A 144,179-nucleotide genomic window follows, 5' to 3' on the forward strand; every position below is an offset into this window, starting at 1 on the left:
TTCCCCAGTGAGGGCCTTCTTCCTAGCTTGCAGGTTGCTGCTTTCTCTCTGAGTCCTTACATAAAGAGAGCATACTGGGGAAGCAAACTGTCTGGTGTCTGTCCTTATAAGGTCACTAATCCCATCATGAGGGCCTCATCCTCATGGCATTGTCTAAACCCTACTTACCTCCCAAAGGCCCCATCTCCAAATATTGTCACATTGGTGCTTAAGGCTTCAACATATGAATTGGGTGGGGGGTACTCTACAGTCCATAGTAATATCTCTAACTTTTTATGTCTATCATCTCTATGTACCTATTCCCTTCCATATGCCCCCCACCTCTCTCTGTCCCTCTTTCTACCTTTCTCTAGGGAGCTGAGTATTAGATGCTCACTCCCATCAGTCATGGGCTGTTTTAGGGGGTTGGTTCCAAGAACTTCTGGCCTACTGTGTGCTTAGAGAGACTCAGTAGCATCAGGGAAAAGCCTTCAGGCAGTGAAATTCAGACAGGTCTTTGAAAGCTGGCTCATAGACACTGAGGGCACCAGCATAAGTTTTTTGCAGCTGGGGACCTATTCTTCATCTACTGTAGTAACTGGTTTCTGAGATGGCTTTCCTATATTACTTGAAAGTGTAAGTCTTTTAAAAAGTTTTATGTTTTAAGGTACAAATAAGTGTAAAATGTGCATTTTCCCCATAATATATTTGGAATTAGTTATACATTTCAAATTATGTTTAAAATAGCAGTTGAATAACAACCTTTCCCTCTAACAAAAATCTTTAAATGAAAGAGAATGTCTTAGCCTGGTTTCCTCTGAAGGCAGAGGCTAAGACAAGTCTTGCATACAAGTAGTTTTGTTGTTGTTCAGTCACTGAGTCGTCTCTGACTCTTTTTGACCCGTGAACTACAGCACACCAGGCTTCCCTGTTGTTCACTATCTCCCAGAGTTTGCTCAAACTCTTTTTAGTGTTGGTGATATTCTCTAACTGTCTCATCCTCTGCCACCTTCTCCTTTTGGCTTCAATCTTTCCCAGCATCAAGGCCTTTTCCCCTTCATGGATCACAGCCTTGTCGTGGCGAAGGGGATTGTGTAACTTAGTGAAGCTCTGAGCCATGTGGCACAGGGCCACCCAAGACGGACAGTGATAGTGAAGAGTTGTGACAAAATGTGGTCCACTGGAAGAGGGAATGGCAAACCACTTCAGTATTCTTGCTGTGAGAACCCCATGAACAGTTTGTAAAGGCAAGTAGTTTATTTGGAGACTAATTGCAGGAGCCAGAAGGCAAGACGAGGGGTGTGAAATAAAGGAGGAGGGAATGCTCAATAAGGATGAATTGCCAAGCTGGCTGCTGCTGTAGGTTGACTAGTGCTTGCTGGAATCTTCTGAGGAGCCTTTAAAATGCCTCTCCGAACTGTCTAACTGGGGACCAGTTTATGAAAGAATCATTGCATACATGTTTGAAATGTTTGAACCACCCTTGTATGTACCATGGATTGTTTTTGAGTGATGAAATCTTAGGCTGCAGCATTTCCTTAAGGAGTCACATAGGTTTCCTGCTTCTCTCCCATGGAGAACCAGCCTTGAGGTTGGGCTTGACTGGGAAATTTCTCTCTTTGTAGAGGCAGGTTGGGTAGAGACTTACAGAATAAAATTTTCAGGTTAGAATAGAAAACATATCTAGTAGCTGGTTATAGGCTTTTTTGAGGGGGGGATTGCATTGTAGAGGGCAGAAACATGTCCTTAGGAAACAGTGTGAGAGAACTTACTTTGAATCTGAATTCTGAGCGGTAGTAAATATCTAGCCTGTGTTAATGCTGTCATATGAAGAATTGGCCCCAACACACATGTACGTAAGTAAAGAACTGCATAGGGTCTGGAAAAAATGGGCAGTAAAAGAAAAAGATGTAAGAGGCTAGGGGCTTTGTTAATTATTAGTAAGAGGATTCATTACTAAGGGGATTGGAAAGGACTCTGATGCTGGGAAGGATTGAAGGCAGGAGGAGAAGGGGACGACAGAGGATGAGATGGTTGGATGGTATCACCGACTCGATGGACATGAATTTGAGTAAGCTCTGGGAGTTGGTGATGGACAGGGAAGCCTGGTGTGCTGTAGTCCACGGGGTCACAAAGAGTAGGACACAACTGAGTGACTGAACTGTCTGGCTGACTGAATGGGATACTATATTCAAACCTCATTATTTATAGTTTTTTTTTTTTTTTTTTGTAATTATACCAATGCATAAATAGTTACCTCTTTAATTTCAGTACCATAATATCGGGTTCAATTATTCTCAACCACTTTCATTTTTTTCCCGCTAAATTCTCAAGACAAAAAATAGCTCCCAATACAAAAATATAGATATCTGGACTAAATTGAACTTAGATGACAATTTCAGTCAAGATTCTGGAGCTCAGAATGGGCAAACCAGGTAAGCCATGCCATTTTTAGAATGTTGTTTTAATAAGGCTTATTCCTGTCTGGGTTGACTGCATTTTACATATGCAATCACCCAGCTGTGAGTATGAAGAGTTATTGCCATGACAACTAGGACTGACTGACTTGCCTTTCAAAAATGGTAACGATTCAGCATGCTTGTAGATGATACCTGTGGTTGTCAGTGACTTTCTAGAAGGTCATACAGTTTTGGCAAATGGTTACTAGTGGTGTGGAAAGGGAGAAACATGAATTAAGTTGTAGTCATCATGCCTCTTTATGAGCCGAATGGGGAAACTTCAGGCTTGTCTACTGGGGCTTCAGTTTCTTCATCCACTTGGTAGGAAGCTAAGGCTAGATTATATAGACTGTAAGGTTGTTCACAGTTTCAAATTTCTCTAATTCTAATAGATTTATATATTATAAGCTTATGGAACAAGGTAATCACTCAATAATCATGCCATCACTTTCAAACATTTTGTGAATTCTCTTTTTGTCTTACTTTCAGAATGGACAGCATATTCTTTGGATTAAAAAAGAACAACTCCAAACTCTTGGGGGTTAAAAATAATCCATTCTAAATTTTTTTTGAGCAACTGCAGCTTTATCAGGCTGCAAGCATATATAATTTGTCAAGGTAATCGACTTGAATGGTTCAACTCATTTGATACACATATGTGGACTGGAATTTTTTAAACATAAAAGCCTGTACTTTGCAGTTGATGATTTTGATTATTGATTGCAATAGAAATATGAACTGACTCTGTGAATTTGTTCTTTGTCCCACCTGGCTATGAGTAGTGGCTGGCAATCCATTTTAGCTATCATTTATATAATAGCTATCTAACTCCTGATTTCTGTGTAATATAAAGCAACATTTCATAATGAATAGTTTTGTCTGTTCATGTTCAAGTGTCTTATCTCTTCCATCAGTTGAAAAGTTAGCTATGATGGTACAGTTGTTGTTGTCAGATAGTCTCTTTATTCTAAGAAGTAGATGGACCCACATTTAGACGATATCCTGCTCAAAGGACTTTGAGAGAGTCCTTTGAGCATGACACTTGGGCATAACACTTAGTCATTGCCATGTCACAGTCCCTCATTCTCCAGCTTCTAATTTGGCCCCATGGGTAACTGGAGTCACCATTTCCTTGGAGGAAAGGTACACAGTACCAACCTGTTTGTTTCTTGACACGGAGACCCAGATTTGTACGGACTCGCTCCTTTAGATCCATACTTCTGTGGTCTTTTTTTTTTTTTTTAAGCTGTGCTGAGTCCTTGTTTCTGTGCAGGCTTTTCTCTAGTTGTGGCCCGTGGGGGCTAAGCTCCAACTGAGGTGCGAGGTCTTCTCATTGTGGTGGCTTCTCTGGTTGCAGATCTTGGGCTCTAGGTACGCAGCCTTCAGTTGTTGCAGCACGTGGGTTCAGTAGTTGTGCACCCAGGCTCTTGAGCACAGGCTCAGCGGTTGTGGTGCTATTGAGCAGTGGGATTAGTTGCTTGGAGACATGTGGGATCTTCCTGGCCCAGGGATTGAACCTGTGTCTTCTGCATTGGCAGGTGAATTCTTTACCACTGAGCCACCAGGGAAGCCATATAGTCATCTTTGTTCACTCTTTCATCTTTATCATTTTTTTTTCTATTTTCTGTCATTCCCTTAATCTAATACAATTCATCAGATTTTTTAACGTTTCCCTTTGTAGTCCCTTAAATATTCCTAGACTCGCATCTAAATTCACATGCTTATCTTTGTTTATTCTCGTTTTACTTATAAACTCTTGCCTTTATGCCCATGGCAGGCTTTAGGAGCATGCAATCTGTGCATTTACATGGGCCCCATGTTCACATGGCCTCATGCTTGGTTTAATGATCTCCTGTTGCCATCTTGAAGTTTTTAATAAACTTGGAACAAGGATCTCTGTCTGTTCTTTTTTGCCCTAGGCTTCACAGATTATACGGCTATGCCTGATTATAGCTCTTTTGTTCCCTTCCAGCTGGGTAAGTGGTTTTTCTTTTAGTTTCTCTCTTTCTTTTTCATTCCTCATCATATTTTTTCACTTATTGACTTCCCATGGTATGTCTTTTTGACTGCTATATAAATATAGCCATATTTAGCTCTGTTTATTTCTTACATCCTTTAGGACTATTTAGCATTATATAAAAATTGTATGTGGTTGACTTTTGATGAGCCACCCTGACCAAGGGAGAAGGTAATGAGAGGATCAATGAAGACTGCAATTCATACAGGCAGTAATCACTTTAGTATTCACCTTCTGGAAATTTACCTTTTTATTCATGTTTGCTCTGGTTAATTGGTTTGCACTCCTTGAATACACAATAAGTGGTGGTTGGGGGAGCCTTCTAAGTGGCACAGGCTAGCTAGCCTGAGGTTAAATATCTCTGCTAAAAAAGGAGGTTGCTTGTCCTTGTGTTGTGTGTTCTTAGATACATATGCAAAATGATTTTTTGTATGTGGTTTGTACAGGTTTACCTGAGGAGGTTAGTAGGGTATAAAGACTTTCCTAATCATATGCAGACACCTTTTATGGTTTCAACAAACCAAATGGCCTACTCTTATCTTTTTACCTAGTGGCAATCCAAGTAAGTCACTTTTCTTTGTGATGCCATCTGCCTGGAAGCATTTAATAATTATGAAGACTGATGTGTACCCAGGGTGACCCAGCTGCCCATGTATTTTATTTTGCTTTTATTTTTTAAAAGAAAACCTTTTTATATCACCTATTAGGTGTCAGTCACTGTTCTAAGCACTTTAAGAGTACAGACTCATAAATCTATGAAATAGGTGCTGCTTTTCTTTTTATTGGGGGTATATTTGCTTTACAACGTTGTGTTTTTTTCTGCTGTACAATGAAGTGAATCAGCTATATGTATACATATATCCCTTTCCTCTTGGACCTCCTTCCCACCCCCACCCCTCAGCCCACAGCTCCAGGTCATCAGAGAGCGCCGAGCTGAGCTCCGTGTGTGATACGGCAGCTTCCCACTGACTCTGTTTAACACGTCGTAGTGTATATGTGTCATTCCCATTCCCCTGTGTCCATATATCCATTCTCTATGTCTGTGCCTCTCTTCCTGCCCTGCAAATAGGTTCATCTGTACTATGAAATAGGTACTATTAGTTATCCCCATCCTCTAATTGAAGAAATTGAGGCATAAAGAAATTATATAATTTTCCCAGAGACACAGTCATTAAGTGCTAACACATGGATTTGAACCCAGACAGTCTAACAAAAGCCCGTGTCCCACGCCGCACGTGTGTTTAGTCATTCAGTCATGTCCAGCTCTTTGTGACCCAGGTCTCCAGAATTGCAGAGACCTCTTCACTGTTTGAGCCACCATCCTTATGCATTCTAGCATATGACCTCTTTAATTTCATTTATCTAAACCCTTATAGAGTTGGAAACTGAGATGGAGTAAAGCCTTATCATAGTAAAGAACTTCCTAAATGCCTCTATTTCTTTAAGCTTTCTTCGGTTTGCAATACGTAATATCAAGTAAATTTACAGTGCTTGCGTGATCAGTCATGTCTGTCTCTTTGCAACCACATTGACTGTAGCTCACCAGGCTCCTCTGTCCATGAGATTCTCCAGGCAAGAATACTTGAGTGGGTTGCCATTTCTTACTCCAGGGGATCTTCCCAATCCAGGGATTGAACCCTCCTCTCTTATGTCTCCTGCATTGGCACACGGATTCTTTACCAACTGTGCCATCTGGGAAGACAATATCAAGTAAGTGAATACGTTAAAACACACACACACACACACACACAACAAAAACCGATAGGAAAGCCTAGATATTAAAACTATGTGTGACTCTGAAGTGGAAGTATCTGCACTGCTGTCCTGGATCTTACTGAGACGAATACTTGACAGTATATTCTTGGGAACGCACTTAAAGTGATGCTTTGCTAACTGTCACCCTCCCTTTTGGAAACCTATGATCACAGCTGGTAACTTTGCTGACATCTTTTGTCTGCTGCCATCCTTTCCCTTTTGGCTACACATTACAGAGTGTGGAGCTAGAGAGCCAATCCCGTGCTGCCTCTGAGTCAACAGCTCTCAGTGAGGGTCCCATTAGGCTCGGGAGCTCTGCATTTCTCAGTCCTGTCTGGGCTTGGCGCATTCTCTGATGAAAAAGGGCTTCCTTAGTGGCTCAGGGGCTTTCCTGGTGGCTCAGTGGTAAAGAATCCACCAGCAATGCCTGAGATGCTGGTTTGATCCTTGGGTCAAGAAGGTTCCCTGGAGAAGAGAATGGCAACTTACACCAGTATTCTTGCCTGGAGAATTCCATAGACATAGGAGCCTGGTGGGCTACAGTCTATGGGATCGCAAAGAGTTGGACACTACTGAGTGACTTTCACTTTCCAGCATCTTCTATACACACCTTTCAGGGTCATCACACTTGCCCTTGTCTAGACAATAGCAGGGGAAGGAGCATGGAATCTCACGAGTAGAAATTTTATGGACCTGGCCTGGAGACAGTGTACACTGCTTTTGTTCAAATTCTGTTGGCTACATACAATGTGTCTGGAAAATGTGGTCCAGCTCTCTTCTTAGGAAGAAGAGGAAACTGAATTGATGAGCAGTTAGTCCAATAGTTCTCAAATTTTAGAGGACATCAGAATCACTGGAAGGACTTTGAAAACCCAGATTGCTGGGCCTTAGTCCCAAAGGTTCTGATTCAGTAGTTGTGGGTCAGGCTCCAGAATATTCATCTCTTTTAAAAAAAATTTATTTTGTATTGGGATATAGCTGATTGACAGTGTTGTGATAGTTTCAGGTGGACAGTGAGGAAACTCAAGCCATATGTATGCATGTATCCATTCTCCCCCAAGCCCCCTTCCATCCAGGCTGCCACATAACTTTGAGCAGAGTTCCAGGAGCTATACAGTAGGTCCGTGTTGGTTATCCATTCTAAATATAGCAGTATGTACATCAGTTCAGTTCAGTTCAGTTGCTCAGTTATGTCCGACTCTTTGCGACCCCATGAATTGCAGTATGCCAGGCCTCCCTGTCCATCATCAACTCCTGGAGTTCACTCAAACTCACATCCATCGAGTCGGTGATGCCATACGGCCATTTCATCCTCTGTCGTCCCCTTCTCCTCCTGCCTCCAATCCCTCCCGGCATCAGAGTCTTTTCCAATGAGTCAGCTCTTCGCATGAGGTGGCCAAAGTACTGGAGTTTCAACTTTAGCATCATTCCTTCCAAAGTAAACCCAGGACCGATCACCCCCAAATGCCTAATTATCCCTTCCCCACATTCTTCCTGTCGACAACCATAAGTTCTTTCTCTAGGTCTGTGAGTCTGTTTGTATTTTGTAAATAAGTTCGTTTGCAACATTTCTTTTTAGATTCCACATATAAGGGATGTCATGTGATATATCTCCCGTGCCTGACATTTCACTCTGTACGATCATCTCTAGGTCCACCCATGTTCCTGCAAATGGCAGTATTTGAGAATGTCCATTTCTGATCTCCCCAGGAGACACTGATGCTGGTGATTCAGGGACGAAACGTTGAAACCACAGTGTCTTTGCTATACTGTTAACCACATAACATGTGAACTGTTCTTCTTGAGGACTTCAGTCTGTATCTGAGGCAGAGGAGAAAAGGGCAGCTGGACTGAGGAGCTGGAAACTTGGCTTGAGAGGAATTTAGAACTCCCAGGCACAGAGTCTGGACTTGATTAAGCTGTGTGACCCCAGCAAGTAACTTCACTTCCCTGAACCTAGGTTTCCTGTTTGTGAAATGGGGAATGCTGACAACACCATTTCTGCTTAAAACAAGGGGTTGTTGAGATCAACTGAGATAAATATGGGGTGAAACAATTATCTTCAAAGAGACATCTGAATTCCCCTTTGGGCAAGGACTCACTCTTTTTTCTGTAAGGAAAATATCTGGACAATTTACTTGAGGACGGAGAATGAGACTTGCAGTGCACGTGCTGAAAGAAGACAAAAGGAAGTAAAACTGCTCTGAAAGAGAAATGACTGAGAATTTGGAAGAAAACACCCACAAAAAGCTGCAGCTTGCCAAAGCACTTTTTAGCTTATAGATATCTACTGTTCGGTTGTCAGTTGTTTGCATTTCTGAATGTAAAGCTTCTTTGTCTCCCTGAACTTTCAGTAAAAGTGTACTTGTTTTGTTGGTGGAATTCAGTGAGAGTAAAATGAGTTATATAAAAATGAGTTATATGTCTGCTTCAATTCAAAGCAGAGACAAGAGGGATGCCTGGGGCAAGAAGTGAAAGTGAAGAAAGAACTCAAGGAAGGAAGCAGGCGCTCAGAGCCAGAAGTGTTCCTGGAAACCAAAGCCTCTGAAAATGTGTCAGAGGCTCAACCTGTCGATTTTACGACATTAACAGAGTCAGAAATTTTTGTAGGAAGAGCCCGACAAGAATGCTGTAAATATCTTGACTCATGATGCTTAGACAAACCAAAGGACGTCTGAAACAATGACGCTTATAGTGGTGTCGCTTAAATTACATTTGGGGATAGCTTCTTATTCACTCATATATCATTTACATGACAATGCTCTTCTTTATACTTTCATTGGGCTTTTATGTTTTTATTATTTTAAGTTTAGGAGTGGATGCATTTTCTAAAAACGACCAAATTACCCAAACAGAACAGATTGAATTTCAAGGTTAGGAAGTTTTTCTAATAATAATTTATGGTCTAGGTATAATGTGATGAAGTAAGGGATTGTGCATATAGGTACCAACTTGAGACTATTTTTGCCAAATTTGGATCAAAAATGGGGAAACATATTTCTAGGTTCAGTCAGAAATTCTCTTGCTGCTGCTCAGACTCTCAGTCATGTTTGACTCTTTGCGACCCCATGGACTGTAGCCTGCCAGGTTCCTCTGTCCATGGGATTTCCCAGGCAAGAATACTGGAGTGGGTTGCAATTTCCTTTTCCAGGTGGTCTTTCCAACCCAGGGATTGAAACCATGTCTCCTGCATTGGCAGGCAAGTTCTTTACCACTGGTCTACGTGGGAGGCCCAGAAGCATTCTTAGAATGCATTAATTATTATTTCTGGAGAATGTCTTCTTACATATACTCAGGTATTCTTCAGGAAATTGGTTTCCCTTGGAGAGATTGCATCTCATGTAAGATTCTGTTTCCTATGCATTTTCTCCTGAAATTATAAGAATCCTCTCTCTCTTAATTTCTGAGAATATTTGAACACCTTTATTTTCATGGTGTAATTTAGCTAAGAGTAGAAACTATAAAGAATTGATGCTTTTGAACTGTGGTGTTGGAGAAGACTCTTGAGAGTCCCTTGGACTGCAAGGAGATCCAACCAGTCCATCCTAAAGGAAATCAGTCCTGAATATTCATTGGAAGGACTAATGCTGAAGCTGAAGCTCCGATACTTTGGCCACCTATGCAAAGAACTGGGTCATTGGAAAAGACCCTGATGCTGGGAAAGATTGAAGGCAGAAGAACAAGGGGATGACAGAGGATGAGATGGTTGGTGGCATCACCGACTCAATGGATGTGAGTTTGAGCAAGCTCTGGGAGTTGGTGATGAAGCCTGACGTCCTGCAGTCCATGGGATTGCAAAGAGTGGGACACAATTGAGTGACTGAACTAGAAACTATACATTTTCACCTTTGAATGTATTTTTCTTCAAGTCTCTGCCTTTTAGAGTATTTACAAAACTCTGAAAATGATAGGCACACCCATGATGAGGAGAGTAATCTTTTTGTTGGGCTGTTCCTGGGCTAGTAGTGATTAGCCGTATTTTCACTGAATATTTAATGTTCTCAAAACTGCTCATCTGTGCCATGGATAGGTAAAAAATCTGAGCAAGCTGTTGCTACTTTACATTTCTTTTTTTGCCAAAAGAAGAAGTCACAAAATTTGAAGTGAAAGAAGCCTTAGGTTAGACTTTAAAAAATTTCCCCCTTTATGCTATTTTCCCATCTGAAATAACCCCAAACAGAAGCCAAATAGTTGAGATTAAGGAGGAATTTTATGCATATCAGTGAGGCTGACAGCTCACATTTTCTCGCAAAACTCTTAAGAATTTTCCTCCGCAGACCCCTCCGCACTCAGTGATAAATAGTAAATGCCAGAAAGAAAACAAGTTCCCATTATTCATAACTATCTGTGTTGGTGTGTGGATGAGCAGGGGGTGGTGTGTGGGGTGGGGGGATGGGAGAGGGGAGGACAATTTCTACCATAGAGAAGATAAAGACAGACAGATAACAACTCACATGTACTGAAATGAAAATTCAGGCTTCTGTCACTTTAAGGTAGTACAAAATCACAGAATCACATTTGTGCCTAATCTCATTTTCATTATATAGAAAATAAGCCCCAGAATTAGAAAGAGATATACTTTTAATGCTTAGATAGGATGTCCAGGCACTTTCTAAGAATGTGTGGATGAACGCAGACTTTGCTTGCTCAGTTGCTCTTAATCCGTTTCCTTCCCATTTGAGTGGGCGAGTGGACCCAATGGAATCCCATCCCTGTATTGACTGAGCTTGCTAATGTAGGGAGGTGTCTTTTCCTGGCTAGGGTACTAGGGAAAATTATATTTGCTTATCTATCACAAATGAAAATCACCTGGGGAATATAAAGAGTATTTCCCATTCTGCTACCATTATTTCAGAAGCAATCAAATGCCGAGGAATGAAAGTCAAACACAGAGAAAAATGCTGATAGATTGGGCCATCTGCACGGCTCTCTGGGACCGTAATTATTTCAGTGTTCAAGAGGAAAATGTACATTTGAAAGATGGTAAATTCCATCCTATGCAATCAATCATTCATCTCTTAAAGCAGCAATAATTGTGGAGGAGGTGGTAGTTCAGACTTTAATGATGTAGTCATCCCTGTTTGTTTGTTTGAAGGGCTACTAAATCTTACATAGCATGTGGCCATTCCTGCCAATTAGAATATCGCTCCTAGATGATTTTCAATTATTGGTATTCAGTACCAATCACCTGAGAGTGATGAGGTCAGAATAAGTCCTGCAGCCACAAAGAGTGAGATGCTTGGCTTTGTCTTTCTTCTAGAACATTCTGTCCTTTCATTTCCAGATTTTAAAAATAGGTTATCTGTTTTCATTTGTGCATTTTTTCTACCTGTGTAATCTGAAGGTGATTTTACTAATACAGTAAATCTTGGTCGACCGATACTTTAAGAAGATGCTTTTTCTGGGTAAACTAAAAGCCTGACATGGCTCTTCCTGATGTTCTTAAATATTTTATTAGCAGTGTCTCTCCTCCACTCCCTTCCTATTCATAGTCTCCTTCAGTTTAATGATATAAAGCAGGTGGTACAGTTGTCAAAACTGGGTTTCCATTAGAAACACTCGCTGAGAATGTGGTGTGTTTTCTTCCTTAGTTTTCTCATTATTAGGTGTCTCAGGCTCGAAAAGCCCATATGGCTGTTTGGAACAATGTATATCCTGTTTGAAACCAATAATCTGGGCATTTTCAAGCCTTGAAAATCAGACACCATAATTTTTATATTGTTTTTTAAAAGAGGATTTCGGAATGTGGATTCCGGGTTTCTCTGTTTCTTCTTGATTCTGAAAAAAGCCCCGTCTCCAGCACCACCTCCCCTGTGCTTCTCTTCTGATGCTTGGATGGAGGTGTTCAGGTAAGAAAAGACAGTCCTGAAGGGAGGCTGAGGCAGAATTACACCTCAGTCCTGATGTCTGGGAAAATCTGTTCAGTCGCTGACAACTCCTTTAATTATTGATGGTTCAGAAACTTTATCATTCTTAACTTTCATTTGCAATACTTTCTCTCAGATGATTGAGGCTAGATGTTAAAATTGCTACTTAGTGGAGGAAACTGGAAATAGCTTTCCCTGCTCTTAGTTTCTTGACAAGAGAGAATGAAAGGGAAAGGAAAAAGTGCCCTAAAGGACACTTTAGGATCCCCTGCTTTAGAGTGAGACACCAGGGAAGTCCGTGGTGTCCAGTGGTTAAGAACCCGCCTTCCAGTGTTGGGGACTTGGGTTAGATCCCTGGTCGGGGAACTAAGATCCTATATGCCCCAGGGCAGATAAGCTCATGTATGGCAAGAAAGATTCTATGTGCTGCAACTAAGACCCCATGCAGCCTAATAAATAAATAAATAAATAAATATATATAAAGAATGGGGAAGTAGGAGAGCATTCATAGAAGTGAGAAGAGATCTGTTCCCTCTTTATGTGAGATGACCTAACAGTTCCTATTTCCGCCTCTTTCAAACCTTTCATTGAAACCTAATATGCATACAGAAAGGGGCACGTACCCTAAGTACATAGCTGGAGGCATTTTCACAAGTTATCACACCATGCAATCAACACCAAGATAAAACCACCCCCAACAGCACCTGGAAGCCTCCTTGAATTTCTCCCCAGTTACTGCTCATCACTCCCAAGGGGGACCACTCTCCTAACCTCTAACAGCTCAGATCTGCCCTGCCTGCTTTTTGTTGCTTAATAGAAGTGGAACAAAACATGGTGCCCTGCATTGCCTGTCTTCCTTTACGCCACACTGTTTCTGAGAGATTCATCCATGTGGCTGCATGTAGTTTGAGATCACTCATCAGTCCACTGCGTCTTAACTCTCTGAAGTTGATATTTTACTTGTGGGAGTTGTTAAGAGCACAGAAGCAGGAACTAGGGTGTCTGTGTTGAAAACCCAGTTTCTCTATTAGGTGTATCGCCCTGGGTAAGTTCCTCAAGGTTTCATTGACATAATATCCTTATCTGTAAAATGGTGATAATAACAATATTTTCCTTATGAAGTATGTCCTTGTGTTGTGCTTAGTTGCTCAGTCATGTCCAACTCTTTGAGACCCCATGGACTGTAACCCGTCAGGCTCCTCTGTCCATGGAATTCTCCAGGCAAGAATACTGGAGTGGGTTGCCATACCCTCCTCCAGGGGATCTTCCAACCCAGGGATCTAACCCAGGTCTTCCAGACTGCAAGAATCCACTGCAAGTGGATTCTTAACTGTCTGAGCCACCAGGGAAGCCCAAGAATAATGGAGTGGGAAGCCTATTCCTTCTCCAGGAGACCTTCCTGACTCAGAAATCCAAACCGGGGTGTCCTGCATTGCAGGAGAGCTACCTGGGAAGGAGCTGAGCTACCCGGGAAGCCTGGGGTATGTCGTTAAAGAGAAAGATATTAACTTTGCATGAATACATGTAAAACATTTAGAAGAGTGCCTAGTATATGGACAGCTCTATGTCCATAAGAGTAAGCTACTACGAATTCTAACTTGATTTTTTCCTTTTATGTTGATTCAGCTGCTGAGCACAGATGGAGGAGGGAGATAATGTATGCTAACTGATCAAAAGTGGGGAAGAAGGGCTTTGACAGAAATAAAAGAGGTTCTTGATTTCATCTGCCTTTTGCTCCCACTCGGTCAGTTTTAGACTTAAGTGCGTGGGTGCGTGCTAACTTGCTTCAGTTGTGTCCGACTCTTTGCAACCCTATGGACTGAGCCTGCTAAGCTTGTTTGTCCATGGGATTCTCCAGGCAAGAATACTGGAGTGGGTTGCCTTGCCCTTTTCCAGGGGATCTTCCCAACCCAGTGATGCAACCTGCGTCTCCTGCAGCTTCTGTATTGTAGGCAGATTCTTTACCTCTGAGCCACCAGGGAAGCCCTAGACTTAAGTACTTACAAATTTTCAGTGATTTGCTGTTTGTGGAACACCTTAGTTGATCACTGCAAATCTCATCAATACACTTAGTATGTGGTGATAAAAATTTAATTTGCTACAGAAGCTAAAATTCATAAAATGTTACAAAGAGGTGGTAGCTGTAAGAAACTCCATTCTTTTATGCTGTAATCTTCTGTCCTGCCTAAGTAGTTACTGTTCCTGTTGATAGCCTTTGCTGGATTTATGGTTTGACATATTTTGTGGGGGTGTTGGTGGTGAGGAGAACATGGAACAAAGCCTGAATGATCACGAATGACTGAATGACTTCCCACCCTCACTTCTTTCCTCCACTCCACACACTGGCCCCGCCCCTTCCGCCCCACCTCACCTCCGGCTTCCTAAGGTCTCAGATCAGTTCAGTTCAGTTGCTCAGTCGTGACCGACTCCTGGCGACCCCATGAATCGCAGCACGCCAGGCCTCCCGGTCCATCACCAACTTCCGGAGTTTACTCAAACTCATGTCCATCGAGTTGGTGATGCCATCCAACCATCTCATCTTCTGTTGGCCCCTTCTCCTCCTGCCCCCAATCCCTCCCAGCATCAGGGTCTTTTCCAATGAGTCAACCCTTTGCATGAGGTGGCCAAAGTATTAGAGTTTCAGCTTTAGCATCATTCCTTTCAATGAACACCCAGGACTGATCTCCTTTAGAATGGACTGGTTGGGATCTCCTTGCAGTCCAAGGGACTCTCAAGAGTCTTCTCCAACACCACAGTTCAAAAGCATCAATTTTTCGGCTCTCAGCTTTCTTCACAGTCCAACTGTCACATCCATACATGATCACTGGAAAAACCATAGCCTTGACTAGACAGACCTTTATTGGCAAAGTAAAGTCTCTGCTTGGGTCTAGGTCAAGGTTAAGTTGGGAACAATGGAATAGTATCATTTAGCTACAAAAAGAATACATGAATAGATACTAAATTATCTATTTCTCCTTCTCCTTTCCCTTTCTTGATAAGAGAATCTCACACTTGGAAAAGTGCTTATGGAAATTGTTACTCTTTTTATAAGAAAAACTTTAGAATGTTTATAGCTTTTTTGTTATTTAAATTGGACGTTAAGTTTTCTCAGTGTATTGCTTATGTTTTGTTATTCCTAGAAATTTAAGTCTGTTAAAAAAAAAAAGTGTTCATAAAGCCATCAGGGGCTGTGTTTTTCTGAGAAAATATTTCAAGAAAGTTCAAATAAAAATTGCACTGTCCTTGCCTGTTTCTTTATCTAAAAAATTTCACATTTTCATTGGAATAAAATGTGTGAAAAAAAGAATTTCTAGAAGGCACAAGGACACCTATATTATAAGTCTAAAGTGTAGCTCTCTTCATGGAGAAACTCTTGACTAGCTTCACACATCTAAATTACAAACAGTGCCTCAGTGTGATAGTTTAATCTTGAAATACAATTCACTGAAAATTTTAGTAGAAGTAAATAAATGACCACCTTGGTCTCATTAGTCCCTCATGAGAAAGTAGGTATGCCTATGGACATGTGTGATATTAGGAAAGTCAGTTTTGAATAAGTTTGTATATATGAAAAACATTTTAAATATTTGAATAAGTTAAGTTCCATAGAAATCCACCCAAGGAGGAAAAAAAAGAAAAGAAAATGTGAACTCACTGTATATTGTAATTATGTGCAAGTCCCATGATTATAGCCAGGGTCCCCTTGAATAGTTCAAGATGAGATTTTATTAGTGATGTTAAAAACATGCTTTTGAGTTATATATGTTTCTGATTTTGTTTCACATGTTTATATTATCACCCATTCTTCTAAAAGTTTCTCCTTAGCTAGTGTTTGAATATGTCTGTTATGGCGGAGAAAACATGGCCTTTCTGCACTAGTGGATCAACCCTAAGGGGATATGGCTGGAGTTGCTTTAGAGAAAGTAGGAGAAGGCGACCTGGTTTCCCTGGGATGGTGCAGTTTTAGCATCTAGTGTTCCATGTCCTGGGGTGTCCCTTGGTTTGGGCAAGTTGGCAGGGTTGGTCATTTTAAGATCTTCTGACCTTAAAACAATTACACCACTGGCCCTTCACAGAATCAGAAATGAATCCTTTAGACTGAATGCTGTGTTTTGGGGAGTCCCGTGTTAAAATGTGAAAGTACCAAGATAACACCTTCATATCGGTTTTCATCATTCATTATTTACTGGGAGTGTGTTTATCAGTCAGGTGGCTCTCACTTTAGACAGTAGAGAGCTGGACCATCCTGGAAGAGCAATTTTTCATGATGGGGAGGGAAGGGAAAGAACAGTCATTTGTTAAGCACCTACTATGTGCTAAAGGGCCTGATGCATTAAAAAAAATTTTTTTTTAATTGGAGTATAGTTGCTTTACAATGTTGTGTTAGTTTGTAATGTAAAGCAGAATGAATCATCTGTGTTGTGTATGTTCAGTCATTAAATCATGTCTGACTCTTTTGTGACCCTGTGGACTGTAGCCCACCAGGCTCCTCTGTCCATGGGATTTTCTTGGCAAGAATATTGGAGTGGGTTGCCATTTCCCGCTCCAGGGGATCTTCCTTACTCAGGGATCGAACTTGGGTCTCCCATGCTGCTGCTAAGTCACTTCAGTTGTGTCCGACTCTGTGCAACCCCATAGACGGCAGCCCACCAGACTCCCTGGTCCCTGGGATTCTCCAGGCAAGAACACTGGAGTGGGTTGCCATTTCCTTCTCCAATGAATGAAAGTGAAAAGTCAAAGTGAAGTCGCTCAGTCATGTCCGACTCTTAGCGACCCCATGGACTGCAGCCTACCAGGCTCCTCCATCCATGGAGTTTTCCAGGCAAGAGTACTGGTGGGGGGTGCCATTGCCTTCTCCATATCCCCTCTTTTTTGTATTTCTTTCCCATTTCGGTCACCACAGAGCACTGAGTAGAGCTCCCTGTGCTCTACAGTAGGTTCTCATTTTTATCTGTTTCATACATAGTATCAGTAGAGTGCATTTGTCAGTCCCAGTCTCCTAATTCATTCCACCCCCACCCTTCCCCTTTTGTGTCCATATGTTTGTTCTCTACATCTGTGTCTCTATTTCTCTTTTGTAAATAAGATTGTCTATGTCAATTTTTTCAGGTTCTACATATATGCATTAGTATACAATATTTGTTTTTCTCTTTCAGACTTACTGTGTATGACAGTCTCTAGGTCCATCTAAATCTCAGCAAATGACCCAGTTTCATTCATTTTTAGAAATGGTTCCACATAAGGCACTGGCATTCTGGAGAAGGTGTAATATTGGGAGACATGAAGAGGGAATCCTCTAAGAGAAGAAGAAAATCATTATTCACCTGAGTGGAGGAGACAGACCTGAGGTCACAGCTGGTTCTGCCCTTGGGCTCTGCACATTTCTTTCTTTTTTTCCATTTTATTTATTTATTGAGACTATGCTGGGTCTTCATTGATGTGTGGGCTTTTCTCTAGTTGTGCATAGATTTCTCATTGCAGTTGCTTCTCTTAGAGCCTGGGCTCTATGGTGCATGGGCTCAGTAGTTGCAGCTTCCAGGTGCTAGAGCACAGGCTCAATAATTGTGGTGCATGAGCTTAGTTGTTCCTAGGCATGTGGGATCTTCCTGGACCAGGGATCAAACCTGAGTATCTTGCATTTCCTGTATTGGCAGGAGATTTTTTACCACTGAGCCACCAGGGAAACCCCTGCATCATTCTAATTATGTAAGCATGACCAAGGGCTTCCTGGGTAGAAAGTGAAAGTGAAGTTGCTCAGTTGTGTCCGACTGTCTGTGACCCCACGGACTGTAGCCTACCAGGCTCCTCTGTCCATGGGATTTTCCAGGCAAGAATACTGGAGTGGGTTGCCATTTCCTTCTCCAGGAGACCTTCCCAGCCCAGGGATTGAACTCAGGTCTCCTGAATTGTAGGCAGACGCTTTACCGTCTGAGCCACCAGGAAGTCTCAGGTAGTACTGATGGTAAAAAAGTCCACCTGCCAGTGCAGGAGATACAGGAGACTTGGGTTCCATCTATGGGTCTAGACGATCCCTTGAGGAAGAAATGGCAACCCACTCCAGTATTCTTGCTGGGAAATCCCAGGGACAGAGGAGCCTGATGGGCTATAGTCCATAGGGTCACAAAGAGTTGGACACAACTGAAGCGACGTATGCGGGCATGACCAAACACCTTAATCTCCAACACTGTTTCCAAATTGATTAAACTGGAGTTTTCTACTTTCTTCACAGGGATTTTGTGGTTTGTAAAAATTAAATGAAATAATACATGGACCATACCTAGGCTAGTGCCTGGTACCAAAAAAGCAGTTTATAAATTGAAGTGGCTACTCTTGCTGTTTCACTGAATTAGACAAGGCCATGATCCATGTGATCAGTTTGGTTAGTTTTCTGTGATTGTTGTTTTCATTATGTCACCCTTATGATGGTCAAGGATAACAGGCTTCTGGAAGCTTCCTGAGGGGAGGGACTGGCTGTGAAGAGAACTGGATCTTGCTCTGGTGAGCATGGCTATGCTCAGTAAAGCTTTAATCCAATTTCCAATGAATATTCATTGGAAGGACTGATGCTGAAGCTTCAACTCCAATACTTTGGCCACATGATATGGAGAGCCAGCTCATTGGAAAATACCCTAATGTTGGGAAAGATAGAAGGCAGGAGGAGAAGGGGACGACAGAGGATGAGATGGTTAGATGGCATCACCGACTCAATGGACATGAGTTTGAGCAAGCTGTGGGAGATGGTGAAGGACAGGGAAGCCTGGCATGCTGCAGTCCTTCAGATTGCAGAGTTGGACATGAGTGAGCGACTGAACAACAAAAACACTCCTACTGTGGCTATGATCTCTGGGTTCAGTTCAGTTCAGTTTCTTAGTCATATCCGACTCTTTGCAACCCCTCCATCACCTACTCCCGGAATTCACTCAGACTCACGTCCATCGAGTCAGTGATGCCACCCAGCCATCTCATCCTCTGCGTCCCCTTCTCCTCCTGCCCCCAATCCCTCCCAGCATCAGAGTCTTTTCCAATGAGTCAACTCTTCACATGAGGTGGCCAAAGTACTGGAGTTTCAGCTTTAGCATCATTCCTTCCAAAGAAATCCCAGGGCTGATCTCCTTTAGAATGGACTGGTTGGATTTCCTTGCAGTCCAAGGGACTCTCAAGAGTCTTCTCCAACACCACAGTTCAAAAGCATCAATTCTTCGGCGCTCAGCCTTCTTCACAGTCCAACTCTCACATCCATACATGACCACTGGCAAAACCATAGCCTTGACTAGACAGACCTTTGTTGGCAAAGTAATGTCTCTGCTTTTGAATATGCTATCTAGGTTGGTCATAACTTTTCTTCCAAGGAGTAAGCGTCTTTTAATTTCACTCTTGCAGGGGTCTCTGGGTTGGTGACATTCATTCCTGCTTTAGAGTCCATCATTGCTTTGTGTCTTTGACATGCATTTGATGCTTTTGTTGCAAATCACTGAGTATATAGTTGCATATGTGCATATGGGCACACAGCAAAAAACAACTACAAGCAATTGACTTTGTTTATAAAGTCATAATCATAGAAGCACTTAGATCGCATTCTGAGACCTGTTGTATTAGGGTTCTCTCAGGCGTCAATTCAGTGCCTTCAGTTTTTATGGGATTTAAGTTGCATTTAAGGTGCTATATAAATGCAAAATAATAATAATAAAGGAGAACAATTTTGGGCATTTTCAGATCTGTGCTATCAAACTGACTGCACAAAATTCTTCATTTTCCTTCATATAGTTCTACCTGAGCATTATTTATGGTGGTAGCAAAAGAGTCAAGGCAAAATGAGAATTCATCTAGGTAAGATATCTCACTTATTCATAGGTGAAATGATGGCCTAAACTATAATCAAATTTCACTAGCAAATCCCAATGATAGTCATATAAAATTGCAATTGTAATGAAATGTAACTTTATGTATACTCATGGGTTTAAAAGGAAAGAAAGAATACCATTTCCTCCTATGGGTGTCAATTTAAAGTATAGTTTTCTATTTTTTCATATAGGCACCTACTGAAGATAGATACAATTGTGGTGATGCTGGATATTTTAAATCTGTTTTTATTCCCGAAGTAAGTATTACATGTTAACACTTTAAAATTGATCTTTAAAGCCTTGCCATTAATGTACAGAACAGAAAATCACAGATTGTCAAATTTATAAGGTATATAGCAAAGAGTGGTTAGTACAATTCCCTCATGTTACGAGTGATAAGTTTGCTTTGCGATTGCATACACAGATGTGTCATATCTTGGTCTTTTACTTTCAATTCTCTTTCCATTTCCTTATGCTGGTTTTCTTAAGGAAAATCTCAGAAAATGTTATTTGAGTAGGGTTCTAAGGTTGGGAGAGGGGAAATAGAGTATTTTCTGGAATGCCAAATAAAGTCCAATAGTTTTGATAATTTTAAAATGCTAGTAAAATAAAGATATAATTAATACTGTCAGAAAGAGCATAAGGGAACTTGGCAAAGTAATTTTTCTAATAGGCCCAAATGGTGGCTTTCTGTTGAATCCTTGTGAAAATTCTAAGGAGATAATCTGGTGACCTCTGGGGATCTTACTCCCCACCCCACCCCCTCTAGAAAATAAAGAAGTAAAAGTAATAGTTAACTAAGTGTGTTAATAGCTCAGTGCAACCCCATGGCCTGTAGCCTACCGGGCTTCTCTGTCCATGAATTTCTCAGGCAAGAATACTGGAGTGGGTAGCCATTCCCTTCTCCAGGAGATCTTCCTGACCCAGGGATTGGACCTGGGACTCCTGCATTGGCAGGCAGATTTTTCACTGTCTGAGCCACCAGGGAAGCCTAAGCCCCATTTATTTTTAGTTCCTCAACCCATTTATTTCAGAATTTCTCAAAATGAGATCAGTAGACTACAGGCATCAAAATCCATGTCGCACTTGTTAAAAACGCAGGTTTCTGGTCCAGTCTTCAAAAATGACCAAATCACAGTCTCTGAAGGGTACTTGTACTCAGTCGGCTAAGTCATGTCTGACTCTTTGTGACCCTGTGGACTGTAGCGTGCCAGGTTCCTCTGTCCATGGGATTTCTCAAGCAAGAAGACTGGGGTGGGTTTCCGTTTCCTTCTCCAGGGGATCTTCCTGACCCAGGGATCGAACTTGATTACTTCTGCATTGGCAGATGGGTTCTTTACCACTGAGCCACCTGGGGAGCCCCTCTGAGGGGTAAGTCTTAAGAATCAGCCCTTTGGTAACTTTCTCAGATAATTCTGAAGCACAGTCATGCTTAAGAACCATATTTAAGCATTACTCTTCTATGTTTAATTAGTGGTTCAATATTGTAGATGGGCTTTACTTTGGGTTAGTGGCATTTGAAGAGGTGGCTGTTCTAAGTGTTCTTCACAGGTAACTTTTAATAATATTGTCTTGTAAAATAAATATTTGATTGTCTGTGGCAGAATCTGGAAAACCTGTTGCTGCTGCTGCTGCTAAGTCACTTCAGTCGTGTCCGACTCTGTGCGACCCCATAGACGGCAGCCCACCAGGCTCCACTGTCCCTGAGATTCTCCAGGCAAGAACACTGGAGTGGGTTGCCATTTCCTTCTCCAAAGCATGAAAGTGAAAAGTGAAAGTGAAGTCTCTCAGTCATGTCTGACTCTTAGCGACCCCATGGACTGCAGCCTACCAGGCTCCTCCATCCATGGGATTTTCCAGGCAAGAGTACTGGAGTGGGGTGCCATCGCCTTCTCTGGGAAAACCTACAAAGAGTAATAAATTGTGCATGTGTGTTTGTATTCAATCATGTCCCGACTCTTTGCAACCCCACACCTCTACCCACCAGGCTCCTATGTCCATGGGATTTTCCAGGCAAGAATACTACTGGAGTGGGTAGCCATTTCCTCCTCCAGGGTATCTTCCCAATCCAGGGAGCAAATCTGTGTCTCCTGCATCTCTTGCAGTGGTAGGTGGGTTCTTTAGCATCAGGCCACCTGGGAATTGTGGGAGATTATAAATATCAGCACAGATTGTCCTTTTATGAAGAGGTGACATTTATTCCCACAGTGCTTAAGCCTGCCCTGTGATTTACTGTGTCCAGTAGAAGGCAGACCCTAGGGCTTGAGAAGCCTGGATGCTTCCATTCTCATGCTAGGAATACTGGTGGAGAATGAAAATCCACATGGAGAGAGGCCGGCTGCCTCTGCCTTCCTAGCCATCTCCTTTGAGACCCACACCTGTGAGTGAGTCACCTGAGGACAGGTAAGCCCAGCACAAATGACCAAATCACAGAACAGTGAGTTAAACAGTGAGTTTGGTTTTAAGCCACTATCTTTTAGTGTGTTTGGTTCTGCTAGGAGGAGCAAGGTCCTGAGCTGAGCGTGAACAGGAAGAGGACGTGTTTGAAATGTGAAGCCAAGAATGAAATGGAGAAGGGCTGAGATGGGTTCTCTCTGAGTGTCCCGGGGGGCGTTCAGGTGGGCCGCTGGAGGTAGCTAGTAATTCACTTTAAACTTAAAGTCGTTTAAAGCAGCAGTGGTTCCCAACATTTTTGGCACCAGGGACTGGTTTCTTAGGAGACAACGTTTCCATTGACCTGTAGGGGAGATGGTTTCAGGATTATCCAAGCACATTACAATTACTGTGCACTTTATTTCTATTATTATTACATCAGCACCACCTCAGATCATCAGGCATTAGATCTCAGAGGTTGGGATTGCAGGTTTAAAGAAAAGGTGGTCAGAATGGTGGTTTTTTTTTTTTTTTTTTTTTGCAGTGACGGTCTGACTGTGTAGATGCAGGCTGTGAGGAAGTGGGGAGTTGGCATCAACCATGGAGGATGCCATTTCAGTCCCTGAACAAGAAGATAGGAAAGTGAAGTGAAGGTTTATGGAAGGGAGTTATTCCTGTGATAATGACCTGGGTTCAGAGGAAACTGAGGGTATGGTGACTGTGAGAGACCTTGACAGGATTTGTGGATTGCTGGACCCTTCCAGTGGACTCATAAACTACTAGAGCAGAGTTCTAGAGGTAATCATAGCATCCAATCCCATCATTTCATGGCAAATAGATGGGGAGACAGTGAAAGACTTTATTTTCTTGGGTTCCAAAATCACTGTGGACAGTGACTGCAGCCATGGTCCATTGGAAGCCATTACAAGACCTTGGTCCTTGGAAGAAAAGCTATGACAAACCTGTGTGCTTAGTCAATCAGTTGTGTCCAACTTTTTGCAACCCCATGGACTGTAGCCCACCAGGCAGGCTCCTTTGTCCATGGCGATTCTCCCAGCAAGAATATTGGAGTGGTTTGCCATGCTCTCCTTCAGAAGATCTTCCTAACCCAGGGATTGAATCCAGGTCTCCCACATTGCAGGAAGATTCTTTACTGTCTGAGCCACCAGGAAAGCCCAATAATACTGGAGTGGATAGCCTATCCCTTCTCCAGGGAATCTTCCTGACCCAGGAATTGAACAGGGGTCTCCTGCATTGCAGGTAGATTCTTTACCAGCTGAGCTACCAGGGAAGGCCTAGGCCTAAACAAAACGCTATTCTAAACAAACCATAAAAAACCTAATCAGCGTATTAAAAAACAGAGACATTACTTTGCCGACAAAGGTCTATATGGTCAAAGCTATGGTTGTTCTAGTGGTCATGTATGGATGTGACAGTTGAACTGTAAAGAAAGCTGAGTGCTGAAGAACTGATGCTTTTGAACTGTGGTGCTGGAGTAGACTCTTGAGAGTCCCTTGGACTGCAAGGAGATCCAACCAGTCCATCCTAAAGGAAATCAGTACTGAATATTCATTGGAAGGACTGATGCTGAAGCTGAAGCTCTAATAGTTTGGCCACCTGATGCGAAGAACTGACTCATTAGAAAAGACCCTGATGCTGGGAAAAATTTAAGGCAGGAGAAAGGCAGGAGAGAGGATGAGATGGTTGGACAGCATCATCAACTCAATGGACGTGAGTTTGAGCAAGTTCCAGGAGATGGTGAAGGACAGGGAAGCCTGGCAGGCTGCAGTCTGTGGGGTTGCAAAGAGTCAGACATGACTGAGCGACTGAACAACCAGAGGTAATGAGCTGGAGAGAGAGGAGCTGGCTGCCAGAGGTTGCTGTCTTGAAATCAGCAGGTTATTGACCTGAGATGTATCAATATGTTTTTAGAGACTGATGCTAGTAACATCACCATGGGAAGTTGTTAGAGCTTAAAACTGATTAAGGGTTCATTACACAGCTTATGATTGTCCTTATTATTCACATTTTGCTCCATTACATTTTGTTTTAACCTGTGTATATTATAAGCATAAAATTTTCAAAAATGATGCATGGTGAAATTTTGTGTGAAGAAGAATTTTTTGGTGAATTTTATGCAGCTACTTTCTCAGATTGTCTTAGCGACATGTGTACTGGTGTCTCAGACAATGATCGTAGTTCAGAATATAGTTCTGATTCAGACGATTTAAAACTTAGTGATTGACTCTGATATGGAATGGAACATGAAGATGGAACTCATGGTGCTGGAGAATGAGTCTTGGCTTCTACATAAGAGTGGATTGAAGACAACATTTCGCAAAAATCAGATGTTCCAGGTCTGTCAGGAGTGAATTTTTTTTTTTTTTTAAGTGATGGTGAAATAACAATGAATTTTTGTCCAGCCAGAGGAAAAATTGATGAACACAGGTGTTAAGTTTCTCCAAAAACCTCCTGGTTAAAATGATGGTGGGCTAGTTCTGTAAAGATCCAGGTGGGCCCAGCTGGAACACACTCCCCAGATTGCCTTCTTGCCCTTTTCTATGGGAGGAGGGAGTTGGGTGGAGGTGGGAGGTGTGGGTTGAGTGGGGTGGGTGGGTAGAAGGGAGGTGGGGTGGGTAGGGGGGTTACGGGGGAGGTAGAGGGGAGGTAGGGGGGAGGTGGGGTCGGGGTTGGGCGCAGGCGTGGAGTTGCGGCCATCTTCCTTCCTGCTCCAAAGGCCAGGGCTGGCACTTTCGCTCACACACGTCGCCTATTTGCTGGCGGTCACCCCCAATGTGAGGCGGCCCTGGTTCTGCCTTCGCACCATCCTGGATCCTCCCACAGCTTCTCCAGGCCCTGGGCCAGCTCTGTGTCCCGAGAGATGCCCGCTTCCTCAAGATCCAAGGCGGCCAGAGACGGACTTCGTTTCCAGTCTCTTCTCTGGGTTGTCACCTCTCTTTGCTTTTCTCCATCTTATTTCCAATTACCTGCCCCGAGGCCTTCAAGTTCCAGAGTCAGATGTGAAGAGACAGCCCTCCAGAGAGTGAGTAACCAGCCGGGTTGGGTTCGGCCTGTCCCCTCCCGTCTGTAGTGGCTGTGCCCCATGGCGGCGGCAGACGGGGTGCGGCGGCGTCTGGGCTGTGGGTCAGCTGGCGAGCGAGCGGAGGGGGAGACCACAGGCTCCTTGGAGGAGAGGACCGGAAGGAGCCGAAATGGCAGGGTGTTGCAGGAATGTTCTGTGTATATTGAAATCACGGAGAATTAGGACCAACATACTGTTGGAGAGAATAGTATTGAGCCCCGAAGCCAAAATCCTCAAGAGACCGGGGCACCTCAGAGAGAGACTCTATGTCTAAGCACCACGGGAGGTGGTCTCAGGGGCACCGTCTGATGACAGAAGCTCTCAGGGTGGGGGCAAGGGAGATGGCGAGGCGGTGCTCAGTGTCCAGACCACACGAGTGAGCATGAGAGCTAAACCTGCTTGACCCAGGGGCACAGGGTGTAAGGAAGCACGAAGATGTTGCTAAATCCTGTGGCTCTTCTGGCGTTAAGTCCCTTTGCTCTTGCAGCAGGCCCAGCACGTTCCTGCCGCATTAATTGTGACTTGGCTTTAATTATTGATCTGATGATAGGAGGGGAGTTTGGTGTCAACCCCCAGGGTAGAGTGCGTCTAGTGAAGGAGGCAGGTGAATGAGGATGAGTGTCGGGTGCAGAGACAGCTGCATCCCGTGACAGGTGGATGCTGGCTTCTTGCTTTGAGGGGGGATATCTCCAGCAGCAGTCCCCAACCTTTTGGGCACTGGGGACCAGTTCCATGGACTAGATTTTTTCCACAGACTAGGCTGTGAAGTAGAGGAGATGGTTTGGGGATGATTCAAGTGCATTATATTTACTGTGCACTTTATTTCTATTACTATTGCATCAGCTCCAGCTCGGGTCATCAGGCATTAGATCCTGGAGGTTGGGGACCCCTGGTCTACAGGGCTGTCCCAGCCTCTGCTGCTGCTGCTAAGTCGCTTCAGTCGTGTCCGACTCTGCGTGACCCCGTAGATGGCAGCCCACCAGGCTCCCCCGTCCCTGGGATTCTCCAGGCAAGAACACTGGAGTGGGTTGCCATGTCCTTCTCCAATGCATGAAAGTGAAAAGTGAAAGTGAAGTCACTCAGTCGTGTCCGACTCTTAGTGACCCTATGCACTGCAGCCTACCAGGCTCCTCTGTCCATGGGATTTTCCAGGCAAGAGTACTGGAGTGGGGTGCCATCACCTTCTCCACCCAGCCTCTGAGCCCCCAGAAAAACTGGTCAAGGCCTCTGTACTATTCCATGTTTCCTAATTCCTTATGCATCCTACTCCCATAGGAAAGCTTCTTGAAGTCTATTTCTTAGGGAAACTGACCAGTTATCCCTTCTGTTTTGAAATTCTCTTTTCTCTTTGCTTCCAGGGCACCGTATTCTCTTAGGATTTCTTCCCTGCCACACTAGCTCCTCTTCCTTGGAGTTTTCTGGTTTTTCCTTACCTCCCTGCCTTCTAAACTTGAGATCTTTTTCCTCCACTCTCTTTAAGGTGAGCTGATCCTGACTCATGGCTCTAAATAGAATATATAAATAAAATGGACTGAAAGACCTTGGACTGCTTTGTGAAGGCTGTGAGCCCACTTTGGAGGTTAACCATCATGAATTTAAAATAAGACCAATGGGCAAAGTGACGTGTTTTTTTTTTTTTTTTCCCTAGCCATGTTCATTGTCTAATCATAAACAGTCACTCTGTTTATGATTTATTCAGTCAATAAATTCTTGTTTAGTTTCTTTGTGTCAGGCGTTTTTCTAAGAGGGAATGGCTGAGACCAAAATAGACCCAGACCCCAAACCCATAGCCTTGTGGGGTTTATATCTTGGTAGATGTGGTCCATTTCTCAGAAGTCTTCATTGACCAATGAGTAAGATACTGAAATTCTTTGAACCTTAGTCTTGTAAAGTTTATTGGAGAGGTTAATACCTCTTTCAGGCATGCTGTGACAATAAAGTGAGATTATGTACAAAGTGGATGGGATCTTGTGTTAGGCTTAAGAGTTCAAGTGGAAGTTGTTTTTTTTAGAGAGATCTTGGGTCTCTTTTTGGTTACAGCTTCAGAAACATGTGGCTGCCTCTTTCCGTTCTCAGGTTGAGATTTCCAGTGTCCTTTGACCCATGATATTTATTTTGCAACATGAATAAAAGATATGAGTTTAATAAGCCTGTACTTTGTATTAGGCACACAATGGCCTGCACAATGCAATTTACCTTTTCCCTCTCTTGCCGTATAGAATGACTAGCAAAGATGCTTTATTCCCCAGAGCATGTTCAAAGACATGCTTCTCAACCTGCCATGGTGCCTTTGCCTGTCACTGTCCTTGAATAGCCAGTTGTGTTGAGATCTCTTCCTGAACTTACCAGAATTTTCAGTCTTTATCTCAAATCCCCAACTTGGCCCTAATCTTACTCTCCTTCCACCCTGAAGCGAGATGCTGAAAATGAGTATCTCTTCTCTCTTTTGATGTAAACAATTTTTTGAAAACAACATACCAATAGACAGTATCACTGTGGTTTTCAGATGTCTGGTGGTAACTTAAAAACGAGTATTTTGTAGCTCCTTGTTTTTGGATTAATCATGTCTTTCATCAGGGCTTCCCTGGTGGCTCAGTGATAAAGAATCTGCCTGCCCATGCAGGAGAAGTGGGTTCGACTCCTGGGTTGGGAAGATCCCTTGGAGAAGGAAATGACAACCCACTCCCGTATTCTTGCCCAATCCCATAGACAGAGGAGCCTGGCACAGTCACTGGAGTTGCGAAGAGTCGGACACAACGGAGATTAAGCAGCAGCAGCTTCTTTCATTGTTATTTCTACTTCCTCCTCCTCCTCCTTCTGGGGATTAATTCTCTATTAATTCTTTCCTTGGTTCTGTTTTTCAGTGAGCTCAGTCCCTCCCTTTGTTCCCCGGTTCTTGTCTTTTTTCCACCTTCCCTTATGTTGTTCCTCCCTCGTGCTACACTTTGGTTTTTGTATACCAGATTTTTGTTTTCTAGCCAACAATTGTCTTTGAGTCTTTTAGAGTTTCCAGCTCATTCTTGCTCATGTTTCTTACCTTCTCCCAGTCCTCCTCCCCTCTTTTTTCTTTCTTTCTTTCGTCTTCCCTCCCTGCTCTGCCCCTCTGGTTCTCTTTCAATTACTGAGCAGCTGTGTTGCAGAATGATAGAGAAGTATAATGAGATATGGATGAGAAGGAGCCTTGGGTTTTTAGGCTTCAAAGCTTTATTCTTTTATCTTTGTCCTTTGGATCTGAAGATTCTGTTTCTACTTCTGTTTCCCATGGGTGTGACTCTTGAGATTCCCCCTTTGCTCTGTGGAGGAGCTTATCAAAGGTCCCCAAAGACTTTGTCATTTCCAGCAGTAAAGGTCATTTCTCCTGAAAATCATTCAGTAGAATGATTTTTGATACTTAGTCGAAAATGCTAGAATCCTTAGTCCATGTATGCTACCTCTTTTTACCTTGTTTCTTTCTGCTCTGACCTGAACTGTAACCTGAATATTGACAGCATCCTTGGGGAATAGGTCAGGATTTCCATATTTATTAACCATCCTGTGTGAAGACTGTGATTTCCTTTTGGTTTGAACCTAATTGCTCCTATGTGTTCGTCTTGAGGCTTTGTGTTAATTAGTGAGCCTACATAATGCATATGGCTGAAGTCTCTCTCTAGGACAGTTTACTGCTTTTGGGAGTATTTCATTTTGAATGTGTAATGTCACTCACAGCAAAATACATGGCTGTGTCAGCCTCTGGGAGAGCGGCCAGGGTTTGAGCAGAGAAGTATCAAAATGAATTCGTTCTCTATTGCTTTCTTTTTCTTTCCTGTCTGATAGGGGGTTCTGCTCTTATCTTCCAGGAGGCAAGGAAAGAGAAAACAAGAAAAAGAAAAATAAGGGTGGGGAGGGGGTGGGATGGAAAGATGGAAGGGCAGGCAGCTGTAGGAACTGAGCTGCTCAGATGAAGGAGATGAACTGAAAGATTACCAGCAGGTGTTCTACATTTTTCCTTCTCAGTGTGCCACCGCCATCCCTTTGGACTTTCTTACTATCTGTTCTTGTGCTGGCTCAGTTCAGTTCAATTGCTCAGTCACGTCCGACTCTTTGTGACCCCGTGGACTGCAGCATGCCAGGCCTCCCATCCATCACCAACTCCCGGAGCTTGCTCAAACTCATGTCCATTGAGTTGGTGATGCCATATCATCCTCTGTCATCCTCTGTCATCCCCTTCTCCTCCTGCCTTCAGTCTTTCCCAGAATCAGGGTCTTTTCCCTGATTCGACTTCCTGTCGAATTCGAAGTCAGTTCTTCGGAACAGGTGGGCAAAGTATTGGGAGTTTCAGCTTCAGCATCAGTCCTTCCAATGAACATTCAGGACTGATTTCCTTTAGGATTGACTTGATCTCCTTGCAGTCCAAGGGACTCTCAAGAGTCTTCTCCAACACCACAGTTCAAAAGCATCAATTCTTTGGCACTCAGGTTTCTTTATAGTCCAACTCTCACATCCATACATGACCACTGGAAAAACCATAGCCTTGACTAGGTGGACCTTTGTTGACAAAGTAATGTCTCTGCTTTTGAATTGCTGTCTACGTTTGTCAGAACTTTTTTTCTAAGGAACAAGTGTTTTTTGATTTCATGGCTGCAGTCACCATCTGCAGTGATTTTGGAGCCCAGGGAAATAAAGTCTCTCACTGTTTCCATTGTTTCCCCATCTATTTGCCATGAAGTGATGGGACCGGATGCCATGATCTTAATTTTTTGAATGTTGAATTTTAAGCCAGCTTTTTCAATCTCCTTTTTTACTTTCACCAAGAGGCTCTTCAGTTCTTCTTTGCTTTCTGCCATAAGGGTGGTGTCATCTGCATATCTGAGGTTATTGATATTTCTCCCGGCAGTCTTGATTCTAGCCTGTGCTTCATCCAACCTGGAATTTCTCATGGTGTCCTCTGCATAAAGTAATAATCAGGGTGACAATATACAGCCTTGATGTACTCCTTTTCCTATTTGGAACCAGTCTGTTGTTACATTTCCAGTTATAACTGTTGCTTCTTGACCTGCATACAGATTTCTCAGGAGGCAGGTCAGGACTTCTAAGAGCTTGCTGTTTCACAGAGAACTGCTGTTGTCATGGAACAAGCATGAATTGGTCTCTCCCTTTTAAGTGAGATTAGTGACTAATATTTAGAGCTTTGTTTACTAGCTATGAGATGAAAAATAGACTAAAATCTCTAATCATTTGCTCAGTTAGATATTTGGAAACCATTGGGGTTCCTTAAAGGTGATCATATACCTTCATTAGAGCTTCCCTTGTTGCTCAGTCAGTAAAGAATCTGCCTGCAATGCAGGAGACCAAGGTTCTATCCCTGGGTTGGGAAGATCCTCTGGAGAAGGAAACGGCAACCCACTCCAGTATTCTTGCCTGGAGAATCCCATGGATAGAGGAGCCTGGCAGAGTCCATGGGGTCACAAGAGTCAGACATGGCTTAGTGACTAAACCACCACGAGCACATGCCTTCCTTATAAAAGTCAGATGAGACTTACATCATAGGAATACCTGGAAGGTAAAATTTATAGTACAGAAGCAAAATGGATGTGTATACAGATACTTTTTTTTTTTTTTTCCCTCAGCAAAGTGTAAATTTATGAGACCTGTTGAGAGTCTGTTGATTCTTAGTAAGCAGAGTTGAGCTGCAGAATTTAAATGCAGAGACTCTGACTATCCTAAACAGGATAAGCCAACATTTAACCAAAGCAATGAAGCAGGGAGCATCTTAAAACATCTTGAGCTTAGATTGGGACAGGGTTTGTCACAGAGTTTTCAGATCAGGAAAGGCCAGATAGTGACTATTTACGGCTTTGCAGGCCACATGGTCTCTGTTGCAACTTATGTAAAATGAGCATTTAGTACAGTTCCTGGAACATAGTTTCAGATTTTATCATTAGTATTCTGGTGGCAACGAATAAAGATAAAGGCAAAGTACTTGGTTTAAAAACTTTGCTTCCTTAAGGCATTTCTTGACACATCAACTTCTTAAGTGTGTTGGTGCTGCTGCTAAGTCGCTTCAGTTGTGTCTGACTCTGTGTGACCCCATAGACGGCAGCCAACCAGGCTCCCCCGTCCCTGGAATTCTCCAGGCAAGAACATTGGAGTGGGTTGCCATTTCTTTCTCAAATGCATGAAAGTTGAAAATGAAAGTGAAGTCACTCTGTCGTGTCCGACCCTCAGCAACCCCATGGACTGCAGCTTTCCAGGCTCCTCTGTCCACGGGATTTTCCAGGCAAGAGTACTGGAGTGGGGTGGCATTGCCTTCTCCATCTAAAGTGTGTTAGAAGCCATCAAAATGAATCAGTTGCTCTCCTCAAATTTAGGATTTCCTTGGAAAGGCCATATGAAATAGAATGTGCTTCAAACAGCTTTGAATAAATGATTCCTCTTCCTCTTACCTCTCAGAATGCTCCTCCATCATGCTATGTAACATTACTATTGAAGGTCAAATCAGGAGGACTTGTAGTGTTCCATTTTTATACAGAACAATATCAGGTAGTGGGATTGATCATGGTTTTTCGTGGTGTGCAGGACATTTGCTGGTGGTGTTGAGACAGTAGACTTCACTGTTGAGCCCTCAATTGTATTCCCGAAACTTTGGGAAGTAACTTCATGTGATTCACAGGTCATGACCCTTAGAATTCTAATCAAACTTGTTTAAATGCCTTGTGTAGTCATTAGTTGGAAACTAGAATAGATAATTAGGGGAAAATAAGATTTTTAATAATCCAATTACATTTGCTACCTACTCAGCTTACTGGTGCAGAACAGTGCACAGGAGTGTTAATAAGTGGCACTATTTGGTCAGAGGAAGAAAACAGAAGCTCAAAGGAAAGTTTCTTAGGACATATCCAAAAGGTATTGTTCTTTGATTTTATTTGTTTATTTTGACTGTGCTGGGTCTTCACAGCTGCGCAGGCTTTTCTCTAGTTGTAGTGTGTGGGCTTCTCCTTGCAGTGGCCTCTCTTGATACGGAGCACAGGCTCTAGGGCATGCAGGCCGGTCATGGTTCTCTGGCTCTGGAGCACGGGCTGAGTATCTGTGGTGCACCGTCTCAGTGACTTTGTGGCATGTGGGATTTTCCCAGATCAGGGATTGAACCCGTGTCTCCTGCATTGGCAGGCAGACTCTTTACCACTGAGTCACCAGAGAAGCCCAAGGTATTGTTCTTAAAGATCATGTGTCTACCTCTCTGTGTAAATTTCCATTTTGCTATGTAATATTTTCCTGCAAATTTTAAATAGATAGTAAAGCATAATTTGAAGGGGCTTCCATTTTTTTCCTGTGCTATTGATGCTTTTGTGCTTTTTTGGTAGAAAACCCACCACTTCATTGTGAATCTTCAGAAGCATCAAACATAGGTACAGTACAAGCACCTTCTACCACCTACCTCCATGTTAAGCTGCCCGCTGCCTCCTCTTCCATTCTGGACTGAGGCCTGGGGCTGGTCAGTGCTGGACAGACATTCTGTTCTACTAATTGCCCCCCAATTCTTATGCACTGGCTGTGCTTCCTTTTCATGGATGTAAATGAAGGGACAGTCAGGGTTGACCTAAGGGGAGGTATAAAATACTTGGGGCTTCCCTGGTGGCTCAGTGGTAAAGAACCTGCCTGCAGTGCAGGAGATGCAGGAGACGTGGGTTTGATCCCTGGATGGGGAAAGTCCCTTGAAGGATGGCATGGCAACCCATGTCAGTATTGTTACTTGAAGAAACCCATAGACAGAGGATCTTGATGGGCTGCAGTCTATAGAATCACAAAGAGCTGGATATGACTGAAGTGACTGAGCAAACCTGCACGTATGAAGTACTTGTGATAGCTTCAACTTTCCTTTTATTTCTTTCTTCCTTCCACTGGTCCAGGGCTTGTTTTTAATTTTTTATTTTCCCTCCATGGAGGACTGACTCTCACATGGTGAGATTTCAAGCTGGTGTGTAGGAGTCAGTTCTGGGAGGGTGGCCTTTCTCAGGCTGAAAATCAAAGTGGTCATTTTGAGTCCATGTTAATGTTCAGTTTAGTCTCTCAGTCGTGTTCTACTCTTTGAGACCTTATGGACTGCAGCACGCTAGGCTTCCCTGTCCATCACGAACTCCTGGAGCTTACTCAAACTCATGTCCGTCAAGTTGGTGATGCCATTCATCCATCTCATCCTCTGTCATCCCCTTCTCCCACCTTCAGTCTTTCCCAGCATCAGGGTCTTTTCCAGTGAGTCAGTTCTTTGCATCAAGTGGCCAAAGTATTGGGGTTTCAGCTTCAGCATCAGTCCTTCTAATGAATATTCTGGACTGATTTCCTTTAGGATTGACTTGTTTGATCTCCTTGCAGTCCAAGGTACTCTCAAGAGTCTTCTCCAACACCACAGTTCAAAAGCACAATTCTGTGGTGCTAAGCTTTCTTTATGGTCCAACTCTCACATCCATACATGACTACTAGAAAAACCATAGCTTTGACTAGATGGACCTTTGCTGGCAAAGTAATGTCTCTGCTTTTTAATATGCTGTCTAGGTTTGTCATAACTTTTCTTCCAAGGAGCAAGTGTCTTTTAATTTCATGTCTGCAGTCACCAGCTGCAGTGATTTTGGAGCCCCAAAATATAAAGGACTGGAATGGGCCTGGAATGGGTGAATTTAACTCAGATGACCATTATATCTACTACTGTGGGCAAGAATCCCTTAGAAGAAATGGAGTAGCCCTCATAGTCAACAAAGGAGTCCAAAATGCAGTACTTGAATGCAATCTCAAAAAGGACAGAATGATCTCTGTTAATTTCCAAGGCAAACCATTCAATATCATAGTGATCCAGGTCTATGCCCCAACCAGTAATGCTGAAGATGAATGGTTCTATGAAGACCTACAAGACATTCTAGAACTGAAAAAGATGTCCTTATCATTATAGGGGACTGAAATGCAAATGTAGGAAGTCAAGAGATACCTGGAGTAACAGGCAAATTTGGCCCTGGAGTACAAATTTGGCCTTGGCAAAAGTTAATAGGGTTTCACCAAGAGAACACACTGGTCATAGCAAACACCCTCTTTGAAGAACACAAGAGAACACCACCAGATGTCCATACCAAAATCAGATTGATTATATTCTTTGCAGCCAAAGATGGAGAAGTCATCATCTCCAGTCAGCAAAAACATGACCAGGAGCTTACTATGGCTCAGATCATGAACTCCTTATTGCAAAATTCAGACTTAAATTGAAGAAAGTAGGGAAAACCACTAGACCATTCAGGTATGAGCAAAATCAAATCCCTTACTTTTATACAGGGGAAGTGACAAACATATTCAAGGGGTCAGATCTGATAGACTAGTGCCTGAAGAACTATGGATGGAGGTTTGTGACATTGTACAGGAGGCAGTGATCAAGACCATCCCCAAGAGAAAGAAATGCAAAAAGGCAAAATGATTGTCTGAGGAGGCTTTACAAATGGCTGAGAAAAGAAGAGAAGCTAAAGGCAAAGGAGAAAAGGAAAGCTATACCCATTTGAATGCAGAGTTCCATGTTAATGTTGCTTATCAACATATGAGGCTGGGGTGTGGGTGTGAAAAGTACAAGCTGTACAAAGAGGAGGGCATGTAGATTCACAGGCTTTGTGATTTATTTAAAGACAGTTGTCTGACTTTTGAGAAAAAAGAATTTGTGATATATTTTATTGTTTGTGTGTGCGGGCACGCTCAGTTGCTCAGTCGTGTCTGACTCTGTGATTCCATGGACTGAAGCCCACCAGGCTCCTCTGTCCGTGGGACCCTCTAGGAAGAAACACTGGAGAGGGTTGTCATTTCTTTATTGTTTGGCATAGCCTCAATTACTCAAGAGGAATTAGACTAGGTATACACAGACCTGTGGATCTAAACTCAGAGAAATTTGGGTCCCAATGACTCAGAGTGAGAAAATGGTCATAATAAGTTTGAGGAAAGTATGACAAAGCATCTGCAAAACAGGATTAGAGATAATTTGCTAAGTAGTAACACTGAGTCTCACAGTGCTGGGTACATATTGTAAAACAATAGAACCAAAGAATGAAAATGTTTCACAGTGGTGTTATCTTAATGGAAACCACTTAGAGCAAATAACTACAATTTGCATTTTGATCCCAACACTATACAATGACTTTTCAAAAAGTAAGAATGCATTGTTTTTCTTAAATTCAATTTCTTTGTTTTGGAAGCAGCCCCCAAACTTTCAAGCAAAAAATGCAAGAAAAAAACATTTTTTTTTCTGGAGAAAATCTAAGTAATTCTTAAAAATCAAGACTTTGTTGTTGTTGTTCAGTCACTAAGCTGTGTCCTACTCTTTTTGACCCCTTGGACTTCAGCACGGCAGGCTTCTCTGTCCTTCACTATCTCCTGGAGTTTGCTCAGACTCATGTCCAACCATCTCATCCTCTGCCATTCCATTCTCTTGCCTTCAATCTTTCCCAGCATCAGGGTCTTTTCCAGTGAATTGGCTCTTTGCATCAAGTGGCCAAAGTATTGAAGGTTCAGCTTTAGCATCAGTTCTTCCAATGAATAATCAGTGTTTATTTCCTTTAGGATTGACTGGTTTGATCTCCTTGCAGTCCATGGGATGCTGAAGAATATTCGAAATAATTTTTAAAAGTTAAGACATGAATGCTCTTAAAAACCTTTCTCCTTTCTCTGTGTAGTTTCATGGGGCCTAGTGATGAGAACCTGAAAATAGAGAACCGTATCTTTTTCCTTAGAATATTAACTGTCAGGGCAGATCAGTGAATATTTATAAAATAATAAATGGCTAAACAATGCTATCTGAACCAGACAACATTACATGAGAGACAAAAATGATAGGCCATGCATGGCACTTGCCCTAAAACAGGTATAAAAGTAAATAATACAAGTTAGATAATATACCTGTGGTTAAAGATACCAGAGAGATAATGTCTTTGAGCAACTGCAGTTTATAATTAATAGCCAGTTGAATTCCACAGATATCAGACTTAATTCTTGTGGGTGGGCCATTTAGATAGGCATCTAGATGTGAGAACCTTCTTCAGTCCCTGCCTTGTGTGGGGTCCTAGAAGGTGAGGTTTATATTTTCCTATGAAACAGTATTCTGTTCTGTGTGGCTGAATGAAGCTTCTGTTCTTTGTCTTGATCAATGTAGGAGATAAGTTTCAATTGTTTAAACTTTTCAGTTCAGTTGTTTAGACTTTTCATGATTTTTTTTTTTTTTAATTCAGGAATTATAGGAATTCCTGGGGGTTTTTTCAGTCCGTCTGGACAGCACTTTCTTGACATCCTTGGCCATGGGCAGGATCAGCAGGGGTTCTCAGGGCGCTGACGCCTCCTGCTGGTGCCATCTTGTGTCTGCTCTGCCATCCTGTGGGGTAGAGGCAGCTCCCAATTTGGGCAGAGGGTCTCCAGGGCTGGGTGGAGGGCTCTGGGCAGCCAGGCCCCCTCCCCAGGGGAGGGGGCACTCTGGCCATTGACAGTGAGGCTGGAGGAGGAGGGTTGGGCTTTGGGAACAGCTCAGGCTCCTGCTGTTGGGGCCTCATAGCTGAGCATGTAGTCATTACTGAGATGACCAAAATAGATTTCTAATAGATACTTGGTTTCAGAGTTCCTGCAGAGAAGGCAATGGCACCCCACTCCAGTACTCTTGCCTGGAAAATCCCATGGATGGAGGAGCCTGGTAGGCTGCAGTCCATGGGGTCACTAAGGGTTGGACACGACTGAGCGACTTCACTTTCACTTTTCACTTTCATGCATTGGAGAAGGAAATGGCAACCCACTCCAGTGTTCTTACCTGGAGAATCCCAGGGATGGCGGAGCCTGGTGGGCTGCCATCTATGGGATCGCACAGAGTCAGACACTACTGAAGTGACTTAGTAGTAGCAGCAGAGTTCCTGGCTCACAGTTCCCCAGACCGCTGGGATATACTAAGTGCGAGAAAGGTGTCTTGTTAAGTGAATATGGTGACTTTCAGAAGCACCTGAGGATGCAGACTCTTTGCCAGGGAGAACCAACCACATGATGAGCAGGTTGGACCTTTCAGTTCCACCTGTCCCCTATTTCTGGGAGAGGCTTGAGGTTAAATCATCTACTGTTGGCTAGTGACTTAGTCAGTCATGACTGTGTAATGAATGAAGCTCCATAAAAACCTGAAAGGACACTTTTTGGCCTTTGAAGGGCTTCCACACTTGGGGGATCAGTATCGCTGGGTGTTTCACCATGCGGGGCCCCAAGGTCTGAGAAGACAGGAGCGCCTGTGTTGGGGACCTTGACCCATGTGTCTCTTCATCTCCTTGCAGAGATGGCTGTTGATTCAAATCGTTTAAATATCCTTTGTGATAAAAATCAATGATCCAGTGAGCAAGCAGATTTTCTTGAGTTCTGTGAGCTCTTCTAGTATTGAATCTGATGAGGGAATCATTGCATCCTTGAGCTTGTAGCCAGTTGGTCAGAAGTGCAGGTAACAAGAAGGGCTTGTGACTGGCCCTGAAGTGGAGGGTGATCCTGTGGCTTCTGCTGCTGCTAAGTCACTTCAGTCGTGTCCGACTCTGTGCGACCCCATAGACGGAAGCCCACCAGGCTCCCCCGTCCCTGGGATTCTCCAGGCAAGAACACTGGAGTGGGTTGCCATTTCCTTTTCCAATGCATGAAAGTGAAGCCGCTCAGTCGTGTCCAATTCTTAGCGACCTCATGGGACTGCAGCCTACCAGGCTCTTCCGTTCATGGGAGTTTCCAGGCAAGAGTACTGGAGTGGGGTGCCATTGCCTTCTCCTGTGATCCTGTGGGGTGAGCCCTTTACCTGTGGAATCTGACTCTATCTCTGGGTAGGTAGTGTCAGAACTGAGCTGACATCTTGCTGGGATTTTTTTTTTTTTAACCATTATTTTGTATTGTATGATTGCTTTATAACGTTGTGTTAGTTTCTGCTGTACAACAAAATAAATTGGCGTTAAGTATATATATCTCCCCTTCCTCTTGGGCCTCGCTCCCTTCCCCCTAACCCAGCCTGCTGGGCTTTGAGAATTTGTTGTTGCCGGTGGAAGACTCCACATATACTGTTGATGTTCATGTAGGGAAAGCAGCTGTTTGTGCTTCTTTGGTAGCAGGACTGGATTTCTGTTTGGAAGAACGCATCTTGCTCGCTTGTGGTCCGTGTGTCCTGCAGGCGACTGACACCACCTCCAACTCCAGGCCTGGCTAAATCAGATTGGGATTCCAGGTGGCATGAGTAGTGAAGAACCCACTCGACAAGGCAGGAGTTGCCAGAGATGCAGGAGTTGCCAGAGACACCTGTTTGATCCCTGGGCTGAGAAGATCCCCTGAAGAAGGGAATGGCAACCCACTCCAGTATTCCTGTTTGGGAAATCCCATGGACAGAGGAGCCTGGCAGTTCATGGGGTCGCAAAGAGTCTGGCATGACTGTACACTCATGCACCCTGGATCTTTGCTGGCACTGTCAGAAAAAGGTGCCCTTTTTCTGCTGAGCTTGCTGAACTGGTCATCTGTGAGCTTGAACTTGTGATTAACATCCTTCTCCACTTGTTGGGGAAGCCTGCTTTAATTAGCACAGATGAGAGAGAGACATGGCATATCTCAGCATTAGGACCTCTAGACCCACCCATTCCTGGGCTTGTAAAGTACAGAATTAACACATTCCTTTTTTAAAAGAAGTTTTTAGGGATAGGTTTTCTGTCACTTGCATTTTATATCTCCTTTTTAGAGCTCTTTGTTTAAAAGTTTATGGTGGAAATTAAATTCTTTTTTATAAATTTTTATTTTGATACCTTGTAGGTGATAGTCATGATCTTAAATCCTAGATACCATGTCTGAAGTTTTAGATAACATTTCTAATATAATGTTCAGCTTTTCACAATTATAATTGTGAATCTGTGTTTTGTACTTAGAAGTGGAAATTTTGTTTAAAACTCATTAGAATTCAATCTAAGCAGTGAGTTCTGTTGGTAAAAGGCATGTGAAGTTTATTCTAATAAACTTAGAATTTCTAGTCACATTTTAAATCATTTATTTCTCTCACTTTAATATATACAAATTGTTGTGAGAATGTTTTTAAGTTCTTGCTGTGTATACCTAGTGTTCCTACATAGTCATGTACTGGTATTAACACAGGCACACTAATCCTTTGAAATGCTAATTAAGTGAACTATTAAAAGTTTGCTTGAAAGAGAACATTTTAAGGAAATGTTTTAAGGTGAAATAGGAATCAGGTATCTTATTTAACAATAGATACCAGCAATGTTACATTTTCTTGAGTAATACAAAGGAAAATAGGAAAAATTTATAACATCTTTGTCTTTTGGACATTTAATATAGATTTGATTAACTGTTTTATGCCTGACTATACCATTGTTTTATCTTTGAATTTTCTCAGTAACTGAAAACCCTAACTTCAGAAATGTGAATCGAGCCATCCTGGTAAATTGGTTATAGTTATATGCCGGGGACCAGCCCTGGCTGATCCAGGGTATTCGAAGCGGGGACGGCGTCGGCGAGGATCAGGAAACAACTGCTTAATTAAACGTTAATTAAGGATATAAAGAGTAATAGAATGAGGATAGCTCAGTGAAGAAATTCAGTGGAGAAAAGAGGCTGAAATAAGGATAGCTCAGTGAGGAAATTCAGTGTAGAAAAGAGGCTGAATAATTCAGCCAGAAGGTAAGAGAAAGAACGACATGGTGAGACCAAGTTTCGGTGAACAAGGCCCGCACTTTATTTTCCAAAGTAGTTTTTATACCTTAAGTTATGCATAGAGGATAATGGGGGAAGGGGTAGAGTCATGCAGTAAGCCAGGCTTTCTTCCTGCAAACATATCATATGCAAAAGTTTAGGTGATTTGCATCATCTTCTGGCCCGGAGGCCTTTTTCTCTAAAGGTGATTATTCTCAAGTCAGGCGCCAGCCTCCAAAAAGCATTAGATAAAGTTGCATTCCTACAGAGCAAAGGTGTGGTGGGCTATAACAAGAAAAAGGATTAACTCAAGGGTCCCAGGTTACAAACATTAAAGCTACTACTTACACCAACTATATTAATCAATACACTGCCAGGGACACAGCAGGTAAGGGATATGGAGACTTAGCAGCAAACATTGGCCCAACAAGTGAGAATCCCTTCACCAATACAATTTCTAATCAATCTTTTAACTGCTCAAAGGACTCTGTATTTAGACAGTTTAGAACATCTCACACCTCTCAGTTTGGAGGCTCTGAGCAATCACATGTGGCCGGAAAAACCTATTCAGGCAGGCTAGAGGACTTCCAAGGGAGTTTGTAGGTTGAAACACTGTCACACCCAGGAATTATTAACTGGAGCTGTAAGCTAACTCTTTTTTCAGAGAGGTAGTGGGGGACAGCCCCCCGTAAAGTCAGAGGTGTAGGTGAAAGCACAAAGCAGAAAGTAGGCAGACTCTGGTTTTGGGGGTAGATTGCTCGAGAATTTCCAGGGAGACTCCTGAGGCTTGATCCCGCCTTTGCGTATGTCAAGCCTCCTTCCTCATGACCTTTGCCATGGGCGGAGCTCGCTCCCCACATCTCCCCCTTTTTTATTTCTTAAAACAGCCAGAGGCAGCTCAGTCGCGAGCTTTTGAATGTTCTGCCGAAGAATCCTGACAATACAAGGAAGAATGATTATGAGAAGCAAAATTAGAACTAAAGATATTAGACAGAATGTTTTTTCCAAAAGTAAAGTTAGAGAAGGTGTGAAATAAGTCATTAGCTGCTCCAGCGGTGGTAAAATCCAGTTGACAGTGTTCCAGGGTCTGTATTTGATTATGAAATTTCCCTAAGTCCAGGCCAATGTCAGAGCTGTTGCAAACACCTGAGATATGTTTTTTGATTTTTTCCCATTCATAATCTGTCTCGTTTACCTTTAAAGATGTCACGCATATCCACCGGTAATCACGCAGGAAGAAAGCCTGGCTTACTGCAGTTATAGATGGTTGTAGTAAGCTATCCTGATAACTCAGGGTTGAGGGTTTTTAAGGGTCAGGTGTTTGATTTATCTCTAAGGATAATTACCTTGATCCAACCTGTGGTGGTAAATAAGAGAGCAGGGAGGAGACAAAGGTGAAGGAGACGGTGGGAGCAGTGATACTTACCAAGCTGTTGAGTTCGGCACCCAGAGTACTTCTGAACCCATTTCAGTTTTGGAAACTTGCTTCAAGTGCATGCAGACAGAGAAGCCCTGTTTGCAGAACAAATGGAAGGCTCAGGAGTCTATAGATCATCATTCTCACAAGGTGACCTCTAAGAGCTGCTGGAGCAGCTTCCCCCTTCCTGGGCTTCTGATGGGAGGCTGTCTAGGCAGGGCTACTGTCCAAGCCCATTTCTTTTGCTTGTAAGCTGACAGTCTCAATGTGCTCCAAAGTCTCCTGGACTGGATATATCATTAACTTACAAAGTAATGAATACCTACATTTGTACCATTCTTTTTTTAGATTCCACATATAATTGGTATTATTAATATATGATATTTGTCTTTCTCTGTCTGACTTATTTCACTCAGTATGACAATCTCTAGGTCTATCCATGTTGCTGCAAATAGCATTCATTCACCCTTTTTATGGCTGAGTAATATTCCACTGTATATATGTATCGTATCTTCTTTATGCATTCATATGTCAGTGGTCATTTAGGCTGCTTCCATGGCCTGGCTATTATAAATAGTGCTGCAGTGAACACTGAGGTGCATGTGTCTTTTCAGATTATGGTTTTCTACAGTTATATTCCCAGAAGTGGGATTGCTGGCTAGCACAGGGAACTCTACTCAATACTCTGTAATGACTGATATGGGAAAAGAATAAAAAATAAAGTGGATATATGTGTACAGGCTTTTCTGGTGGCCCAGACTGTAAAGAATCTGCCTGCAATATGGGAGGCACATTGTTACCTGTAAGAGATCCTCAGAATGTATTTAATTCTTTTTATTAAGGCATGGCTACATTCACTTTACCTAAATAGATAACTTTGAATGGTAAGTTATTCCATTGCTTACTTTGTAATGTTAACAAAACTGTAGCAACCATCTAATAAGTTAGTCTTCCTTCATCCATAGTGTGTAAATGTTGTTCAGTCACGAAGTTGTCTTTGTGACCCCATGGACTATAGCCCGCCAGGCTCCTCCGTCCATGGGATTTCCCAGGCAAGAATACCGGAGTGGGTTGCCATTTCCTTCTCCAATATTCCCGACCCAGGGATAGAGCTTGCATCTCCAGCATTGGCCGGTGGATTCTTTACTGCTGAGCCACCAGGGAAGCCCATTGTGTAATTACCTGACACCAATAAAATCGCTCTAAATATTATAAGATTTTTTGCTAGTACTTTTCTTTTTCTTTAATGATATCTTTCTTTCTTCTTTATTGGCATATATTCTTTATTTTCATTAAAAAAGGGCAATTTTCAGGGATGTTCTAGGATTTGGATCAATGTTTATGAAAATCACTTAAAATCTAAAGGTGTTTTTAATGGCTCCCTTTATATGGGCATTTGAATTATTTGCATGCCTTCAGGTCGTAAACTGAGTTCTATCATACTGGCAGAATCTTTTGAGATAAGAGCCGTGGCTTGGATAGCTTATGATAAAAGGGAACAGTGTATTGCATGCCTTAAAAATCACAGAGACGACTGATGTATTCCAGAAATTTCCTTAGAGTTTCAGCAGTTCAGGACATGCTGTGTACATATAAAGGCAAAGGATCTTTATCACCGACTCCTATTCTGACAGGCATAGTAGGGTCTACTTTTTTCTCCTTCAGTTCAGTTCAGTTCAGTCGCTCAGTCGTGTCCGACTCTTTTCGACCCCATGAATCACAGCACGCCAGGCCTCCCTGTCCATCACCAACTCCCGGAGTTCACTCAGACTCACGTCCATCGAGTCAGTGATGCCATCCAGCCATCTCATCCTTTGTCGACCCCTTCTCCTCCTGCCCCCAATCCCTCCCAGCATCAGAGTCTTTTCCAGTGAGTCAACTCTTCGCATGAGGTGGCCAAAGTACTGGAGTTTCAGCTTTAGCATCATTCCTTCCAAAGAAATCCCAGGGCTGATCTCCCTCAGAATGGACTGGTTGGATCTCCTTGCAGTCCAAGGGACTCTCAAGAGTCTTCTCCAACATCACAGTTCAAAAGCATCAATTCTTCGGCACTCAGCTTTCCTCACAGTCCAACTCTCGCGTGCATACATGACCATTGCTTTAGAGCCCAGGAAATGGTAGTTACATAGCAAGACTGCAAAGCTAAAATTCTCGGCTAAATTAATGATGCTAATTTGTTAGAGGTGGGATGCAGTGCCCAATATTTACTCTGTGGTAAAATTAAGGTGATATTGCCAGTTTGTTTATTTTAGTCTCTGCTTTATTTATGATAAGGCATATATACTTACTGTTTTGAAAGTGAAATACTGTGTTTCTGATGTATAACACATTTTAAGCACTTGGAGCCTCTTGATAGCTCTATAATGAGGTTTGAAAGCATTTATCTGTAGGTATTGTGAAATCTGGGTGTAGTTTTGAGGGTGCTGGCATTTGCCTTAGAAAACACATTTCTGGACTGTTTTAGACCTGGCCAAATGCTGAGTCATTTCTGCCATCTCCCTCACTGGTTGTGGAGGAGCTCAGTAGGGCATCCAGGTGACCTGCTTTCTAATGGACAGAGCTGGATGTGCCCTGTGGGAAAACGTCTTCAGTATTGCATTAGTGGAAATGAGCCACAAGACCAGTACACGGCCTTCAGGAAAGATCTAATGTGCTTATGCAAATCCAAACATCCCAAGCATGTTCTGAGTTAGGGTAGCTACAGATTTCAGGCCTGAGCTGTAACAAAGGATACTGGGGGAAGGAGTTGGGGTACTGAGCATCTCAGAAGAATGCTTTTATTTTTTAAAATTTTATTTTGTTCTTAATTGGAAGATAATTGCTTTACATATTGCGTTGGCTTCTGCCTTGCATCAGCATGAATCAGTCATGGTATAGATATGTCCCCTCCCTCTCAAACTTTCCTCCCACCTCCCTCTCCATCCCACCCCTCTAGCTTATCACAGAGCCCCAGCTTTGTGTTCCCTGCATCCTACAGCAAATTCCCACTGGCTGTCTATTTTACATATGGTAGTGTGTGTGTTCAGTACTATTTGTGAACCAGAAGGCAATTTCCATAGTACCTCGGGGTGGAGGATGGGGTCTCCTTCTAAGAAGACATGACAAGCTTTTCTGTTTCAAGAAGTAATAAACAAACCACAGTTCCTGTAATTTTCCCAGAGCTGTACATATTTTTAACTAAGAGAAGTAAACCCTACATATGCGTGCATGTGAGTGAGTTGGGGGAGATTCCCTGTTTTACGTTTTTACGTGTAAACACAGCTTGAGAGTTATAAGGGGCTGGGTCTTTGTGTGTTAGAGATGTGTTCTAATGTGCATGCAGCATGCAGTGGGAATTGGCTTCTGATATAACCGTGAAAGCAAAGCTCAGGGAATTGCCGTGTCTCCCTGATGTACTGGGTCTTAGGAGAGGTCTGCGGGCTCTTGTGTACTGCTCACAAATCCTGCTACATTTCAGAGCTAGGATTTAGGTCGAGTCCTCCCTTCTGACCTCCAAATTGTCTCACCTTCTTGTTCTCTAGTGTTTTTATGGTATACACTGAAGTTTAGGAAATCCAGCATTCTTAGCATTGAAAAGGAGAGGAAGTTGGAGATAGAAGATGATAGGATCAAGAAGGTGAGGTAATAGGATAGTTTAGAAGGGAGGAGGGGTCTAAAAATACGAGCAGGAAGAGAGAGAATGCAGAGAAAGGGGACAGGCAGTCAGGTGGCATCTAGGTGAGGTGGCAGGATTTTAGAGATGCAGCTGGAATGGGAGTGTCAGAGTGAAAAGGGACCTGAGAAGAGGCTGCAAGTAAAGATCAAACAGATACATGGCACCAGAGAGGCGGGGTGTGACCCAGAAGGTTTACGACCACAGTTGACAGCTCCAAAATCAGACTGTGGCTGTGGCAATGACAAGAGCAAGGTAGGAGGTGGAAAAGTCTAGGCTGAAACGTGACTTTTTCTGAAGAGCCTTGTTCAGGATGAGATTTTATTCTTGTTCATTCACAGCCCCTGATTGCCTACATCAAATCTCCCTCTCTTGTCTTGTATGGACATACTGGGCAGGTCTCCTTGCGTCCCCAACTACTATTAGTTATTAAAGTCCAGTCTTGCCAGTTTAGAACTCGCCTTTTTCTTTAGTAGATGGTGGGGCTTAGGAACATGGACTCCTGAGGCAGAACTAGAAGATTTTTTTTTTGGCAGTAGCTGTGTGTAGACTAAACTCTCTGCCCTCAATTTCCTGTCCTTTACGTAAGGATGCTTGGATCTACCTCATAGTCACTGAGGATGAAAGTAAGACATGTCAGGCACTGAGAACGGTGAGAACAGTCTGTGTCTCATTTCCTCCCTGGGTGGGGGACTTCAAGTTGGGAGGTTCAGTTCAGTTCAGTTGCTCAGTTGTGTCTGACTCTTTGCGACCCCATGAACCACAGCACGCCAGGCTTCCCTGTCCATCACCAACTCCCAGAGTCCACCCAAACCCATGTCCATTGAGTTGGTGATGCCATCCAACCATCTCATCCTCTGTTGTCCCCTTCTCCTCCTGCCCTCAGTCTTTCTCAGCATCAGGGTCTTTTCCAATGAGTCAGCTCCTCGCATCAGGTAGCCAAAGTATTGGAGTTTCAGCTTCAACATCAGTCCTTCCAATGAACGCCCAGGACTGATAACATGATCCATTTCATTTCTCCCCCAGTTTTGGCATCTAGAGGTTGGGAGGTGAGTATTGCCTGCTTAGGAACACATTTTGCACATCTTGCTTCTAGTTGCAATATCCTGTGTGTGTGGGAGAGGATGTAGGGTGGATGAGGAGAGGGAAAATTGGAAGACAGAGCTGATCTTGTGTAACTGGTCCTGGCACTGCTTTTCTGGGTAACTTGCTGGTCTGGGAAGCTGCTGTCCGGCTGTGGGGCAGACATCTGAATTCTTCTGAAGGTCCTATCCCAACTGCATGCTGCTCTCACGTGGGAGACCTCTTCCATCTCCCCAGACTGGACCCCAATACCCTACATCCTTATGCTACTTGTGATTAATGATCTTCCTTCTTAAGCACCTTTCCTGCCTCATTCCCACCAATTAAAAATCTTAGTGTTTGAAATCTTACAAATACAGTCTTCAGAAAATCTGTCTCCACAAAAGTCTGAGACCTCTGTGTCAGACTATGAAGACCACTTTAATAAGAAATGCTCAGATCCGCTCCTCTACAAAGCTGCTCTTGCGTGGTGAAGATGTTGGCCTACTGGTGTTTTAAAAAGGGTGCCATCTGAGAGGACTGTCTCTGAGAGGTAAGTTGTAGAGCAAGATGACACCATAAGCACCTGGCCAGAGGGACATAACTTGCATTAATGGATAGGCAGGTGTGTGAATCCGTGTGATGAGGAGGTTGCCAAAGAATTCCCAGCATGCTCCAAGAGAGGATGTCAGATCTAGAAACCACCTAAGCCCAGAAGCTGCTTCCAGGTCACGATGATACCAGGCAAGAACTGTCCTGCACCCACTTGGCCCTTTCCTGCCCCCGTGCTAACCCCAGAGCGTCAGAAGCCACCAGTGACTCTCGGTTGTGATGAAGAAGCCCAGCCCCTGGAAAGGAAGATGTGACCTTGTCCTTCCCTTGGCCGTTGTTGGCTTCTGGCTCAAAATGGAGGCAGTCAGGCAGGTTTGGGAAGAAAGATATTTTTAGATGAAGTTGACTGTTTTGGCTCTTACATGAGACTGGAAAATGTATTGGGTTGGCCAAAAAGTTTGTTCGGTTAAGGAATATTTTCAATAAAGTTCTTTGTGAAAATGGGGAAAAAAAAAAAGTGTCTCATTTTTACCTAAAATCAAACGAACTGTTTGGCCAGCCCAGTAAATACTGACCTGGGAATGTCCTTGGCATTGGATGTGACTTCTTATTCAAGAGTAACCCAGTTTTGGGTTTTACCTGACATTTCACTCAGTGTTAGTGAGAAAGGAAAACCTGTGGGAAAGGATATAGTTGCTATGTGATAACACCCTTCTGTGTTTACTTGATCATTGTTACCGTTACATGCCCCTAGTTCTTAATGATTAAGGTGTCACTGATATTTTTTTTATTGCTTTTTTCTGGTTATTTGCAATGAATCTTAAACATAAATTTATGAGTTGGAGAATTCGGTGACCTATAATTTAGAAGATGTAATTACACTAATTTATAATCATTTAATTACACTATTTTGTCTGATTATAAGACAGTAAGAAGAAGAAAACGTCTTTAGGCATATGATGTTTTTCTAAGTAGTTAACCTCGTTCTTCTGGGCTCTCCTTATCAGTTTTGTACCATTTTTGCTCCTTTCTATGCTAGCCTGTGTATTTTAGAAAACTATGTGCCCAGGTACTTTTGCCAGCAGGGTTCTGTTTTGGTTCTGCCAATGAGAAGCATTCTCTAGCGTTCTAGCGGACAGAATGAAGAATCCGTCATGCTGGCAGTGGCAGCTGGTATGTACTTTGGCAGATGTTTAAATGCAGTGTTTCTTCAGACTCACAGATACAGAAAACAAATTTACATTTACCAAATAGGAAAGGGGATGGGGGAGGGATAAATTAGGAGTTTGGGATCAGCAGACGCAAGCTACTGTATAAAAAATAAACAGCTAAGAAACAAGGTCCTCCTGTGTAACGCAAGTACTATATCCAGCATCCTCTAATAAACTATCATGGTGAAAATATGAAAAAGAACAAATGTGCGTGTAACTGAATCACTTTGCTGTATGCCAGGAAATGACACAGCATTGTAAATCAACTATATTTTAACAAAAAAAAATGTAGAGTTTCTCACGGTAAGCTTCCTTGCTCATGTGGGATCCAGGTTTTGGCAAGCTTACTTAATTTTGGGAATCCTCTTTAAAAATACAAATGTAGTTTTTCAAAACAACTTGTAAAATGGGTTGCTTGTTTAGGATAGGCAAACAAAAAATCACAACAAATATGGCTAGGTATAAAATTCTTGATTCATGTTACCATGCTTCAGGAATTTGTGTGAATAGTCTTCTAAGGTTGAATATATCTGGAGAAGACAGAGCCCAGCTTGATTTTATTGTTCTTTTATAACTTGACCTTGTTTTCTTGACTATACAAATGATTTATTTTCTTTGAGGTACACTAACTTGAGACTGTTTCTGATATTTGCTACTCTAAGTTAGTTTTTTTAGGGGGGACATGATATACTCTTTCAGTATACCTTCATGTTTTTCATTCAGGAATTCTTAAAACATTTTTTTATTTTATATTGGAGCAAAGTTGATTAACAATGTTTTTAGTTTCATGTGTACAGCATAGTGATTCAGTTATACATACATGTTTCTTTTCTTTTCCAAATTCTTTTCCCATTTAGATTATTGCAAAATATTGAGCAGCATTCTCTTGACAGTAGTTCCTTGTTGGTTATTCATTTTATATATGGCAGTGTGTACATCACAATTCCAAACTCCCAATCTGAATCCCACTGGCCCCTCTGGTTACTTCTTAAGTTTGTGAGTCTGTTTCTATTTTGTAACTTCATTTGTATCATTTTTTTAGATTCTACATATAAGTGATACCAATATTTGTTTTTCCATGTCTGACTCACTTCACTTATGATAATTCATGTTGCTGCAAATGACATTATTTAATTCTTTTTTATGGCTGAGTAGTATTCCACTTTATATATATGCACCAAATCTTCGTTATGCACTCCTCTGTCGATGAACATTCTTTAAGTTATGGCTCTAAGTGTTCCTCCCTGCCTAGTATTCTGCACCCCTCCTACTCCTTTGGGTACAAAGTTACTCCTGTGTCATCCCTCAGTAACTGTCATTTTACTTCTAATTTTTAAAGACACGTTTAATTGCATTTCATTTTATTTAGTTTCTCATTTCTACTCTTGTATCTCTTTCTGTATTTTCAGTTGTGTCCATTCTCCTTAAGATTCTCTTAATCTTGCTTTGACTTCTCTGGTGGTTCTCCTACCTGCCTGGACCCTCTTCCCTCATTCTCAAACCCTGTTAGTTATCTTTCATCTCCTCCTAATGTTTCCTCCATCTATGCCCTGAGCTCTTTCATCTCTGCACTGTGCCCTTGTTTCACAGAGGCAGTTGCTCTTCTGAGATTTAAAAATTCATAGTGGGAGGTTTGGTGGCAGTTTTCATCTTCATGAAAACTTCATGGCCAAAGGGTCCTAAGTGAGAGCTGTGTCTTGTTTTTCTTGTTTCTTTTTTCTTTTTTTTATATTTTATTTTTTTAAATTTTATTTTATTTTTAAACTTTACAATATTGTATTAGTTTTGCCAAATCTTTTTTCTTAAAGTACCTTTAGAAACATCCCGATTTGCTTCCTAATCATTCTTTGAAGGATGTGACTGTTTTCTGGAATAGAGGTTGCAGAATAATTAAAATGGGGAGAGGTCAAGGCCCTGTTCTAGATTAGATGGATTTTTTTCATCTAGCATCTGTGTGTGTGTGAGTTTGCTTAGACTTTTTACTGTTTGCAAGTCAGCATAAATAGGCAGTTTTTGCTGCCTAATAAAGCCCCCTTTTCAAAGTCTCTTTCCCTCCTGGCAGCCAGTCCTCCTTGCAGATCTGTCTCATTAAGGGGCTCTGTCCTCTTTCTCCTCAGGGCCCTATCCAGTCCAGTAAGCTCCTGCTGCTTACCTGTGCACCCTGCTCTTCCTTTTCAGAAAAGGGACTTGGATTTTGCATCTCACTGTGTCATCAGCCCTAAGATGTAGCCTGTGCCGGCTTGCTCTGAGCTCTGCCTCTGCTCCCCACTTCACTTCCTGAGACTCAGCACTTTGATCTTCATTGCTGTGGCAGCATTTCCATGTATATTTGAAATTAATGGGTTTTATCTGGTTTTCTAGTTTCTGAGAGTCAAGTTTGCGTTTTTTTTTTTTTTTCTCCTTTATTGAAGTATTTCTCAAAATACAGCTCTCAGACCACATGCATTGTAATTGCTTGGAGTGCTTACTAAGAACTCAGATTCCCAGGGTCCTTTCCAAGGCATGCTAAATCAGAGCTGTGGAGGCTGGCTTCTTAGAGTCAAAATCTTTAATAACCACCCATTACTCATTTGGCTTCCCAGGTGGCACAGTGGTAAAGAATCTACCTGCCAATGCAGGAGACCCAAGAGACATGGGTTCAATCCCTGGGTCAGGAGGATCCCCTGGAGAAGAAAATAGCAACTGCTCCAGTATTCTTGCCTGGGAAATCTTGTGGACAGAGGAGCTTGGTGGGCTATAGTCCATGCAGTCACAAAGAGTCAGACACAACTGAGTGTGTGCATGTGCAGACACACACACACACACATTGCTCATTGTGATTTTTTACATTTGTAGAAGTTGACAACCACTATTTCATTGATAAACAAATGATGGTAGTTTTTTTTTAATTTATTTTTTTAATTGGAGGCTAATTACTTTACAATATTCTGGTGGTTTTTGCCATACATTCACAAGAATCAGCCATGGGTGTACATGTGTCCCCCTTCCTGAACCCCCCTCCCCATCCCATCCCTTAGGGTCATCCCAGTGCACCAGCCCTGAGCACCCTGTCTCATGCTTTGAACCTGGACTGGCGATCTGTTTCACATATGGTAATATACATGTATCAATGCTATTCTCTCAAATCATCTCACCCTCATTTTTTCCCACAGAGTCCAAAAGTCTGTTCTTTACATCTGTGTCTCTTTTGCTGTCTTGCATATAGGGTCATCATTACCATCTTTATAAGTTCCATATATATGCATTAGTATACTGTATTGATGTTTTTCTTTCTGACTTACTTCACTCTGTATAATAGGCTCCAATTTCATCCACCTCATTAGAACTGAATCAAATATATTATTTTTAATAGCTGAGTAGTATTCCATTGTGTATATGTACCACAGCTTTCTTATCTATTCATCTACTGATGGACATCTAGGTTGCTTCCATGTCCTGGCTATCATAAACAGTGCTGCAATGAACATTGGGATACACGTGTCTCTTTCAATTCTGGTTTCCTCAGTGTATGCCCAGCAGTGGGATTGCTGGGTCACATGGCAGTTCCATTTCCAGTTTTTTAAGGAATCTTCACACTGTTCTCCTTAGTGGCTGTACTAGTTTGCATTCCCACCAATAGTGTAAGAAGGTTCCCTTTTCTCTGCACCCTCTCCAGCATTTACTGTTTGTAGACTTTTGGATAGCAGCCATTCTGACCAGCGTGCAATAGTACCTTAATTGTGGTTTTGATTTGGATTTCCCTGATGATGAGTGATGGTGAGCATCTTTTCATGTGTTTGTTAGTGATCTGTATGTCTTCTTTGGGGAAATATCTGTTTAGGTCTTTGGCCCATTTTTTGATTGGGTCACTTATTTTTCTGGAATTGAGCTGTAGGAGTTGCTTGTATATTTTTGAGATTAATTCTTTGTCATGATGGTAGTATTAAAGTGCTCCCTTTCTCCATATAATAAGGTTTATAAAATTTTCCCCTAACACATTTCCTCCTGTGATTTCTACACCATTGTCTTGTTTTTATATTGCTCTAGATTCTGTATAACTAAGGTCCATGGGATTATTTTCTTATTTTCCAAGTCTACAAAAATCCACAGAGATCTCAGTTTACTCTGGGGTATCAGTCCACGTAGCATGCAAATGTTTTATCCTACCCAGTGTCTACAATTCAAAACATTTTCCTGTCTTCTTGATTTGTCTCAATCCCTGGTGAGTAATGACTTCAAATATAAATACTGGCAGCTGTTGGAGGTATATAACATATCTGGGTCTCTCGAGTACCCCTTAAAGAACTTGTAAGATTTACTCAGTGTGTATAGCTGGTCTTAATTCTCCTGAGCTAAACCTCAGGTGGCTAACTTACTGGAGCTGTGAAAATGAAGAGCCTTTCTTGAGAGTGGAAGGGGTGTTAGTAATTGTCTTTCTTCTCCTTCTGCATCCCATTCTATATATGACAGTAAGGACTGGGATTTCAAAAGTCAAGAAGGTGGCATTTTTGTGTTTCAGATGCCTTGATTTTTGTCATGCTCAGTTTCCTGGGAGCTGATCTCTTTCATGCTGTCTGGAGGTTGACATCAAAATGGCAACTAATTAAAAGTAGAAAATTTGGTATCATTTGAACATGAGTACTTCTTCAGAGATGAGAGAGGTAGATATCTTAGATTTAGATTTAAGGTAATACACTTTTAACTTTTTGGCCAAATCGAGTATCATATCATATGAGTTACTAGTAAATAAAGCTCACAGATATGTTTCTATAAGGATATATATTAATTTTATTTTTGGACCTGTCACTCAAAGTAGTGTTTATCCTCAGGGTGTTTTTTACATGGATGATTATTGATCTAAATGTTAACTCACAAAGCATCTAGAGGTCTTTGGAAAGGTGTGTATAGGTTAAAATTTTAGATACCAAAACTCAATGGTACCTAAGCTATAGCATAATAAAAATCCTTTAATTTAAAGTCTTCCTCCAAATGATTGTCAGCTTTTTTTCCCCCTACCTGTCAAGGCTATTTTAACTCTTAGCAGTAGCAGCAGAATTTATCTGATTGAGCCCAAGAGTTTGCATCTTGCCCTGTACCCTTCCCCATTAGCAAACGCTGCACATGGAGCAGTTTCTCCTGAAGCAGCTTTTTAAGTGACATTGCATTGAAGGTAAATTCTGCTGCCCACTTGCCAACCACTCTTGAGAATGGCAGTACAATCCTGACTTACGTATCATGTTTAAGTTAAAACACAGAATTTTATATGGAAAGATTCAGGGCAACCTTGCCTTGGGCTAAGAAAAGCAATATATTGGGCGATAGATGGTTCTTTTTGCTAGCGGCAACGAGGGTTAGCATTCAAAGAAAGTTATATTTGGAATTTTTCTCTATGCACAAAGCATAAAAAGTGGGCAAGAGAAGAGTGCTTACATTTAGAATCCACCTATGTCCTAGGCACTAAATTAGGAGTTTTTCATCAGTTGTCCTTATGGGTATTTCTGTCACATTTTGGTCAGGTCAAAACGGAGGCCCAGAGGAGTCTAGTTGCTAGAGGTCACTTAGGTTGTAAGTGGCAGAACTGGAGTTTGAATCCAGGGTTTGAAGTACCAGGGACAGGACACCACACAATACTCCACTGGCCATTTGGACAGATTTGCAAATGGATCAAAGTTTACTGAACTTTTTACAGCCTTCTACTTAGGAGTCATCTTGGTTTATTTGGCAAGAATCATGTTAGAATCTACATAATAGAACATGTGCATTTCTAGGTAATAAAGTTTGGCAGAGTTCTTATGCTGTGGATAGTGGGAAAACCCTGGTTTTAATATTCAGAAAGACCCCCAGGTGAAATGTGCCTTTGGACAAGTTAGTTTCCAAACCTGTTTTCTCCCCTGTAAAGTGATGATAAGAATAGCAGCCTTTTAAGATTGCAGGAAGAATTAGAAATAATATATGTAAATGCCTGGTACAGTGCCTGGCATGCAGTAGGAGTTAAAAGTTGGGAGCCAGTATTGTTATTGACATGCATGAGAATACCTTTGTTGAACAGTAGGGTTCTATGATCACTACAGACAATGATTGTTGAGCTTTTAAAACTCTGTGTCTACTCCTTTGATCACACTGTAAAGTATTCTCAGATCAGTGCATCAACTGGCTATGGTAATGGCAATTTACTTGTAAGTTGTATCTGTCAGAATTTCCGTATAGCAATCTAGGTAGCTATATATTCTTTAAGAACACAGATAATTTCATAATATTGGTGAATTGTCAGTTTCATGAAATTGACTTCATTAAACTTTTTTGAACATTTCAAACACACACAAAAAATAACTTTAGTATAAAGAACAACACATGCCCAACAGCCAACTGGGACAGGTGAGCAGATCTGATCATCAGGATTTTGCCACATTTATTTTATCTACTTTTTGTGTTGGTTTTCTTTTAATCTTTGAAGTATATTAAAGAAAATCTCATATCATGCTATTTAAATCTATGTCTTTAAAAATAAATCTAAACACATTTTCTTTTCTTTCTTTCTTTCTTTTTTTTTTTCACCTGTGCCATGCAGCTCAGATCTGTTTCCTGACTAGGGATTGTACCCCGGCCATGGCAGTGCTAGTCCAGAATCCTAATCACTGGGCCACCAAGGAACTCCCAGGAGATCTCCTTACATGCCATGTTATGTAGTATGTGGTATGCCTAACAAAACTGGCAGTAACTTTGTGTTATCTAATATCTAGTCCATAATCAAGTGATTCTAGTGGTCCTGAAGACTGCGGAAATATTATCTCAAAATAAATCCTAGCAGTTGCATTTAGTTAAATCCCTTAAGTCTTTTTGTTTGTTTACTCTAGAGCAGACCCTTCTCTTCCTCAATCCCCTTCTTCCTCTGCCATTGATTTGTGCAGAAACTGGGTCACTTGTCTTGTAGAAGGTCCCACAGCCTGGACTTGTCTGTTTGCTCCTCTGTTTCATTTAACTTGTTCTGCTACCTCTGGAAGTGAAAGTTAGCTCCAGACCCAAGGCTTCATTATATTTAGGTTCAAATTTTTGGCCAGGAATATTCAAAGGGTTAGGGTATTTCACAAAGAGGCAAGAACTTCTGGGTGTCCTACCTTGAGTGATACTGAGATGGAGTCATTCCAGGTGCTGACAGCCTTCACTGATGCTGACTGTCCAATGTCATTTCATTTGGGGTTACAAAGTGGTGCATTTCTAGCCATGATTCCTTTTCTTTTAAATTGCTTTATTGAGGTATAATTGACATGCAATAAATTGCACACATTTAAAGTACACAGTTTGGAAAGTTTTAATGTAGGTACATCTGTGAAACCATTACCACACCAAGAAAATGAACATACTCATCACCCTTGAGTTCCCTAGTGCCTCACTGTAACCCTTCCCACGGCCTCTCTGTCCTGCCCCTGTTTCAGACAGCTACTGGTCTACTTCTTGTTAGAACAGATTAATTTATATCAATGCCTGTCCTGGTTATCTATAATACTCATCTTCATGAAGTGAAAGAATAGTTGTTTACATAGGTATAATCCTAGACTGGCGTGCTGCAGTCCATGGGGTCATGAAGAGTCAGACACGACTGAGCAAACTGAACTGAACCGAACTGAATCCTAGAAAAGTTGTTTGTCAGTTAGCACAATTCTAAAAGTTAAATTAAAATGTTCTACTTAGTCACATGTGGAAAGCACATTGAGCCTTCTGTTAACTGGGTGATGTGATTGACACAGCAAGCACCAGAGGAATTAAATGGCTCCAGAGCCACCCGGCACTTCTGGGGCTTTAACATTTCCTCTTAGAGTTATTTTACAGACATCTCTGCCCCCAGACAACTTTCACAGATCTATAGGATCTGAAAGATAATAACAGGACAGGAGTTCACTCATTTCCCTTTATTGCCTTAACTGCCCAGGCTCAGCTACTTGCATTAAAGTAAAATAGACAAGATAATTGCTGGCATCTTCACTAAACATTTTTCCTCTTTATTAAAACTATAAACAGAGTTTCTGGTTGTTGGATTTGAATTCACTTTTAGCTGATTACCTTAGGAAGAGCAGAGCATCATGTGTCCGTGTTTGGCAAGCCCATGAACTGTGGAGTAAAGACCTCTGATTGAGTAGGATCCCTGACTTTCAGGGACTCCTCTAGCCTCAGCCCAGGGAGTACATTCTAACCACGGGTGCAGCTCATGGAGATGGGCATGGCGCCCTCATGGTACAAGACAGACACGTGGTGAGGGGCAAATAAAACACTACAAACTACTGGGACAGCTGATCTGACAGTGAGGTAGGAAACCTGTAATTTCAAAATAAATACAACTTCAACGAGAATACAATGACAACTTAATTTTAAAACTTTCCCCAAGTCCTCTTATGAACTGAAGTGACTAATAAAGAGAAGAAATGAAAAACCTATGGCCCTATCAACAAATCCATAGGGAATCCTCCCAAACCCTACAGCATGTGTGTGACTGAACTGCCTACAGCAGTGGGACATGGTGAATAGCTTTGTTGTGAAGATCAAGCCATGAGAAGGCAGAGGTGGCAACGCGGCCCCAAATTTGTCATAGTCATGTGGTGCCTGTTTAGCTCTGACAGTATTTTTGGTCCTGAAGTCTATTTTGTCTGATAGTAATATCACCTACTCATCACCAAGTCAATGGACGTGAGTGTGAGTGAACTCCGGGAGTTGGTGATGGACAGGGAGGCCTGGCGTGCTGTGATTCATGGGGTCGCGAAGAGTCGGACACAACTAAGCGACTGAACTGAACTGAGCGACTGAACTGAACTGAATATCACATAACAAGTTTCTTTTGTTTGGTGTTTATCGAGTGCATCTTCATCTTGAGATGAATGTACAGTGGGGAAAAGAGTCTCTTAAATAACTGGTGCGGAAAAACTGGACAGCAACATGTGAAAGAATGAAATTAGAGCATTTCCTAACACCATATACAAAAATAAGCTCAAAATGGATTAAAGACCTAAATGTAAGACCAGATAATATAATAAACTCCTAGAGGAAAACATGTTTTATTATTTATTTTAAATCTGTAAGTTAAAACAAATTTTATTTATAAAATGGGTTGTGTAATTTTTTTTTTTGGATCCTTCTCCTAAAGCAAAGCAAATAAAAACAACAATAAACAAATGGAACCTAATTACACTTAAAAGCTTTTGCACAACAAAGGAAACCTCAAAATATAAAGAAAACCTTCTGAATGTGAAGAAATACTGCAAATTATAGGAGCGATAAGAGATTAATATCCAATATCGTATAACTCAGCATCAAGAAAACAAACAACCTGATTAAAAAATGGGCAGAAGAACTGAATAAACATTTTGTCAAAGAGGAGATGCAGGTGGCCAACAGGCATATGAAAAAATGTTCAACATCGCTAATCATCAGGGAAATGCAAATCAAAGCCACAGTGAGATATCACCTCACACCTGTAAATGAGATATCATTAAAAAGAATACAAAGAACAAATGTTGGCAAGAATGTGGGGAAAAGAGAACCCTTGTAGTGTTGGTGGAACTGTAAATTGGTGCAGTCACTGTGGAAAACAGTATTGAGGAGTCTCAAAAAACTGAAAATAGAGTTACCAGCTATGGTAAATCTCAAAATATAAAATCACATTTAGTATGTGAAATATATGGGTCATAGAATATGACCCAGCAATTCTACTCTTGAATATATATCAGAGAGAAAAACACTAATTTGAAAAGATAAATGCACCCCAGTGTTCATGGCAGCATTCATTCCTCCATATACTTAAAGTGTTCTGTCTGGGCTCACATTCCTTCTTCACGAAGTATATCCTTTACAAGTTCTTCAGTAAGGATCTGTTGGTGGTAAATTGTTCTTATTTATCTGAAAATGTCTATTTTGGCTCTTATTTTTGAAGATTAATTTCATTGCTTATGCAACTCTAGGTTGGTACTGATCTTAGCACATTAAAATTAAATTTTACAGCTTAACGTCTTATTTTGGAGAAGTCGGCCATTAGTCAAACGGCCATTATTTGGAAGAGAGTCTTTTTTTCCCCCCACTGTTACTATTTTTAAGATATTTTCTTTTTCTGTAATGCTCTTCAGTTTCACTGTTGTGCATCTAGGTATAGATTTATTTTTAATTTATTCTTTTAACATTTATTATTAACATGAGGATTTATTTTTGTCATGAAACCTAGAAAGTTCTCAGCCAACATCTTTGTGTATTCTTTTCCATTCCATTTACTCTTTCTGAAACTCCAGTTAAATGACTTTTAGAACTTACTAGTCAATTCATCTTGTCTCTGAATTACTTTTGTATTTTTTGTATCTTCAGCTGCTTTCTGTGTAATATTTTTGGATTTCTTTTCTACTTTACTGTATTTCCCCAATTCTGATTTACTGTTTAATCCATCTTGTGTTTTAAACTTTAATTGTCTTTTTTATTTCTAAAGTTCTTCAAAGATCTGCTTGGGTATTCTTCTTGGTCCTTTATTCCTTTTTCATATCTCTATGATTTTTATTTTTAACAAAGTAAATATTTAACATACTAAATGTGATCTTATATTTTGAGATTTTTCTGACTTTTGCTGGATGTTGTTTCTTTTCCTGACTCTTTATTTCCTTATATAGGGACTTGTCTGAACGTGCTCATTTTTCTCAGATGTTTCCTAGACTAATGATTTTGAGGCATGGAGTGAGGTTCCGTGCTCCAGAGAGGATGTACATTCGCTCCTTTCAGTCAGTTGTAGCCACTACCTATCCATGACCACTTTCAGCTGACCTCTCTGAGATATTTTTGACTACATCAATAGAGTGAATTCAAGCTGCAAATCATTGAGAAGAATAAACCTCAAAGGAAACTTATTTTTCCTTAACACAAAAAAATGGCAAACCTCCCCTTGGGTACCTTGTGGTCAGTTTAGTTCAGTTGCTCAGTTGTGTCTGACTCTTCATGATACCATCAATTGCAACACTCCAGGCCTCCCTGTCCGTCACCAACTCCCAGAGTTTACTCAAACTCATGTCCATCAAGTTGGTGATGCCATCCAGCCATCTATCTTCTGTCGTCCCCTTCTCCTCCTGCCCGCAATCCCTTCCAGCATCAGGGTCTTTTCCAGTGAGTCAGCTCTTCGCATGAGGTGGCCAAAGTATTGGAGTTTCAGTTTTAGCATCAGTCCTTCCAAAGAACACCCTGGACTGATCCCTTAGAATGGACTGTTTGGATCTCCATGCAGTCCAAGGGACTCTCAAGAGTCTTCTCCAACACCACAGTTCAAAAGTATCAATTCTTCGGCGCTCAGCTTTCTTCACAGTCCAATTCCCACATCCATACATGACCACTGGAAAAACCATAGCCTTGCCTAGATGGACCTTTGTTGGCAAAGTAATGTCTCTGCTTTTTAATATGTTATCTAGGTTGGTTATAAAGTTCCTTCCAAGGAGTAATTAAGTATCTTTTAATATCATGACTGCAATCACCATCTGCAGTGATTTTGGAGCACAAAAAAATAAAGTCTGACACTGTTTCCACTGTTTGCCCATCTACTTCCCATGAAGTGATGGGACCAGATGCCATGATCTTAATTTTCTGAATGTTGAGCTTTAAGCCAACCTTTTCACTTTCCTCTTTCACTTTCATCAAGAGGCTCTTAGCTCCTATTCACTTTCTGCCATAAGGGTGGTGTCATCTGCATATCTGAGGTTATTGCTGTTTCTCCCAGCAATCTTGATTCCAGCTTGTGCTTTTTCCAGCCCAGCGTTTCTCATGATGTACTCTGCATAGAAGATAAACAAGCAGGGTGACAATATACAGCCTTGACGTACTCCTTTTCCTATTTGGAACCAGTCTGTTGTTCCATGTCCAGTTCTAACTGTTGCTTCCTGACCTGCATACAGATTTCTGAAGAGGCAGGTCAGGTGGTCTGGTATTCCCATCTCTTTCAGAATTTTCCATAGTTTATTGTGATCCACACAGTCAAAGACCTTGGCATAGTCAATAAAGCAGAAATAGGTGTTTTTCTGGAACTCTCTTGCTTTTTCTATGATCCAGCGGATGTTGGCAATTTGATCTCTGGTTCCTCTGCCTTTTCTAAAACCAGCTTGAACATCAGGAAGTTCATGGTTCACGTATTGCTGAAGCCTGGCTTGGAGAATTTTTTTTTTTTTTTTGGCTTGGAGAATTTTGAGCATTACTTTGCTAGCATGTGAGATGAGTGCAATTGTGTGGTAGTTTGAGCATTCTTTGGCATTGCCTTTCTTTGGGATTGGAATGAAAACTGACCTTTTCCAGTCATATGGCCACTGCTGAGTTTTCCAAATTGCTGGCATATTGAGTGCAGCACTTTCACACTATCATCTTTCAGGATTTGAAATAGCTGAACTGGAATTCCATCACCTCCACTAGCTTTGTTCATAGTCATCCTTCCTAAGGCCCACTTGACTTCAGATTCCAGGATGTCTGGCTCTAGGTGAGTGATCACACCCTCAGGATTATCTGGGTCGTGAAGATCTTTTTTGTACAGTTTTTCTGTGTATTCTTGCCACCTTTTCTTAATATCTTCTGCTTCTGTTAGATCCATACCATTTCTGTCCTTTATTGAGCCCATCTTTGCATGAAATGTTCCCTTGGTATCTCTAATTTTCTTGAAGTGATCTCTAGTCTTTCCCATTCTGTTGTTTTCCTCTATTTCTTTGCACTGATCGCTGAGGAAGGCTTTCTTATTTCTCCTTACTATTCTTTGGAACTCTGCATTCAGATGCTTATATCTTTCCTTTTCTCCTTTGCTTTTTGCTTCTCTTCTTTTCACAGCTATTTGTAAGGCCTCCTCAGACAGCCATTTTGCTTTTTTGCATAATCCCTTAGGATTATACACTGGAAGTGAGAAATAGATTTAATGGTCTAGATCTGATAGAATGCTTGATGAACTATGGACGGAGGTTCATGACATTGTACAGGAGACAGGGATCAAGACCATCCCCACCTTGTGTAGAGAGGATAATGCCCCTCAACTGTCTTGTGTTTTCATCCCTGGAAACTATGTTGTTGTGTCTGACTCTGTGACCCCACGGACTGCAGCTGGCCAAGCTTCCCTGTCCTTCACTATCTCCTGGGGCTTGCTCAAACTCATGTCCAATAAATCAGTGATGTCATCCAACCATCTCATCCTCTGACACCCCCTTCTTCTCCTGCCCTCAATCTTTCCCAGCATCAGGGTCTTTTGCAATGAATTGCCTCTTTGTTTCAGGTGACCAAATATTGGAGGTTCAGTGTCAGTCCTTCCAATGAATAGTCAGGTTTGATTTCCTTTAGGATTGACTAGTTTGATCTCCTTGCAGACCAAGGGACTTTAAAATGTCCATATCTTCATCCCTGGGAACTGTGAATGTCACCGTACATGGCAGAAGGAGCTTTGCCCATGTGGTCTTGTTAAAGATACCCAGATGGGAGATTATCCTGGATCATTATGGTGGTATTATGTAAATACCAGAATCTTTATGAGAGGAATCCAGGTGGAGTTGGAGCTAGAAGGTTGGAGATGTAGAGATGGAAGCAGGTCAAAGTGTAGGAGCCAAGAAATACAGTCAGTCTAGAAGTTGGGAAGGGCAAAGAAAGAATTTCTGTCTTGAAAAATTCACTGGAATTCAGCTCTGGCAATACCTTGATTTTAGATTTGTGACCTCCAGACTTATGAAATAATAATTTTGAATTGTAAGCAGCTACCTTTCTGGTAACTTGCTGGGGCAGCAGCCGGAAACTAGTGTGAGTGCTGTATTATGTGCTCAGTTGTGTCTGACTTTTGCGACCCCATGGACTGTTGCCTGCCAGGCTCCTCTGTCCGTGGGATTTCCAGGCAGGAATACTGGAGTGGGTTGCCATTTCCTTCTCCAGGGGGTCTTCCCCATCCAGCAATTGAATCCCGTCTCTTGAATCTCCTGCATTGCCAGGCAGATTCTTTACCACTAGTGACACCTGGGGAGCCCTAGGAAACTAGTACCACATTTCTTTAAAAATTTTTTTTGTGACTTTACAATGAGGAATGAGGAAGCTTTGAGATTCCCCATTTTCCAGGGAAAGGAGGTAGCCTTCTGTGAAGTTACCTGCTTTGAGTGAGCCCCAGGCTTGAGTGTCCCTCGTGAAGCCCTGTGCAGCTGTCAGAAGCGCTAGTTCACAGCTGGTTGGAGACTTGGTGGTGGAGAGTTGCTCTGATGTTCACTCACTAGGGTAAAGAATCCATCTGTAATCCAGGAGACTCAGGTTTGATCCCTGGGTGGGAAAGATGCCCTGGAGAAGGGAATGGCAACCCACTCTAATATTCTGCCTGGAGAATCCCATGGACAGAGGAGCCTGGTGGGCTACAGTCCATGGGGTTGCAAAGAGTTGGACATGACTGAGCAACTAACACACACACACCACTGAGTTACACTTTATTTGGGGGCACCTCAAGATTCTTCTCCATTTCTTTCAGTTTAATAACACTTTTTAAAAAGCATGTTTTAAATATTTAGCGTTTTAGCTATTTAAATCAGGCAGGTTTTTCAGGGTGTGCAGTCTGTCGTAATGCAGGAAATGGAAATCCAGGGAGCCTTTAACAGTGACTTGGAAAGAGTACTCCTCCCCCTCCCCACCCTTGAAGGCAGTGGGTACGGGACCCATCTCTTGAGGTCTTCTCCACTGGCCTGGTGGAGCGGTCAAGTTCTAACATCAGAATTTCTCAGGCAGCCTCTTCTCTAGAAAGAATGAAGCCCTAAATAGGAGTTACATCATGGGCTCATTAGAGACAGGTTTTCCAAAGAATTCATTATCTGCTATTCATAAAGTATTGCCTGGGAGGGAAGAATTTGGCAGCCACGTTGCACTTGAGTGAATGGTTATTCAAATAGACCCTGTTTATACACCTGTACCATGATTATCTGGTGGATAGGTCTTAAAGCATTTAGCAGTTTTCTTTTTGTCTTCTAAATGCTGGGAAGTCTGGAGTAGAGACCTGTGTTGCACCTGCTGCTGTAGTACCTCTCAGGCTTTCTGTTCTTTTTCGGTGTGTGGGTTCTTAGCTAATTTATTTATGACTTCTTGCTGTCTAAATCTGTCAGAAAAAAACCTGGATGTCATTGAGAGAAATGTTGAGGGGCAACAGATAAATTAGCAAGATGGTTGTTTTCCTGATGCTAGCTTTGGTTATCCCATTAATAAGGGTAACTTGGTTTCTTTAAGCATACTTTAAAGCCAAACACAGTGCTGCTAAGAGTTGCATTTTAAACACTTTCTTTTTGCCCTCAATAGTATTGGTTTGGTAATGGCTTTAATAAGGAAGTCACTGTGGTTGAGTCACAGAGAATACATTTTTTCAAAGTGCATTTTCTGTAAGAATGTCAGGACAAGCCACTAAAGTGCTTGAGGAATAGACAGAGGCTAAAATCTATTAATACTTGAGTGGAGTCAGAGTGTTCCCATTTTTAATACAAGCGGCAAAAGTCAAATAAACAATGTGTGGTGTTATAGGTTTGCAGAAAGAGGTGAGTGACATAAACTGGGAACATGGAGACAATGTAAATAAATACACTTACTTATTTTGGTGAACTCTAAAGGAAGTTGTCTGCAGATCAAGGTAATTAGAAGATATGCTGCAGTTAAAATGTGTATATGTCATTGAAAATTGGGGGATCCCAAATTGGGGTTATAGTTTATGCTTCATGATCATCAGAAGAGTGTCTCCATTCACAGTTTATTATATATTGGTGAAGAATTTTGAAAAAAAAATTGTTGCTGTAGCAACTATAGCTCTTTAAAAACAGTATTTGGTATAATTTCTGGCTTTTAATTTTGTTCTACAATGAATACAAAAGATAATTTAGATAAAAGTTTTGTTTCTAAAGACATTTTACAGTATAAGTTCACTGAGAGAGGACCCTTATTAACTGGGAGAAATTAGTTTTCTATATTTTTTTCTTACACCAGTCACTACTTTCTATGGATCTACCTTGTCTTTTTAGATGGTTTTCTTATTTGTCAACTAAGTAGCCCTATTATTTCTAGTATTTTATAATGCTGAACACAGAATACTGAAGTAAGTTTTACTGCCTGTTTGGAAAAATGTTTTGTTAAGTGCTTTATGATTCAAGGTTATCAAAACTGAAGGCACTAGTCAGGAAAATTACTTTAGATAATTCAGCATAATTTCATTTTATTTTTTCTATTGTTCCTTTCTTAATACAATTGAAATTTTATTTATCCTTGAACTGCTTTTGCACCCTGTGCAAATGTCTTTGCCTTGAGCTGGTGTGGTGAATTCAGGCACGCAAGTTGAATCGCAGTTAAATTTTTCCTTCCACCATGCATCGTTATGTACTTCTAGTTGGAAATTTCAGATGGAACTTTCTGAGCATAGTGCTGATTTCCATTCTCATCATCTCACTGAGTGTGTTACAATAGGAGCACCTTAACCAAACATTGCTTACCTGGTTGTCTGCCTTCCCAGGGTCTTCATCATTTAGTCAGACATGGTTTGGTGACTTCAGACAATAAACCCTAGTGGCTAATGCAGTGTATACCAGTATATGTGCGTCTACTGTCACTCGTGTGTTCGTAGTTAGTGAGTCTGTTTATTCTAAGTAAAATTTCTGAATTCTAAGAAAAAGTTTAAAAGTTCTGAATTCTTAGATAAAGTCTTTTCAAGAAAAATCAAACCATAGATATATTCACAGGTAAACAAGATAAACACAGGTAATATAGCATAATTATAAAGCCTTTGAGGAATGGACTTCCCTGGTGGCTCAGATGGTAAAGTGTCTGTCTATAATGCAGGAGACCCGGGTTCAGTCCCTGGTTTGGGAAGATCCCCTGGAGAAGGAAATGGCAATCCACTCCAGTACTATTGCCTGGAAAATCCCATGGACAGAGGAGCCTGGTAGGCTACAGTCCATGGGGTTGCAAAGAGTCGGATACGACTGAGCGACTTCACTTCACTTTGAGGAATGAGAGTAGCCTCCTTAGAATGGGTCATCAGGGAATGCCTCTTGGAATGCAGTGACTTTGCATCTGAGACTTGAATGAAAAGGAAAGTTGAAGACACTGAGAAAAAGATGATTCTCACTTGATCAGATGCCCTTATCTGCCCACCCATAAACTTCATACCTGTCTTATCTGCCTCCCATACATTTCATCCTGCCTTAAGCTGATGGCAGCTGAAGCCTGTGGGCAGCTGGGTTTAGATGCAAGTTGGACTCTAAGAGAACACTTGTACCGAGAAGGACTGTGGGTGGGCTGGGTCTGTCCTGCCTTTGAGACTGGAGTGTAGGGGATCAGAAAGCATGAACGATGTATTGACAGAGGACTGAGCCTGCTTTTATATACTATGGGTCCTGGAGGTAGAGGTTCTTTCACCTTCTTCTACTTGCAGCTTTCCTGCTTTTTATAATACTTGAAAAAAATTGTCAGTGTGCCATTGAGGAAACATATTAATGCATCTAAGGGAGATTCACAAACCAGAGAAAAAAAAAAGCAGAACAAGCCCCTGGCCAGTGTAGTAGAGTTATCGGAGGAGGTAATTAAAACTTGAATTAATAATACTTAAGGAGATTTAAATACATTGGAGAAAAACTTTTGGTATCTAATGCCATAGTTTTTCCATTTGCATAATTAGAAGATGGTCACTGTAGAGGTTCCAATTAATAGTCTGAAAGATAAATTTCAAGGAACACATCAAAGCACAGTGCAAAAATATAGAATGAGACCATGAGGAAAGGGATAAATGACACAGGAACGGGATGTAGGTGTCTTAACATGGATTAGAAGTTCTAGAAGATAAAAACAGAACAAATAGAGAAGAGACAATAATTAAAACAACTGAAAATAAAACACTCTCAGACAAATAAAACAGATGTCTTACTAAGAACCAGACTGAGACCAAACTTCTTTTTCATAACAAAAATCAAAAAAGGGGAATAACATTTGCAAATGACAAAGTAAAGGACTGTATCAATAAATTTAAACTTGTTCTCTTGTTAAGGAAAAAGAGAGCTATTAGAGTTGTGAAAGATTACAGAGTGTGTCTATCAATCAGGACAGTCTGGGCTATGCTGTATTAACTAACAATCTCCAGATCTTCCTGGCTTAACACAAGGAAAGCTGATTTCATATTCCTGCTGTACGTTTTACATGGGTTTGTGTGAGACTCTGCTCAGGAACTTAGGTTAATGGAAGATCTATTTTAATGCTTTCATAATAACTATTATTGGGAGGGAAATGAGCCTAGAAGCAGCACATCACCGACATTTGCATTTCATTGTCCAAAGCAAGTCATGTGGCCACAACTCAGTTCAAGGGGAGTGGGGTACTATATTCTAGGATATGTCTGGGAGGAGGAGAACTTGAATGTTTATGAAAGAGCCTTAATGGCTACCATAATATACCACACATATGTTGGGTCTGATGTACCGGTCGACCTCAAACTGAGGAAAGATGAGGATAGAAGAGGGAGCAGTGCATTCTCTGGTGTGTGTGACTCTGTACATGTGTGTCCAGTTGTGTTCATCAGTTAGATATAAATGGAGGAGGAAAAAGTAAGTGCTAGGGAATAATACAGAAACTAGAGAGTACTCTCAGAAAAGGCAATTGCAACCCACTCCAGTACTCTTGCCTGGAAAATCCCATGGACAGAGGAGCCTGGTAGGCTGCAGTCCATGGGGTCACGAAGAGTCAGACACGACTGAGATACTTCACTTTCACTTTTCACTTTCACGCATTGGAGAAGGAAATGGCAACCCACTCCAGTGTTCTTGCCTGGAGAATCCCAGGGGTGGCGGAGCCTGGTGGGCTGCCATCTATGGGGTGGCACAGAGTCAGACACGACTGAAGCGACTTAGCAGCAGCAGAGAGATACTTTAAAGGAAATTTTAATAAGTATAAACTCTCTCTGTAAAGCCTACGGTGTGAGTGAAGTAAAAGAATTTCAAAATTAGGAGAAGGGAAAGATAAAGGAGAGACAAGCTTTATTTTACGAAAGCAGGGAAGGAAGGAGAGGAAAAATGGGCATTTGTGGAACACAGTTGAGGACATGTGGCATAATAATGGAGAAAATAATTGGTATCTCAAATAATTTTGGAATTAAACATCTGATTATGTATGCAGGCAGTCAGTAGTTAGCAAAATCAAATGTGTCAGGATTTCCAGAGAAAGAGCAAAAGATTGAATCATGAACAATTTGATCAAACCAGAAAAAAAATGAAGGGAAGGAAAAAGATGAAATTACTATGTTGGTCAGAAAGTTTGTTCGTAAAATATTACAGAAAACCTGAATGAACTTTTTGGCCAATCCAATATGACTATAAATGAATATAAAAATAGAAAGAATAAATACGTCATATGTGGCAATAATTGTGAATGAATTACATTTTCCAGTGTGATGTTTAAATGGCAGGACATGTTATAAATCTATGCTGTTTATAAAAAAACACAAAATTACCAGAGTTTAACAATAAAGGATGGAGAAGGCAATGGCACCCCACTCCAGTACTCTTGCCTGGAAAATCCAATGGATGGAGGAGCCTGGTAGGCTGCAGTCCATGGGGTCGTTAAGAGTCGGACATGACTGAGTGACTTCACTTTCACTTTTCACTTTCGTGCATTGGAGAAGGAAATGGCAGCCCACTCCAGTGTTCTTGCCTGGAGAATCCCAGGGACTGGGGAGCCTGGTGGGCTGCCATCTATGGGGTCGCACAGAGTTGGACACGACTGAAATGACTTAGCAGCAACAATAAAGGAAAAGAATGCCAGGCATTCTCAAACAAAGAGAAATCAGCATTCATAACATTAATAAGAGTAAGTATAAAATTGATGATGAAAAGTGTTGAACAGGATGACGTAGAATATAAAAGGCAAAACACAGAAAGGAGTTTTATGTATTTATACATGCAACTCTGGTAAAAAAGTAAGGGAAATTCTTAAAGACCATAAATTGTGAGAAAGCAGGAACCAGGAGATGATTGTTCCAAGAGTATCTGCTGATTCTTGATAGTTGAGAAATTACATTTTAATACGTTAAGTATAGGACAGAGCAAGCAAATTTGGGATTTGCACAAGTTTGAAGTCCTTTAAGATAAAGGTGGAATCAGAGAAAGGTGACACTTTCTGTTAGCCAAGAATAAAAATAACTGACCTGCAGAGGAAGACAGTAAAGGAATTTTTTCCTCAGCATTTCCTCTGGTTCTGGGTGGAAAAAACCCTCTTCTGCAGATTCCTAATCATAAACTGGGCTTCCCTGGTGGCTCAGATGGTAAAGAATTCATCTGCAAAGTGGGAGACCTGGGTTCAGTCCCTGGGTTGGGAAGATCCCCTGGAGGAGGGCATGGCAACTCATTCCAGGATTCTTGCCTGGAGAATCCCAATGGATAGAGGAGTCTGGCAGGCTACAGTCCATGAGGTCGCAAAGAGTTGGACATGACTAAGTGACTAAGCACAGCAGAATCATAAACTAACTCTTCTAAGAATTTGGAGTCAGAATTCACCTATTTCTGTTGTTCAAAAAAACTGTAAACTTCGACAGCTTAAAGTGGTCCTGGGTTATATTAAGTTTGAAATTGTGGAGGTACTGAGATTCTACTCTGCCTGCAAGCAAGCAAGCTAGACGGCCATAGAATTTTATAGATACTCTGATAGGAAACGTGAAGATTCTGGACCAGAGAATAGACGATGATTGACAAAGCACCTCAGCACTGGTTCGCTAAGCTGACCCTCCAAAGGGTGATACATAGAGTGTGGTTGCATCCCCTGGAGAAGGGTCTCAAAGTCATGAGACTTGAAGATTATGCAGGATGGCTGTAATATGGGCCCAGCCTTCCCTGGGGGACAGGGGAGACCTATACTCTGAAATATTAACAGACAGCTGTGGAGGAGACAAGTCTTCAGATTTCGCTGGAGCAGTATGATATCTGTAGCTTCCCATGAATTCATTATTGTCCTTTATTTAAAAACAAAATTTATTGGAATATAGTTGCTTTACAATGTTGTATTGTTTTCTGCTGTACAAAGTGAATCAGCCACATGTATACAATGTATCACCTCCTCCTTGGATTTCCTACCCATTTAGGTCACCACAGAGCATTGAGTAGAGTTCCCCGTGCTCTACAACAGGTTCCCATTGGTATCTGTTTTATACATAGTACTCTGTGTATATGTGGGAAATGAGTGCAGTTGACACATTCATCTCACATGTATACTTAAAGAGATGGGGATAGCAGACCACCTTACCTGCCTACTGAGAAATCTGTATGCAGGTCAAGAAGCAACAGTTAGAATCAGACATGAAACAATGGACTGGTCCCATATTGGGAAAGCGGTACATCAAGGCTGTATGTTGTCACCCTGCTTATTTAACTTCTATGCAGAGTACATCATGTGAAATGCTGGGCTGGATGAAGCACAAGCTGGAGTCAAGATTGCTGGGAGAAATAGCAATAACCTCAGATATGCAGATGACACCACCCTTATGGCAGAAAGTGAAGAAGAACTGAAGAACCTCTAGAAAGAGGAGAGTGAAAAGGTTTATTTAAAACTCAACATTCAGAAAACTAAGATTATGGCATCTGGTCCCATCACTTCATGGCAAATAGATGGGGAAAAAATGGAAACAGTGAGAGACTTTATTTTCTTGGGCTCCAAAAGCACTGCAGATGATGGCTGCAGCCAAGAAATTAAAAGATGCTTGCCCCTTGGAAGAAAAACTATGACCAACCTAGACAGCATATTTAAAAGCAGATGCATTACTTTGCCAACAAAGATCCATCTAGTCAAAGCCATGGTATTTCCAGTAGTCATGTATGGATGTGAGAGTTAAACAATAAAGAAAGCTGAGTACCAAAGAATTGATGCTTTTGAACTGTGGTGTTAGAGAAGACTCTTGAGAGTCCTTTGGACTGCAAGGAGATCCAACCAGTCCATCCTAAAGGAGATCAGTCTTGAGTATTCATTGGAAGGACTGAAGCTGAAACTCCAATACTTTGGCCACCTGATGCGAAGCACTGACTTCTTGGAAAAGACCCTGATGCTGGGAAAGATTGAAGGCAGGAGGAGAAGGGGATGACAAAGGATGAGATGGTTGGAGGGCATCACTGACTCGATGGACATGAATTTGAGCAAGCTCTGGGAGTTGGTGATGGACAGTGAAGCCTGGCGTGCTGAGGTCCATGGGGTCACAAAGAGTCAGACACAACTGAGAGACTGAACTGACTGTGTGTATGCCAATCCAATGTCTCAGTCTATCCCACCCCCTTTCCCCCTTAGTATCAGTTTGTTTTTCCTCTACGTCTGTGTCTCTATTTCTGCTTTGCAGATAGGTTTGTCTGTACCATTTTGCTGGATTCCATATATATCTGTTAATATACAATATCTGTTTTTCTCCTTCGGACTTACTTCATTCTGGGTGACAGTCTCCGGTTCTATCTGTATCTCTGAAAGTGGCATAATTTCCTTCCTTTTAATGGCTGAATAATATTCCATTATATAAGTGTACCACATCTTCTCTATCCATTCCTCTTTTGATGGACGTTTAGGTTGCTTTCATGTCCTGGCTGTTGTAAAGAGTGCTGCAATAAACCTTGGGTTGTGTGTATCTTTTTGAATTATGTTTTTTTCTGGATATATTCCCAGGAGTGGGATTGCAGGGTCACATGCTAGCTCTGCTTTTAGTTTTTAAGCAACTTCTGTACTATTCTCCATAGTGCCTGTACCAATTTAAATTCCTACTGACAGTGTAGGACGGTTCCCTCTGTTATCCTTTAATAAAGTTTACCAGTGTTCTTATTTCAGAAACACTGATGGTGCAGAAATGTGAGAACATTGATAGAGAATTGTCTCCCAGACACCTAGAGAAAACTACAAAAAAAAAAAAAAAAAAAACACTTCTTGAGGAATACACTTGAAACCCAGGCCTCAAGAACACGCAGTGATAAATTTCTAAAATGTTGTTGTTCAGTCACTAAATTGTGTCCAAATAATATGAGCTTATAATCCATCATGAAAATATGGAAGAGACACACTGTTGTGAATGGGTGAAAACAGCAAACTACAAATGAGAATCACAAAGTTTGCCAATAATAGAATTCATATTCACACAATATAAACGACGAATGTTTAATATGCTTAAACAAAATAGGTATACCTAAGATTACAGAACGGAAGTTATCAAAAAATGACCAATCAGACCATAATAGAGCCATATAAAGTTGATAGAGAAAAACTCCAATAATTGAAATGAAAAATTTACTGGATAGTTTAAGCAGAAGTTTAGACATAACTGAAGAAAGAATTAATCACAAATAGAATTGATAGCAGTGAGAAATAGAGCCTTTTAAAAAGGTTGAGATAAGTTTATTAATAGAATTACAGAATAAAAGAATAAGAATGGGAGAAACAAAAGATGAGGTAAATAAAGGCTGGGAATTTTCTAGAATTTCTGGTAGAGATCTTTTCTCAGATTCAAGGACTCTACCTTGAGAAGAATAAATAAGTAGGCACGTGCTGTGTGGTGCTTAGTTGCATCTGGCTCTTTGGGACCCCATGGACCATAGCCTGCCAGGCTCCTCTGTCCATGGGGATTCTCCAGGCAAGAATACTGGAGTGAGTTGCCATGCCCTCCTCCAGGGGATCTTCCCAACCCAGGGATCCAGGCCAGGTCTTCCACGTTGCAAGCGGATTCTTTTACTGTCTGAGCCACCAGGGAAGCCCAGGAATGCTGGAGTGGGTAGCCTGTCACTTCTTTGGGGCTTTTCCCAACCCAGGAATTGAAAAGGGTTTCCTGCATTGCAGGTGGATTCTTTACCAGCTGAGCTACCAGGGAAGCCCAAGTAGGCAATGTAAACCTAGACATTATGTAGAAAAACTACAAAGCAACTGAAGGGAAAAAGAAAAGATGATACATTTGTTACAGACATTGTAAAAGCAATAAAAATCACAGCAGAGTACACAGTTTTGTCAGAAGGCTAAGAGAAGAGAGAAAAAGGGATATACCAGTAAGCAAAATTATTTTTCAAGAGAAGGGCAAAATACGTTTTTTAGAGACATAAAATTGGATGTGTATATCAACTTTAAGCATATCTAAAACTTGTCCTTCAGTAAGAAATATAGAAACAAGCATCAGAAATGCAAGTCAGGAAGGGCTAGGAAAGAAATCTGTAGTCAAATGCTAATTATAAACAAACACTGATTACATAAAGTAAAAATAAGGCCTGGTCTGTGAGTGTTAAAAACAAGATAGAACTAGAAGATGGACAGAAATATATTGGGAAAGAGGTATACTAGAGCTAAAGGTTAAAGCATTTAGAGGTTGTCATACCATCTAGACGAAGGGATAAAAATATTGATTCTAAATTTGTAAGAATTGCATATGCTTATTGAGTTAGGGCAGCTCCGAGAGAATAGAAATAGAATAAAAATTAATTGAAGAAACTGAAGGGTAGAACTTACACTAAAAGATGACGAATGAAAAAAATACAGTATAGAAGCAGAGCAAAACAAAGCATAAGGTTAGAAGTGAATTTGTACATTAGTGGCATTCGTGCACGTGTGCTAAGTCAGTTCAGTTGTGTTCGATTCTTTGTGACCTTGTGGACTGTACCTCACCAGGCTCCTCTGTCCATGGGATTTCCCAGGCGAGAATACTGGAGTGGGTTGCCATTTCCTTCTCCAGGGAATCTTTCTGACCTAGGGATCAAACCCACGTCTCTCAACATCTGCATTGGCAGGCTGGTTCTTTACCACTTGTGCCACCTGGGAAGCTATTTCTATATTAGTAATAACCTTAAATGGGATAGGCTTCTCACTCCAGTATTCTTGGGCCTCGCTGGTGGCTCAGACGGTAAAGAATTCACCTGCAATGCAGGAGATCTGGCTTGGATTGCTGGGTTGGGAAGATCCCTTGATGGAGGGCAAGGCAACCCACTCCAGTATTCTTGCCTGGAGAATACCCATGAATAGAGAAGCCTGGCAGGCTACAGTCCATGGGGTTGCAGAGTCGGACATGACTGAGCGACTAAGCACAGCACAGCACAATAATCTTAAATATAAATACTCTCCCTTCAAGAGACAAAAATTATTAGACTAGATTAAAAAAAAAAGCCACCCAAATACCTCTTGTTTACAAAAGACACGATTAAAACATGAGGATACAGCTATTCAAACATAACAAAATGCAGTCTTTAAAACAGAAATGTTAGCGGATCGCATTCTGTACTGATGAAGGATTCGGATCCCTAGAAGATCGTACAAGGCTACATGTAGACACACCTCATGATAACTTCAAAATCTGGAGAGCAAAAATAGACAGGAGCACAAAGAAAACAATGACTTTCACTGTGATGTGGGAGACTCTAATTTATACAACTGTCTCTGTCATTGTTAAATCAAGAAGACAATATATCGGATTTGAACAATGCAGTTAGCAGCATTGATCTAGTAGACAGACGTGGAGCACTGTGCAAACAATTGAATGTGCAGGCTTCTCAACACACAGGAAACGTTTATACAGATTGGCCATTTAGGGCTATGTGCCAGGAATGTATTTCAAATGATTGAGATTCTCCAGACCACACTCTTACCGCAATGTAATTAAATTAAAATGGCCAACATAAAGATAACAAAATTCCCCCAGCAGAGGCTACTAATTAGCCCTTGGTATATCCCTGCCCCCCACTCCTTGTTGCTTGAGGATGAGTATTCTCCAAGGTTTAGCCAGGAACATGGGGATTCTGCTGCTTTTGCATCTGGGCCTAGAGATGGTTTTGGGGTGGATGGTTTAGTCACTCAGTCGTGTATGACTCTTGTGACCCCATGGACAGAGGAGCCCAACGGGCTACAGTCCATGGGATTGTCCAGGTAAGAATACCAGAGTGGATCATCATTTCCTTCTCCAGGGGATCTTCACGACCTAGGAATTGAACCTGGGTCTCCTGCATTGTAGGCAGTCTCCTGCATTTCAGGAACATAGTGGATCTGCTGCTCTTATACTTGGGTCTAGAGATGCTTTGGGGATGGAAGTACTTGGTAAAACTTTCTGGTGACTTGGTTTAAAAAAAGATACGGCTTTTAATTAATTGTCTTCTGGCTAGGAGGCAGATGAAGTGTTGCTGAGGCATCTTCCCCTACAGGAGGGCCACCCCCTGCTTGTTGGGAGGCAGCAGAATGGACAGGCTTCCCTGGTGGCTCAGATGGTAAAGAATCCGTCTACAATGTAGGAGACCTGGGTTTGTTCTCTGGGTTTGGAAGATCCCCTGGAGGAGGGCATAGCAACTAACTCCAGTATTGCCTGGAGAATCCTCATGGACGTAGGAGCCATGTGGGCTACATCCATGGGGTTGCAAAGAGTTGGACATGACCGAGCGACTAAGCACAACACAGCATAGACAGAATGAACTGTCTGGTGGATGAGAGCAGTCCCCATAGCCAACTTGCCCACCTGCCTCCAAGAGGGAGATAAACATCTTCCTTTTACTTGAGCCACTTTACTTTCAGGTTGTTATGTTAGAGCAGCTTAGTTTATGCCATGGTTATTTCAGGTTTCCACATACAGAAGAATTAAAAGCACACATTTCTGTAAATAATTCACAAGAATCATAATGTAAACTATGCTACAAATAGAACCAAAAAGTAAGAGAAAAATACATACCTGTGTGTGTGTGTGTGTGTACATATGTTGTGTGATGCCAGTGAGGATATGTTTAGATGGGAATTTATAGTCTCAGGTGCTTATCTAAAAGAAAAGAAGAAAGGCTGAAATTTAATAGGAAACTCTCCTACTCAGATCACCTCTTCACTCTGCCCAGGGTCTGACAGCTTTCACTGCAATCTCTACTTCGTGGATACCTTTCTCGCCCTGCTGAGATCCCGACACCCTGCTCTGAGCTGCCACGGGATGCTTTCCTTGCTTGGCCCCATCTAATGTGCATGTGTGTGTCTGTGCTCAGTCGTGTCTGACTTTTTGTGACCCCATGCTTCTCTGTCCATGAAATTTTCCAGGCAAGAATACTGGAGTGGGTTGCCATTTCCTTCTCCAGGAGGTCTTCCTGACCCAGGGATCGAACCGGCATCTCTTGCGTCTCCTGCATTGGTAGGTGGGTTCTTTGCCACTGCACCACCTGGGAAGCCCCCCGCATCTACTGCTGCTGCTAAGTCGCTTCCGTCGTGTCCAACTCTGTGCGACCCCATAGACGGCAGCCCACCAGGCTCCCCCATCCCTGGGATTCTCCAGGCAAGAACACTGGAGTGGGTTGCCATTTCCTTCTCCAGCCCCCATCTAATGGCCCCACCTAAATTGAATTGTTGAGACCTGTGAGGGAAGGACAAAGGAAGGAATGGGAAAAGGGAGAGGAGTAAACCCACCTCCCCCCACCTGCCCCCTGGCTAAATAAGGTCTTAGAAAAATCTGACAAACATCCTAGAAAACAGAAAAACTACGGACCAATCCCCCATGAACATAGGTGCAAAATTCCTAGGTGATTTATTAGAACTTGAATATTAGATTAGAATTAAAATCAATATGAATTCAGTATTAGAACTTGAATCAAAATGATTTTTTTACACTTTTATTTGAAGTATAGTTGCTTTACAAAGTTGTGTTCAAAATGCTTTTTTAATAGGACACGTAAGTAGAGCATGACCAAGTTGGATTTATTTCAGGAATTCAATATTAACTTTGTATTAGAAATGGAATCAATATGATGAATCATGTTCAAAGAACAAATGAGAAAAATCATCTAATCTCAATAGATACAGCACTAGCATTTGTCATAGTTCAGTATCCATTCAGAGTAAAAAGTTTGCAAACTTAGAAATAGAAGTGAACTTAATCTGTTGAAAGAGTACCTACAAAAATCCTGCAGAAGTCATAAGAGTTGGAAGTATGATGCTGAATATGTCTTCTTTGAAATCAAGACTGAGACCAGGATACTTGCTGTCAACACTTGAATACATTATTGTATGGAAGGTCCTAATTGATAATGTGCACAAAAAATGTCAAATAGAGGCCAGAACTATTTTCTAATGACCTGCTGTTTGAAATTGTTTAAATATTTCTATCAGCTCTTTCTTTTTCTAAACTGTAAATTATCTCCGATTGTTTAGAGGAACAAAGCAGGTGTGGGAAATTAAAGATTGCTACAGATTCTTTGATTTTACTCTGAATCAAATTCCTCTCTCCTTAAATCTGTTCTGGATTCAGTGACTTGTTTGACCCGAATATTGCAGAAGTGATGGGTTGGTACTTCTGAGATTGATGGTAAACAAAACAAAACCCTTCTAATTTTGCTTGGGTCTCTTAAACGCTGTCTCTGGGAGTCCTGAACCACAACATAAGAAGGTCCCTGAAATTTTCAGTGCTGGAGAGGACACGTGTTAGGTGCTCAGATTAACAGTCCAAAATGAGCCCAGTCTTGCCTCTGTGTCAAGGTGCCAGACACCTGAGTGAGGCCACCTACCTGATCAGTTTCATCATCTAGTCGGTTCCCACTGATGGCCTCTGCCAGTTCCACATTGAGCAGAACCACTGGACTGAGCTCTGTAGGAATTCTTGACCCACAGGACAATGAGATATAATTAAAAGATTAAGTCACTAAGTTTTGTAATAATTTATTTAGTAACAAAAGAGCCAGAATATAGGTGTAACCAATAGTAAGTGCAAAAATGTATCTACTAAATAAAGAGATACATGGATACTTCCTCTTTAAACTTTATTATGCCTCTTCTCTCTTAGTTACCTCTTTGTGGATTCCTAAGGTATTTTTTCTAAATTCAAGTTTACTCAGCTGGGCTAAATTTTATTGTATCGCTGTGGCAGGCTTAAAATAATTCCTCCAGAATGACGGAGTATGTGTTTCTATTCAAATATTTTTCCCGGAAAAAGGCTTCAAACCTAGAGTTGTAGTAAGTGTTCCTTGATTAAACTCACCACTGTTCATTTCCTGAAATGCAAGGTTAGACTGAGCTGAAAGAAGACATAATCCTGATAATGATTTCTCATGTTAGAAATGACTTAAATTAGTTCAACGGTAGGATCCAATAAGGCTGGGCTTGTTGAGATAAATGTATTTCTAATTATGTGTTTAGACTCTTAGGCAGGGTGTGTTGACCTCTCTGTCAGATGATTTAGCTGAGTACATTATTCAAATATTTCCTTTAAACTATGGAGTGCCCAAGTCAAGAAGTAATGCATGGAGGATTTTGAAGCTTGGGGGTAATAAATAAAATTTAGTTAAAATCTTCAGCTAAAATAGAATAACTGAAACATTAAAAAAACAACAACTTCCTATGACAATTCTGATCCTAATAAGCAGATGGCAATAGTAAGTTGTTCCTGGAAATAAGTCTTACTTAATTGTTACAGCTATAGCTGGCTTTGGGTAGAAAGCTCCTTAAAGGTTTTTGTACACAATAGGACAGAGCAAAAATTATCTGAGTCGGAAGGTCCATGTGCTCCTTGCACATTAGTCTATTCCCATATTACTTGACTTCAGGAAAATCCTTTCCTATCTGGTCTTCAGTTTCCTAATCAAATGAGGAGGTTGGGTAAGCATTAGGGTGGGGTGGGGTGGGGTGGGCAAGGGACCTGAAAAAGAAGCTTAGAAGCCATCTACTTTAACTTTTCATTGTGCAGATGAGAAAATACCCACTCACTGTTTACGTATTGTTGTTGTTCTGTTGCTAAGTCATGTCTGACTCTTTGTGACCCCATGGACTGCAGCACATTAGGCCTCCCTTTCCTTCACTGTCTCCCAGAGTTTGCTCAAATTCATGTCCATTGAGTTGGTGATGCTATCCAAACCTCTCATCCTCTGCCACCCCTCTTCTTTTGCCTTCAGTCTTTTCCAGCATCAGAGACTTTTCAAATGAATCAGCTCTTCGCATCAGGTGGCCAAAGTATTGGAGCCTCAATTTCAGCATCAGTCTTTCCAAAGAATATTTAGGGTTGATTTCCTTTAGGACTGACTGGTCTGATCTTGCTGTCCCGGGGACTCTGAGGAGTCTTATCCAGGATCACAACTCAAAAGCATCAGTTCTTTGGTGCTCAGCCTTCTTTATTGTTCAACTTTCACATCCATACATTACTATTGGAAAAACCATAGCTTTGACTACATGAACCTTTGTTGGCAAAATAATGTCTCTGCTTTTTAATACACTATGTTTGTCATAGTTTTTCTTCCAAGGGGTAAACGTCTTTTAATTTCCTGGCTTCAGTCTCCATCCACAGTGATTTTGGAGCCCAAGAAAATAAGATCTGTCACTGCTTCTACTTTTTCCCTTTCTATTTGCCATGAAGTGATAGAACCGATGCCATGATCTTAGTTTTTTGAATGTTGAGTTATAGACAGACGTTTAACTCTCCTTTTCCTCCCTCATTAAGAGTCTCTTTACCTCTTCCCTTTCTGTCATTAGAATAGTATCATCTACATATCTGAAGTTGTTTATGTTTCTCCCGGTACCCTTGATTTCAGCTCATGATTCACCCAATCTGGCATTTCGCTTGATGTATTCTGCATATAAGTTAAATAAGTAGGGTGACAATATGCAGCCTTGTCATACCCCTTTCCCAATTTTGAACCAATAAGTTGTTCCATGTAAGGCTGTAACAGTTATTTCTTGACCTGCAGAAAGGTTTCTCAGGAGGCAGGTAAGGTGGTCTGGTATTCCCATCTCTTTACGAATTTTTCACTGTTTTTTGTGATGCACACAAAGGCTTTCATGTAGTCAATGAAACAGAAGTAGATTTTTTTTTGGAATTCCCTTGGTTCCTCTATGATCCAGTGAATGTTGACAATTTGATCTTTGGTTCCGCTGCCTTTTCTAAACCCAGCTTGTACATCTGGAAGTTCTTGGTTCATGTACTTCTAAAGCCTAGCTTGAAGGATTTTGAGCATAATCTTACTAGCATGTGAGAGCCCAATTATCTGATAGTTTGAACATTCTTTGGCATTGCCCTTCTTTGGGATTGGAATGGAAACTGACCTTTTCCAGTCCTGTGGCCACTGCTGAGTTTTCCGAATTTGCTGTCACTTTGAGTGCAGCACTTTAACAGCATCATCATTTTAGGATTTGAAATACTTCAGCTGGAATTCCATCACCTCCACTAGCTTTGTTCGTAGTCATAATTCCTAAGGCCCACTTGACTTTACACTCCAGGATGTCTGGCTCTAGGTCAGTGACTACATTGTGGCTGCTGCTGCAGCTACCTGGGGTCATTAAGGCCTTTTTTGTATAGTTCTTCTGTGTATTCTTGCCACCTTTTCTTAATCTCTTCTGCCTCTGTTAGGTCCTTACCATTTCTGTCCTTTATTATACCCATCCTTACATGGGATATTCCCTTGATATCTCTAGTTTTCTTCGAGAGATCTCTAGTCTTTTCCTTCTATTGTTTTCCTCAGCTTCTTTGTATTGTTCATTGAAGAAGGCCTTGTTAACACTCCTCACTATTCTCTGGAACACTGTATACATAAGTGAATATATAATTATTAAACTAGATACTTTTGAGAGTGAAATGGAGCCTCAAAGTAATTAAAATCATGTAACAATAATTTTAAATTATTGATTAAAAATTGTATTGGTGGACCTAAAATAGAGTTCTTTTCAGAAACCATTTTTAAATAGTTTTTTTTTAAATTGTGGTGAAAGTTACATAGTAGCAAACATACTATTTTAACCATTTTTAACTGTACAGTTCCGTGGCACTAAGTACTTTGACATTGTTGTATAACTCTTAACATCATCCATGTCCCAAATTTTTCGCCTTCCTAAACTGAAGCTGTGTCTCCATGAAACACTCCTGTTCCCCTCTCCTCACTGCCCTCTCAGAAACCATTTTTAGAAGTAAGATTCTTTCTAATAAGTATATCTGTGTACATCCAAACAATAAAAGATGCTTCAAAGTCATAATCTAAGTTTTAAACTAACATAAGCAGGATAATTGTTCTTGGTGTAGATTTCTTTAATCAGTTTCTTTCAATCAGTCTCTAATGTATCAGTGATTAATTTCTAAAAGACATATTTTTTCTTCAAATCATCTTATTTTTCTCATTAAATCGAGTTGCATTTTAAGGGTAAAGAGTTTTGGTTTATTGACACATTCAATTGTCCCTTCTCTGTTGATCTTATTTTCAATTGTGTAAATTCTCTGTAGTTGTTGGGTAACCTTAGAATGAATTCTGGTAAATGATTACATTCTCAACTAGACTTTTATATTAATGTGTATAATTATTTTAGTCAAAATATTTTTACTGGTAATATCTTTTTGACATTGAAATATTTTTATATTTATTTGCAAATATTTTAACTTTATTTTTATTGGAGTACAGTTGATGTGCAATATTATATAAGGTACAGATGTACAGTATAGTGATTCACAATTTAAAGGCTATACTTCATTTATAGTATTATGAAATACTGGCTATATTCCCTGTGTTCCATGATGTATACTTGTAGCTTATTTTATGCATAATAGTTTGTACCTCTTTAAATAATCCCTCACCTGTATATTGCCTCTCCTTCCTCTCTCTCCTCACTGGTAACCACTAGTTCTCTATATCCGTGAGTGTACTTGTTTTTGTTATATTCACTAGTTTGTTATATTTTCTAGATTCCACATACTAGTGATAAGCAAGCAATATTTGTCTTTCTCTGTCTGACTTATTTCACTTATCGTAACACATTCCAAGTCCATCCATGTTGTTGCAAAGTGGCAACATTTTATTCTTTTTTATGACTGAGTAGTATTCCATTTTGTGTATGTATCTATTCATATATATCACATCTTACTTATCCACTCATTTGTTGATGGACACCTAGGTTGTTTTCATATTTTAAAATCATAAATAATGCTGCCATGAACATTGGAGTGCATATATCTTTTTGAATTAGTATTTTAGGTATATACCCAGAAGTGGAATTGCAGATCATATGGTAGTTGTATTTTTAGTTTTTTGAGTAAACTCCATACTGTTTTCCACAGTTGGCTATACCAATTTAGGAGAAGGCAATGGCACCCCACTCCAGTACTCTTGCCTGGAAAATCCCATGGATGGAGGAGCCTGGTAGGCTGCAGTCTGTGGAGTCACTAAGAGTTGGACACGACTGAGCGACTTCACTTTTGCTTTTCACTTTCATGCATTGGAGAAGGAAATGGCAACCCACTCCAGTGTTCTTGCCTGGAGAATCCCAGGGATGGGGGATCCTGGTGCACTGCTGTCTATGGGGTTGCACAGAGTTGGACACGACTGAAGCGACTTAGCAGCAGCAGCAGCATGCCAATTTATATTCCCACCACCAGTGTATGAGAGTTTCCTTTTCTTTGCATTGTCACCAGCATTGTTATTTGTGATCTTTTTGTTGATAGCCATTCTGACAGGTATCAGGTGATATCTCATGGTGATTCTGATTTGTATTTCCCTGAGGCTTAGCAGTGTTGAACATCTTTTCATATGCCTGTTGGCCATCTGCATTTCGTCTTTGGAAAAATGTCTATCAAGTTCTTCACATTGTTTTAATTGAGTTTTTTTTTTTTTTTTTTTTATGTTCTGTGAGTTGTTTATAGTTGTTGGATATTAACACCTTATCGGTCATATCATTTTTCTTGCATTAAGTAGGTTGTCTTTTCATTTTGTTGATCATTTCCTTTCCTGTGCAAAAGCATTTAAGTTTAATTAGATTCCATTTGTTTATTTTTGCTTTTATTTCCTTTGCTTTAGGAGACAGAGCCAAAAAATATTGTTAAGATTTATGACAGAGTGGTCTGCCTATGATTTCCTCTAGGAGTTTTATGACTTCTGGTCTTATATTTAGGTCTTTAATCCCCTTTGCAAATATTTTTTAGAAGACAGATCTCATTTTAAAAGTTATTTCTATGATTAAACACTTTTTGAAATTTAGATAAATGAAAGTTTAAGTCTAATCGCTTTCTGTAGGTTTGGAAATAAAAATTAAAGGCAGGATGTCTATTGAAAAGATCCTCTTGCAATGTGAGATAAACTAAAGCATGATTTTTACATTTCTAAATTAAATCTTGCCCACTCTTTGAGTTCTCTTCAATTTTTTTTCAGTCCTTCCTTGATTGCATGGGGCCAATTAAATCCTTACTGTTTGTAAGATTTGTTTTCAATAATTACAATGAAGTAGGTGCTTCAAAAGCTGAAATTTCCTGAAGCTCCACTTATTAGGTATTTTGATTAAAGATTTCCAACTGATTTTAAAGGAAATGTAACTAGCATTTAGATGAATAATCTAAAAAAATTGTATTATGGGCCCTGCTATAGGCACCCCCAGAGCCCTATGCAACCACAGCTTCATGCTTCCAATGACTTGGAGATGTTGAACTGCTACCTCACACCCCCTTGGGCCCCCATGCACTAGATGACTCATTTATATTTTTAAAAATGTCACTGTTGGACATCTAATTTGATAAATAAATCAGTTTTCCAAAGGCATAGCTATTATTAAAATATGGTTGATCATCAGCAGAAAAAGAAAGCATGAACTGTCCCGCTGAAAAGTACTTTTAGGTTCAACATAAGCTTCATTGAAAATATTTTGTGATTTCCATTATTCTCCCTTAGGAGTCAGAAAACGTTTTTTTGGTAAAGAGCCAAATCTAAGTATTTTAGACTTAAAGGGCAATAAAGTCTCTGTTGCAGCTACTCATCATTGTCAGTGTGGCATGAAAGCAGCCATGGTCAACAGTAACCTGATGGGAGAGGTTGCAGGTGTTAACTGCCCAGGGCTGCTGTGATAAGGTCCACAGTACCATAAACTGGCTCGCTCATAACACTAGAAGTTTATCCTCTCACTTTTCGGGAGGCTGGTCATCCTAAATCTAGATGTTGACGTGATTGGTTCCTTCCGAGGATTCTGAGGCGGACCGTCTTCCACTTGTCTCTCCTAGCTTCGGGTGGTGATGGGAAATACTAGATATGTCTGGCTTTGTGGCAGCACAGCCACACCAGTGTCTGCTTCTGCTGTCATATGGTGTTCTCCCTGTGTGTGCGTCTCTGCATCTCTGTCTTCCAGTTGTCTGAAGTACCACTCATATTCTTTAAGAGATTAAGAATACAAAAGACAAATCAAATCCTTTAGCATAAAATTATTCCACCTTTATCCTGCCAGTGGTAAAAATGGCTGACTTGTTACAAAGACACAAAACTCAAGCTAATTTCAGGAGTGACATGAATTGAAACTGCTCCCTCCACACATTCAGACAGATGCTACTCTTGTGATGAGTGGCACCTAACTGTCTAGGTAGCAGTCACAGATCAACTGTGTAGCATTGGTCTTTGCTTCATTAGCATCGCATAGTTAACTAACTCATGGTGATGAACTGTGCCATCAGACTAACTTCTAGGGAAAACAGAATTTTAACAAACAGGGGTTTTGATTTTTCAAGAAATAAATGCAGCTGGAAGTGGCACTAAAAGGTTGATCATTTTATAAATTTACATTGTATATTAAATAATGGCAAAATTTCCATCACATTTTACTGGAAGCAGATATCCATCTTAGCCAAATCTTCTTGACAAAATATAAATGATTTATTTTCATCTTTTATTAATAGAGTATCTTCAATTAAGTTTATTTTTCAATTTTACCAAATCATATGTTACTTGCTGAGTTTGCTATCACTGTGTAATTGCTATAAAAGGTAATTAAATCTTCTAAAGAACAAAAAAATCATCTTAAGAAAATCAACATATTATTTGGAAAAATAGTGAGCTCTGAAAAAAAAAATCTCCAATATTTTAAATATACACTTAAAAGATCAGAAAGGTTATTAGCCCTACACCCTTTTTGCTGCTAAGTCACTTCAGTCGTGTCCAACTCTGTGCAACCCTATAGATGGTAGCCCACCAGGCTCCCCCATCCCTGGGATTCTCCAGGCAAGAACACTGTAGTGGGTTGCCGTTTCCTTCTCCAGTGCATGAAAGTGAAAAGTGAAAGTGAAGTCGCTCAGTCGTGTCTGACTTTTAGCGACCCCATGGACTGCAGCCCACCAGGCTCCATGGGATTTTCCAGGCAAGAGTACTGGAGTGGGGTGCCATTACCTTCTCCGACACACACTTTTTAGCACGTCTAAAATATTCTCTCTGCCTGTTACTATTTCCATGACAGTGTCCTCAAGTCCTTGACTTAATCACATCCAAGAGCTTGGAACAAATTTTAAAATTAAAAAAATACATCACTCCCCCACAGGTTACCAGGCAATTCAAGGTAGGCTAAGTTCTCCTGTAATTGTGCCTTTGTAATATCTAGGTTTCAACCTGGCAACATAACTTAACACTTACCATTACCTATTTTTAATCTGAGACCCCTGAGTTTTTGAGCCAAGGCCTTACCTATTGACCAGGAATGCCCAGATACTGCTCAATACAAAATTAATATTCACTAAGTATTTGTTACATGGAGGAACGAAAAGAAACACATTCTGAAAGCAAAATCAGGATAAGCAATCAGTAAGTCAATAGCCTTTTAAATGTCCCAAATGTAATTGAACTTTTAATTTCTACCACCAGTGAAGCCCAGGAATTTACAGTTTTAATAAGCACACTAGGTGATTTTCATACAAACTAGGGTGTGAGAACCACTAGCTCAAGAAAAGATCTTTTGCAATTCTCTAGGGACTAAGTGTGCAGTGTTCTCCAGAAGAGAGCTGTTTTGTAAGGATGATCATATGTCCCAGTTTTCCAGATAGTCACAATGCACACCTGTTGTCCTGTGCATTGGATATTTCTTTAGGATTTTTACGTGAAATAGTATTAATGGTTTGGCCAGTTCTACTTTGTACACACAGCTTCTGCCATGGTCTCACCTGACAGCATGTAAGTTGCACATACTGCGAACAGTGTTCACACGGTAACAAAGTTTGATAAAATCTGAAAGTTGAACAGTGGTAACCCATCTCTCCTCTTGGCCCTTTTCAGCAGCATCATAACTAACCCCTCTAATTCCAGGACTGCATGCAGGATGCTTGCTAATTAAACAAAATGTGATCAGACAGGAGAGCTAGGAATCTAGCCACCTTTCTCTGGTAGTGGTGGGTGGTAAATGCTGTTTTGTGAAGGTTATACTTTATAATTAATCTCCTTGCTGAATGGAGATTTATGAGTAAATTTTCATTTATGATGTACTTTAAAAACAATGATTGATGCTGAAAAGATTTATTGAAAAAACTACCAAACCAAAAAGTTTTAAGTCAAAGGTTTAACCCAGACACATAGCAAGAGCATTCAGACTGCATTTCTACTCTTCGTAGTAGGACTGCTGAACCTCTATTTTGGACATGCTTTCTATGCCCCCCCCTTTTTAAAAAGATTTATTATTTATTTTTTGACTGTGCCGGTCTTCATTGCTGCACGCAGGCTTTCTCTCGTTGCGGCGAGCAACGGCTACTCTCTGTTGGGTTGTGTGGACTTCCCGTTGTGGTGGCTTCCCATTGTGGTGGCTTCTCATTGTGGAGCACGGTCTCCAGGGTGCCCAGGCTCCAGTAGTTGTGGCTCATGGGCTTAGTTGTTTGGCTGCATGTGGGATCTCCCCAGATTGGGAATCGGACCCGTGTCCCCTGCATTGCCAGGTGGATTCTTTACTACTGAGCCACTATCTGTTTCTAGCCTGTGATATCTTTCCCACAGACCTTACTTGGTGGCAGTCTGCATCCCATACACAAGGGCTGTGGTGTGAGGCGCCTCTCACCAGCATGGTGCAGGCAGCTGGCAGGGGCAGCAGCCTCCAATCCCCCAACTTCCACCTGCCACTACCAGAGAAAGGTGGCTAGATTCCTAGCTCTCCTGTCTGATCACATTTTGTTTAATTAGCAGGCATCCTGCATGCAGTCCTGGAATTAGAGGGGTTGGTTATGATGCTGCTGAAAAGGGCCAAGAGGAGAGATGGGTTACCTCTGTTCAACTTTCAGATTTTATCAAACTTTGTTACCGTGTGAACACTGTTCGCAGTATGTGCATCTTTCACGCTGTCAGGTGAGACCATGGCAGAAGCTGTGTGTACAAAGTAGAACTGGCCAAACCATTAACACTATTTCACGTAAAAATCCTAAAGAAATGTCCAGTGCAGAGGACAACAGGTGTGCATTGTGACTATCTGGAAAACTGGGACATATGATCATCCTTAATATAATGTCATGTAGTAAAGACTTTTAGAATCTTGAGCCTCTGGGCCACTTATTTTATAAAAGTGTACTCTAGGCTTCCCTTCTGCTTGCTATCTCCTGTGGTATTTAATTTTCCCTGAATTCACTTACCTAAAAAATTTCCCTGAAGTAATTTGTTCCTCCCTTAGAATGTGTTTGGCTTGAAGAGGGCTAGAGAAAACAGCTCTCTTCTGGAGAACACTGCACACTTAGTCCCTAGAGAATTGCAAAAGATCTTTTCTTGAGCTAGTGGTTCTCACACCCTAGTTTGTATGAAAATCACCTAGTGTGCTTATTAAAACTGTAAATTCCTGGGCTTCACTGGTGGTAGAAATTAAAAGTTCAATTACATTTGGGACATTTAAAAGGCTATTGACTTACTGATTGCTTATCCTGATTTTGCTTTCAGAATGTGTTTCTTTTCGTTCCTCCATGTAACAAATACTTAGTGAATATTAATTTTGTATTGAGCAGTATCTGGGCATTCCTGGTCAATAGGTAAGGCCTCGGCTCAAAAACTCAGGGGTCTCAGATTAAAATAGGTAATGGTAAGTGTTAAGTTATGTTGCCAGGTTGAAACCTAGATATTACAAAGGCACAATTACAGGAGAACTTAGCCTACCTTGAATTGCCTGGTAACCTGTGGGGGAGTGATGTATTTTTTCAATTTTAAAATTTGTTCCAAGCTCTTGGATGTGATTAAGTCAAGGACTTGAGGACACTGTCATGGAAATAGTAACAGGCAGAGAGAATATTTTAGATGTGCTAAAAAGTGTATAGGGCTAATAACCTTTCTGATCTTTTAAGTGTATATTTCAAAATATCGGAGATTTTCTTTTTTTCAGAGCTCACTGTTTTTCCAAATAATATGTTGATTTTCTTAAGATGATGTTTTTGTTCTTTAGAAGACTTAATTACCTTTTATAGCAATTACAGTGATAGCAAACCCAGCAAGTAACATATGATTTGGTAAAATTGAAAAATAAACTTAATTGAAGATACTCTATTAATAAAGGTTGATGAAAATAAATCATTTATTTTTTGTCAATGAAGATTTGGCTAAGATGGATATCTGCTTCTAGTAAAATGTGATGGAAATTTTGCCATTATTTAATATACAATGTAAATTTATAAAATGATCAACCTTTTAGTGCCACTTCCAGCTGCATTTATTTCTTGAAAAATCAAAACCCCTGTTTGTTAAAATTCTGTTTTCCCTAGAAGTTAGTCTGATGGCACAGTTCATCACCATGAGTTAGTTAACTATGCGATGCTAATGAAGCAAAGACCAATGCTACACAGTTGATCTGTGACTGCTACCTAGACAGTTAGGTGCCACTCATCACAAGAGTAGCATCTGTCTGAATGTGTGGAGGGAGCAGTTTCAATTCATGTCACTCCTGAAATTAGCTTGAGTTTTGTGTCTTTGTATCAAGTCAGCCATTTTTACCACTGGCAGGATAAAGGTGGAATAATTTTATACTAAAGGATTTGATTTGTATTTTGTATTCTTAATCTCTTAAAGAATATGAGTGGTACTTGATAATTACTTAGACACCAGGTTGAAAGCTGCAAGTAAATGAGTTGAACGCAGGAGATGTCCATAGTTGAAAGGTCTTGATGAAGAAGTGTCTGTTGGATGAAGCAGAAGGAGAAGAGGGCATCAAAGGATGAGATGGCTGGATGGCATCACTGGTGCAGTGGACATGAACTTGGGCAAACTTCAGGAGATGGTGAGGGACAGAGAGGCCTGGCGTGCTGCAGTCCATGGGGTTGCAAAGAGTTGGACACAACTGGGCAACTGAACAACAGCAATTGGATGTAGCAGGGATTTGCTGACATAGTAACTAAATACCCACATTCAGTGGCTCAACCAATCCCAGTTTGGAGGTCAGTTTTGGAAGCATGATAAAGCACCGTCTCTGAGTGAAGCTTACTGAACCACCTGGTGTAGTCAGTGGAGGAAGAACCATGTGGGAGGTGGGAGGCTTTCTCAGTAGGGGAGGTCTTGAGGGGAGACAACGGAAAGGACACAAAGTGTAAGTAGGAATACATTCTTTTTGTCAGAGTACCGACTCAAGCGCTCTGGCAGCCAGTTGACCCTGGTCTCAGGTCAGCCAATGCACAGCTTTCCTTTTGCACCAGAGGTGTGACTTGGTATTCCTTTTCCCTCGGTTCCCCTAATTCTCCCGCGATATTCCCTCCACTAGGATAGCATGGCCACAAGCTTTTCATTGCGTCAGAAATGGAGCTCTACTCTAGAAGGCAGAGAGAAGGCTTCATGGCCTTAAGTCTAGATTCTAGGGAGGTTCACAGCCTAAGGACAAGAACAAGGACTTTATGCCTCTGAGACTAAGTAAGTATCTTCCTGTTGGGGTGCTGGACAGGAAAATAGGAGGTGACTTGAGACCTTCAGCTCTGGCTGTTCTCTGAACAGGGTCTCAGTGATAATACTGTGTGGCTTTGAAAGGAGAGATGATGGGAATCTGGAGATTTCAGAGATCCCAGAGCAATGGGACATAGGTCCTGTCCCCCAGGGAGAGCTCCAGGAGATAGGGAGAACCAAGTTCCATTTTCCCAGCGTGAGTTGGGGGCAGAGGAAGGAACACTTCCTTGCTTGGCGTGGAAAGAACAGTGAGAGTCACCACCCAGACCCAGAGGGCCCCTGTGGGTGGAGAGCAAAGACGTAGTCAGAACACGATTGTCTCTGGGGATGCTAGCAAGGACAGATGAATCTCAAGGACAAAATTCCCATGCTCCTCACCAAGGATGTGGGATTAGATGGAACTTCAGGGAAAATTTTATGGTTGTGGGAAAGCAGTGAATTAACTGAGATTAGATAATGGGCTTAGTGTAGAAAGAAAAGCGAGCCATTGGTCACCTGAGATTGTGGGCTGAAATTTGCTTCTGCTTCTTGATAGCAGAAACTTTCCCAGCTTCCTATGACATGTATGTTTGTGCCTGCTGCTGCTGCTGCTGAGTCGCTTCAGTCGTGTCTGACTCTCTGTGACCCCATAGACGGCAGCCCACCAGGCTCTGCTGTCCCTGGGATTCTCCAGGCAAGAACACCGGAGTGGGTTGCCATTTCCTTCTCCAACGCATGAAAGTGAAAAGGGAAAGTGAAGTCGCTCAGTCGTGTCCGACTCTTAGCGACCCCGTGGACTGCAGCCTACCAGGCTCTTCCGTCCATGGGATTTTCCAGGTAACAGTACTGGAGTGGGGTGCCATTGCCTTCTCCAATGTTTGTGCCTGCTAAGTGCTAATTAGAATTAACTCTTGCTCTCAGGGAAACTCCGCATCAGACAGCACGATGTAAGAGACCTATGCATGGGCAAATGGTTGCGGTATGGTGTGATAAGCACCACCATAGAAATGTCCTCAAGGAGTGACGGTGGCACAAAAGAGTTGGTGACTGACTTCTCTTCTCTGGGTGTACTTCAGAGGAGACAGCCTTTAACCATCCTTTAAGGATGAATAGGAACTTAAATAGACCAGCAGAGAAAAGGTTTTTCAGGAATGGGAAACTTTCATAAAGGCATGGGGTCAAAATAGAAGTATTTGTCTTTGTTTGTCTGTTTTTGTTTTGGAAAGAGAATCAAAGTACAAATTACTATTTTGGCATAATGAGATTACAGTGGTGCCTATTTGACCTGAAATGGTGCAATGGTGGTGAGACTTAAAGAAAGTAATATGTGAACAGTCTTCAGAAACCACACAAATAAAAGGTTGTGTTATTATTATTTAATGAAATATTCACTAAAGATCAGTAATGTAACTTGTCCTGTAGATCTTTGTGCTTTGTTACCTGCCCCACTTTTATTTACAAAGAAAAGGCCTCCTTTGGAATCTTAAATTTTCCTAATTATCCTGACCCTGAAATGAACTTTTCTAGTTACTTGCAAAGTTTTTAATAGCTTCCAATATAGATAAAAAGGAAAACAATTTTCGATTTCTGTTCTCATAGCTGATATGCGGAAAGCTGTCTTCTTAATGTTTTTAAAATGGGTTCTGGATAATTTCAAATTGCATAAAATTAATTCTATTGTTTGCATATTTTAACACTGGAAAACCAGAAGCAGTAATGATATTAACTTTGAAAATTGGAATAAACCTGTGATGACAAAGTCAGTAGCAGTTCTTGACAACACAGGGCGTCTAAGAGGATGTCAGCTAATAACTCTTGTAGAAGAGAAGGAGTGTGTTTGTGTGTGTGCGCACGTGTGTGTGCTCAGTCATGTTTGACTCTGTGACCCCGTGGACGACAGCCCCCAAGACTCCTCTGTCCATGGAATTTTCTAGGCAAGAATACTGGAGTGGGTTGCCATTTAGTACTCCAGGGGATCTTCCCAACCCAGGGATCAAATCCATGTCTTTTGCATCTCCTGCATTGGCAGGTGGATTCTTTACCAGTGAGCCACGTGGGAATCTCAGAAAAATGAATATTAACCTATTAATTTAAGAGAGGAATTTAGTCTCTGTTTCAAAACTAACTTAAAACAGTTAAAAGACATACTGCTTTCTTTGGCATGTCATCTTATTTGTTTTCTAGAAGACTTAGAAATGATTGCCCGTTTGCGAGCATACCACATAAATTTTTGTTTCTGTTTGATCACATTTGTCTGAATTGATAAAACTAAAAAAATCAACATAGGTGAGGGATTATAAAGGCTAAAATTTAAGGTGACCATGGGCAATAAACCTATAACTCAACTTTTTCCTTTTGATTTTTTAAAATAGATTTTCATAAGTAGAGCTCAGGTGTCACACTTCAGAACTAGAGATCTTCACAATCTGGCTTTCAGTGAGCAAGGATAAAAACAGAGTGTACTGCCTATAAGAATTTAGGAAAATCTAGAATGATTTGCACAATCCAAAGTTTGGTAGCAAATATGTATCTTTTTTATACAATCCTGAGAATAAATGTCAAGTATGTATAGATGTTCTAGAAATATTACATCATAAAAGCAGTTTTGCTGATATAAACTTTAACATTTGACATTTCTAATTTTATTAGAGACCTTTAAAATACACTGGATCCTTCCCACAAAGAAAATGGCAGATTTACATCTCTTCAAGTATATTTAGTATTTGGCTCTTTTGTCTCTGGATGTTTTCCTTACTATTGGAGAACATTAATTTATATTTGGTATATCACTGGGAATGAAGGTAGGTATTTATTTATTCACTCATGAATTGAACTCACTCTTTCAGTATTGAATTCTCTCTTTCAATATTGAATATAGAGGTTCATCTAAGGATCTGTAACTCATTACCAATGGCAGTAATTAAGAGGGTGGGCTTGGAGGCAGATGGGTAAGCTTTTACAGTTTTAACTCTACTATTTGACATCTGCCTGACCCAGTAAGTGATATTAATATACCTAAACTGCTTTTTATTCATCTGTAAAGTAAGGAGAAAAGTAATCCCTGCCTTATATGGTTTTAAAAATGAGAACACTGACTTGTGTTGAGAAAGCCAGAGGGTTTTTTTTTTTTTTTGCTATACAGTAGGTTCTTACAATCTTCTTTTTAAATTTATTTTTTAATTGGAGCATAATTGCTTTACAGTATTGTGTTAGTTTCTGCTGTACAACAACGTAAATCACCCTTCCCTCTTGAGCCTCCCTCTCATGCTCCCCCTATCCCACCCATCCAGGTCATCACAGAGCAGCGAGCTGAGCTCCCTGTGCCGTTCAGAAGCTTCCCACTAGCTATCTCTTTTGCACATGGTTGCGTATATGTCAGTGCTAGTCTCTCAATTCATGCCACCCTTTCCTTCCCTGCTGTGTGTCCGCAAGTCCGCTCTCTATGTTGGCATCTCTGATCCTCCCCTGCATGGGTTCATCAGTACCATTTCTCTGGATTCCATTTATATTGGATAATATACAATATCTGCTTTTCCCTTTCTGACTTCACTCTGTATGACAGATTCTAGGTTCATCCACATCACTACAAATGACCAGGTTAGTTTCTTTTAATGGTTGAATATTATTTCATTGTGTATGTATATATATATGTGTATATATGCATACACACACACACACACACACACACACTACATCTTCTTTATCCATTAATCTGTTGATAGATATCTAGGTTGCTTCCATATCTTGGCTATTGTAAACAGTGCTGCAATGAACGTTGGGGTGCATGGTCTTTTGGAAGTATGGTTTTCTCAGGATATATGCCCAGTAATGGGCTTTCTGGGTCATGTGGCAGTTCTGTTTTTATTCTTTTAAGGAAACCTCTCCATATTGTACTCCACAGTGGCTGTATTAATTTACATTCCTACTGTCTTGAGAAACCTGTATGCAGGTCAGGAAGCAAGAGTTAGAATTGGACATGGAACAACAGACTGGTTCCAAATAGGAAAAGGAGTATGTCAAGGCTGTATATTGTCGCCCTGCTTATTTAACTTCTATGCAGAGTACATCATGAGAAACGCTGGGCTGGAAGAAACACAAGCTGGAATCAAGATTGCCGGGAGAAATATCAATAACCTCAGATATGCAGATGACACCACCCTTCTGGCAGAAAGTGAAGAACTAAAGAACCTCTTGATGAAAGTGAAAGAGGAGAGTGAAAAAGTTGGCTTAAAGCTCAACATTCAGAAAACTAAGATCATGGCATCTGGTCCCATCACTTCATGGCAAATAGATGGGGAAATAGTGGAAACAGTGGCTGACTTTATTTTTTTGGGCTCCAAAATCACTGCAGATGGTGATTGCAGCCATGAAATTAAAAGACGCTTACTCCTTGGAAGGAAAGTTATGACCAACGTAGACAGCATATTAAAAAGCAGAGACATTATTTTGTCAACAAAGGTCCATCTAGTCAAGGCTATCGTTTTTCCAGTAGTCATGTATGGATGTGAGAGTTGGACTGTAAAGAAAGCTGAGCACCGAAGAATTGATGCTTTTGAACTGTGGTGTTGGAGAAGACTCTTGAGAGTCCCTTGGATTACAAGGAGATCCAACCAGTCCATCCCAAAGGAGATCAGTCCTGGGTGTTCATTGGAAGGACTGATGTTGAAGCTGAAACTCCAATACTTTGGCCACCTGGTGTGAAGAGCTGAGTCATTTGAAAAATCCCATGAAAGAAAGTATGGGAACAATAACCCTGTATACGAGACAGCAAAAGAGACACTGATGTATAGAACAGTCTTTTGGACTCTGTGGGAGAGGGAGAGGGTGGGATGATTTGGGAGATGGCATTGAAATATGTATAATATCATATATGAAACGAGTCGTCAGTCCAGGTTCGATGCACGATACTGGATGCTTGGGGCTGGTGCACTGGGACGACCCAGAGGGATGGTATGGGGAGGGAGGAGGGTTCAGGATGGGGAACACGTGTATACCTGTGGCAGATTTAAGTTTATATATGGCAAAACCAATACAATATTGTAAAGTTAAATAAAATAAAATAAAATAAAAAAAAGAAAGCATGGGAAAGATGCTGGGAAAGATTGAGGGTAGGAGAAGGGGATGACAGAGGATGAGATGGTTGGATGGCATCACCGACTCAATGGACGTGAGTTTGGGTATACTCTGGGAGTTGGTGATGGACAGGGAGGCCGGGTGTACTGCATGGGGTCTCAAAGAGTCGGACACGACTGAGCGACTGAACTGAACTGAACTGAATAGTATCAGAGTGTTCCCTTTCCTTCACATCCTCTCCAGCCTTTACTGTTTGTAGATTTTTTGATGGTGGCCATTCTGACCAGTGCGAGGTCATACCTCATTGTAGATTTGATATGCATTTTTCTAATGATGAGCAATGTCAAACATCTTTTCATATGTTTGTTGGCCATCTGTATGTCTTCTTTGGAGAAATGTCTGTTTAGGTCTTTTGCCCATTTTTTGATTGGGTGTTTGTTTTTTTCGATATTGAGCTTCATAAACTACTTGTATATCTTGGAGATTAATCCTTTGCCTTTGGCTTCATTTGCAAATATTTTTTCCCAATAAGAGGATTGGCATTTTTGTCTTGTTTATGATTTCCCTTGCTGTGCAACAGAGAAGCCACAGTTTGAATCTCACCGAGGTCACTTAATCTTTTTGTTTGTATATCAGTTTTTTATTAGTGCAATGGATTAACACACCTATCTTATCTACCATTGTTGTAAAGACAAAAAGGTACATGTATTAATTCATATTGTGAGCTCTACACCACTAGAGTTAGAGGCTGCATTGTATTATGTCCACAATCTAGATCGCTGATACTGTACAGACCTTGGCTGGATAAGGTAAACAATAAAGATTTGTTTTTAGTAACGTATTCACTCATTAATGGGGCTTCCCTAGTGGCTCAGACAGTAAAGAATCTGCCTGCTGATGCAGGAAACACAGGAGACACGAGTTCGATCCCTGGATTGGGAAAGATCTTGGAGAAGGAAATGGTAACCCGCTCCAGTATTCTTGCCTGGGAAACCCCATGGACAGAGGAGCCTGGTGGGCTATAGTCCATGGGGCCACAAACACTTGCATATGACCAAGTGACTAAGCCACACACACACACACACACACACACACACACATGCATTCATTAATGAATAGAAGCTAGAAGAAGCTTGTTGCTAGGATTGAATAAAAATGAATTTTAAAAGTTTATGCAGTGCTAGATACTTGGCAAAATATTCAGTATATGGGAATTGTTGACATATTATGACCATTGTATAATATAAATGTAGAATAACAGTAATGCAGACAAGAGTTCTTTCCATCTTAAAAAGGCCCCAAGGAGAATGAAATGGCAACCCACTCCAGTATTCTTGTCTGGAGAATCCCAAGGGCTGAGGAGCCTGGAGGGCTACAGTCCATGGGGTTGCAAAAGAATCGGACATGACTGAGTGGCTAACACACACGCACACATGTGCAACAATGTATGGAAGCATTTTCGCTTTAGAATTAGAGAGCACTTTGTACCCCTTTAGCATGGTCACATCCTGCCTTACGGTTTTCTTTTGTGCATGTGACATTCCGTTCCCCTCCACCAGCCTCTGATTTTAAGCTTCCTGAAGCTTTAGTGCTTCAGTGCATCCATTCTGATGCTTAGAGGACTCAGTGTCACTGTAGCCTCCTTTTTCATAGCTCAGATAAGATTCAGTAATTTTTCTGAATAAGACTTGGTTTCAATGGACCAAAGCTTTTCTTTGGAAGTTTCCAGCCAGCACTGAGTGGGTATAAACAGTTATACTCAGTTCAAAAATTTCCCCTAACCTTGGGTTTCTGTAGTATGGCTAGCGTGTGTCCTTAGGAGGATCTCCTCCAGTATTTTTTAATGGGAAAGTAAATGTAAACCCTCCAGTAGGTTAGAAGCTCTAGAAGGGCAAGAGGATGGGTCTTATCTGAACTATTCACTGTTGTCTGGCAGGAAAGAAGGTCAGGAATTAATGGCCTGGTGTCATGTAAACCTGGGGCTTCCCTGGTGGCTCAGCCATAAAGAATCTGCCTGCAATGCAGGAGACACTGATTTGATCCCTGGGTCGGGAAAAGCCCCTGGAGGAGGAGATGGCAACCCACTCCAGTAGTCTTACCTGGAGAGGAGCCTGGCAGGCTACAGTCTATGGGGTCGCAGTGAGTTGGACATGACTGAAAGACTGAGCATGCACACACATGTAAACCTAGAATTCTGAGTATGTTTATTTAATTCTTATTCATTTTTAATGGCATCTATCAGTCATTATTCAGAAACTTTTATGTCCTTAGGTTCCAATTGCTATTCTCACATCTCTCAGTTCCAGAAAAAAAGAGTGGATTGAAAAATGAAATTCTAGACTATAGGAGTTTTGCCCTCTGAATCAGAGTAGAACACAGACTCTTTCCTGAATACCATTGGGTACCATTAGCAGCTTCTTAACCTTGGTGGTATAATCCATAGTTTCACATTCATTGACAACTGAATTTAGGAACTAGGAAAAAGGTTTAAGGTAAGTCATCTTGTGCAAATACGTGTTGAGATCAGCTAATGAAGGAGACCCATACATTAGAGGATGCCCTCAGGTTTTCAGAGTTCATCTGATTTGCAGGTAAGTTGACTAAATATTTTTAAAGTTTATACTTTTCAGGCTGACCAAACTCTGTCCTTCAGCAGTTTATGGTATAAGGGCAGAGGTATAAGAACACATCTATTTGAAGGTCTAGGGATGATGCAGAGATGAAGAGAATCATGTGGTTCACATGGACCATGATCCTTGAAGATAACTTGGTAAGGGAAGGGGTACAGGGCTTGAGTTTTAGGAGATTTCCTTAGTAGATATGTGGGATAAAGAAGAGTTTTGCCAGCAAAGATTCAGAGAAACAAGAGAATGATTGGAGAAATACAGTGTCATGTAAGTTAAAGGCAAGTGTTTGCAGAAGATTATAACGAAAATAGTACAGTGAGTCCCCTGCATACAAATGGGTTCATTCCAAGATCATGTTCGAAAGTCCAGTTTGATTCTAAGTCCACCACAGGAAGATTCCCCTGGAGAAGGGAATGGCTACCCACTCCAGTATTCTTGCCTGGGAAATTCAATGGACAGAGGAACCTGCTGGGCTACAGTCCGTGGGATCACAAAGAATCAGACATGACTGAGTAACTAACATTTTTCACCCAGCTAACACCATGAGCTATATAGCACTATACCATAATACGTTTATAATACTTTTCACAGAAATATGTACATAAGAAACACAAAGCATTAAGAAGGCATTTTTACTCTTAGAGTACTGAACCTTGATGAGTATAGGGGTGCAGTACAGCAGCTGGTATACAGGACTTTTTCGCATCTTTGAAAGTTCACCACTCGAAGGTTCATATACAGGGGACTTACTGTGTATGTAACAGAGATGGCAATTCGGTTCAGTTTAAAAAGAGTGACTGTGAAGTTAGAAAGCATTTTGTGGAAGTTGATAATGAAGTCTTTAGACCCAGGGGTTGAAAGCAGTGAGGAAGTGGATGTAGCAAAGGTAGAGCTAATGCTGAAAAGAATTTGACCAAGAAAAGAGGAATGAAATAGACCAATAGCTGAAAAAGGTAAAAGACTCACATGAAGTTTTCTTTTTTTGTAGTGTGTAGTCAATTCGAACTTAATGATCATTTACTCTTAAGTTTTGGAAGAGCTAAACCAAGCATTTTAACTTCCTGCAATTACTTAACTATGTTGGCTGGCAGCTTGTTACTTGCCAACACAGTTAATTATAGTTTTCAGAGGTGAAAGTGGTTGTTAATATAGTTAATGAGTAGCTTGTTTGTTAGAGGGAAGTGGGGCTCATTGGCCTTTGCTTTCGGATGCAACCGTTCAGCAAGGCACTAACTATTGCTGATGACTAATTTCTTAGAAATTGCTACTTGTTTTATAGCATAGGCTGGTTACTCCCTGGATCTTTTGTGAGTAAACAATAAACAGAATAAGTTACTAAATAAAAGAACTGGGATTGTACATTTGAATACTGAATAAGATTTTTGAAAAGTAAAAGTGTTAGCCGCTCAGTTTTGTCTGACTCTTTGCGACCCCATGGGCTGTAGTCTGCCAGGCTTCTCTGTCCATGGAATTCTCCAGGCAAGGATACTGGAGTGGGCAGCCATTCCTTCTTCAATACTGAATAAAATTTTGGAAGGAGCACTTACACTCATGGAAAGATTGATGTAAACGATTGATGTAAACTCACCATTGGGACATACTATCTCTAATAGCTAAACACATCATTTGACCAATACAAGTTCGATCCCTGGGTCAGGAAGATCATCTGGAGGAGGAAATGGCAACTCACAGCAGTATTCTGGCTTCGGAAATCTCATGGACGGAGGAACCTGGTGGGCTGCAGCCAATGGGGTTGCAAAAAGTCAGACCTGCTGTAGTGACTGAATAAAAACAGCTTTTGAACATACTCTCTCTAATGGCTAAAATTGTCATTTGTACAGAAAAGACTGCACAGAGTCAGAGCTAGTTGGGTCCAAAAGCCTCTTTAGACTGATGAGTGGTGGCATTATCTACTGGGAAATAGATGGGGAAACAGTGGAAACAGTGTCAGACTTTATTTTTTGGGGCTCTAAAATCATTGCAGATGGTGACTGCAGCCATGGAATTAAAAGACGCTTACTCCTTGGAAGGAAAGTTATGTCCAACCTAGATAGCACATTCAAAAGCAGAGACATTACTTTACCAACAAAGGTCCGGCTAGTCAAGGCTATGGTTTTTCCTGTGGTCATGTATGGATGTGAGAGTTGGATTGTAAAGAAGGCTGAGTGCTGAAGAATTGATGCTTTTGAACCGTGGTGTTGGAGAAGACTCTTGAGAGTCCCTTGGACTGCAAGGAGATCCAACCAGTCCGTTCTGAAGGAGATCAGCCCTGGGATTTCTTTGGAAGGAATGATGCTAAAGCTGAAACTCCAGTACTTTGGCCACCTCATGCGAAGAGTTGACTCATTGGAAAAGACTCTGATGCTGGGAGGGATTGGGGGCAGGAGGAGAAGAGGATGACAGAGGATGAGATGGCTGGATGGCATCACTGACTTGATGGACATGAGTCTGAGTGAACTCCGGGAGTTGGTGATGGACAGGGAGGCCTGGCGTGCTGCTATTCATGGGGTCACAGAGTCGGACACGACTGAGCGACTGAACTGAACTGAACTGATTCAGTAAGAAGTGAAAGAGTTTTATCAAATAGAATTTCATCCTGTGCTGAATTTTTACAACTCAGAAATATGGTTGTTGCCATCTCAAGAGCACCTCTTATTTTTGAGGCAATGGCAATAAAAGGCAAGGACCATAAGATTCTTCAAGTTGAGAGTTGTTTTGCTTTGATTTAGTGTCTGAGGATGATTTGAGTGTTTCTTCCTTAATTGTTGCTGTAGAAAAGAAGTACCAATTGTTCCAAAAATCTAGGTACTTACAGAATTTGAGGGCAGACCAGGCCATAGTCAAAGTCATTTCAATATCCATCAACCTGGTGGAAATCAGATATTTCTCCTGATGAAGCTGCACATCTCAGTAAAACAACATTGTTTTTATTGTTGCTATTTTTTTTTTAATTTTTTTTTTTACTCTTGTCTGGGCTATTAGTGTTAATCAGCGCTCCGGTGGTTGACTTAGTTTGTTAAAATATAAATAAATGAATGTTTACTTAATAAATTGGAGAAAGCAATGGCAATCCACTCCAGTACTCTTGCCTGGAAAATCCCATGGACAGAGGAGCCTGGTAGGCTGCTGTCTATGGGTTCGCATAGAGTCGGACATGACTGAGCGACTTCACTTTACTTAATAAATAGATTTATAAGGAAGTATTTTAAAACATGAGATTTATAAGGAGTTAGCAAAAATATACTTAATGGAAAAGTTCAAAACCATACCAGAGTTCCATTATTAATGTCATAGTTTCCAGTCTATTGGAAATAAGTGATTTTTCTGAATTCAATCCTAGTCCATTTATTTCACAATAAACCAAGCAGCTTGATGTACAGAACTAAGTTGCCAGATTGTCTGTGTTTTGTAGACTTGCTGGGGTGTGGGAAGCCAGCCTCTTTTGAGGCATTTTAGGAAGCTGCCCCTCCCAATGTCACCTGCAGCCTTGCTTTGTGAACTCATGCTGAACCTGCAGGGGGAGGATCAGTTTCTCTAGGGAGATGCACTTGAGACAATGTGAATAATAGGGGTTTTATTTACTGCTGAGGAGTAAACACATGCTGGCATTTTTATTTTTATTCAGGGACTTGTGTGCATCATTTTCCATGATTGCTGTTGCCCAGCCGGGTTGCTACATGGGCAATCTGGCAGAGAGAGAAAATGTTATCTCCTTGCAAATTCTCTTTTTAATTATCAGGGATTTGAAATTCCAATCCAAGAGATTAAATTTGTGCAAATAAACTGCAGAAAAACAACAACAAAAAAACCTCACAAAAAATGTGACACAGATAACATTCCCCTGAAGTCAGTTCCTAGTTTTATTTTTAAGGGTTTTCAAATACCAGATTGCTTCAAGGTCATTTCTATAATACAGCAATGATAATATTTTATTATAGTATGGAAAAATCTATGGGCTTGATTTAATTTTTCCTTTAAAAAATTCTGAGGTTATTAAGATGAAAATGTTAATCTGCTTTTGCTTTCTAATTATCATTGAAACCAGAAAAGTCTGGGGACACGAATGCCCACTAGCACTTATACCCACGGGTGTTCACATTTTTCACATCTTTCTAATTATCAGAGAGGTAAAAATGCATACCACATTTGTTGAAAAGCCCGTGCACTGCATCTCTTTAAAAATACAACACTTCATTAACCCTTTGAGACTTCACATAATTTTTACCATATGGAATGGCAGAAAATTGAAGTGGATATGATCTAATTATGAAAGTTATGTTACCTGGTAATAGTTCTAGGTAAAACTTTCTTTATGCAATTTGAAATAGTTTTAAACATTGAATTTTGAAATACTAATTAAAGTTTTTCATTTTTGTTCTGTAGCTAGTCCCTCTTTCCCTTTATTGTATTAAAAAAGGGCTCAACAGATGTTTCAGTCTTGCTGACTTTTGAAGTTTAACACTTTTCCAGACCACCTAACCTGCCTCCTGAGAAACCTGCATGCAGGTCAAGAAGCAACAGCTAGAACTGCACATGGAACAACAGACTGGTTCCAAAATGGGAAAGGAGTATGTCAGGGCTGTATACTGCCATCCTGCTTATTTAACTTACATGTAGAGTACATCATGTGAAATGCTGGGCTAGATGAAGCACAAGTTGGAGTCAAGATTGCCGGGAGAAATACAATAACCTCAGATACGCAGATGCCACCAGCCTTATGGCAGAAATTGAAGAAGAACTAAAGAGCCTCTTGATGAGAGTGAAAGAGGAGAGTGAAAAAGTTGGCTTAAAACTCAACATTCAGAAAACTAAGATCATGGCATCCAGTCCCATCACTTCATGGCAAATAGATGGGGAAACAACGAGAGACTTCATTTTTTTGGGTTCCAAAATCACTGCAGATGGTGACTGCAGCCATGAAATTAAAAGACACTTGTTTCTTGGAAGAAAAACTGTGTCCAACCTAGACAGCATATTAAAAAGCAGAGACATTACTTTGCCAACAAAGGTCTGTCTATTCAGAGCTATGGTTTTTTCCAGTAGTCATGTATGGATGTGAGAGTTGGACTATAAAGAAAGCTGAGTGCAGAAGAATTGATGCCTTTGAACTGTGGTGTTGGGGAAGACTCTTGAGAGTCCCTTGGACTGCAAGGAGATCCAACCAGTCCATCCTAAAGGAAAAAAGTCCTGAATATTCATTGGAAGGATTGATGCTGAAGCTGAAATTCCAATACTTTGGCCACCTGATGTGAAGAACTGACTCATTTGAAAAGACCCTGATGCTGGGAAAGATTGAAGGCAGGAGGGGAAGGGGATGACAGAGGATGAGAAGGTTGGATAGCATCACTAACTCAATAGACATGAGTTTGAGCAGGCTCTGGGAATTGGTGATAGACAGGGAAGCCTGGCATGCTGCAGTCCATGGGGTCATAAACAGATGGACATGACTGAGCAACTGAACTGAACCTTTTCAGATACATATCAGCAATGCATATTTTTGGATATGTAGAATTGTTAAAAATCAGGAAGAATTATTGGCATCATGATATCCTGCATTTGGTGTTAAAACAGTTGTATCCCATCTCTGGTTTTTATTTATCAATGATGTGATTTTATTTAGATCATTTACGTGCCCAGAACCTTAGTTTTGGAGAAGGCAATGGCACCCTACTCCAGTACTCTTGCCTGGAAAATCCCATGGACGGAGGAGCCTGGTAGGCTGCAGTCCATGGGGTTTCGAAGAGTTGGACATGACTGAGTGACTTAACTTTCACTTTTCACTTTCCTGCATTGGAGAAGGAAATGGTGACCCAGTCCAGTGTTCTTGCCTGGAGAATCCCAGGGACGGGGGAGCCTGGTGGGCTGTCGTCTATGGGGTTGCACAGAGTCGGACACGACTGAAGTGACTTAGCAGCAGCAGCAGAAGGATAGTACCGACAATCCTATGCCCAGGACAGACACAAAGAACAGACTTTTGAACACAGTGGGAAAAGGAGAGGGTGGGATGATTTGAGAGAAAAGGATTGAAATGTATACATTACCATATGTAAAACAGGTAGCCAGTGGGAGTTTGATATATGATGCAGGGAACCTGTGCCCGGGCTCCTTGACGACCTAGAGGGATGGGGTGGGGAGGGAGGTGGGAGAGGGGCTGAGGAGGGAGGGGGACACGTGTATGTCTATGGCCTTTCATGCTGATGTATGGCAGAGGCCATCACAATATTGTAAAATAATTACCCTCTAATTAAATAAATTTTTTTAAAAGCAGGATAATAATAGGATCTACCTCATAAGATTGGAGAAGGCAATGGCACCCCACTCCAGTACTCTTGCCTGGAAAATCCCATGGACAGAGGAGTCTGGTAGGCTGCAGTCCATGGGGTTGCTAAGAGTCAGACACGACTGAGCGACTTCACTTTCCCTTTTCACTTTCATGCATTGGAGAGGGAAATGGCAACCCACTCCAGTGTTCTTGCCTGGAGAATCCCAGGGACGGGGGAGCCTGGTGGGCTGTTGTCTATGGGGTCGCACAGAGTTGGACACGACTGAAGCAACTTAGCAGCAGTGGCAGCATAAGATTGTTAGAGGATTAAATGAGTCAACGTACACAAAGATGTAGAATAAATGCCTAGTACCTAGTCATGCTCTGTAAGTACTACTTTTTGTTCTAAGGTGTCTATCAATTAGATTTCAATATAGGATCCAGGAACCATACTGGGAACTGCAGACAGAAGGGGGTTTAATGCAGGAGAGAAGGTGCTGCATTAAATGGAATGGGGAAGGGTTGATGGAGGGAGGTTGGGGGCTGGAACACTGGCTCAAGACGTGCAGTCACAGCGGCCGTGTGACTTTCACTGTCTCTGCAGTGTAGGAGTACCACCTGTAGAAGGGGATGGCTGCTCATTGCCAGTCAGCTGTGTTCAGGCCCCGCTGTCTAAAAGACTCAACCTGTGCTCAGTGGCCCCTGTCCAGATATATTATCACATCAATCCTGACCACACCCCTATGAGCTACATTACTACTCTTATCCTTAATTTCAAGAAGAAAACAGGTTTATAGCATTCAATATGACACTCAAGCTGAAATGGTAGAACCCAGGCCGTCTGACTGTGGATTCTGAGCTTGTCTACTGTGTTGTATGTTTTAGAGTTGTGCCTTTGTGCCCTCCAAGGACTTAAAGGAGTAAGCCCCATTTAGTAACATGTTTTTTTTGTTTGTTGGTTTTGCACAGGAGATCTTAGTTCTGTGACCAGAGACTGAGTCCACATCCCCTGCAGTGGAAGCATGATGTCTTTACCTCAGGATCACCAGGAAAATCCCAGGTCCAGCTTTTCATATTATACCAGATGGCTTGAAAACTAAAAGTGTTTCTAGTGAAGATGTTGAAGTTCTGAGAATGTTTCTTTAGCCGTGCCATGCAGCTTGTGGGAGGGATTAATTCCCCACCCAGGGATTGAACCCAGGGCCCTTGACAGTGAGAGCACGAAGTCTTAACCACTGCACCACCAGGGAATTCCTGAGGTTCTTGAGGATTTTAATCAAACAAGTTGATCACAAACCCTCCTGGATTATTAACTCAACTTGATAAGATGGTACTTGGTAGGTGCAGGGGTATGGAAAACAACATTGAAAAGGACATAAATAACCTTCAACTTGAAATTAATGTTCTTAACAAATTTGACAAAGGGTTTCAGTTCAGTTCAGTCGCTCAGTCGTGTCCAACTCTGCGACCCCATGAATTGCATCACACCAGGCCTCCCTGTCCATCACCAACTCCGAGAGTTCACTCAAGCTCACATCCATCGAGTTGGTGATGCCATCCAGCCATCTCATCCTCTGTCGTCCCCTTCTCCTCCTGCCCACAATCCCTCCCAGCATCAGAGTCTTTTCCAGTGAGTCAACTCTTCTCACGAGGTGGCCAAAGTACTGGAGTTTCAGCTTTAGCATCATTCCTTCCAAAGAACACCCAGGGCTGATCTTCTTTAGAATGGACTGGTTGGATCTCCTTGCTGTCCAAGGGACTCTCAAGAGTCTTCTCCAACACCACAGTTCAAAAGCATCAGTTCTTTGGTGTTCAGCTTTCTTCACAGTCCAACTCTCACATCCATACATGACTACTGGAAAAACTATAGCCTTGACTAGACGGACCTTTGTTGGCAAAGTAATGTCTCTGCTTTTCAATATGCTATCTATGTTGGTCATAACTTTTCTTCCAAGGAGTAAGCATCTTTTAATTTCATGGCTGCAATCACCATCTGCCGTGATTTTGGAGCCCAGAAAAATAAAGTCTTGACACTGGTTCCACTGTTTGCTTATCTACTTGCCATGAAGTGATGGGACCAGATGCCATGATCTTAGTTTTCTGAATGTTGAGCTTTAAGCCAACTTTTTCACTCTCCTCTTTCAGTTTCATCAAGAGGCTTTTTAGTTCCTCTTCACTTTCTGCCATAAGGGTTGTGTCATCTGCATATCTGAGTTTATTGATATTTCTCCTGGCAGTCTTGATTCCAGCTTGTGCTTCTTCCAGCCCAGTATTTCTCATGATGTATACTGCATATAAGTTAAATAAGCAGGGTGACAATATACAGCCTTGACGTACCCTTTTCCTATTTGGAACCAGTGTGTTGTTCCATGTCCAGTTCTAACTGTTGCTTCCTGACCTGCATATAGGTTTCTCAAGAGGCAGGTCAGGTGGTCTGGTATTCCCATCTCTTTCAGAATTTTCCAGTTTATTGTGATCCACACAGTCAAAGGCTTTGGTGTAGTCAATAAAGTAGAAATAGATGTTTTTCTGGAACTCTCTTGCTTTTTCGATGATCCAGCAGATGTTGGCAAGTTGGTCTCTGGTTCCTCTGCCTTTTCTAAAACCAGCTTGAACATCTGGAAGTTCACGGTTCACATATTGTTGAAGCCTGGCTTCGAGAATTTTGAGCATTACTTTACTAGCATGTGAGATGAGCGCAATTATGCGGTAGTTTGAGCATTCTTTGGCATTGCCTTTCTTTGGGATTGGAGTGAAAACTGACCTTTTCCAGTCCTGTGGCCACTGCTGAGTTTTCCAAATTTGCTGGCATATTGAGTGCAGCACTTTCACAGCATCATCTTTCAAGATTTGAAATAGCTCAACTGGAATTCCATCACCTCCACTAAGGGTTTACATCATGTCTATGAATATATATCTCGAAACTTATTGATTGTTTTCATAATTATGTTGATATTTGTATCCAAAATGTAGGGTTCTCATCCCCTAATTATAGATGCTATGGAACTTTCACAGTTTCTTTTGCATTCAGAATTAATCAGGAATTAATTTTGAGGTAATATGGAGAGTTAGATATCTAGCTTTATTCTTTTTTCCTAAAAATATCTTGACCATGTCCCCACACACTACTTGTTGAATAAATAATGCTTTAATAATTAACATTCATATCTAGTGCCCATTGTCAATTAAATCTTTTTGATCTTGTCCCAAATGAACAAAGGCTGATTATTTGAAGATGTGACTGGTAACAACTAAAAATGATCATTCATTACTGGGCACTTTAGACTTTTGCCCATGTGAAACAGATGCATATGTTGGATTTTCCCAATGTTTTGACATAATCTTGCTTGTTAGAATTCCAGAAAAATGTAATTTGGTAGCAATCTCCTCATGAATTAGTTAAGCTTGGGTTCTTAGAAATATTTTCAGATATTCATTAATTTGCTTCTTCATTTGTTAAGCGCTATTTTTATTGAGTACTGTTCTATAAGCTGGTGTTACATTTAATAGAAAAAAAAATGCAAATTCCTGTTAATGATAGTCCAGTTCTATGAGGAGGACTGGAGTAGGAAATGTCAGCCCACTCCAGTGTTCTTGTCAGAAGAACCCCATGGACAGAGAAGCCTGGTGGGCTACCATCCATGGGGTTGCAAAAGAGTTGGGCATTACTGAGCGACTGAACAACAGTTGGGGAGGACAGCCAGCACGTTAAACAGTGATCAAACAGCATACTCTGAGGGTTTGAAAACTACTAAGAGGAAAACAGGGTGAAATCAGGATAAAAACCAAGGAGTTACATTAGCAAGTCTGGTGCTGGAAGCTTCTCTGGGAAGTGACATTCAAACTGAGATGAGAGTGATGAGAGAAGGACAGGTGAAAACCAGCATAAGCAGAGGAAGATGAAAACACAGAGGCAGAGATGGGGATGGCTCTGGTGTCTTTGAAAGAGGGAAAGAAGCTCAGTGTGGTCGGGGTGGTGAGCAGGGTTGGGGCGATAAGTGAGAGAGCCAGACTCACATCATGTGGGATGTTGTCAGCAAGGTGATACACTAGCTTTTGACTTTAGTCGCTTGGGAAGCTGTGTTAGATTGTGCTAGTAAGGGAATGATAGAAACTTGTTTTTGTTTTACAGAAATCATTTGGCTGTGGTGTGGGAAATGGACCCTTGGAAGGTGAGAATGGAAACAGAGCTCACCAGAAGGCGCCTGGTTTAGGTGAGGAATAATGATGTCTTGAGTTAAATTTGTCACAGTGGAGATAGTGAAAAATGCCCAGGTTCTGGAGTTATTTTTGGTATAACTGACAGTGTCCTGCTGGTTTGGTTTGGTAATGTGAAGGGAAAAAAGAAAAATTAAGGATGACTCCAAGGTTTTGACTTCAAGGTCAGAAAATTTTGTCTCCAAGACAGTGTGCATGGTTTGAGGCTACTCCTACACAACCTGGGACTTCTCAGGCGGCTCAGTGTTAAATAATCCACCTACCAATGCAGGAGACACAGGAGACATGGGTTCGATCCTTGGGTTGGAAAGATCCCCTGGAGGAGGAAATGGCAACCCACTCCAGTATTCTTGCCTAGAAAACCCCATGGACAGAGGAGCCTTGTGGTCTGTAGTCCATGGAGTCACAAAGTGTTGGATACGACTAAGCACGTACGTACCTACATAACCTGCCTGTATTTAGAATTAGAGATCCAGGATGAGAGTTTCTAGAATAACAGGCTCAAATGGCCACCTTATGGTATATTTCAGTTGACTTGATTAATTGAAAACCATACTATTTTTAGCGTAATTAAAGACTATATCTGGGGCAAGCTTGGGAGAAATGAAGTTGGCAGTGAGTGACCTGGGTGGTAGGTGGTTGATTGAAAATTTGAACAGTTTTCAAAACTAAAGTTCTTTTTTCAAATACCAAGCAGTTGGTTGAATTACGTTGGCATTCCTGGACACACTTGCACAAGAAGAGAGAATATACTTCGTTGGGTATGACATCTGGGCTGGGAACAAAAACAACATGTCAGCAGATAGTAAAGGTTACACTAATATAGTGACAGCCAATCTGGGTGATGCTGTTGTATGTTCTTTTGACTGCCTGTGGGTGAGCAAGATGATCCTTGAAAAGCAAATAAACACATTAACACGAGACAAGCAGAGCACTGAGACAGTGCCAACTTGCAGATGTCCTGTGTCAGTTCCTCCCGGGGATTGTGAAAGGTGGGGATGGTATGTTTTGGGGAATGTGACTGAATTCACTGAAATGGGGAGCTTTCCTTGCACTTCTCTGTGGAGAGAAATTGGAAGTGTTGTTTAAGGGTTCGGAGCTCATGCCAAGATGTGGATGCTGACGTCTTGGTTGTTTCCTGACTCCCCCTCTGAGAGCATATGCTCAGCTTGGCTCCTCCACGTTGTCTGGAGCCGGCTTCCAGGGTGGTTCTGAGCAGAGCAAGCCGCTTGCCAGAGAGCACCTGATGCCAATGCGTGCCCAGGAGCCTGGCAGGCTGTGCCAGTCACCAGCAGGAAGCTGGCAGCTGGTGGTGTGGCCCTTTCCTTAGAGAGAGGCAGGTACTGTGTGTCTGAGACCGTGCTGGTGGATCATTACAGAAGATACCTTGACCTGTTTTGCTATTAATTGAGCTTGGAGAGAGGCCTTAGATGTTCTGTAATCATACCAATCAGCAGGATGACTGTCACAGGTGACATATTAGACATGAAAATAGTCTGTCAACTGTAAGTCACACCTTGGAGAATTAACTCATTCTATTTATTGTGATAAATAGTAAGATCTCAGAAGTAAGAATATTACTGTAGAAAGGGATTAAAAACTCAAATGTTTCAAGTCGAGGAAGAGAACACGAATGTCATAGGATCAGGATCTAACAGTTAAAAGGAGTGGGTCCTAGAACACTAGGAATGCACACCCATCTATAGACATTCAATTAGGGTGGAAGAAAAGTGTAATAAAGTACTCTCTCCTCACAAAAAAAAGACATTTGGGGGTGAATAGAGCCTGCTCACTGCCAGCTAGTGATGTAATATCATAGAACAATAGAATTTTCCAGATGGAGGGGACCTTTGAGATTATTTTGTTAGTTCTTCATTTCACCAATTAAAAACAAAGTTGAAGTTGAGTTTCTTGACCTTTCCTAAAGTCACACAAATTCTTAGAGGCAGAGTTGGGAATAGAACTCAGAAGATGTGTGTCTTCTGTGTTAAGTTGGGTCAGGCATGTGAGCTGATGAAGCTAAAGACCAAGGAGCTTAATCAGGCTTGAACTCTGGTAAAAGGATGTGGTGCTAAAGTATATGTTCTTCTTCTCAGAAGATAATGATCATTCATTGCAACACTTGTTTTGCCTTGACCGCAAAACTTTTTGAACTAAAAAATTTGCATTTTAAATAACATCATGAGAGAATATATTCATGGTAGCTTCCCAGTTTGTAAAATTGTACAGTGTGTGGGAATTGGGAAAATTTGCACATGCAACAGGGATATTTATAAATGAAACTCAATGTCAAACAGTAAAGAAATAAATCAAAATGAATTATTTGAAGCCATAAATCATAGACCTACATGTTGCAAGGAAAATATGAACAGTTTTTGGATAATGTAGTGTTCCTTTTAAAAAATTAGAACTCTCATATTGCTGTTCAATGTGTTGCTTGGTAAAACTATTTGGAAAATAGTTTTGCATTTCCTAAAATTATTAAGCAAATGCACACCCTAAGGTGCAGCTCTACAGCTTGGTGAAAGTTATGCATGTATATCAAGAAACACATTGGTGTTTGTAGCAGCATATCCTTAAGAACAAAAGTTGAAACGAGCCAGATGCACATCTACATTTACAATGCATCAATTGGGTTGTATTCATACAATGGAATAATACATAGTGTGAATGCACTTCCCTAGTGGGCCAGTAAGACCCCCTGCTTTCGAGTGCAAGAGGTGAGAGTTCAATCCCTTGTTGGGAAGCTAAGATCCTACATAACTGGAGGCCAAAAAGCCAAAACATAAAACAGAAACAATGTAACAAATTCAATAAAGACTTTAAAATTGGTCCACACCAAAAAAAAAAATTGAAAAAATACATAATGTGAAAATATATTATAGATGAACTATTTTGAAATTCAGAGAAGTTAAAACTGAATGCCCTGCTGTTGATTTAAAAAATTCATATGAGTTTAAACTATAAAGAAAATTAGGGCTAGTAATTACTGTAAAATAAGGATTGTGGCTACCTCTCAAGGGAGGAGGGTGTAAAGGAACATGGGGGCCTCAGAGTTACTGATGGTGTTCTGTTTCTTAAGCCAGCAGTGAGTTTATCAGTGTTCTTAGTCTTTAAAAAATATACTCATCTTCAGTGTAAGTTTTAGGAACAAAACTAAGTATAAAAACTAAACCATAAGTGGTTGGAATATTTCAATAATTGTCTGATTTTGTTTTTTTGGCCCTCATTCTAGAATGATAGCTAGGTATTTAATCCAGCATTAAAAATTATGTATGTATATACTTGAACAGTGAAGGTCTGAACTTCATAAGGGTCAACTTATATTTTTTCAATAGTAAATACTACAATACTGCACAGTCTGTGATTGGTTGAATCTGAGAATGTGTAGGAACCTCGGAAACAGAGTGCCAGCTATAAATTATACTCAGATTAACCCCTGAGTTGTTCAGGGGTCACCTTTATTATACATGCATGTATGTGTATATATATTTAAATTTATTAAAGATTTTTAATTGTAAAAGTATAATAATGTTTTACCAACTTAACCATTTCTAAGTGTACACTCAAGTAGTGTTAAGTACATTCACATTGTTCAACCAATATCCATTAAATGGCAACTCCCAATTTCCCCTTCTTCGGGCCCCTGGAAACCACTATTCTACTGTCTTTGAATCTGACTACTGTAGGTACCTCATATAAATACAATCATGTAGTATTTCTTTTTATGACTGATTTATTTCACTTAGCACAGTAGCCTCAAGGTCTGTCCATGTTGTAGAATTTGTCAGAATTTGCTTCTTTTTTTAAAGCTGAATCATACTCTCTTGTATATTCATGCTGTGTTTTTGATTAACCATTCATCTGTCAATGGTTGCTCCTACTGCCTGGCTATAGTGAATAATGCTGCTAAGAACATGGATGTGCAAATACCTCTTTGAGATCCTGCTTTGATTCTTTTGGATACATAGGTATCTCTTAGTGTCCATTGAAGATTGTGTCCAGGAGCCCCTGGACACAATCTTTGATATCTGCAGATACCAAAATCTGCAGGTGGTTGAGTCCCTTCTATGCAATGATGTAGCACAGTGAATACAGTTGGCCCTCCATATTCATGGGTTTTCCATCATCAGATTTAACCAGCTCAGGGTTGGTTAAATCTTTGAACCCATGGATATAGAAGGCCAACTCTATACCTACAAATGGAATTCCTGTGTCATATAGAAATTCCATTCTTATATTTTAGGAACTACCATACTGTTTTCCATAGCGCTGTACCATTTTGCATTCCCCTTTAACAGTGCACAGGGTTCTAATTTCTCCTACATCCTTGATATTTCTTTACTTTTTAATAGTGGTCATCGTAAGGAGTATGAAGTGACATCTCATCGTGGTCTTGATTTGCATTTCCCTAATGATTAGTGGTGTCAAGTATCTTTTCATATACTTGTTGGCTGTTTGTATGTTATCTTTGGAGAAATCTATTCAAACCCTTTGCCTGTTTTAAAGTTGTTATATGTGTTTTTTGGTTGTTGAGTTGTAGGCATTTTTCATAAAATCTGGATACTAACCACTTATCTTGGGTTCCAAAATCACTACAGATGGTGACTGCAGCCATGAAATTAAATGACGCTTGCTCCTTGGAAGAGAAGCATGACCAACCTAGACAGCGTATTAAAAAGCAGAGACACTACTTTGCTGACAAAGGTCTGTCTAGTAAACGTGATGGTTTTTCCAGTATTCATGTATGGATGTGACAGTTGGACTATAAAGAAAGCTGAGTGCCGAAGAATAGATGCTTTTGAGCTGTGGTGTTGGAGAAGACTCTTGAGAGTTGCTTGGACTGCAAGGAGATCAAACCAATCAATCCTCAAGGAAATCAGTCCTGAATATTCATTGGAAGGACTGAAGCTGAAGTTCCAATACTTTGGCCACCTGATGCAAAGAACTGGCTCATTGGAAAAGACCCTGATCCTGGGAAAGATTGAAGGCAGGGGGAGGAGGGGATGACAGAGGAGGAGATGGTTGGATGGCATCACCAACTTGATGGACATGAGTCTGGGTAATCTCTGGCAGTTGGTGATGGACAGGGAGGCCTGGCATGTTGTAGTTCATGGGGTCATAAAGAGTTGGACTCGACTGAGTGAACTGAACTGAACTGAACCACTTATCAGATACATAATCTGCAAGTATTTTCCCCCATTTTATAGGTTGGCTTTTTATGCTTTGTCATTTGCACAAAGTTTTCAGTTTTGTTTTTACTTTTTTGATATCACACCCAGGAGCTTCTTGCCAAATTCAGTGTCATAAAGCTTTCCCCCTATGTTTCTTCTAAGAGTTTTAAACTTTTAGGCTTTACTTTTAGGCCTTTGATCCATTTTGAGTAAATTTTTATATATGGTATAAAGCAAGGGTTTAACTTCATTATTTTGCACATGGATATCCAGTTTTCCCCAACATGATTTATTGAAGTGACTGTCATTTCCTTGATGAATGGTCATGGCACCTTGGTCAAAAATAATTTTGAGGTTCAAAATCATATTTTGTCAGTACACTGAAAATTTTATTCAGTTGCTTTTAGGTTTCTATTTCAGTTTTTGAGGGGTCAGCTTTCAGTCTCATTGTTGTACTTTTTTCTCTGGTGGCTTTTCAGATCTTTTTACTCCCTTAGGTTCACCATCACAAGTCGAGGTATGAGTTTCTTTATGTTCACTTGGTTTGAGATTTTGGAGGATACCTAAACCTGAGAATGGGCTTCTTCCCTTAGGTCTCCATCAATATTTCTTCAGTTAGTGCTTTTGGAAATCTGAACAGATCTAAATTACATCTTCTCGGTCTGAACTTCATTTCCTACCGTAACACCATATTTTCCATACCTTTGTCTCTGTGTTACAGTCTTTATTCAGTTTTCAGCTCTATCTTCCAGTTCATTAATTTTCTTTCCTGATGTGTCACCTAAGTTATTTAACCCACCCATTGCGTTTCTAATATGCTTTTCTTTTCTACTTATAGCTTTACAAATCTGGTTCATATTTTTGGTAGCTTCTTATTCCTTTGTCATATTCTTTTACTTTTTTCTTGAAAATGATTGATTATTTGCAGTTAGACATTCTGTGTCTGAGAATTTAAACACCTCTATCTTTTGTGGGTCTGATTTGTTGTTTGTTGTAGAGTCTCATTCGTGCAGGATTGTTTCCTGTTGTGCTTTTTTGCATTTTCATGAACTTACGATGACTGAGATTTTTTATCTGTGGGGATTCTTTGAGATTTGGGTGGAGGTAGGTTCTCCAGAGGGGATCTGTGTATATCTCTGCCAGATGGCATAGTTGGTAAAGGATCTGCCCACCAATGCAGAAGATGCAGGAGATGTGGGTTCAATCCCTGGGTCAGGAAGATCCCCTGGAGTATTAAATGGCAACCCACTCTACTATTCTTGTCTGGAAAATTCCATGGACAGAGAAGCCTGGCAGGTTACAGTCCATAGGGTCACAAAGAATCGGACACAACTAAGTGACTGAATGCACATACACACTGCCAGACATCTAGGGGTGACCCAGTATGAACTAATTTAACTTAATTCTCCACTTGAGGTTTTTATCTGGCTATGAATGTGCTATAAATTCTGATTCTTCATGTGTTGTGAAGTCAATCTTCTTGTTAAGAATTCTCAAGGGAGGTTTTCTCTCTCTCCACCCATGGCTGGTGCCTGTGTGTGCTTAGTTGCTCAGTTGTGTCTGACTGTTTGCAACCCCATGGACTGTAGCCCACTAGGCTACTCTGTCCATGGAATTTTTCAGACAAGAAAAATTCAGGAGTAGGTAGAATTCTAAAAAGAATTCAGGAGTGGGTAGCCATTCCTTTCTCCAGGGAATCTTCCCAACCCAGGGATCGAACCTGGGTCTCCTGCATTGCAGGCAGATTCTTTATCATCCGAGCCACCAAGGAAGCCTAGTCAGGCAATTTTCCTTATTTTCTGTCTTTGTTGGGTGTTTTTAATTGTCTAGCTCATTGCTGTACTAAGGAATCATCTTTTTGGGCACTAACCTTTGAAAGACTGTGATCTGACTTCTCATCTTTTGAATGCCTCAGCTTTGTTTTGCAATTTCAGATTCCACAAATTAAAAACAAGTGATCTGAGGTGCTGTTTGGAGAGCCATTGGTTTCAGCACTTGGTTCTCCCTCTGAATTTATTTTTTGTTTTTGACTTTTGAAGATTTTCCCACTCTCTTGCCAGATCAGATAAATTTAAAAAGAATTTAATATCTAACATACTGAAGGTGTTTAGTTGGAATATCTAGCCCACTCTAATGCTAGTTATAGAATTACTACTTGTCTCATGTTTGAAGCATATGCACGTTTTAGTTTCTGGACATTATAATTAGAATAATTTATAATTTAATAATATATTTATTCAAATAGAATACATTACATCTCCTTGTTCACTTTTTGGATTACATAGGTTTCATCAAATGTTTTGTTATATTCACGTTAGCTGCTATCATAAATGAACCCTAAACTCTCAGTGTCTTAACACAGATGAAATTTATTTCTTGCTCACACAGATCCCCTTACTGGCAATGAAAAGAGGGTGGTAATTCTGTTTTATGGGGTATTCAGGGATGCAGGCTGATGGAACCACTGCTGGCTTTAATACAGGACTTTGACAAGGCAGAGTGGGAGGAATGCTTTAGAAGTTTTGGGGCCAGGTGCAGAAGCTGTGTGATTATGCCTGCCCGTATCTCACTGCCTTTGGACTCGTTACAGGGCCCATCCCCGAGGGGCTGGAAATGTAGTCCTTGCCTAGGTGTGAACCTAGGAATGGGAGCCTGAGACTTCAGTGGATAGTGCTCTTCACTGGCCACTGGGTATCTCTCTGTATCCTTCTTTCCATACCAGAACACACTTCTTCCCCAAAGGAGAAAACCCCAAATCCATTACGCTTCCAGCTCAAAGTGTAGTGTCCCTCTGTGGTGTTCAGGCTTCATCAGGTCTACGCAGGGTTGTGGTCTGGCAGTCTCTGCAGTAAAATGTTAATGTTTCTGGGAGTTTCTTAGATGGCGAGAGGCTTTACATGCACCTCATGAATGAGTCTGCCAGTCATAACGTTGTCTTCTCAGATGCCACCTGTTTCTGATAAATTTTTGTAACTGTTGCTCCTTCACTTTCCAAAAATGAAAAAAACCCCCACTGTTTTACCCCAGTCATTTTTGCTCTCAACTCTTCTGGTTCCAGGAATACTCAGCAGTTTCTTTGAAGTGAGATAAACATTGATTTCCTCTGTGTCATGGGGTCCCTCAGCTGGATGGCTTGCATCCCTGAAGTGTGTGCATTTGGTGGGACAACTGTCTCTGCTTCAGGTCTCTTTTCTTTGCCTCAGTGCTTGCCTCCAATTCCAGCTGCCGCTTTGTGTGTGGAAGTCTCATTCTCTGCCTCTGGCCATGCTGCCACTCGGGTTTGTGATTCCAGAGTCCTCAATTTATTTATCAGTTCTCTCTCCGATGTGGCTTATCTCTCAGAGGGCCCAACCCCTCCCCAATACTTCAAACATATCTGAAACCTAATCAGACACATCGTTAAATCTTGCCTTTATGTGGTGTGCCCCTTCCTGTCTGTGTGAAGCAGTGTACATAAAAACAAAACAGAACCAAACCAAACCAAACACTCAGCTCCTTTTGGGAAGTATTACCTAGTTCGATTTGCCAGAACATTTGAGTCTTGGTTCTTACTCAAACAGGATAACCTAATACTTAAGTCTTTGGCTATGTTTGTGGTGGTAATATGAAGTATTTACTAGAAGCATTGCTATTAATCCAAAATGTCTCAAATGTATATTTATGTAGCCCTGAGAAGGACTACAGCCATGAAATTAAAAGACGCTTACTCCTTGGAAGGAAAGTTATGACCAACCTAGACAGCATATTGAAAAGCAGAGACAACAAAGGTCCGTCTAGTCAAGGCTATGATTTTTTCATGTATGGATGTGAGAGTTGTGAAGAAAGCTGAGTGCCGAAGAATTAATGCTTTTGAATTGTGGTGTTGGAGAAGACTCTTGAGAGTCCCTTGGACTGCAAAGAGATCCAACCAGTCCATTCTAAACGAGATCAGCCCTGGGTGTTCTTTGGAAGGGATGATGCTAAAGCTGAAACTCCAGTACTTTGGCCACCTCATGCGAAGAGTTGACTCACTGGAAAAGACTCTGATGCTGGGAGGGATTGTGGGCAGGAGGAGAAGGGGACGACAGAGGATGAGATGGCTGGATGGCTTCACTGACTCGATGGACGTGAGTCTGGGTGAACTCCGGGAGTTGGTGATGGACAGGGAGGCCTGGCGTGTTGCGATTCATGGTGTTACAAAGAGTTGGATACGACTGAGTGACTGAACTGAACTGAGAAGGAAGGAAAATGAGCATGGTGTTTTGGGGGAAGAAACCTTCCACAAATGATCAGTTAATTCTCTCTGCTTAGACGTATCATCTTTCCAGAATGTTCCCAACATCGGCCTACAGCATGTGGCACAAACAGGCCGGCAGCTGTGATCATTTGCCTGGGAGCATGACTTTGAAGTCAAAGCAGAACTGTTTGGATAAGATGAAAAATTTGGGCCTCACATGGAACCAAACCTTAACTTAGGAAAATAAAACCAGATCATTTGGGATTCAAAGACTGTCTTATTCTGTTCCCTGCACTCTTTGTTTAAGATTCTCCTGGAACAGTATATAAACTTCAGCCTCTCGGGCTTTTGTAAGGTCAGAAGCATGCTGAGAATTTTATGATACCAGGAATGCCACCTGGAGCTTTTGTATTCCAGGAAAATGTCAGAAGGAAAAGAGCCCGTCTCGGTGATTACTTGCCTTTATTTTTGGATCCACCTCGTTCTTGTCATCTCTGCCCTTCTCTTCTTCTACCCATAAGACTGTAAAGATGGCAGATAGGTAAGAGGCATAACTAAGTTAGCAGGGAAAAAAAAAAGCTAATCTTTACTCAGCCGAAAGGAATTGCCGAGCAATCAGAAGTGAGCTAATGAGCACAAATAGACCATCTATTCTTGAAAATGTGATGAGGGAAAACATCTAAAATAAACTCTGGCAGAGGAGAAGAGAAGTAAAAGATTCACACTTTCCCATAATCTTCATTTCCAAAACGTTGAGAGAAAAGTGAGGGATTACTTGAAAAATGAAGAGATTAAAGCTGGATAAAATATTCTGATGAAGAATAAATAATATAGAAGAGTTTCAAGAAGACAGGTGAGAGAATGAGCTTTATATAAATGTCCTGCTGCTAAGTCGCTTCAGTCGTGTCCGACTCTGTGTGACCCCATAGACGGCAGCCCACCAGGCTCCCCCGTCCCTGGAATTCTCCAGGCAAGAACACTGGAGTGGGTTGCCATTTCCTTCTCCAATGCATGAAAGTGAAAAGTGGAAGTGAAGTCGCTAGGTCGTGCCCGACTCCTAGTGACCCCATGGACTGCAGCCCACCAGGCCCCTCCGTCCATGGGATTTTCCAGGCAAGAGTACTGGAGTGGGGTGCCATTGCCTTCTTTGATATAAATGTCCTAATCACCTAAAATTTAAAACTTTTCTTTTTTTGTGGGGGGTTGCCTTTTTATTTTTTAATTTTATTTGTTTATTTTTGACCATACCATGATATGCAGGATCTTAGTTCCCTGACCAGGGATTGAAACTGTGGCTTTTGCATTGGACACTAGGGGTCTTAACCACTGGACCATCTGGTGCCATTTTAAAAGTTATAAAGAAAAAGCTGTTGTTACTATAGAACAAAATCCTGAAATACTGAGCCAAAAAAAAATTATCTCATAACAATCAGTGTTAAACTTGATTTATAGTCTTCCAAACACATTTAATAGTTCAACTGATGAATATGAGGTGAAATGTTTTGAAACTGTCAATGTTTGGGAGTTTACTGCCCTAATACCAACCATTTATCAAAATTGTTTATTTAAAAATTGTACCCCTTCTGCAATGATCCAAATGACTTAGGGGGAAGACTTCCTGCTGGCTGGTCAGCTCCTAGGCTTGCTTTCATTCTAAAGAATTGGGATGATGACAAGTGAAATAAAGAGAAAATTGAAGGGAGCAGGGGAGGCTGAATCTGTCTACATCAGTAGTATGGGATGGGGGCCCAGAACCCTCCAGGGTCAGAGCAGGAGGGTGAGGTTTGAACAGACACAATAATCTTACGATGTGTGAAGAGTGGAGGAGAAGAAAGGAGAATTTCAGGATGTGACTATGAGTTTAAAGTTAGATTTTTTTTTTTTTGAAGTGCTTTGAGGTGTATAAGTATTGAATCTATTTCCATGTACTTTGGGGGAATCCCCTGAATGCAGTGGCGTGGCCATGGTGCTGTTGCTGGCTAAAATCTAGGCTTTCTCTGCCCCCTGAAGCCGAATGAAAACTATGGACAAAGAGTTTGGGGGAAATAGAAAGGTGGCTTTAATTCTCAGCTGGTAGAGATGGAAACAGACCAGGCTCATGCCGTAAGAACTGTGCCCATTGAGGTCTGGAAGTCAGTGCTGGGAACAAAGGTGTTAAAATCTTATTTTCTTTCTCTCCACTTGTCTCAAAAACAGTCATAGGCTGGCATCAGTAACCCGGTAATTGAGCCTGGCAGTTAGGTGACTGTGTGGCCTTCTTGCTGATTTGTAAAAGGGAAGAACTGCAAAGGGGGAGAGAATGTTGTGAGTATTGAGCATGTTGTGAGCATTGAGTCAGAGGATACTAGGTGCGAAATGTAGCTCCTGCAGAGTTAAGGGGCAGAAAAGCAAACCTAGTTACAGGCGTTACAGGCATGTCTAGTTAGGAGTAGTTAAAAGTTAAAAAAAAAAAAAAACAAAAACCACAAAACAAAACTAGGAATTTTCAGGCCTGTTCACCGTTCTCTTAATCTTCTTTGTTCTCAGGAAACGGAAAGACAAAACTCACTCCTGTTTTTCCCTTTTCGCTGCAACAGTGCCGCATGGACCCCCTCCTCCATGTGAATTAGAGTCAGTAATGATCCTGATGATTAGAACCTTTAGTCCTGAGGATCTTGGAGAACGATGCCATCACTTCTGTGAAAATTCATCACTGAATGACTTAAATACTCTGAATGTTCGATAATTCGAAAATGAGTTTTTCACATGCTCCTCCTGGCCATAAATATTGTTGTTGTTCAGTCGCTCAGTTGTGTCTGACTCTTTGCAACCCCATGATAAACATAGTTAAATGAGGTTAAATGGATTGACTTCTGTAATTACATTTGGGACAATGAGTAGAGAATAGGAGATGATGATTTTTGTGTGTTTTTTAGCATCTCACTGGTACACATCTATAATGAATTGCATTACATAGCCGGTTTGGATATTTGTTAAAAGCATGAAAGGTGTAAAGTAAGGAATGTGACTATTGTGATTCTGATGAAGTGTTTTTATGGTTTCCTGAGACCTCTGGGCTCTATATTTCTGAGGCACTGAAAATTATGCTACTTGAGCAATTCTTTGGGAATGTCTGGGCATCAGTCCAGGCACCTGCAGGGCTGGCTCTTACGAAACAGAGAAATGCAGATTTATCTCTGGCATGACCCTGTTTGGCGTTCCTGCATTCTTGCTGTGCCTCAGCCACCAAGGATTATCCTGCCCTTCTAAAGTCGTCCCGTGTGCCCATTAGGGGTGAATGAATGTGACCCTGTAGAAATAAGTTTTTTGAATTGGAGACCTGATAGGACTAAACAGCCTTTACCAATGTCAACTTAAAAAACATTCAGAGCCTAAAAGTTGAGAGTTATGTTTTATTTGGTGGGAATCTTTAGAACTTCAAGCCTGGGATCTCAAGTAGCCCTGAGAGAACTGCTCCAAGGAGGCGAAGGGTGGGGGGAGCCAGGTTATATAGAAGTTTTGCAACGAAGGGCAGGTAGTCTGAATGTCAAAAGAGTGTTAATTAAAAGAAAACTAGATGTCTCATGTTAAGGAATTTAGTGCCGTTCTGTGTATGGGAAGATGCAAGAGCCCCGGCTCACTGAAAGCATTCCTTTGCTGTGTACCTGGGCTCTCTGGGGCCAGTTTTCTCATCCTGAGTTTCCTCAGGCCCACTGTGGGGCGTGGCTGCAGTCCGATGGCGCTACATGACAGGTGTTCCTTCCTGCCTGAGCTCCCTCAGGGCTCACCAGCAGCCGTGACTGCAGTCCCTGATGACTGTGACATCCTTTGTTTACTGATACTGCAGGCAGTATTCCACTGAACATCAAGAAACACCATTCATTCTTCCACCCATCCAAGAAATTGCTGTATAATGACCAGGCAGTAATAAGAGTGGGTTCATTTGTTCTGAGCACTGAGCGCATCCCAGGAAATGTTCTGGGCACTTGACCTGTGTTGTAAGCTCATTTCACTTTCAGTACTCCTGGAGACAGGAACTAGCATCCTCATATTCTAGCTGAGTAAATAGAACAGATATAACCCAGCTTTCCCAAGGCCCTCAGGTGGTCTGACTCCAAGGCCTCCACCTCTCTGTACTTCTTGCTTCTCGCATCAGGCAGTGTGATAGTTACTGAGGATGCCCTGTGCTCTGAAGGGAGAATTGAAGCCACTTTTATGAGTCCCTGTCTTACACTTGACACACTATTGCAAAGTCATTTTGGGGGTAGGGAGACCAGAAGTTGGGAAAGGATTAGATACATCTCCAACTGACACCTTAAAGGTAAAAGTAAGGAACCTCCCTTTGGGGTGCTTTGCGCAGAACTAAAGGACTTCATATAAGCCTTCCTTTATCATGTGTCTTTCTCTCTTTTCTAAAAATTATTATTAGGGGCACATGTGCCAGATAAAAAGCTTAGTGTTCAGTTGTGTCCATATAAATGTCTAAAATACCTAGTTTCGAATGCTCAGTAAATCTTCTGAAATCAGTATCTTTCAGATGTTTATGAAACAAGTAATTATTACAATTGCTATAATCAGATCAGATATCCATGAGCTCAAGGGTCATGTGCAATCAAGTTTATTCCAATGTTAAACCTTTTTGCCTCAGGCAGCTGTTTTTCAGGAAATACTCGTAGATGATTTTGAAAGACTTTGTGGAAGCTCTTCGTTGATTTCACATTCTTGCCCAAGAAAGATATTGGGATGATGCCACTGGTTGTCAACAGTGTTTCACCAGCTCTGGCTATGTATTTTAGTCCCCTGAAGAATTAAACAAATAATAACGCTATTACCTGGACCTATCCACAGACTTTGTGATTTTATTGGCATAGGGGAGACCCCGCACGTCAGAAATTTTTATGAACAGCAGGGAATATGAATATGTTGAATGGCTACTGGATTAGGGTGCAAAATAATTTCATTATCCTCTTTCCAGGTCTTCTACTGTCTTTCTATACTCAGATTTTCATTGATTAATATATCATTCTATTTTTAAAAAATCAGCGAATCCCAGATAGACATGATTTGTAAGTGATCGATAATTTTACACTTGGCACATTTTTAATATTCAAAGCAGAGCTAAATGGCATCATTAGAATAAAAATCAAATTATAGCACAGCTGTGTTAATTATGAAAACAGATTAAAGCTTGAGTCCTTCTCATTTGGGTTCCTTATTTTGACTCAGGCTTTTGTGGTTTTTTTTTCTTCTGTTGCACTCCCTACTCCCACTCCCTCCCTCCCTCTGCCTCTCCTCTCTCTCTGTTTAGCATTTTATTGGTATCCTGATGCCTGACATTATTGAGGCTTCCTCAAGGTCTTCAGGTGCCAAGAGACACACTTTGCATTCCTTATCTGCAATAACGCAAAGTGTGAAGAGTTAGGAAGATTAAAAACAAACTTTAATGATATATATCCTCAGTTTTGGATTTAATCTGTGCCTGAAGATACTGTGACCTAAATTACAAAGTATATTATAGTTGCAGAAAAAGCAGCTGCTCAGGTTCACTCTTGGCGAGTTCAAATTGAACTCCATGGAATATGGAACAGCAGAAATTATTTACAATCTATTCAGTTGCCAGCCCTTCCTTTGGGCCAAAAAGAAGATACATTTGTATTCCTGTTATATTCTATTGTGTTCTTCTATCTTTCACAATCCCTTAGGACAGAGAGAGAGCTGGAAGGAAGGAAGAGATGCTTGCTAAGCTCCCAGCATCCAGGCAGAATGAATAATGTGAATAAAATGCAAGTTTAGTTGCACAGTCCTCCTTAAGTGGTGCATAAATAAATAGTATGCAATAATAGATTTTGTGTGATGCAATTATTTATATTCAGAAGTGTAGCCATATGCATATACCATATCTAAAAATGCAGGAAATTCCTTTTCTTTCAGAAAACCACACTAGCTCTTATGGAAGAACAACTGGATTCAAGATGATTATTATGTGGAGGCCGAGAATATGACTCTGAAACTATAACAATTTTCTTTTTTGTTACTGTTAAAAAGGAAGCAGGTTTACTGATTAGTCCCATGGTGAACCTTTCCATCTGACTGACCGTGGAAAGGGCTTCCCTGGTGGCTCAGATGGTAGAGAATCTGCCTGCAACACAGGATACCTGGATTCCACCCCTGGGTCAGGAAGATTCCTGGAAAAGGGAATGGCAACCCACTCAAGTACTCTTGCCTGGAGAATCGATGGACAGAGGAGCCTGGGGGGCTACAGTCCATAAGGTCTTAAAGAGTCAGAAACGAGTGAACAACTAACACTTTCTTGTAAAGCTTCCTCCATAAAGAAAAAAAGAGAAAATTCATAACTTGCTCTGAAAAATATCAGGATCCATAAATTTTTCAGCCTGGTTTTAAAAATAGGAACTGATACGCATGAAGGTCTTTTAACTTTCCCTTTAATAATGAAAGTATTGATCTATTTCATAAGATCCTTTGCAGCTGATGCATTTCACAATTGGTGTCCCATTACAACATTTGAATATCATGTTTCCATAAATGGTTATGATACTCTAGAGCTGTTTACAGTTAAAATAACAGTTGGCAATTTCTTTGATCACAAACCGGTGCATTGGATAGTTAATTTCTGGTGGAATCAATAATACCGCAGACAGGGCACTATTTTGGTGGAAAAGTTTGCCTTTTGGAAGTGATATTTTCAACCTGCCTTAAAAATTGTTGCCAAAACCATTATTCTTCACTTAATGAGAGGCTTTTCTGAACTCTTAACGAATCCGGCCATTCTCCAGTGCAGTATTCAATACTGACTGTGGACCATGTTGTTCCAGACCTGAATTGAAATTCATCAATGCCTGTCTTGTTGGTAAGATCATTAGGAAGCAATGCATTATTAAAGAGTTTTTCAGACACACAGGGCTTGGAATTGTTATTGATAACAAATGTTGCTAAGGTTTTCCTGTAAAATAACCATAGTGAAAAGCCGTGGATCTAAAGCTTCAAGCAGTTTTGAGAAAACGGCAAGGAATATGTAATTAGGTGAGGTAGATATGGACTTTGACTGATGGCTTCTTTGCCCATTACCTGAAACCACATATGCTTTGGACCACAATGATGACATCTCCAGAAAAAATATTATAATATTGAATTTGTTTCCCACAAAGAACTTGGTAGTGTTAAAGTCTTTTCATTTAGATGAGCTATTCTCTTGTCTTTATTGAAGATCACTAGGTCTAGAGGTCAGTGGATAAATAGAGCCCTTCAGTTGCTGAGTTTGAAGTCTGCTGATTTTATAAGCATTTGGTAAGGAAAAGCAACATAGCTATAAAAAAGAAGGAACTATTTCAAATATTGTTGTATTTTCCAACACACACACTCTACTCCTTGTCTTGTCCCTGACTTTTACATATTTGACCTGATCTTTTCAAAGCTCTGTTTCAATATTACATATTTTCATTGTTCGTGATTTTAAGCATTTATTTTCATATATTCTTGCAGCGTTCTACTGTGATGCTGAGGGACTTTATCCAACTACTTAGCTGTATTTTGTGCTGATAGTTACAGTTTAAATGGCTTTTGCATGCGTGCCAAGTTGCTTCAGTCATGTCCAACTCTGTGTGACCCTATAGACTGTAGCCTGCTGCATTCCTCTGTCCATGGGAGTCTCCAGGCAAAAATACTGGAGTGGGTTGCCATGCTTTTCTCCAGGATCATCTCTACTCAGGGATCGAACCTGCGTCTCTTATGTCTCCTGCACTGGCAGGCGGGTTCTTTACCACCAGCACCACCTGGGAAGCCCCAAACACACCTAAGCTGAAAACGTTACCAGTTAGTTGACCTAGGAGATGTGACCACAAAGCAGATACTCAAAACCTTTGTTTATTGATTACTCAGTTTCCTCTGAGTCATTTTGGACCTCACTTGTAATTAGCAGGGGTTGTAGCAAATGGAATATTTGCTTGCAGGAATCTCATGGAAAGATGTATTGAGTTTCTACGCCATGTCAGGAGGTGCAATTAGAAAGCCAGAGCACGGAGAAATAAGAAGCTGGTGGCGTAGTAGCCATTTGTGGAACACTCAAGCTTTTCCATGACTCAGAGTCTTAAATGTTTTGTTTCTCACACTATTTTAAAAGTAAAATGTTAAGTGACTGACTATTTTTAGTACATAGGCCAGGCTTTGCCAAGCACTTTATTACCTAATTCTTACAACAGCTCTGTGAGGGTAGGTACTCTGAGTGCCCTCTTTTAAAGAAGCAGGTTGTTCTATCTTGCTTTTAGACACATTGCTTTACGTGAGGGAGGAAGTGGGGCACCATGGGAAAGGATTTTAATCATGTCCACAGTTAGATTTCAGTTCCGCCATGGATCTTGGAACAATATGGGTTTGAACTGTGTGGGTCCTTTTGTTTGTGAATGATTTTTATAAATGTGCACTTCCTGACATCACAATCAGGATCACCTGAGGCAGATAATCCTCCTTCTGACTTATCAGAAGGTCAGTAGTCTAACGCCATGTCACAAAGCCTATGCTATTCACTTCACTTCATGGCCTAGGCATTTTATCATCTCATGTCATCACAGGAAGAAAGGTAAGCTATTTAGAGAGAGGCTACATTCCCTTATAGTAGAACTTAGTATATTGTTATAATTGTTCTATTTTATTTGGTGTGGATTGCTTACAGTATCTAGTTTATAGAGTAAACTTAATCTCACATAGAGGAAAAATCATAGATAGGGTTGTTCCCTCCATGGCTTCAGGCATCCACCAGGGATCTTGAAACATATCCCCCTAGGATAAGGGGGCACCACTGTACAAATAAAGAAACTGGTGCGTGAGTTTGCAGTGTAACAGAATTATGTGAATAGCTAGTTTTTAGCAAGATAGAGACCAGAATTCAGATCTTCAGACACTTTAGGCAGTGTGTGGGTGAAGGCGGAGCTGGGAGCATGGCTCTCCTGTGCCATGGCTCTCTTGTCGGCTGCATTGATGTGATGCCTGTTGGGGGTGAGAGACTCGGTGCAACATCTGCCTCTGCCATTGTCTGGTTTGGCAAGCTAGGTGCACTTAGTCTCCCTGAGACTCAGACACAGAAAGAGTCAAAACAATCTCTTATGTTCTCCTTTAAAAAAGACATGATAACCTAGAAAAACGGTACTGATGAACCTATTTGCAGGGCAGGAATAGAGATGCAGACATAGAGCACAGACTTATGGGCATGAAGGCAGGAGAGCGTAGGACAAATTGAGAGAGTAATGCTGGAATATATACATTATCATATGTGAAATAGAAGGGCTTCCCAGGTGGCACTGTTGGCACAGAATCCACCTGCCAGTGCAGGAGACATAAGAGACGTGGGTTCAGTCCCTGGGTCGGGAAGATCCCTTGGAGGATGGCATGGTAACCCACTCCAGTATTCTTGCCTGGAGAATCCCATGGACAGAGGAGCCTGGCGGGCTACATCGACAGGGTCACAAAGAATCGGAAACAACTGAAGCGACTGAGCACATGTGAAATAGATAGCTAATGTGAGGTTGCTGTATGGCTCAGGGAGCTGGTGCTCTGTGACAGCCTAGAGGGATGGGAGGGACTGGGAGATGGGGTGGGGGTGCTTCAGGAGCAAGGGAGCATATGTGCACCTGTGGCTGATTGATGTTGATGTATGGCATAAACCAATACAATATTGTAAAGCAATTATCCTCCAATTAAAAATAAATTTATTAAAAAAGACTTAATAATATTTTAGAGCAGCTTTAAGATCATAACAAAACTGTGGGGATGGTGCAGAAATTTCCCATACACCCTCTGACCCTACACCAGCTTCTCAGATTTTTCAGTTTTAAAGTTCTATGACACAAATTTAGTTTTTCTTCTCTTTATAATAGGACCCCTTCCCTTAAGTTCTCACCTGTCATGAGGTGGCCATTTATATAAAAGAGGATCTTAAAGTTTTCTACTGGTGAGTAATTTTATCTGAGACATCATCATTCAATGCTGGGTAAAGATTTTTCCTCAGTTAATGCACAGCACCAAAGTTGGGTTTAGCAATGGCACACTAGAAATCCTAAATAGAAAAAAAAAATCTAATTTATTTTTGACACTTATTCTTTTAAAAGTGAGATTTTAACATAAATTAGCTTAAAGCATTTGTTCAATATAGCAAGCACCTAAACATTAATGTAAAAAAATTTCTTTCCCCTTATCCTGTTTTTGTTCTTTCTTTATAGCATCATCCAGTACCTAAAAATGTGTTATGTATTTTGATGTATACTTGTTCATTGCTCCCCACAGGAATGAGTTCCATGACGGTGGTGACTTGTTTTGCACATATGGACCGGCTGTCATCAGGAACACACATCAGCAAACTTTTTTTCTGTAAAGGGTCAGATAATAAATACCACAGCCTTTGCTGCCACTACTCAGCTCTGATTTGGCAGTATGAAAACAGACACAGAAAATACCTAAGGCTTTAGGTGTGGCTGTGCTTTGATACAGAGAAGGCGATGGCACCCCACTCCAGTACTCTTGCCTGGAAAATCCCATGGACGGAGGAGCCTGGTGGGCTGCCGTCTATGGGGTCGCAAGAGTCGGACACGACTGAAGCGATTTAGCAGCAGCAGCAGCAGTGCTTTGATAAAACTTTATTTACAAACATATATGGTGACCAGTAGGTCATAGTTGGCTAACCTCTGATCTAAAGCAGCTCTTGTCCTATAGTTGAAGCTCGTGCGGGCATGCTAAGTCGCTTTCAGTCATGTCTGACTCTTTGTGACCCTGTGGACTGTAGCCTGCCAGGCTCCTCTGTCCATAGGATTCTCCAGGCAAGAATACTGGAGTGGGTTGCCATTTCCTTCTCCAGGGGATCTTCCCGACTCAGGGACTGAACCTGTGTCACCTGCAACTTCCGCCTTGCAGGCTGATTCTTAACCTCCGAATCACCAGAGAAGCCCTTGTTGAAGCACAATAGCAATTTATTCATGAAATCATTGAGCTAAAAGAGTAAAAACTCATATTAAAACTTAAAAAATGTTAAGAGTTCTAATGCTTCTTCATGTATCTTTATCACCCTCTGGGCTAAAGCTCCCACCCACCTTGGAAGACATTTTTCTTCAAAATATTCTTTTCTGCAAAACTTTATTTATGTAATGTTTGGCCTTGTAGACACCTGGCAAGGTCAGATCAGCTTCCTATTTGCCTTCAGTAAGTGTCCTTTCTCTGGTTTTCACGTCCTATCTTAAAGCCTGTCTTTTTATGAACACTCTTTTATTGATTTTTTTTTTCTCTGACATTTCCACCTTCTAAGCTTTTACTGTTGCCCCAAGAATCATGTTCCTAGCTTAAATGATTTCTTGAGCATAGAATCTTGAACTTTGGAACTATTGTATATACTCCTGTGATTCAAATAATTCAGAGAAAAGTTCTTCAGGGTTATGATTTAGGCTTTATTTTGCTTTTAAAAGGCTTGTTAAAGTTTTACTTTTCTTTTGAGGAAATAAAGAAAGGGTGTGGTTTAAAATTTGATGGAAGTCCTTTAGGATCTTTAAATGTTTTTTAACTAAAAAAACTGAGTGAAAAATGAAATCTAAGGATTTTCCATACTGCTTTTCATTCCAGATTTTCAATTTTTAAAATCGATTTTACTTGGTCAGAAACTTAAAAATTGTCATAGATATTGAGTCTGTGATTTGATAATCCCCTACTTAGAAATTAATAAGTTAGTCTGTTACTATTTCATGGATGCTGGCAGAAAACAGAATACTACCTGGTCAGAGCCAGGACTTCATTGCTTTTGGTCCTGGTGCAGCAAGCGGCAGGAGCTTCAACATACTTGCGTTGGGTCACCTTCCCAGGTGCCACTAGTGGTAAAGAACATGCCTGCCAACACAGGAGACATAAGAGACTTGGGTTTGATCCTTGGGTTGGGAGGATCCCCTGGAGAAGGGCATGGCAACCCAATCCAGTATTCCTTCCTGGAGAATCCCGTGAACAGAAGAGCTTGGTGGGCTAGTCCATGGTGTCACAAAGAGCTGGACATGACTGAAGCAACTTAATAGTATGTACTTCGACCCCCAGTCTTATGGAAGTGTCACGATACAGCTGATATGGCTAAGCACACAGTGGGTTTGCATCATGGCTGAGGAACACTAAGTTTGGCAAACCCACAGCTTTTATAGCAAGCAATAATGCAGCTGCCCTTTGCCCAAGGGTGGCGGTTGCCTCATTTGTCAAGGTTGCTCATTGCAGACACAACCCTGAGAAATGGACTGGGCAAAGAATCATGAGAACCTTGCATTCTGCTAAACCCAGAATGACATTTAGGAGAACAACAGCCCTGTCTTTCCTAGCAATACAAAGAATCATTGGAAGCAAGAAATTACACCGATTTGGATCAGCATAGACTGACTCTGGTTAGTTCCTAGAGTAGAAATGAAGAGAGGCAGGTCTGTTAAGCTGTGCAAAATCTTAGGGGCTCACTGCAGTCTAAATGCTTATTTTCTGGAGTCAATCCCCCTCAGGGGATGAATATTGGCCTGTTCCTTCTATTGACACCAGTTTAAACCACTCCTGCCTAATTAAAGAGATGATTTCTGATTAAATAAAAGTTATCTAGGAAGTGAACACTTGAACTTTCATAGTTAAGTTCTCTACCCTTCTTATTTTCACAGCTGTTTAATCTCTGAATTCCAAATCTTGCTTACTAAAAAAAAATAAAAGAAAAAACCCACTTCTTTCATTTTGTTGAAATGTCGTCAATATGAAGCTCCCGTTAGACTTTCTCATAAAAGTAAAAGGAGGAGCCTATAACACTGGTAATTATTATAGAGTTTTTAAACCTAAGGTGTGTGGAAATTGGTATGGAGCTAGTAAACTGGATTTTCTAGTATCACTAATCCTATCATATATCCACTGTCATTGCTTCATCTGAAACTCAGCTTGGTTTACTAGTTGAAAAATGAGGGCAAGCTTCTTGTGCTTTTGGTTCTTTCCAGACATTATGAGTATAAAACCATCTGAAAAAGGACAATGAAAACTTCTTGATACATTCTCTTTTTTTTATAAAAGGAAGAAAACAACTCTGAATAACATAAAATTAAGATAGAACTATTTGGTAATCTGTGCTTAAGTGTTATGACCAGCCAAGAGTTATTTTGGACAAAAACATTTATTATTATTTTTCATACTGTTTGACTAGAAATGGTAAAACTAGTGAGGAAAATATAATTAAAGTCTGCTTGAATTTTATTTGTGTATGTATACAATATAGTGTGTATGTGTATTTCTAAAGAGCTGTCTTATGCCTGACATTTTTCCTAGGCTACATGTGATGGAGTTAACCTTTGGTTGTAATGGTGTTAATCCTTTTCATAAAGTCTTTGACTAAATAATCAAATTTATTATCTTTTAAAATAATAAAAGATAATATTTTATTAAAAAAAAAAAAAAAGAAATCCTGAGTAGGCATCAAAAAGAAAATTTCATTTCTGATCATTTAAAATTTTGGATGACTAGCAGAACTCAGTACTGTATTAGTATTAGAGAGCTAATACTGTTAAGCCATGTTTACATACCCTTTTCCATATAAATCTGAATTGGGTGTAAAGTTGGTCCTCAGAATACTAATGATAGATTCACAGAGTGAGTGTAACGGGATACATTGTGTTCTACTTCACACTGGCCTCATCTAATTTTATAATTTTAACAAATATCATTGGGCCCTTGCAGTATGAAAAGGATGGCTTTTTTCTATCAGAAGTTTACAATCAGTAGTGAGAACACACACAGACACACACACATACACGTATATATGTCTGTGTGCGTATAAGGCATATACAAATTAAAAATGCAGATAATAAAGAACTATAGGGATTCAGAAGTTCAAGAAATTTATGTGATTTACTGCATTGATAGACTGAAAGAGAAATGTGATTATTTTGATGAGTGCAAAATAGAAAACATTTGATAAAGCTCAGTACAGTGTGGTTGAAAGACTTCTTAAACCTCAAAGTCTCAGTCACACTGTGATTAATTTGATATCTAAATTAAAGTTTTCCCCAAAGTTTACCATCTACAGAATTACTAGGAAGCTGCCAGAATGGGGAAGACTTTTGTAATGCCTAATACTAACAAGCAGTTACTACCTAGACTGTAATGAACTCTTGCATATAAAAAGAAGAAGAAAGAAGTTCCAAAGTGTACAAATACGCAATTCCCCAAGGAGGAAAACTGAAAGGCCAGTGGGGTATGTAGGGATGCTCAAATTCAAGTAATCAGAGAAATGAATATTAAAACAGTAGTGAAATGTCACTTCTTAGGTATCATCAAACTTTTTCTTAAAGGGTCGTATAGTAAACATCTTAGGCTTGGCAGACCATACCATCACCTCTGTGACAGTTACTCAACTCTGGCATTATAGCATGAAAGCAACCACTGACAGTACATAATGAATGGGCATGGCTGTATTCCAATAAAACTTTATTTATAAAAACAGACAGTCCACAGGTCATAGTTTGCCACCCCTTTCACTGCCAACAATTCTGAGTTTTTCCAAGTTTTTTCATGGATGGAGAATTATTAAAACCTTTCTATGGTACATGTAAGAGGATATATTAATATGGCAACCAGGTGTTACCTTGATATATTAAGTACTATGTTTCATCAAGTAGTCTACAGTCTTTTGGACAAATATTTCACATTGTTTCACAGATTCACAGGAGACATAGCTGAGCCTGTTTATTGCAGCACTGTTTGTGGTGGTGAGAATGGGAGGCTGTCAATTACAGGCGCAGTGGGCGGCTATAATGTGATGCATCTACTGCATGGGGAGCCGACCAGAAGCTCTGTACCATGGGCTGGATGAGCAGACAGTTACAGAGCTTAAATACAGTTCTGAGTTGAAAAGGTAAACATGGAAGGAGATACAAAGCGAAGCTCCATTTATGTAAATGAAAATTGGCGTACATGGCACGAAAACACAATACAGAATTTCAGAGCATGTACAAACAGAAGTATGTGTTTAAACACATCAGAATGGTTCCTATGGAAAAGGAAAGTGGGAAGTAAGGTTCAAAGGAAACAGAACATATGAGAGAGGTCTGGTTTTAGACCCACGGTGACAGGGTGCCATGAACTCTGGAGAATATTAAACTCTGTAATGGAGAGAAAAAGGATGTGAAACGTAGAAGAGGACTCATTTCTTTTCCAGGATCTTCCCTGGGTGAACGGATACCTTTGGAAACCTTTCCTGGCTCACCTTCTGGTTCAGGGGTGCAAACCCTGCTCTTAGACAACTGGCTCCTTTTTGCAGTTCAAGGGCCCTTGTTTGAGGACCTGGTTTTGGCACTTTGCCTCTGTCACCTTTGCACATGACATTTGCCTTCACCTGGAATACCGTGTTTAGTTCCTGCTCACTCGATTCCGCAGCTGCAGATCAGCCTCAGTCAGTCCCACTCCAACAGTCACTCTCACACTAGACTCACGAGAGGGTCGATTTAAGGTTTTATAAACAAAAATAAAAAAAATTAATAATGCAAGCTACAAAGAGACGTCTCCAGCTTCCCCCTGCCATGTCAGTCGATGAGTGGCCATGTATTCATGTTTTATAAAAGACACATGAATGAATAAAGGATATAAGATCTAAGATCCTTAGGAAGTTTACTTAAAAATTTAAATCCTTACAATATGCAAACTTTTCTAAGTAAAAAGTTGAAATTTGTGTGTATGTAAAATTCAGTGTTGTTTGAAGTAAAAATAGTCTCGTCCTTGTCAGTCCGCATACTTTCTATTTGGTGTTTCAGTGTGTGTGTGTGTGTATGTGTTTGCGCGTGCTAAGTTGCTCAGTCCTGTCTGACTCTGCGACCCTGTGGACTGTAGCCCAACCCCACCAGGCTCCTCTATCCATGGAATTTCCCAAGCATGAATACTGGAGTGGTTGCCGTTTCCTACTCCAGGGGATCTTCCTGATCCTGGGATTGAACCCTTGTCTCTCCCATCTCTTGCACTAGCAGGTGGATTCTTTACCACTATCCCCACCTGGGAAGGCCTGTACAAATATGTACACACACACGTGTGCTGTGCTGTGCTTAGTCACTCAGTCATGTCTGACTCTTTGTGACTCCATGGACTGTAGCCCACCAGGCTCCTCTGTCCTTGGGTTTTCTCCAGCCAAGAATACTGGAGTGGGTTACCATGCCCTCCTCCAGGGGATATTCCCAACCCAGCGATCAAACCCAGGTCTCCTGCATTGCAGGCAGATTCTTTACCATCTGAGCCACCAGGGAAGCCCAAGAGTACTGGAGTAGGTACCTATCCCATCTCCAGGGAATCTTCCCGACCCAGGAGTTGAACCAGAGTCTCCTGCATTGCAGGCAGATTCTTTACCAGCTGAGCTACCAGGGAAGCCCATATATACATATATATTTATGTTTGTGTGTCTAAATAATTAGGCAAAATGCTTCCTAATCTTTTTGGAAGCCAATAAGAGTAGAAAAGAAAAATTGGATTTCTGAAATGTTTTCAGTATTACCCTGTTTGAAAGCAGATATTTTTTGGTTACTTTCTTCTTCTGCCTGCTTGATCATTGTGTATCTTGATGCAGGATAGCCTAATATTTGACAGTACAGATTGATAAATATAGAAGATGAATGCTGCTTTCTTTAATGTAGGGTCTTCGTTTTCATAAAAGAGCTTAGCATAGTATTTAAAAAAACACAAGAATTCATTCCTGCAAGAATCTGATTTTGTTAAATTACATTGAGTTTCCTGTGTATACATATACATATATATTAAAATTAAGTAGCAATTTTTCTCAAATGCTTCTTAAATAAGGTATACTTTGTAGGCAAGCACAAATACTTAGTGTTAAAGAATATTTGTTCTTGAGATTGCTCACTATTGGAGTGAACAACTGAGTAATCTCAGCTTATGTTCATATTTCCTGTTGGTTGCAGTAAAACAAACAGTCCAAGAAAGCAAAGAGCATAAGGAGATGACTTTTTTATGATCTTACAGAAATTGTTTAGTTGCAGTCTGTCTAATCTTTTTCAACCACTAGAGCCATTCACTATATTTTAGTTCTCCCAGATCCCAACCTTAAATCTCCTCCTGCCCTGATGTCTGTCAGTAAGTATCATGGGGTACCTGGACCAGCTGGTGGTCAGATGGCATAGCCGAAATTTGCATAGACTTGTCTCCATCACATGATGTTTGTTTAGCAGTCTTATCCTGACCTTGGTACTGTGATCAGCAGATGAGACATCTCTTAATGCCAGTTCATGATCACAGTCAAAGCTTTGAGTTCCTTGCTTTTTGTGAGTCTGCTCTGCAGAAATCTCTCCTTCATTAACTGCTTGATTTTTCCTGGCCTTCTGATTGTGTCAGCAATTACTGACTTTTATGGTGAGTGCAAGGCAAAGCTTGATTTCTCTGGATGGGGTAGCTGGATGCTGATTCCTTTTTATTTTATTTTTTCTCTTATAAAAGTAACCATTCCTCCTTTTGACAAAAGTGATCTGACTGCCTGCAATTGTCAGTTTACTCAAACTGTGCAGATGGTTGAAAGGATGCAGAAGCATAGTTGTGTTAGGGGAATAGCTCAGATTCTGCCATCAGTGTACTTTCAAATGGTCTTTAAAAATTAATTTACAGTTTTGATCAGAAGAAAATGTACTCGACACCTTGGTCTCTAGGAGAACATGTTTCATAAACATAAGCAAGCATGTATCCTAAGTAACATAAACCAGCTTGACTCTAGTATATCAAGAAAAATTACTATTGGATTTATGATATCTTAGGAGGATTTCTTATAAAAGAGGATTTTTCCCTTTCCAATCTTTCAGAAACATAATCCTCTAGATTTAAAGGATTCACTGCTGTTTCAAAGAGGGTCTAAGCTCTTAAAGGTCTCTTGGGCAGCTAGAACGCTGAAGGCTCTGAGTGGGTATGTGAATCAGAACGATGTTATTTTTTCCTTTTAGTTTCAGTGCTGTGGTAAAAGCTTTGCTTACATGAATCCAAAGGGAGTCAGAAATTGGAGATGAACCCTATTTTAGTAAAGAAAACTAATTAAGGACAAAAGCTGTTAGCTTGTTTCCTTACCATGTAAGGCAAGAACCAAGTACAGTGTTAGCTAAGTACCCTTAAGGCACTTCAGTGTTTGATGATTGACTGAAAATAGCAGAGAACTTTGCTACCACTGGAAAGTAGAGCCAGACTATAGGCACTCACGTTAGGAGACTGGCATCTTTTGATGGGAGAGACTCAGCAGCCTCAGCAGGTCACCTGTGTAGCTGTGTAACTGCAGCAGGATCACCCATCGCAAAACTTCTGCTATAACTCAGATATGCAGAAACAATGTAGTCCTTTGTTTTGTCTATGATGCAGGAGATATGGGTTCTATCCCCAGATCGGGAAGATTCCCTGGAGTAGGAAATGGCAACCCACCCCAGTATTCTTGCCTGGAAAATTCCGTGGACAGAGGAGCCTGGCGGGCTATAGTTCATGGGGTCACAGAGTTGGACACAACTGAACAACTGAGCATGCATGCAGTCTTTCTTGGATATGAATATTTACTCTGTTGGAGAATTTCAGTATGCATCTGTGAGGGAAGGGATATGGGTATTCAGTATGAGTAGGCAGAGGAATTGAAGCCCATGGATGAGACGTTTTGGTCTCCTTTGGTGTCTGGGGCAGTGTCTTTATTTACCTGCATTCTTTTCCCTGCAGGGAATCTGAGGCTGATATAACCACTAATTTGGTCTCTTTCAAGTTGGCTTCCACTGGCTGTAGGTCTGAGTATCTGATAGGTCCTACAGCCCACTGGTCCTCTCTTCTCTTGTCCATTCCAGAGTCTGCAGGAAGCCCTTTGCTGCACTGCTCTTTCTTCTCTGGATCCTGGACAGAGAGAGAGGCATCTGGAGAAAGTGATCTTCAGGCTTTCTGACCACAGAGCCCCTCCATGATTATTCCAATGGGTCTTGCTCAAGGTTAGGAAGTGGCAGCTCCACCCACCACAGTATCCTCGTTTTTTTTTTTTTTAATTGGGGGCTGTGACTACTCTACTTTTCTCCTTTCTGTTTCTCTTTCCTTCCTCATAATGTTCAGAAACAGAATTAGAGTGATCAACCATCCCAGTTTTCTTGGGATTGAGGGGTTTCCCTAGATGTAGGATTTTTAGGGTTCAAAGCTGGAAAGTTCCCAGCAAACTGGGAGGCAGAAGAATTGGAGTCCATGGTTGAGATGTCTATGGTCTTACCTGTGGTCACCCTTCTTTTCAACTCCAATGTATTTGAGTGATTCTTAATAGTAAGTAGGGGTATTTTCTCTGCACATAAAACTGTAATCCAACTCTTTATTCCTTGTTATTGATACTCTGATGAGGGAGATAAAGGAAGATAGCAAATTCTTTTTTCAAAACTTCGTTCAAAAAAAAAACTTCGTTCAAAATTCTATTTTTAAAGGTTCAGTGCTCTGTACAGAATCTCACTCTTGAAGAATTCTCAGTCCTCATCCCAGAAGAAGGATATCTGGAGCCAACTCTAGTGAAGATCACACTTTTAGAAAAATTAAAAGAGGAAAGCATGAAAAGCACTACTAGCATTATATGACAATTCTTCTTTTAAGATTAGAATAAACCTATCCCATTTAATTGAAGTAGTGGCTTTCAGAGCAAATTTATATGATAAAAATTTTAGTGGCACTTTCTCAAGGGTTTGGTTCAGCTTTCACTAGGCAATATGTGTATAGATTTTAATATACATGTATAGATATTTATACATATATAGATACATGCATGCATTTATACCTACATGTAAATAAAATACTTTATTAAAGATAAGCACACATTCTCAAAATATTCCTTAAAAAATGAAAAAGAAAAGTGCTAGTTGCTCAGTTGTGTCTGATTTTGTGAACCCATGGACTGTAGCTCACCAGGCTCCTCTGTCCATGGAATTCTCCAGGCAGGAATACTAGAATGGGTTGCCATTCCCTTCTCCAGGGGATCTTCCTGACTCAGGGATCGAATTGTCTGAGCCACCAGGGAAGCCCAAAGGGCACAAAGTAGGCTTTCCAGAATAATACATTTCTTCTTAGATATTTTATGCGTATTAACTTCTCTGGCTAGAACTTGCAACATCTGTCATCTCATTCACAAACCTTCACATTTTACATCACTGCATGTGAATAAAGACTGTTTCTGGTTTATTTTTTTAACCCCAAGTGCATTTTTATGGGTCTCAGTCCATGGGTGATAGTCAATAAATACTTTTTGAATGAGTGACTAAATTCTGAGGTTATTAGTAGCACTCACCTGTAAGAATCAGGATTTTTTTTTTCTGTACCATGCATACAAAGCAAAACAGAAATAAAATAAGCCTGATACTAACACTGGAACAAGTCTGTAATGGCTCTTTTAAGAAACATTTCTATTTTGTTTGCTTTTTTACCCTTAGTTCATAGAATAGTTTCCATCCCTTAGCAAGGTTTCAATTTATATGGAGTTACTGAAACAAATGTCCATTCATTGTAAATATTTATAGTGAGCCATCTCTGGTAGAGAGGATAGTCCTCCAAAGATGTTCACCTTCTAAATCCTGGAGCTGAGAATGTTACCTTACATGATCAAGGGGATTAAAGTGGCAGATGGAATTAAGGTTGCTCACTAATCATCTGACCTTAAAATAGGGAGATGCTCCTGGATTATCTAGATGGGTCCAGTGTAATCAGGAGTGTCCTTAAGTGTGAAGGAGAAGTGAGTGATGTGTGTGAGAAAGAAAGAAGAAAGCTATTGCTGATTTGTAAGATGGAAAAGCCTGTGAAGACAGAGGCAGTCTCTGGAAGCTGAAAAAGGCAAGAAAATGGATTCTCCCCCAGAGCCTCTAGAAGGATTGCAGCCCTGCTGACACCTTGCCTTCAGCCCACTGGGGCCTATTTTGGACTTCTGACCTTCAGAACTGTAGTATAATAAACTTGTGTTGCTTTTGGCTACTGAGTTTGTGGTAATTTGTTACAGCAACAGTGAGGAAATAATATATCAAAGCAGTAACTATATCATTGTTCTCATTGTCATTATGATAAACATTATAAGATAGAACTGATAAAAACACTTGGACTAGTAAAATAACATTATTTTGTGCCTCGATTAGATTTTGTTTAACAAAGAAATTTTTTTTAGGTTAGAAGTATGATTTCATTCATTGTTGTTCAGTCGCCAAGTTGTATCTGACTCTTTGTGACCCCATGGACTGTAGCACGTCAGGCTCACCTGTCACTTCATTCATAATTCACTGCTATTATTTTTTTATTTTTTTCCTTTAAACTTTTTACTTTGCATTGGAGTATTGCTGATTAACAATATTGTGATAGTTTTAGGTGGACAGCAAAGGGACTTAGCCACACATATACACATATCCATTCTCTCCCAAACACCCCTCACATCCAGGCTGCCACATACCACAGAGCAGAGTTCCCTGTGCTGTACAATAGGTCATTGTAGGTTATCCATTTCAAGTATAGCAGTGTGCACATGTCCATCCCAAACTCCCTGACTATCCCTCCCCTCATTCTTCCTCTGGGAACCATAAGTTCATTCTCTAAGTCTGTAATTCTTATACAAAATAGGCTCAATAGAACTAGCTTTTGAAGACATTGTTTTATTTAGCCTTATAAGCAACTTGGGTATTCTAAAAATAGCTTTTATAAAATCCTTTTCTCATTAGAAGACTAGCTACCAGAATAATGTTCATTGTTGAATATCTTGTCAGTCAAAAATAAAACTTTCTGCAGCTACAAAATGTCTCCTGTCCACATATAGGCACTGTTAATATTTTTGTATTTATCCATCTAGCTATTTTGAAATGTTTACAACAGTGTTTTGTTGTAAAATCACTCACATGTGTGATTTTATCTGATATTTTTCTTCAACACTTCGTAAGTTCTTTTTTTCCATAGTATTGAACGTTTCTCTGTGATGTACTTTTAACAAAAATTATATATTTTTAATTGGAGTATAATTACAGTATTGTGTTGGTTTCTGCCATACATCAGCATGAATCAACCAGAGGTTCTGTGATGTACTTTTAATGCCTGCATAGTATTTCTGTACGTAGAAGTAGTGTAACCTTATTTTAAAATACTTAATTTTTTTGGTGAAAATTTCTTGTCTTACATGCTTGTTATGCACAAATTCTGTTAAACTAGATATATGCTATTTTATATTCACCAAATACTCTTAAGTGGGTTAATATACAACATGTGTTTATGTGTATGTGTGTATGCCTATATTATTTATATCTTCTTAATCTCAGTATAGGGCTTCCATGATAGCTCAGCTGGTAAAGAATCCGCCTGCAATGCAGGAGACCCTGCTTCAATCCCTGGGTTGGGAAGATCCCCTGGAGAGGGGCATGGCAACCTACTCCAGTATTCGCACTTGGAGAATCCCCATGGACAGAGGAGCCTGGCAGGCTACAGTCCACGGGGCCACAAAGAGTCGGACATGACTGAGCGACTAAGCCCAACACAGTCTCAGTATATGTTTTCTAGTATTATATTTTTTTCTGTAGCGTAATTTTGATGGCTCTTTAATGTACTTCCTATTAATGAACTATAATTTAATTATCAGAATACTATTAATGATTCAGTTTGTTGACTTAATTTTTTGAAATAGCTTATTATACAAACAGGTCTTATTCACATCTTAATTGTTTTATTATAAATTTAGAAAAGTGAGATTTACATGCATTTCATACCCTTGGATACATACTTGGAAAATTCTCCATAGAAACTTGCACTGATTTGCACTGTGTTTACTTAGGAATGAACACACAAATTCATATTCATTTTTATCTGCTTCGCTAGTTTCAATGTAATTGTTTTAATTTGCTTTACTGTAAATATTTTTTTATTTAAATTTATTTATTTTAATTGGAGGCTAATTACTTTACAATATTTTATTTGTTCTGCCATACATCAATGTGAATCCACCACGCACGGGTGTACACGTGTTCCCCATCCTGAACCTCCCTCCACCTCTCTCCCCGTACCATCCCTCTGGGTCGTCCCAGTGCACCAGCCCTGAGCATCCTGTATCCTGCATCAAAACTGGACTGGCGATTTGTTTCTTATATGATATTATACATGTTTCAATGCCATTCTCCCAAATCATCCCACCTTCACCCTCTCCCACAGAGTCCAAAAGACTGTTCTATACATCTGTGTCTCTTTTGCTGTCTCACATACAGGGTTATTGTTACCATCTTTCTAAATTCCATATATATGCATTAGTATACTGTATTGGTGTTTTTCTTTCTGGCTTACTTCACTCTGTAAATATTATTAAATAATATTATATTAATATAAAATATTCATTTTATATTGGGATAGCTGGCAACTTATTCATTAGAGCTTTTTACATACTATATATATTAATATTTTTCTTACTTATTTTGGATCTGTGGTTTGCCTTTCAATTTTGATTTTTTTATTAAAGTATAGTTGTCTTTTTTTCTGAACAAAACTTTTGAATCTTATGTAACCAAATATATCAATCTAAATTTTAAAGATCATTCCTTGGTAATTTTAGGCAGAAAGATACTTCTATATAATGTAAATAGTCACCAATTTTTATTACTGGTGTTTTATGTTTTTTTTTTTATTCATAACTCATTAATAAAATTTTTTTGTATCTGAAATTAACTGAGGATCCAGTTTATTTTTCCAAAATAATAATTGTGCATTCATTAATTTATCTGTTCAGATTTGCAATGCCACTTTTATACTATAATGTCATATAATAATTTCCTTTATATAAGTACTAGGATCTTATTAAGCTCTTTATTCTATTTCATTGGTATATCTTTTTTTGGATTAGTTTCCTTATGGTGTGTGTGCTCAGCTAAGTCATGTCTAACTCTTTGTGACCCCATGGACTGCAGTCCTCCAGGCTTATTCGTTCATGGAATTTTCCAGGCAAGAATACTGAAGTGAGTTGCCACTTCCTACTCCAGGGGAAATTCCCTACCAAGGGATTGGACCCACGTCTCCTGTGTCTCCTGCACTGGCAGGTGGATTCTTTACCACTGAGCCACCTAGGAAGCCTTTTCTTATTGTACTCATGTATTATTTTAAAAATGTTTATAGACTTTTAAAAAGAAATATAGTTGGTGCTGGTAGGGCTCAAAGTTAGACCTCTTAAAGGTTAGTATATATTAAATTATTCTTATTAGTTGTAGTTTTCTAATTCTTTACATGTTGATTTTTTTCTGACCACTTGGTCTTTGCTAGAGGATGTATGCTTTTGACATATTTTAAAAGGCCTTTGCTTTGTATACTTTAATGTTATGGTATTTGATATATATGCTTTGTATACTTTAATGTTATGGTATCTGATATATATATATCTGATATATCAGGACATATCATTTTTATAGATTTCATTTTTATTAATACACAACAATCCTCTTTATGACATATGATACCTCTTCCTTGAATCTGACTTTTTCTGATATAGATATTGTCATACTTTTTATGGTGCTATTTGATATATCTTTTACTTTCCTCTCACTTTTCATTTGTGGTGTATTTTTGTCTTAAATTGCTACTTGTAAGTGGCATTGTTTATTTTTTATACAATCACCATATTTATCTTAAAAAAAGAGAGTCTAATTCTTGTGTGTGTATATTCTAAAGTAATATCTGTCTTTTCTACTTTATTCTTAAACTAATTTCCAGCATCTTTTTCAGAGAAGGCAATGGCACCCCACTTCAGTACTCTTGCCTGGGAAATCCCATGGATGGAGGAGCCTGGTAGGCTGCAGTCCATGGGGTCGCGAAGAGTGGGACACGACTGAGCGACTTCACTTTCCCTTTTCACTTTCATGCATTGGAGAAGGAAATGGCAACCCACTCCAGTATTCTTGCCTGGAGAATCCCAGGGACTGAGGAGCCTACTGGGTTGCCGTCTATGGGGTCGCACAGAGTCGGACACGACTGAAGCGACTTAGCAGCAGCACCTTTTTTTGGTTTGTACTATGTTGCCAGTTAGTAAGACCACAAGTCAATACAGTGGTATATTATACAACTTAAAAAATAAACAAGAACACTACCAAGTTAGGCCATAGTGTGTTCTGGGCAAAAATCTCATTTATGAGCTCATTAATAAAAGGCTGGATTTTGACAACCCAATATTTAGGTGTTGATGTAAGTCCTTTTTTTTATTATCTCCACCCCAGGGGCAGTAGACCCACTTCTACTGTGTGATATTTACCAATTCATCACACACTAAGCTACTGTTTATAATGTGTATTTTGACCTGTTTTCTTCCTCTTTGGGGGTCTTGCTGCATTAGAAACACTTCTTCCCAGGATGTATCAGACCATTGTTCGTGTCTTATACTTCCTGACTTAATTGGTTTCTTGAAGGTATACCGCCCCTTTCTCTAAGATTGTCTGAAACGTGAGTATATGTGGGTACACAGAGCTAGTGCCAAATGCATTGAGACTGGATTGTGTGTGTATCTGTGTATGTATGGAATAACATCTGTCTTACTGCAAAACATGCAGTTAGAATCAGTTACTAACTGTGAGTCTCATTACAGCTTCCAAGGTCTTGAAGTAATATGAAAGTTGCTCAGTTGTGTCCTAGTCTATGTGACCCCATGGACTGTACAGTCCATGGAATTCTCTAGGCCAGAATACTGGAGTGGGTAGGCTTTCCCTTCTCCAGGGGATCTTTCCAACCCGGGGATTTAACCCAGGTCTCCCTCATTTCAGGTGGATTCTTTACTAGCTGAGCTGCAAGGGAAGCCCACTGGGAAGCCACAAGGGAAGCCCATTCCAAGGTCTTAGGATTAGTAAATAAACTGAAGATTCCAGCAGCAGTCTTTTTCTTTTAAAAATTATTTAATGCATTGAAAAGTCTTTTTCTGAATCTTTAGAGGCATTTTAGTGAATAATTCCTACCCAAATTTCATTGTAAACTGGGGCTTGGCCCTTCTTACTTCATCCCTATACCTGCATGACAGGAAGAGATATCTTTCCATTATTTCCTTCTCCAGTCTAGTCTGCCTTACACATGGCTGCTGACTTAATATCCTTAATGTTTCTTATGGTTTTTATTCAGTGTATCCACCTGTTGGCACAGGAAGCTGCCACCATTTGGCTTCAACCTTTTTCACACTACACTCTGCTGCCATTATCTGTCATACTTTCTGTAATCTAAATCTTCCAGTTCTTCTGCCTCTGTGTCTTCACTCACGGTCCTCTTTCTACTGGAGAGCTGTTCTTCCTTTTCTCTTCTACTCGTAGCTGTCAAAATGCCTTTTTGCTCTTAGAGGCCAGTTTTAACAGAATGTCTCCCTGGGGAAGGTCCCGGCATCTCTATTGGGCAGGAGCGTTCTCACCTTCACTGTTTTCCACTCCTCTGTTGTTGAATGGTTCTTGCTTTTCTGTGTGTTGTGTTATCATCCCATTCAGTCATGTATTCTCACTCACTGTCTCGTATTCCCATTAGCTCCTAAGACTGTTTTACAAAGAAGTAGCTTGTTGAGTAGAAACTGGGATCCTTGAGAAGTTTGACCAGATGTGATCATTTGTTGCCACGTGGTTTTAGTGGTCATTTGGCACCTCTGTGTGTCTGTGTGATGCATGGAAGGTGAGAGTGAAGACAGAGCTCAGTCTTACTCCTCAAGGACATGATTTCTGCTCTTTGGTCAGCTTCTGTTAAAACATTAAAATGAAATCTCTGCTCTCTACTTTATTAGCCTGTCTGGTAACTTTTCTACTTCTTAGAATAGATTTTCTGGAATTCATCTCTTTCTTGTTTCACTCCCCATCCCCTTTTGAATTAGTAGCGTCATTGTAACATCAGAACTTGTAAATCTTGTAAATTTTGATCTAGTAAAGATTATGGGTCCTTTATGATCTTATTATAAACATGGAAGAATGGAATAGTCTAGTCATTTAGTTTGAAACTTGACTTTTATGTGAAAAGGCACAAGTATTTGCCTAAGTAATAGCATTAGGAATAATCTTTCCCTAATTTGATGTTACGTGGAAGCCCTGGAATGGAGATCTACACAAGGTTATCTCCAAATGAAGGAAGATGTCCTGTTGCTCATGGGGGAACTCCTTCCATCCTTGTAGCTTCTGGTAAAGTCACCTCCATAGCAATTGAATAATTTCATTTTCTCCTTTATACTCCCTTCGTACAGCCTCTGAGGAGACTATTTATTCACAGTTTTTTCCTTTTTGGAAACTTCTGCATGCTTTTTACTTTCCTGTAATGTCCAGATTACTTCCCATTTTTCTTTTTAGGTCCAGCCGAAGACTATTTTCACAGCATCTTAAAAGTTCTCAATTCCAATTTTCTGATTTAAAGAATGATAGAGCAAAAGCTTTGATGTGTAAATACTGCTGTTTTCCCTTTGGTACTATTCCAACCTTTCTTTGGGTTTTAGAACTTCCTTTCCTCTTAAGATTTGGGTGTTGGCATGTGTGTTTGATCAAAATTTAAACTCGTATCTCCAAAAAAAAAAAAAAAAAAACCTGATATCTCCAAATAGTAAATTTATGGGAGTAAACAACGTTAATAACAATCATTTTCCTCATTGTTATTGGTGGAGGACTCAATTTCAGCGTGCATGACTTTAGTATAAGGCTTGATAAGTTAGATTTTCTAATTAGCCTTCTCTTCAATGAATTCATTTCCTCTGAAGGGAAGTAAAGATTGAGGGAGAATGGTAACATTTGCTGTGGCAGGTAAGTTTTAAGTGCTTCCTACATGTTATCTTAGTTCATGCCATATGGCATTTTTAAGATAAGACGATGAAAGAAAAGGAGTCAGGACATTCTTTTTATAACTACTTCTGGCTGAAGAGAGTTTTATGAAAATGTAAAAGGGTAAAACTACATTGAGCCTGTATATTGTGTCAAGTAAAATTATTTTTCTCACTCTTGACTGTAATCTATAGAGATAGGCAAGACAGGTCTTTCAGAAACTCCTTTGACCTTGTTTCCGTCCTGTCTCTTTTACTTTGTTCATCAATATTCCCTAATATGAGGTCAGGGAGGTGAAATTTTACTCATCTGATGTCCACAATCATTCGTCTTTATTCTAGCAGTTATTGGCCCTTCTCTTTATATAGAAATGTGAGGTCAGAAATCTGGGCCGCAA

The 144,179-nt window shown here is 40.7% G+C and overlaps 1 long non-coding RNA gene across 1 annotated transcript; it reads left to right on the plus strand.

The window, feature by feature from the left end:
- The first annotated feature begins 32,159 nt into the window (after positions 1–32,159).
- On the plus strand, positions 32,160–106,867 carry LOC147356978 (uncharacterized). Its single transcript, XR_015143693.1, has 3 exons — positions 32,160–32,255; positions 103,392–103,482; positions 106,555–106,867. It is a non-coding gene; the product is annotated as an uncharacterized LOC147356978 (long non-coding RNA).
- The last annotated feature ends 37,312 nt before the right edge of the window (positions 106,868–144,179 follow it).

This window comes from Bos grunniens, chromosome 16 (assembly GCF_055505025.1).
Source record: "Bos grunniens cultivar Pamir isolate PY7600 chromosome 16, Bosgru_T2T1.0, whole genome shotgun sequence".
NCBI classification, from domain to species: domain Eukaryota; kingdom Metazoa; phylum Chordata; class Mammalia; order Artiodactyla; family Bovidae; genus Bos; species Bos grunniens.